Here is a 111,048-nt window from a genome sequence, read left to right as displayed (position 1 = left end):
AGCATTTAAACATTTACAATGTTTTCTCTTTTTCTCCTTTTATATTGTAACAAGCTGCTTATATATTGTCTGAGGGACTTTCCTCTTCCCTTAAAAAGCCTTTTGTTTCTTATTCAAATTGTGCTACTGCTGCCTTTCATCCTTCAGCGCTAAAGTCTTGTCAAGTAGCCATCAGTTTCCTTCTTTTTTTTCTGTTTTAATAAATGTCTTACTATCTGTTTAATAGTTACCCAATGAACCCGCCGCAGCACAGGTCATGTTTTTGCAACGTCAAAAAAAACATCAAAAACATTAAAAAATTGGACATTTATGTAACCTCTCTATGCTGTAACCAAAGACACTGAGTTTGTATTCCTTTGTCAGTGTGCAAACAGTGTGATTTATTGTCTTTTGCTTCAGGGAAAGACTTATGCTTATATTTGCTTATGGAGCAGTTTCTTCCCTGGACAGGAAAGCCCAGTGCTGTCCTCTTTCTGTCCTCCCACAGGACACAGTGTTGAACCTACCAAAATCCATTTACTGCTGCTGTTTTTCTAATCCGCCTGTCAGTTTAAATGCAAATTGTGTTTTAAAAAAGTACAATGAAACAAATGAAAGAGACTCATCTCAGGCCACGCCTTTGCAGCGTCACCTGCTTGATGTGAGGTAAGTGAGACAGACTTCTTGTCGGACCAGCTGGCAGCAGATAAGAGAGTGAGAAGCCTGCTCTACAGGTCCGTCCAGGGCGCCGACAGCAGTGAGCTATAGCTGCAAACACACATCTGTTTGACTCTGTTTGTCTTTAGAGGAAAGAGACAGGCCATTGAAACAAAAGTGTGAATGGACAGGTGGTTTGTGTGTATGAATGAAGGCAGGTTCAAACTGCCACATTTAAATCCAAAGACCATGAAGCTGCTTTTATTAGTCTTGGAACAAGTGATTTGATTACTCCTACACTGTGCGCTTGTCTGTTCAATTTTTTTATGCATTGCTCTATTTCCACTTCTTTATAAGTCATGACCAGTGCTCTGACAGTCTCACTGTAAGTTGTGCCACAGTGTCAATTTGAAGGGCCTGAGTTACAGATAATGTAGTATAAATACACAACAGCTAATTCAAAAAGCCTACTAACGTCTCATAATATGTTGAAAGAATATTTTTGAAGTTATTTTTTGGGGCTTTTATGTCTTTAATTAGATAGTCGGGAGGACAGTGGATAGAGCAGGAAACAGGGCAAAAGTGGAGAGTGACATGCAGGAAAGAGGCCACGGGCCAGATTCGGACCTGGGCCACCTGCGCAAGGGCGAACCTCATGGAGTGTGACCTTAACCAAAATTTGATGCTATCATTCATGTGAGTGTCTTTTTTTCTTAAACCAATGAGTGTTTCTCATCCAAAGTTTTTGTTTTTATGGACTCTAAAAACAATCACTTCATGGTCATTTTCTAGCAACAACATGCTTAGGGCAGGAAGCACAAATGCTATAATGTTGTATCACTGCTATGTTGTGAACCAGCAGAACCTCCACTCTTAGAATAGAATAGAATAGAATAGAACTTTATTGTCATTGTAACAAGTACAACGAAATTGAAGTCACAGCAGCAATCAAGAAAACAAAAGTAAGAAAGTGTATAGAAAGTGCAAAAAGGTCCATAAGAAAATAGATGATGACAGCTTGTCCATCATTCTCCAGTTCAGCCAGCCTCCATCTGCACAGGGTCCAGGACTGAGCTTCTTCAGCAGTCTGTTCAGGCTCTGTCTCCTGGATCCTGTCTGATCACAGCAGGTGAAGCTCTTCCAATGTGGCGTTGGTGTCTGGTGTTAGCCATATCTGTGAATAGCATGATGCTACTTTGCCCTCTGGTATTCCCTCTGTTGCTGGGTTAGCACAGCTAGCTCGTCCATCTTATTGGAGATAGATCTTACGTTCCCAATAACGATGGATGGAAGGACAGGTCGATGTCGTCACTTCTTAGCTCACACCTGAGAACCAGCACAATGTCCTCACCTCCTTCTCCTCACCTTGTGGGGAGGCATCAGGCCTTGCACCAGTTAGCATTGACATGCTACATTCTGCTAACAGCTGATTTCACATGTAAACAATGCAGCCATGGTTACATGTAGGATCTCCAGACAAACACAGGAAAAAACAACAGTAAAAATATCACTGAAGCCACAAAAAGTTTGGTGTCCGTGACCAACAAATGAGCCAAACAAAGTAATGATCCACTCCAAGCACAAAGATTACGAAAAAGAGACAAAAAAATTTACAAGAAATGGACAAAGAAGACAGAGCTGCTGCATAAGGCAGCCATAGCCAACAGGCGGTGCCTAGCAACCTAGCAATATGAATCTAATGTGGGAGGACAGAAATCTGCAATTCTTTGGGAGTTAGTTTGAGGCTGGATGCAGAAACATCAAAAAATCACATGCAGAACAAATAAAAAAAATATCATTTTTATTGTAAAAATAAACATGGTTACTGAACTTATTTCAGCCCAAAGTAACCTATGAATTCCTTCATTATTTATTTTCGGAGTTATTATTGGTTTTTCCCATGTGTGGGACGTGGCTGCACACAGTAGCTGGTAAGAGGATAAAGGCCCGCCTCTTTTCCTGAGCTCAACAAGAAAAGACAATCACCTAAAGTAAAGAAAATGCAACTGTTTATGTATGACAATGCAACATATTACTCCCAGGACTGGTTGGTATCTTTGGGTTTTAAAAACAATTGCCTCATAAACTGGAATGAATGCTCATCTGATCTCAATACAGAAGATAACTTGCAGTGATGGAAGGCAATACAGCTCAAAGAGCAGCTGTGGAAAGCCACACAAGGTGCAGCACACAACGTCAGCAGAGAAGTCATCAGAAACAAAACTAAATCAGCTGATCGGCAACCTTTGACCCTCAATGAAAGGAAACAAGGTTTTGTTGGATATCAGACACACTTTGTATTTGAACTGTTTCAAGACATTAAATTTCTGTATTCAGTTGAAAGGGAAACTGTTTTTTTTTTTTTGTTGAAGTTTAAATGCGGATGCAGAAAGTATTATTTTGAATAAACAAAACATGTCACACCATCCCTGGTTTGTATTGCATTCCCTTATCACCAATTTGCATAATAATTTGGCACACTCATTTTGACAGTTTCTGCATTTACTTTAAAATTCAGCCAACACAACTTTTGAAAACGTAATTTTGACCAGATATTTTAGTATATATATATATATATATATATATATATATATATATATATATATATATATATACACCATCTGACTTCTTAGCAAAACTGAAAGTGAATGTTATCATAGTTTTAAAAATATTCCTTAAAATGCAACTTGCATGATAATTGGGAACCCAGTGTAGAAAGGAATGATTTCCTGGCCAATGTCTCTTGCTTTGATGTCTCCCAGAATTTAATAGTTTGAGCTGCTAGCACACTTTAGCTAGCCTTGAAATGCATCCTGTTGTTGGTGTTGATTTTTACACGTCTATTTCCCAGCTGATTCATGGAAAAGGAGCAAAATAATCATAATTTTTTAGTTTTTTTTTTTTCTCCATTATTCACTGTCTATAAGGATGCCCAGCAGAGTGACATCATAACAGTATTTATTTTTTCCATCCTTTAAGTGAAGTTTGCTGAAGTGAAATAGCCACTTACATAATAAGCGACTTGTTTCCTTCACGGCAGACAGAAGAAAGACACACACAGATGTGTGTCAAGATAAGTACATGTCAGCTGCTCAGTAATGAAATCTTTCAGAGATGTGCATGTTAAACATGCTACGTCACTTAGTTGCAGATGCCCCCATTGTAACCACATAGCAATGTTAGTGCTCCACACGCTAAGTGACATCACACGAAGCAGACAGTGGAAGGGATGAGTAAGCGAGGATTAAAAATCAGCCAAGATTTAGATGGAAAATGTGATTATTTTACTGTTGCCTGTGTTCTTTTGGATTATAAGCTTCTCATTATTTTCAGCAATGTTAAAGTTACAAAAAAGGCTCCTCTTTGTTTAAAAATGCAACATGAAAATCAGCCTCCATTATGAGTGTTAATCTGTTCTTTGAACCCCACATTTACAGGACAAATACTTCCTGATTGCAACATTTCCTCTAAGGACGCCCTCAGTCTTTTCCAAACCTTTTTTCAAGCACCTGAAAAGGTTCGCTTGGAAAAAGACTTTGTTTAATCGGATTAAAACTTTTTTTTTTTTTTAATCTTAGATGTACTCAGAAGGAACAGTGAAGGTTACATCTTGTGGAAAATAACATCACAGACTGATCCTACGGGTACTGTCATTACCCAGACTCTCAGGAAGCCCCAGGAGCAAGTTTCCATCTTGTCGTAAACATGACGCATCTGCACTGTCCCACATATGTCATATATTTCAAAGGGGCTGAAAACGTTTTGTCACTAATTTTAGGACTCAATCCCCAAATTAGCATCCTAATTTAAGCATTGAAGGCTAAAATAGCACAACACAAAAAGATAATTTCATAAGTTCCATGTAAAACAAATCAAATAAAAAAATAATCTGTATTGAAAACACAATTTTATCTATATCTACTTCTAGAAATAATATATGTTTTCTATCGGGTTTGAGGCAGTACTAGCAAGTGTAAGATGAACAAATTGATAATAATAAATAATAATCATAATCCATTTCTGTTCTGTTTTCCTTTTTATCATGACAAAAACATATTTACCATTATCCCAGTTACGTACTTTTACATTGATTCCACAACAGCATGATATTGGTGGTGAAGTGTTTAATTTCACATGGTGTCACCATAAATTGTTGATGTAGCATCTGTGATGTCACCACTTTGTTTTTGTTACTTTTGAACTTTTGGAGCCCTTAGTCGATGGGTGCAAATCTGGAAATGCTGGACACAACCAAGCTTAATTTGAATTTGGACAAGGTGAGAGCTGGGTCTTTAGCCCAGATGACCAAAGGGTGTCTGTCAGTCAAACCAGCCATCTCCAAAATTGACAAAACTTGTAAGTTTACTAACGAGTACAAAATGATTTAAAAAAAACCCTGTACTGTGCTGGAAGAGAAACAAGGTATTCAGAACCAAACCTTTTTTTCAGGCTGTAAACATTTTATAATTTCTGCAAGAAAAGTCTGCTTTTTTTTTTAAACACACACACACACACACACACACAAACACACACACACACACACACACACACACACACACACACACACACACACACACACACACACACACACACACAAACACACACACACACACACACACACACACACACACACACACACACACACACACACACACACACACATGCAGGTTCACAGTGATCTTGCCACTGCTCCATTAGGACTCTGTTCATACCTCTTATTTCTGCACAGTGTGGGATGACCCTGGCCCATCATTGTGCCTCTGTGACATTCAAATGAGAGGTGAGATGTTACAAGGGTGTAGGTATCACACCTTGAAATAGCTGTATATTAAAATGTCTCATGTAACATAATCACAGTTTGTTGAGGAAAATGATATCTTAGCTGGATACCATGTGATAAGCATGTTACCTGACTCCTGTGCTGTTTTCCTCAAATAGAATTATATGGAAGATGAATGTAAAGTCCTCTCCATCTGAATGACACAGACCCATAAATGTCACAAGTGCGGCAAGTTATGCTTGCTTTATCTGACAACTGGCCTTTTTAATCTAACTGTATTTTCTACCTTTATTTGAGAGGACAGCAAAGGTGACCAGGTGCTGAGAACTCTGTACATGGGGTGCACACATACACATTTATTCCAAATTAGCATCCAAATAAGTAATAGATATATACATTTTGTGTCTCTGGACAGAAGAGGGGCTGATCAAAATGCCCTATTCCCATTTTCATGCTTAGATCAGTCAGTTGGCTGTTACTATTTACTGTTTGAATGTAACAGAGCACGGTGGGGTATCAATCTTCTTTTCTTATTTTTGACAACTTGTGTTTGCCTTGCCACTCTATTACACCGCTGTTGTACACACACACACACACACACACACACACACACACACACACACACACACACACACACACACACACACACACACACACACACACACACACACACACTTGTTTGATTGTGACAGAGGCAGGCTGAGTAAGCCGATTTACAGCGCTGTGAGTAACCGGACAACAACCAGCCACTCTCTGCTGAACAAGTCCAGACACACCTTATCACTCTGTCAGAAACTCCACTGAAACTAACAATATCTATTGTCATCAACCCCTTGGACGACAGCATGTTCTGACAAATCGTACAAACGTCCTGGTTTTGTGACCGTGTCTGTATGTGTGCAGTCACCTTTTCCCAATGAACTGCAGTAATCTTAATGTGATGCACGAATTAACAGTAATTGTGTGTGTGTGCATGTATGCAAACGCATGTTGGAGTGTGTATATGGGACAATGAGAGTTGTGACTTGCATCATGCCCTTACTTGCTCCACTGCCATCGTGTGTGTAGCTGTGTAGATGTCACAACAACCCCCTGACTCCCCCTCTCCTCTCCTCTCCTCTCCTTACCCCCAGCTAACGCTGCTGTGAGAACATGACTCCCCCTTGATTCCCAGACACGGACACACCCAGTGAACAGACAGAGAGCCAATCGCATCCCACACCTACTTCATGCAAATGACACTCTGTTTTCTCTCATAAACAGGGATAACTGTCACCTTTCAAAACTGTGACTCAAGAACGCTGTCACTGTTCATTTCTTTATTCATTCATCTGTATGCCAGGGCAACATGCCGCACAATTCTGGAAAACCCTATCAGTGTCATTGTGAAAATGATGCATTTATCTTTATATTTTTATTTCAAATGTTTGTTTTATTTTTAAACTTTGTTTAGGGAGAAGTATGAAGAAAAAAAAACAACAGCAAACAAACAGATAGCATAAACCAAAAGATTTAACCTGACGCTATGCTAATGCCAAGCTTGGCAATGCTGAAGGTATGCCTAGACTGACTTTCCCTCAAAAAGAAAAAGAAAAAAGAAAAAAGAAAAATAATAATATAATATTAATAATGATAAAATATTATTATTATTATTACTACTATTATTATTATTAATAACAATAACAATAATTATAATATAAAATCAGATTTACAAAAAACATTTAAAAAATAAACTCAGTAATAAATTTGAATGGAAAATACTATATTATAAATATTATATACTATTCTAAGAGCTTTGTATGTTGTTTATTGCAATTATTCTGTTTTTTTGTTGTTGTTGTTTTTTGTTTTGTTTTGTTTTTTCACTTATTTTACTGTTTTATAACTCAGTACATCAAAAACTGTTTGTACTGACAAAACAAAGGAATGACACTGACTTCACTCCAAACAAAGAGGAAGATATTTTTTCAGTTTGGTACAATAGGAGTTAGTGTATTCAGACAGTTTATAGAAAATTTGAGGAAAAAAGGAGTTGTGCAATTTGAATCTTTACAAAAAGAATATAGTTCAGATTAATTTAGATATTTAAAAGTCAAACACTACAGCAAAAAAAGCAATAATTAAAAAAAAAAAAATATATATATATATATATATATATATATATATATATATAATCAGAGATTATCACCACTTGAAGCGGTACTTGTATAAAAACTATAAATGTGCCAACTTCCCACATCAAATTTCAGCCTTGTGTAAAATTTTGGAAATTAACCAAAAAAGTAATAGTAAATGTATTGAGACAAAAAGTAAGATGGCAAGAGGAACTTGAAGTTAACTTATAAAACAACAGCATCCCAGTTTTGAAGGGAATTTGCATGAAATTTTTAGATGTAATTCTTTACAACTCTCATTCAACAAGCTAAGCACCAACAGTCAGTGACTTTTTATTTTTCTATCCGACACAATTGATTCCTCTTTTCCTTTTCGACTTTTAGAAGATACCGTTTGTGTTTCAGTTTACCTCCTGCAGGCTTCTTTCTTATTTCCTTTATCACTCCCCTTAAAAACAGCAGAGCAGGTTAGAAGACTAACTGAACAGCGGCAGAGTTTTACGGGCAGACATTAAATGGTTTGAGATTATAATTCTGTTTATAAAAAGCATCTTTTTAGAATAAAAGAACTGATTGTTTTACTTGTCTCAAGTTTTTATCTGCTTTAAGTTTTATTTTCATCATGTGGTGTTTGTTTCTGGTGACACATAAACTCAGTCTGTTTTAGATAACTTACCTTATTAGACATTTTTTCATTCTCATATTCCAGAGAAATTTCTGGTTCTGTTTTGTTTTTTTCCATTGGTGAGAATTCATATTTGGTCAAAGGTTTATGAAAATAAATGTGGTTTTTACTAGTTTTACTCCATCTCACAGTCAATGTATATCTCTTGAAGGGTGTAGTGGTCTCGCTCCTGAGGGTTTTCTTGTCTTCATACGACAGCTCACACTTTGAATTCAAATCAGCAGGAAGGTGTGGATCTGACAGAGCTCCCTCCCTCTCTGTATTCTGCTGATAAAACAGTCGTTCGGTAGTGATCGTCAGAGGATGGGGTTTGAAGATGCGTGCTGCAGGGAGAACAGTGCATTGATAAGATTATGACACCTCAAGTGAGTAAACACTCACTCAGAGTTTTGTCAGACTACTTCTTTTCATCACAGGAGACAACTTGCACCAGTGCCACAAGAGAAAAGACCTGGTGATTTCACAATAATATTATTTGTACAATATGCCCAGCAATGAGCCAAAAGAATGGTAAATTGCAACATGAAACAGAGCAGTGTTCTAGCTTAGTGACTGTATCAATTTGGGTTTCACTCTGTCACTAGTCTGTATTGTTCTGCTTATAACTGCCCAAATAGCTCTTAATAAACACTGCAGACTGATGCCTTTTGTTACTGTTAAGATCTTTCCCAGTTTAAGATCACTCATCTGTTTTTAGATTTATCTGTAGTATTGCCTCTTCACTTGTATCCTTCAGGGGACAATAAAAGGTTGAGTCAATCAAAAGGCCAAAAATCATCTTCAAAAAAGTAAACAAAATAACAGCAACAAAAAATGAAAGTATTTTTTTCATATTTAAATGTTTAACAATAGAAATCTATTCAGAGACATATAAACTTACTTTGAACTGTTTTCTAGCTTCTGATTGTTTTTTCATCACAATCTGAAAAATTAAATCTTGTTGTGTTTTGTGGTATAATATCAATATAATAATCAAATCATGTAGTTGTATTGTATCATAACATGATGTATCATTTTGTATCTTTTCTCATGAGTTAGAATCTTACTGAAATCCATATTGTATCATATTGTGTTGTATCGTATTATTCCGTGTACTTTCTCATTCAATTGTATCGCTTTGCTTTACACCCTGAGCAGTAACCTCCAGCACCTCAATATGTAAGTGCTGGAACCTGCAGTTCGTTGAGTGTCCATTAGAGGTTGGCTCCAGAGGTACCAGAAACCACATACACACCAAGCCCCCCAAAAAGCCACTTTCACAGCAGAAATAAACACATTAACAGCCTGGTACTAAAAAATGTCTCCTGTCTGAATAGCTAATTTCTCTATTGGCAAACAATGCAAAATTAGAATTTTTCCTGACTCAGCACACTGGAAAAAATGAAATCTTAATAATTGTTTTTGTCTTATTTTCATTAGAGATGCCTATGAGCCACTTTCACCTGACCAGTCCAGAAAATGCCTTATTTCAAGTTATTGAAAGATAAAAATTAGGTCTATATTGCTTGAAACAAGTTTAAAAAAATTTACCAATGGAATAAGTGAAAAGTTACTTGTATCAAAACATTATTCTAGTTTTGAGCGAAAAATTTTGAGGAAATTTTCTTGTCCCATTGGCAGATTTTTTTTTTACATGCTACAAGAAATTCAGACCTCATTTTTCTCGGTAAATAGCTTAAAACATGACAATTTTCTGGGCTAAACAGTTAAATTTGGCTCATATCAAGTACAATAAAACAGTTTTTACTTAAATTAAGACAAAAACACTTGATAAGATTTCAGGTTTTTTTGCAGTGCAGTTTAGCAGATTTAAAGAATGCAAGTTCACACTGAAACACTGCTCAGCTGATGAGGCTGAATGCCCTGCCCATTTCCAATATGGCCCCTGTGGATGATCTACTTCAAAACTCCTTATCTGTCATGTCCTTTTAAACTATATCCATTTACTATACAGTCCATATTTTTATCCAATAATATAATATTGCCTTGCATCCAACTGTGTTTTTGTAACTAAATATAAAGTATATTACCCTACAAAATTGTATAGTATGTGTTATATTGTATAATATCTTACAGCATCAAACCTGCTGACATTAGACTTTACATTTCAACAACTTCAACAAAAGGGGAGATTCACAGCCAACCCTCGTGCCTCATCATAAGTCTGTTTTGTTTTGTTTTTTGTTTTTTTAACTTTTGTGTCCAATGCTGAAATCTGTGAATGCTTTTTGCTGCCAATTTGGATTGCCAGGTCTGACGGCATGTATCCTACACAGTACTTATGAACGAACCTTTGATTGGTATCATTGTGAACAATCGGCAGGAAATTGGGAGAAATTACAAATTGGGAGAACAACTTCCTGTCCTATCCTATCCTAACTTCTCATTGGTGATATTTTATCACATCCTATCATATTTAAATGTATTGTATCATATTGTTCATATCCCAACAACTTGCCTTTTACTTTTCTGCATGTTTTCCAATAACATCGCATAAAGGTATCATGTCATTTCATACATTGATTGTTGTATAAAACTAAATCACATATTACTTTATCTTTTTTTTGTATCCACTGGTTTGCGTACAGTATTATACCATCGCATTGAGTTGTACACCATAAAGTATTGTGTCATATCCTGATGTATTGTATCTTATTGAATTATAGGTTTTGTAGTTGTCCTTTAAAAATTATAAAATGCCATCTGCCATTTCCTCAAAGAATTGTTAACTTTTACTGTGTACAACTAAGGTGGCGGCTTTGCAGTGCCATCATTTTAAATCTTTGAGTAACTGTACTCTACATTTACACCTTTGTCCATGTCAGTTTTGAGTAATGTATGCATGCTGCAGTAATCTCTTTTACCAGCCCCTACTCTTTGTGACATGCATTTTGACTTTTTGCTGAATGGATCTACTTCCAGTCAAATTGGGTTGCTAAACTGTTGTGAATGTAATGGTTTTGAATTAACAAGTGGAAAAAGTTTGAGTGAGTCAAAGCCACAGATGTTACAGACCAGCCTTCTCACAGGTTGTATATGTGAGTTCTGGAGCTGCTAATGTCTTACATGTGCTTGGGTCGTCAGTGACAACAAGCCTCGAGAACGACGGCTTGTTTGAAGTGTTAATCACCTCATCGTTGCCTGAGTGGTAAGTGAGCACAGTCGTCTCACCTCTGAAGATGAGTGTACTTTGACTGGTCTTGGAGTGATCATGTGTGGTCACTCTGAAGCCGCGCATGATGAGTGCAGATTAAGATAAAGCAGAAACAGACAGAGTTATAAGAAGTGTATCTGACAACAACCCCTTGGAAGTGACATTAAAGTATCCTGCATAGACGAGCAAAGGTTTTTGATTACACACTGCTGTTGACTTTGCCAGTGTCTGAAGCTGTTTGCATTTCAACCCTCCCTTGTGTATTACTCAACATCATGAATGACGAGCACAGCAGATTCAGAGGCACACTGAAGCTGCAAACTGTGGGACAGAAATAATCGTTGTTGCCTGCAGGCACAGTCACAGCCGGGAAACTGGGACGATTCTCACTGGCTTTGCGCGACACCGAAACTGACAGTTTATGTTTTGACAGTTTTTTGTAATCAAAGATCTGTACGGTTAATCTGATTGACAGGTTGTTTTGTTATGCAAATATTAGTTGTCTTATTTCCTTTATTAGCTTATGTCTTCTGAAATAGGTAGATAGTGTATACGTTGTTTTTGCATTGTTTATTGCTCTAGCTTGCTTTAGAAACGATGGCAAAGTCAAGGGCTGAAAAGCATTTTTAATTTTAGCATTTTAAGTTCTTGTCGATTGTGAGTGCTGACAAGCTGGCATGTCTATTGGCTCTATTGGAATAAATATGATGCTGTTGATCAACATATCACTTCATTAAGTCCATATTTGTTTGTAAGTTTTGAGTGTGACACTGTCAGTCACAGTATTACAGTAAATCAGAGACACAATAACAAAAACAAATCTCAACAGCTTTTTTTTTTTCAGTGTGAGAAAAAAAGCTTTGAGCCATGCTGGCTTTCCTACAAAGCAAAAGTGTCCAAACTGTCATTTCAATGACCGAGGAGCAGCAGCAACAGTCAACCAATCGGATTTATCCCTGGCTAGGCAGACCTGTCTGTGCACCTGCTGATTCCCAGGCCTTGTTGCCAAATCTCTGACTACAGTGAAACCCAACGAGAGTGAAACTGGCCCTGAGCCAGAGGAAGACCTGGTTGACTACTCCTGACACAATCACTAAAAAACAGGGGATCCTGGGAAGAGGAGGACCAGCCCTGTGTGAGGATGAGAGAAAACGAAGATGACTAACCTTGAGAAGAAAAAGAGAAGGAGGAGGAGGAAGAAGACGGGAAAGTTCACTGAACTCCTGGGAACCTAAAACCTGTCTGACTTGGCCTGTGCTATTGCTTAATGAGTGCACAGTGAGTGTACACGAGCTGTATTAGTCTTTGTTTGCATCATGTATGAGTGTAAAACCACATTTGTTCAAAGGGGAACATTTTGTTTTATTGATTTCAAGAACATTACATAAAAATCTGTTTGAGATTTCACTGAGAGGAACAGAAACAGTGTGAGTGGAAAGAGTCATAAATAAGACATGACATCACTGAGACTGAAGTCACGGCCTTCCTTGACCTGGAGCTGTCGCCTTTCAAGATATTCCTGATCTGAATTTACCTTGACAAAAAGTGTAACATTTCCACAAAAGCAGACAAAAATATTGAAAACTGGATAGACTTTAAAGTTAACGACTTCTAAGTTAACGACTTCTAAGTTCAGTATAGGTAACAAACGTGCATGTTTGTACTTTAAAATCATTGTCAGTGGATTCTAGACCAGATCTTACTTTTATAACATTTCTCACAAGTTACATTTGTTTACCCAGTATAATCATAGGATTTCAATGTTCCTGCAATGCAGTCTGAACAAGGCAGTGGTCCAGGCACCTAAACCAGGGGTAGGCAACCTAGGGCATGGGTGCCATAGCTGGCACGTGAAACTATTTATGTTGGCATGCAGGGAATGAATACAGTGAGGTAGAGTACAAAATAACAAATAAATAAATAAACTAAACAATAACAAAACAATTGTATTGTGTTCTATTTAACACTATACAAGAAATGGAGCGCACTATTCATGTTTACGAATGACTCTAAATAATATAGCTAGATGAAGTGCGTGAAAGGGGCTGCACGGTACAATGCATGGGTCGGTGGGCCTTTCTGTGTTGAGTTTGCATGTTCTCTCCATGCATGTATAGACTCTGGGTACTCTGGCTTCCTCCCACAGTCCAAAATCATGCTCATCAGGTTAACTGAACACTCGAAATTGTCCCTAGGTGTGAGTGTGTGCCTGAATGATTGTCTGTCTCTATGTGTCAGCCCTGTGATTGACTGGCGACCAGTCCAGGGTGTACCCCGCCTCTCGCCCAATGACAGCTTGGATAGGCTCCAGCCACCCATGACTCTGAACAGGATAAGCCGTTCAGAAAATGAATGAATGAATGAAGTATGTAGATTTGACCTGCAAGTGCGTCACCGCAAATCTATTGGGGGGTCAGTCTGCTTGCTCACAATTGCATCCATTTTGCAGTGTAGCGGATAAACAAACCATGTTCCAGTTGTTTTTTACAACATAGTTGTATGGGGGGGTATGGATTTATTGCCAGAGATGGCCGCAGATCGAGGGTGGAGCGTCCTTTGCTGTGAAAGTGTGGTATGTTAGATCGTCAAGTGCTCAGGGTCCCTTTGAGACTAAACATGAAAAAAAACTTCAGAGATGAGATGGATGATTTGGAGTCAGTAAAATAGCGTTGGCAAAGTATGCTGGACAAAGCGACAAATTCAAAATGTCCTGCACTATTAAAAAAACAGGCAACAGAAGGAAGTTAAACCATTTCTTACTGTGTTGCAAACAAGCGGCAACCTCCGGTCTGGGATTATGAGACAATGTGAGAGTGCTAAAAATCTGCTGTTTCTCCAGTGTTTGCTTCAGGCTGGCTCTGGAAGTAGCGGAAGTCACATCCCAGGGCTGCACGATTATCGCAATCGCAATCGCAATGTCAGCACATGCAATTACGTAATCGCAAAAGAGGATATCGCAATCGCAATCGTAATGTCAGCACAAGCAATTCAGATTTTCCTCCATAATAACTAAATAAGTCTGTAGACTCATCATGACAAAACTTTTTTTTTTAATCGCAAGCACAATCGCAATATTGTCCACCTAATCGCACCTAGCCAAAAAAAGGCATTTTCAAAGCAGAAATTAACCTATTTACAGCCTGGTTCAGAAAACGTCTGAGTGTCAGAGTAGCTAATTTTACAACTGGCTCCCATTGTACTGGGGGTGAATTTTTTTCTAACTCAGCCGTTCGGGGGATAGTAAGATGGAGAGCTCCCCCAATAATAGGCACAGCTGAGGGTCACGTGACCGACAGGCGCCCTATGGCCGTAGGCGAAGCCCTTGCCACTACCAATATGGCTGCTATAGCCTATGTGCTTAATTTTCTGTTTCAGAAACAGACGGGGGACGTTGGCAAGACTACGTCCATGTTTTATATAGTCTATGGTTGCAAAGCATGGAAAACAATTCATTGACAGGGAATACATAACAGACTTTCCTATCGACTGTCAATGATTTTATGAAACAAGGAAGTGTTGGCTCTTTGGGAATGAGAGTATTTTAAAGTGGCACCAGTCATGGAAAAGGCTGCCTACCCCTGACCTAAAGAGTCAGGCTGTAAATTAAATTGGTATTAATCAGCAAAGCTAAACAAGGAAGTTGTCCATAAACCATATAATATCATGGATAGTTTAGTAAGAATAAATATCTTCAACCAACCTGACAGAGTGTAGCACTGGTGTAACTGGCTGCTATCTGGCAGCTAAGTGCTGTTTGGCACGCTGCTGAACTCAAGGCTTTTATTTGAGTTTGAAGTTTTTTCACATCTGTTAAAACAACAACAACAACAACAACAACAACAACAATAAAAAAAATGTTAATAAAACACTAAGTGGTGATTGCTACTCTATGTGATGAGTAGCACAAGCTAATATGTTTGTAATGCACACAAATTTATTAGGGTTGCTTTAAATACTCTACTGGGAAAGTTTCCTAACCCTCACACTCACACTCACACACAGGGTTAATTCATCATGGGTCCAGCTTTGTCTGCAGTGTCAGGTGACAAAACACCAGCTCCTCTCCGTGACCTGTCCTTACGAGGTCAACAGACCGAGACGAAGGATGTCCTTCTTTAACCCAGTGATAGTGGTTGTTTAAGCAGAACCCTCACGCAGGGCTGTGTGATGGACAGCGCTCTGACTAATGGCAAACAGATTACTGATGAGTAAAGATGAGCGTGTCTTCTTCGCTCATCTGTGACTCACTCAACCTGCTTTGAACAAATGCGCTGTGAAGCATTCAGGTCAACAATAGTTTCTTAAACCCTCTCTAATCTGTCTTTATATTGATCCTATTCACAACCGCTTCTCACAAGCACACAGAGACTTCAATTAAGTTTGTTTGTTCTGATCTTTGCAGATTGTTTTTTTTTGTTTTGTTTTGTTTTATAATGATACACTTCAACCAAAATTTTTATGATACACAATCTGATTACTGCTGCTATTTGTTCTTAGCCAGTGTATTTGACTTGATCACTGTTTTGAAAACCACACTTTAATATCCTTTTGAAAAACAGCACAATCAGACAGCGCTTTCAGTCACAGCATGGCACTGCCAAAGCCCACTAGCACCCATGTGGATTGCATTAGAATTGGTCAACCCGGAGCTCAGCTGGAGGCCAAAGGGTTAGTTATCATAACCATGGAGGGAGTAATGGTTCAGGAAAAGTACCTGGAGTGGTGGGAAGGGTCAGGGCTGTTTACATGACAATGATTTTAAGATGAAAAGTAAAAGTATTATTGCGTTTTGGCAGCTTATTTACACGGAAACAGCGTTTCAGCCAACCTATGTAAACTTACTATCGCAATTTTTCTGAAATGTGTAGCCACCATTGTCATGTTGTTAGAGTCACCTGAAACACCGTTTTTGGCCTTGTTTACATGACATTTCACCCCAAAATGATTGAAAAAAAAAAAAAAAAGAAAGAAAAAAATGTGCGTTAACATGGAAACTCTTTAGCGAGCATGCCAGGCCTGTAGTTTGTGCTATACCTTTCTTGCAAAGAAGCGGCTTTTGGTAGATCTCCACCAATGTAGAGTTGGACCGATCATCTAGTGTATTAGTGAGTGTCTAGTGAACAAGTGGTTCAACAGATACACATTTTGTTGAAAAACAGTCAGCAGATTAAGCAGACTGAGCAGCACAAGCTCAACATGGTAGCCGGCTTGCTGTTTACATGGCAATGGTGGCTGCAGTGTTTCAGAAAAAATTCACTCTGGAGGCCGTTTCTAAAGTTTGCGATACAGGTTGCCTCAAACTCGGTTTCTGTGTAAACGAGAGGCTGAAACGCAACAATACTTTTAAGTTTCATCCTAATATTGTTGTTGTGTAAATGGCCCCTAAACGGCCCCTTAGACTACTTTCAGAGAACACTTATCACAGCTTCTCAGCACTTTCATGACTGCTCTACAACCTCTTCCCTGTTGCTACTATCTGATTTGATTAGTGGTTGGACCTTTCAGCTCTTGAACCTATCCTGAAAATACACGACACAGGGATATAATTTGCACTTCATTTATTTGCACTACATCACTCCAACGTGTAAAAAGACATATCAGAGAAGAAGATTGTTTGGTCTGATCACTGACAGAGATACAAAATGTAACAAAACCAGTTTGTAGAGAAGTATTGCATCAAAGTCCATTTCATTTCAAATACATATAACGTGAAAGAATACCTGTTTTAACAAACAGATGAATATTTATATTTCATTGACTTCCACAAGAAGCATAATAAAGCAAAGCCTCAACTCTGGTCACTCATAACACCTCCAGAAATTCTTTAACTGGGATGCAAAATATGAATCACTTTTACACATATATCACAGACTCTCCATGTTTCTTATACAGCGCATTAGTTTACACTTACATTCAAACAAGAATGGTTCAGTGTGCTCCAACTCTGTGCATACAGGGCCATTGAGGAGATAAGGAGTGTATTGAGCATACAAACAAAGAGAGCTGAATAAAAAAAGCCAGGTGGGAGGGACTGCAGGGTGGAAGTAAAGACTCCTGTGGTGCTACTTTTCACAGATGCAGATTGATGGGAGGAAAACACAAAAAGCCAATGATCACTGCTCCCACACAACTTTTCAGCTCAGACAAGAGGATTTCCACACAAGTTCCTGTGTCAATCTGATAATTGAGATTTACAAAATCTATCTGTGACTGGTCAGGAAAAAAAATGTATGTTAAGTTTGTCCATCAGTTCACAAAACTTCTGCTTTAAATATAAGTTTTGGTGAGATTGTGGGATAACTAACTTGTAGACTAGCAAAGACCATTCTGAGGCGCTTTCACACACAGGTAAGAATGTGGCATCTAGCACTGCAACATGAACTTGCAGCTGTTGCATATAAATAGGCCGGTGTAGCCAGACAGCCAGAGTAAAACAGAGAAGTAGCTAACGCCCAAGTGCTCAAACAGAGCCTGGACACTGTTTCGCTTTCTCACTTGCATTAAAGGCTGCAAAGCACGGCATGCAAATCAACAACATTTACATGACAGGCTGTGCTCTCTGTTTCTTTCTCTCTGGCTGTATGTCAGTGATATGCTTGACTTGTTAGCCTCAATTCTCAGTGGGTTCCTCACAAGTAGCTCACCAATAGTGAATTGAAAGGATAGCAAATAAAATTGTTGATTATGTTTTTACATAATCCTGGAATTATCAAACATTTGGATATAGTATTAAAAAAACACAGACGTCCTGTGTGTATCCTGACCCTTACTCCCTCTATAGTCTCTGCCTGCCCACTCTGCTTGTGTTTTACTTTTCTGCTCCATGTCGCATCCCAGCATCAAAGCAGCCAAATATTAAGGAGGGCAACCTTCCATAGGTTGGAGCTGTGACCTCAACGCAAACATAAATAAATAAAAGTTTAGTCCATAACCCACAGGGTTTTGAGTCTGTTCATAAGTTTAGACGAAGCAGAAGAACTTCTTCCAGCTACACCTGGAGAAAGCTTTGGTGCGCCTGTCAGAAAACCTCCTCTTCTTGTTCTTGCGGGTTTTGTTCTTAATGGCAGCAAAAATGGCTGCATCAAACGCTTCCTTCAAGTTTTTTTGCGTGAGTGAAGAACACTCTATGTAGTCTGCAGCCCTGATCTTTTCGGCCATGCTGCGGGCTCTGGAGCTCAGAATGGGCTTCACGTTGGATCGGTCCAAGTTGATGAGGACATTCACATCCAGCAAAAGGTCGGATTGAGTCCCAACAAGAACAATAGGCGAGGAGGGGTTGTGAGCCCGGATATCTGAAACCCACTTCTTGGTGATGTTGTGAAATGAGGTGGGGTTGACCATGCTGAAGCACAGGAGGAAGACGTCGGTGTGGGCGTAGGATAGAGCTCTGAATTCATCAAATTCCTCCTGAAAGGAACATAAACAAAGGAAGGATGTGTCAATCAATTTTTGTGCAGACATGATAGAGTAAAAGGGACTGAGTCATTGTAAGGATCAGTCACACATTAATATACATGGTGAAATCTTACTATTGAGTCACATTTTTGATGAAGCAATGATGTGGCACAGTTTGCACTTTCAAAGTTCATCTTCATCTTAACCCTATTACTGGGATTTAATAATTGCAATTTTGTTTACCAGATGAAAATACCAGTTGACAAAGAACTCAAAATGTGAGAAAAAATTGTGTGTGTTTGTAATTACAGTGTTAATTCTAAAAAATATATCTGTATGGTGGCACATGACTGTTTGAGTGCTAGTAACACACAAAACTGGGAAACAGTCTTACCTGTCCAGCAGTGTCCAGGAGCTGAACTTTGACTGGAGATCCTTCTACTTGGACCTGGCCTGTAAATAAAGAACTTGATTATATTCTGGCTCAATTTGTTTGAGACATTCAAAGACAAAACACTTTACACGTGTCTATATTAAGCATGCAGAAGCTCACATGCACAAAAAACATTGGTTGTAAATTAGTCAGTAAGCACAACTTCATATCTCTTCATCATTACACAATTACACTTGAATAAATTACTTTGTACAGCTAGAAAGCAGTGATGCTTTTTTTTTTTTCTTTTTTAGATTTAAGCCTATTACTCCAACGTATAAAGCATTAAAAAAGAGCCAAAGCAAAACCACCAGCTTTCAAGCAAATTAATGCAACTTGTTCAAAAACTTTAAATTACTAAAGTAGCAACTAAGTGTCAAAATCAACTCCAAAAAAAAAATAATAGATGACAATTAAACCCAATTTGAAAGATCAGTTCATTCCAAGTGACTTTATGAATTTCACTTTAAGCATTTGTTTTGGAGCACTATCCAGGTATCTTGCCAAGGACACAGTCACATAAAATAGAATCATCAAGGAATCCATAGGAGCTATATTTTTTTTATTATTATTATCTAATATTACTGGCGTTTAGCTGACTGATAAATAAATAAATAAATAAAAATCTTGACTCACCGGAGAAGACATCAAAGCCTGTCTGTTGGTACTCTGTCGGGTATCCATTGGACGTGTAGCTCACAATCATACTGGTTTTCCCCACAGCTCCGTCCCCGACCAGCATACAGCTGATGACCTCAGGGTCCAGTTCGTCCTCCCGGGTCAGCCCGCATGCTGAGGGGACTCGGGACTCGTGGTAGAAATAATCCATGTTAGGTGGCATGTCGAGCTGGGCATTAAACCTCTGAACACAGACTCCTCTTTCTGATCTACGTGACACTATACGTCGATAAGTGCTGCCGATCCTGCTCTTACTGAAGCGCGACATGTGAGGGGAGGGATGTTTTAGCACAAGTTTAGTAACCAGACAGGTTGTGATTTGCATAGACACTCCCACCGAGACAATGAAGAAAAAAAAAAAAAACGGTAGCTGGATGGATGGATGGATGCATTTATGGTTGTTTTTAACGTTTCAATCAATTAGCAATAGAAGTAACAAAATAATGTTTATTCTTATAAACTTTCCTTGTAATATGATTTTTTTTTGTTCATTATGCAACTCTGACACAAAAGTTGTCTGTCACCTTTCCCCAAATTAATCGTTTATTGGAGCATAAATTACTTTTAAGAAGGAGAGTAGCACTTCAGAAAGTTTTCATGTTGACAGAAAAAAATGAGCACAACAAATTAATTCAAATGGTTAGAACTTGTAACTGAAAAACGTTTAAATTATGTTCTGCGTAACCAAATCAACGTCTCGTAAAACCCCCTTACAAATTTCGATCGAACTGCGCGCTCTAGTGGCAGGCTAAAGTACTACAGCATTAATGATCACATGACTCCGTGTCACCTGATTCTCCGGGTCCACCCAGTGTTGTCAATTCCGAGGCAAAGCTAGCTTCCATTGTGATATCCTTAGTTTTATAGATTAGTTTTAGAGGTAAACGTATACGTTTGCTGATACATAAAGTGTTACATTTTCTTTAAACTGTGCTCTACATTGGCGCATGCGTAAAAGGGGGAAATACGCAGAGGTGCCCACAACGGCCAGGAGTTGTAAGGACTAGCTAGCTGTCTAGCTATGTCGTTTTAGGATTATTTATTCAGCAGTATTTTCATCTGCGGGGAAGCTCTTACGGGTGAAGACGTGGGGTAAAAAGTACACTAAACAATGGCCTCAATTCTCGACGAGTATGAGGACTCTCAAAACACCAGGCAGAGTGCACAGCAGCGCAGCCGCTTGTCATCTGCCAACATCGGACTGGCACACTCAGGTAGGGCTGCCTTTAGTTGTGGATGTGGTATAACGTCTTAAGTGCGTTTAAATGATCTACAATCGCACGATTTAATCATGCATTCATTTCGATTGAGTGCTATATTGTCAACGAGTTGTACTTGTGCCTTTACGTCAGGCTTTGTGAATGTGAGGCTCGAGGAAGAGAAACCGATATTCAACAAGCAGAGGATCGATTTTACTCCGCCCGAGAAGATAAACCATCTTGCAGTCTGCAACAATCAGCTCTGCATGAGTCTGGGAAAGGACACTCTGCTGAGGCAAATAACACTATCAGAACACTATGATAACAAATATCCACTGTTGTTTGTATGGCCTTGATTTGATTAGTTTTATTTCTTGTTCTTCACTGTGATTGGTAGTACTCATCTGGGGTTAACTGCTGATACTAATGTTTCATGTTCTGTTACACTTGACAGGATTGATTTGGCTAAACCTGATCAGCCAAATCAGACAGAATTAGGAAGGAAAGATGAGAGCAAAGTACATAAGCTGTTCCTGGACCCCACAGGTGAGAAAAAAAACAGCCGTTGTGTGTGTGTGTGTGTGTGTGTGTGTGTGTGTGTGTGTGTGTGTGTGTGTGTGTGTACATAAAGATTAGTGAAATTCTTTTTAACATGTTCTTGATTCATAATACTGCAGTCATTCTCTGTTGATCTATAATCACGTGTCACTGCTTACTTTTGTCGTGTCATTTATGTGACCTTTTTAACAGCAGCAGATTTATCCTCTTCTTTCTTATTTTCCCATTGCAGGCTCCCATCTGCTGATCAGCCTGAGCACCAGTGAGTGTCTTTACCTTAACAGGAACACACAGAAGGTGCGCAGTCTGTCCCGCTGGAGAGGCCACCTCATTGAGAGCGTAGGCTGGAACAAGCTGCTGGGCAGCGAGACAAACACGGGACCAATCCTGGTCGGCACCAGCCAAGGCATCATCTTTGAAGCAGAGATCTCTGCAACTGAGGGCAGTCTGTTCAACACCAATCCTGATCAGTACTTCAGACAGGTCAGAATATAAGTGATGTGTACTTGGTGTTTGTTATAGCTTATAGAGCCCTGTTCAATGATGTGGCAAATGTAGGAGTGTGCAAAATAACTTTGACAGCAACAAGCTGCAGGCTCATAGCTACGATGAGATGCTGCTCAGCAACCAATGGGTTTACTAAGACTTTACAGCAGAAATTACAGATGCTTCTCACAAATGAAATGTGTGGGATACAGAGCAAGTGCATGCTAGTATTTGTTGAAAATGTTAACCGGTCATAATTAGACTTTAAAAAAGGGTAAGTAGTCTGCATTCATATTTAGGTGGGCATAAACATACTTTGACAGCCTTCAAGTCCAATCTGTGTGGAAAACACTGATCTTCTTGGCTTGAAGCATCTCAGGAACATCAATTCTCTGCCTGTCACAGGTACACTCCCTGGAGGAGGATGGGAAGCCTGCACCTGTCTGCTGCCTGGAGGTGGAGCGTGGCTTAGAAAATAAGTACTTCATCATTGCCACCACCCGCAAGCGTCTGTTTCAGTTTGTAGGGAGGGTGGCTGAGGGTACTGAGCAGCAGGGCTTCAGCTCCATCTTCAGCCAGAACCAGGACCTGCTGCCCAGTTTCCAAGAGTTTCCAGCTAACATGGGCTACAGTGAGATCACTTTCTACACCTCAAAGCTTCGCACCTCACCTAAGGCGTTTGCTTGGATGATGGGAAATGGAGTTCTTTACGGCCAGCTGGACTATGTCAGGCCAGATTCCCTGCTAAGTGATGTGCAGGTAATACTAATGCTGTACCATCTCCACATTGACCTTTGTATTTACAGTTTTTCACCTTGTTTTTTACTTCACATTCACACAGGTTTGGGAGTACACCCCAGACATTGATTTAAGTGTCAACAAGCCCATCTCCATTGTACTGACTCAGTTCCACTTCCTGCTGCTTCTTCATGACCGAGTTAAAGCCATCTGCACTCTGAATGGACAGGTGGTCTATGAGGATGTGTTTCCTGATAAATTTGGCACCCTTAAGAAGATGATAAAGGACCCAATAGGTGGCTTGGTGTGGATCTACACTGAGCGAGCTGTTTTCAGGTACCATGTCCAGCGTGAGTCCAGAGATGTGTGGCAGATGTACATGAGCATGACCAAATTTGATCTAGCCAAGGAGTACTGCCGAGACCGGCCAGAGTGTATGGACATGGTGCTTGCTAAGGAGGCAGAGCACTGCTTCCAGAACAAGCGCTACATTGAGAGCGCAAAGTGCTATGCGCTGACACAGAACTATTTTGAAGAGATAGCGCTTAAATTCATAGAAGCCAAACAAGAAGAAGCTCTGAAAGAGTTTTTGATCAAGAAGCTTAACAACTTGAAGCAGAATGAGAGAACGCAGATCACCTTGTTGGTCACCTGGCTAGCTGAGCTCTACCTGAACCGGCTTGGCCAGCTGGAGAGCGATGGAAACACCATCATCTTCCAAGAGACCCGTGAGGATTTTCGCAACTTCCTCAGTAACTCGAAGCACAAAGAGTGTCTGTTCAACAACCGCAGCACTATCTACGACCTGTTGGCAAGCCATGGCAATGTGGACGACATGGTCTACTTTTCTGTTGTCATGCAGGATTATGAGAGAGTGATATCACACTACTGCCAGCATGACGACTTCAGCGCTGCTCTGGAGGTCCTCTCCAAGCACTGTGATCAAAAGCTCTTTTACAAATTCTCCCCAGTCCTCATGCAACACATCCCTAAAAAAGTAGTAGATGCATGGATTCAGATGGGCAAGCGGCTGGACCCAAAGAAGCTCATCCCAGCTCTGATGAACTACAGCCAGATGGGAAGCACCCAGCAGATCAACGAAACCATCCGCTACATGGAGTTCTGTGTGTATGAGCTGACTGTAACAGAGGAGGCCATCCACAACTACCTGCTGTCACTTTATGCAAAGTACAAGCAGGACTCTCTGCTGTGGTATCTGGAGCAGGCAGGAACACACGCCTCAGAGATCCACTATGATCTGAAGTATGCACTCAGGCTGTGTGCTGAACATGGCTACCTACGGGCCTGTGTCCTGGTTTATAGGATCATGGAGCTGTATGAGGAGGCGGTGGATCTTTCTTTACAAGTAAGAAATTTCAGATTAAAGTATCAGTCTCGGTTTTTAGGATGACTTATAATCTACTGCCATCCAATCCACATTATGGTTGAAGAACGAATTAATGGCAAAACTTCAACAGAATTAATATTGATAATAATAATAATAATGATAATAAATCAGATTTATAAAGCACTTTTTAAAGATACCCAAAGATGCTTTACAAAACAGATATAAGTACACAACACATTAGTCAAATGTTTCTAATTTGCTGTATATTTACTGTTCACAGGTAGATGTTGACTTGGCCAAGTCATGTGCAGACCTCCCTGAGGATGACGAGGAGCTGAGGAAAAAGCTTTGGCTGAAGATTGCCCGTCATGTTGTGCAGGAGGAGAAAGATGTGAAGAAAGCCATGAACTGTCTGTCCAGCTGTAACCTGCTTAAGATTGAAGATATCCTGCCCTTCTTCCCAGACTTTGTCACCATTGATCATTTTAAGGTGTGTCTAAAGCACTTTTTACATTATTGGTATCCAGGAGAGCTGAAACAAAGCTCTGCAATCACTATGTCTAATCCTTTCAATACCACAACAGTGTAATACTAGTGTCCCAGTGTATAATCTCATCCTGCAACATCATCATTAAGTAAAGGCTTGCTTTAAACTGACAGTATAAACAGGGCTTAAATATTTCCACTCTTTGAAATGCCATTCTGTCAATAAGGAACATACTTTTAGTGATAGGACTCACCTACTTTCTCGTCATTAATTGGAAAAACACAGTTGGATGCTTTCTGAAATCTTTTTGAAATACCACCCATAGTATAAACGCAAAACATCCAGCATGTTAGTTTAAATGTGTTTTTTGTCTTTGAATCATTTTGATGCTCAGGAGGCCATCTGTAGCTCTCTGGAGGAGTACAATCAGCACATTGAGGAGCTAAAGCAGGAAATGGAGGAGGCCACAGAAAGCGCTAAACGCATCAGAGAAGACATCCAGGAAATGAGGAACAAATATGGGGTTGTGGATTCCCAGGAAAAGTGTGCTTCTTGTGACTTCCCATTACTGAACAGGCCTTTCTATCTGTTCCTGTGTGGACACATGTTCCACTATGACTGTCTCTTCCAGGTAACAATACAGGTCTAATTTTATTGTTCACAATATAAACATGTACACGGAACAAATTAGGATTTTTGGTCTGAGAGATCTCATGTGCCCTATCTTACAGGAGGTGACCCCTCACCTGTCTGTGTATAAGCAGACTCGTCTGGAGGAGCTGCAGAAGAAGCTGGCTTCCACAACACAATCATCTAAGTCACGCCACCGCACGCTTACGAAGGATGATGGAGACACGTCCAGCCTGGGAAAGGGCAGTGCAGGATCGAGTCGGGAGCAGATCAAATCGGACATTGATGACATCATTGCGTGCGAATGCGCTTACTGCGGCGAACTGATGATAAAAGCCATTGACAAGCCTTTCATTGATCCTCAGAAATTTGAGGAAGAGAAATCAAGCTGGCTTTGAAGTCACCTGCCTCCTCTTTAAATGTGAAAAGACACGATAGTCCATCATTTATGTCTATGAAACTTCCCCATTGGTAGTGTTGAACAAGTCTGTGGAAACTTTACCAGATTGCCTGTTGAAAGTGCCTACTGCAGAAAATTGCTACAGTTCTTTACAGATTACACTTATTTAGCTGGCAGTATTTGAAGCTTGTTTAATGCTTGTGAACTTTGTACAGGAATGTGTTGTAAATGGTTGAAACTGAAATTTTTAGAAGATCTTGGGATGTAAAGAATTACCAGGGCTGTACAGTGCGTACAATGTACCTGATCTGCTGACTTAAATTGTAGAAAAGGATTAGAAAGCTGCAGTCTGATACAAGTGCACTAAACAACTGTTAACTCACTAGATCATGCACTTTTTGTCTTTTGGAAACATAACCTGAACCTGCACTTAGCATATCTGTGATTCCTTTGCAAAGTTTAATCATCTGCTCTTCAGCTCAGTATATGAGGGCCTGAAGAACCACATCAAATGTTTTTTTTTTTGTTTTTTTTGCTATCCAACTGTGGCCAATTAAAGCTTGTCATAACTGTCTGTTGTGGTTGTTTAAAGTGACATATTAACAAATAACAATTTGTTGATCTGAGCAATCAGCAACCTTTGCAGTGCCCCAGTGTTAAACCTGAAGCTCCTAGGTGAGAAGAAATTAATGCTAACATGTGAGTTCAGTGTGGAATAGACATAATTATACCATAAACTTAACTTCATGAGGTTGTAAGTTATGGATAATGACAAATGTGAGTTGGGATCATCATGCCAGAAAGCATCATGTTGGGATCCTTCAAACCCTTAACAATAATTGTGACTTAATGTCATAAAACAAGTAAAGACTTTATTTGGTTTGCCTAAAGTAATGGGTACTCATATAGAACTTTAACACTTTGTAAAAGTAACTAAAGCCTTCTTCTCCAAAGCTCAACCGTGCCTAAAACGGAGTTCCTTTTCTGATGACGTAAGACGTTGCTCGGTAATCTTCGCAGTAGGCAGGCGCTACTAATCAACTTCGGAAGTGCATCGATGAATGTCTACACGTATGCAAACGAGGCTCTAAATGGCACAACGTGCGGCATACATTTCACATGTAGAGCAAAAATCACATATTGGATTTCATATCACACTCATGTATTCTAAGACATCAGTATGCGAGTGTCCGTATCTCGGTGCTCGATTAAATCGCCTGCTCCTTGCTGTACCCTCGCCATGGCGTCGTGTCTCTGCTCTCTCAGTAACAGAAAGTGGCCGCCTCTCTGCTGCTGCTGCCGACTCAAAGCTCACAGACTCGCTCGGCGCCTCAAACCGCCATTTTGGAGTCAGAGAACCGAGAGTCGGCAGCAGCGAAGAGACAGGCGAAAAGGGGGACACGGGGCCGAGGTGAGAGACTCCATGGTGGTTGTTATGGCGAAGGAGCAATGGGGGAAGATGGCCGGGAGGGAGAGAATTAAAACATGGGGATCATTCGTTCACCCGGCAACCGAGTCCCCGCTCGTGTCCGCTACAAGGATACGAGAGGCGCGGGCGGAGGGCCTTGCTGTCGCTGCATCACGACTAGCATGTCAATCCATTGCCAGTTTACCAATATCCTATCTAAATACATTGTTTAGGTGGGGAGGTGGTGGCCTTAAAGAGACAGGGCCGATTTGAATACTTCATATTAATGGTGCGAGAGGACGTCTGTGTCAAAACGCCGTAATATATGATAAGCTAAGCTCTTTGAAGAAAAGCTGTGTTAGGCAATAGACAAGAAGGAGACTCGAGCATTGAAACAATGGCTTAAGCTCCACTGAAGGTCCAATAACGGCTATCTATATGATTAGGTTCACAGTTGGCTGTCAGTGTGCGTAAACCAGCACCTTGACCCTGTACTATCGTTATTCGGAGGCAATGCTGTCTGAGCTTTTACAGCAAAGCGGCTAACGGTCGTTAGCTGTCATGCTATAACATAGTTCACAATCCCATTTAGCTCCAGACCCTGGCTAACGCTAGCTTGGAGATGTTAGCAAGCTAAAGATTTGCTAATAAGCTAAATCCCCCAGTCATAGTTTATTTTTTGTATCGACAAACTTGTAGCATTGTTTAAATATTTACCAGCGCCCACACACAAGGCTTTAAAGTTACACCAGACTGCCCAGAGAATATGTTGAGAATATAACAAAAATAAGTAGACAATACAGTCTTCATTGAGAACACAACCACGAGATCTCAAGAATAAACTACTTAAACAGTTTGTTTTTATTTTTATAAATCACGTTTATTTGCTGAAATAAAACTTTTAAAACCCACCATATCTGAATTTTCAGTACAAGAAATGGCTGAAATGTAACACTATGACTAAACAGAGAGTATGTACAATTTTAAAGTTGTGCAAACACTGACATTTTCTTTAATTTTATATATTTTGCCAATCTTGAAGAATATCTAATTTCCAAAACAAGAGCACTTGTGCAGTCCTCACTTTCACACTATTGGTCTTTATGATGAATTAAAAACAGCACCTCTGCATTAACATTTAGCAATGTCAATGGCAATGTTTGACTGTTTGTTATTCTTTCATAGGGGTGGTCATCTTTGTTCGATTATTAATCTGGAAATGAAGAATCATGGCATCCCTCACTAAGAAGGTATGTCTGCTGTCTATATCACATTTTGCTGATGTGTGTTTTTTTTTTTTTTTTTGCAATTATCAGAATGATATAATATTTGGTCAAAGTGTCTTGTTTTCTCAAAAAACCTGAGATGTAGGCAGTTATTGAAAGATGCAGGAGTAAAGTTTCTTCTTTCAGACACATCCTCTTTGAAGTATCAACCTTTATGCTTTTAGTTTTTGTCATGATTTAGGCAAAATACATAACAGCAGAGCCCTACTCATTCCAACGTGCGCATTGTCCTGTGCTGCTCCATCTGACCTTGAGACATCTGCCTGCCTCTTTTTCTCCTTTCTACTTCTGTCCTTCCAGTAAAAGTTGCTGCCCTGCTGGGCAGAGCTGTCTGTGCTGCATGGCGTCAGGGCAGGGTGGCCAGCTGGAGGTTGGATCATTAGGGAGCTCCGGCCTGGCCAAACCTCTCTACCTGCAGCGCTTGGAAAGATCTCTGAGGTTGGACACTTTTCTGCGACAGACCGCTGCTGTTTTCAACAGAGACATTACCAGGTACAGACAGAGTGGAGGTAGAGAGCTCTTATTTTGCTTTTGGCTCACAGGCATCCCTGTTTAAAACTACTTTCAGTAGACATCACAACTCAAAGATGGTTCTTATTGCAATCTTGATTCTAGTGCTGTAGATGCAGTTGTCATATGCGATGTGTTGACTCACATAGTCATATTTTTGTGTTCTAGTGATGACAGTGATGATAGTGATGAAAGTGATAGTGCTTTGGGATCAGGGCTTTCCCTTGACCCCTCCACGCAGCATACAGCACTGACAGTGAAGACTGAGCCATGTGAGGAGGAGGATGGGCTTGTAGAGGGGAAGCCCCTCAATGGAGTTCTGCTGCAAGACAAAGGTAAGACACAGACACACTAATGTGTTATTAATTTATTATTACACATACACACCCTTATCGGTGTCATGTAGCTGTTTATTTGAGATATTTATCTTGCATGGTTTTCTGTCTCTACAGATCAAAAGGCAGATAAAGCTAGTTTTTACAATTTCTCCAAACTGAAGAAGAACAGGAAATGGCTGAAGGTATGGAACAATCTGTTATTCCTCTTTGTTCTTAACATTAAAATATTTAAATGGTTAAGTCACACGGATAAAGGTGAAACTTTTTTTTTTACAGCTTTTCAATGTTAACCTCCTTTTTCGGGCAATGTTTATAGCTACATGTCCATCATCGTCTTTTTAAAACATTGATTTTTCTCTTATCCCCTGCAGAATATCCTCTTGACTGATGACACCACTGACTCTGACACAGAATCAGATGACTCTGATTTCTGTTTATCTCGGGAGGAGCTGCATGACATGCTGCGGCTACATCGCTTCACCAGGCAGCATCAGAGCAAGTTCCACTCTGACCGAGAGGTAAAAGCTCAGACACATCAGCACAGGGCCAGGAAATAACTAAATTACCCCTGACTGGATATTTGTTTGAGCCATGTCAGCATAATGTTTTTTTTTTTTCATTTGCATACCTTTTCTTGCAGCTTCATCAATATCAGTATTACAGCACTGGTCTCCTCTCCACTCATGACCCCTTCTATGAGCAACAGCGCCACCTACTGGGCCCAAAGAAGAAGAAAATCAAGGATGAGAAGAAATTCAAGGGTACAGACAAAAAAAAAAAAAAAAGTTTAAAAATCTGATTTCTTTCTTAAAAAGAACTAAGTTTGCTATAATTGAAAACAATCCATGCTTTTAATTTCTTAGCCAAACTGAAAAAGGTCAAGAAGAAGAAAAAACGTGGAGAGGGAGATTTTCTGGGGGAGGAGCGTCTATATGTCACCAAGATCTTTGCAAAGTTTTCCCATGATGCTCCACTTCCCATGGTTAAAAAGAAACATCTCACCATTGAGCAGCTGAATGCACGTCGTCGTAAGGTCTGGCTAACTATCGCTAAAAAGGAGATCCCTAAAGTAAGTCTTCACCACACTGAAATAAGGTCGTATGAATAAAAGAGCTGCCTGATAAATGTATGTTTGGTGAAGTGTCCAATATTTCTAATGTTTCCCCTTTATGCTTTTGCTGTAGACATTCAAACAGAAGACCTCTGCAAAGAACTTAGTTCTGACCAATGCTAAAAAGGTAAGTTATGTGTTTACATTGATGTGCTTTTATAAATCTAAAGGGTTTTACTCATAAATTCTGGGCTGATTGTTTTGTTCAGTGTCTGTATTTCCCTCCACTTTTTCTATTTGCTGGAAGAGATATGACACACATTCTTTATTACCTGGTTGCCTGATAATAAATTGCAGTTTAACCAGAAGATTGATTTTTGTCCATGTCAGTTGGCTCATCATTGTATGAGAGAGGTTCGACGGGCAGCCATCCAGGCCCAGAAGAACTGTAAAGAAACATTACCCCGTGCTCGCCGCCTCACCAAGGAGATGATGCTTTACTGGAAGAAGTATGACAAAGTGGAGAAGGAGCACAGGAAGAGGGCGGAGAAGGAGGCCCTGGAACAACGTAAACTGGACGAGGAAATGAGAGAAGTAAATGATATGGAAATGTTGACTCGAAAAATTGTTATATCTTTCCATTCTTTTACCTGTAACATCCTAAGTCAATTTTTAAAAACATAAAAGCTGTCTCTTATTTTTTCTGCTCCAGGCTAAGCGTCAGCAGCGTAAACTGAACTTCCTCATCACCCAGACTGAGCTGTATGCTCATTTTATGAGCGGTAAAGCTAGTATTGGGGGTCCAGAGGGGGACAAGGCCCAGGAGGAGATCCTGAGTAAACTGGATGACACTGCAGGACAGAGACAGATTGACATTGGAGGAGGTGTTATGGTTAACATGGGCCAGGAGGACTATGGTATGTTTATTTTGATCCTGAAGCAGAGTTAGTTATGATTTAACTTTTTATTGTTGGTCGACATCTGATGTCACGTTTGAGGAGAAAAATGAATACTAAATAGATACTCGATGGTTTTAAGCTTTTTCCATCCACAGATACAGTTTCATGCTGTAGCTCCCATGTATGAGGAAAAAAATGTATTAAACTGCTTTGTATCTGTGTGATTTCAGATAGTGAACACTACAAATCCCAGGCCCTGAGGAATGCCAAAGAAGCCTACCAGATTCATCAGGAGAGAGTATGTTGATGTGCTCACATCCTCAAACCTGCTCTCACCCCCAAATGCACAGAGACCTCTGCTAACACTGGTTATGTCTCCAATCTCTTTCTGTAGACGCGAATGTTTGATGAGGAGGCTAAGGACAGCCGAAGTGCGTCACTGCACACGGCTTGTGGCTCTTCCTCAGGCTCGGGGTTCGGAGAGAGCTACAGCCTGTCAGACCCATCCATCCATGCTGGTGAAGAAATCCCTCAGCCAACCATCTTCAACGGCAAACTGAAAGGTTACCAACTCAAGGGGATGAACTGGCTGGCAAACCTCTATGAACAGGTACCGAGGGCTGCCGGTCACATCTGGAACTTCTTTGGATGGATGACTTGTTTCGATGAGTTGAAGTACTTCCTTTTCTTCTCCCTATTGTGACACATTGACTGATTTGTTTCCTGCGTTGTTTTCTTCTCTCTCTTCAGGGAATCAATGGAATACTGGCAGACGAGATGGGCCTGGGGAAGACAGTGCAGAGTATTGCCCTGTTAGCACATCTGGCAGAGGTGAGGGAGAGCACTAGGGCGCAATTAACTTGTCCGTCACATAGTGCCTCAAAGCTTTTTGTTGCACCTGTATCCTTAAAGGGGACATATCATGCTGATCTGTGATTTAATACTTACATATGAAATAATAAAGTTGAAAACAAGACCTTTCACCCCCTGAATTTTCAAAAAATTAGATATTGTATTTTTTCTGATATCCCAGAACGAGATTTGATGCCTCTGAAAATAGGTCATTGACATCTGGCTGCGAGATTTTGACCTTTGTGGCGACATGAGGATCCTCTCTTTTTATTGGAGTAATCTGATAAAGCAGCTCCCCCTCTGTGATGTCAGTTAGCCACACAACCGCCACCGAGGGATACACCCACCAAGAGCCAAGTAGAAACGTATAAACGATACATGTTACAGTACCGGTTTGACTCACCACACTGAAGCGTTCTGAGATGATCTGTGTCAAGGTGGATTTTCTTCCTCCTGAGCTGCAGAACCGTCCGGGTCTGACTCGGGGTCCAATACAAAAGGACGTATCCTACACTCTGCCATTTTATTAGTGCTATCAATGCCTTATGGTGAAGTTTTGGCAAACAGCAAACCCGCTCGGTCTGCTCCATTCAATGTGGCGATTTTGTAAATACTGCCATGCTGCAAAAACCGCCCCCTGGCTCTACCCCCTCTGCCCCTCTGATAGAACTGACCAATCAGCACAAAGGGCTGTGACGTTACTGGAGGTCATTCTCGAAACGGAGCGTTTCAACAAGATCTTCAGAATGACCTAAACTGAGGATATTGAGAACACTATTGTGGGGCAATGAAGGAACCAAATGACTTGTACTGAGGGCAGAAATGCTTTACAGCAGGGATGTCAAACTCGTGCCATGGAGGGCCAAGAGGCTGCAGGTTTTCCTTCCAACCAAACACTACACCAGCTGATTCCACTAATTACCTCACCTTCAAGCAGAAAGCAGGGACTAATCAGTGAAATCAGCTGGTGGAGTTTGTGGTTGGAAAGAAAACCTGCAGCCTCTTGGCCCTCCATGGCACGAGTTTGACATCCCTGCTTTACAGGCATCCTAGTCTGGCATAGTGAAAAGGAGAAACAAGCATGATATGTCCCCTTTAAAATAATTCTACAAAGGGACTCATAAAGTTGATTTCTTTGTTAGTAGCTCATTCAGTTGCTCTTTGGATCAGTCACCTGTCACAGCTTTGTTTATCTGTCCCTGTTCAGAGAGACAACATCTGGGGTCCATTTCTGATCATCTCTCCTGCATCAACTCTCAACAACTGGCACCAGGAGTTCACTCGCTTTGTGCCTAAGTTTAAGGTGAGAATCCATGACGACAAGGACAAGTTAGTACACAGCCAGACACAGCTGCAAAAACATTTTACCCCCTGTATTAAACCCAGCTGTGACCTCATATTAGGAAATCCACCCTCGAACGATCAGGATTGAATGACTCACTAGGTGGCAGTGTTGCACCAGCACAGCCCGTGTTAAGCACATGATTCCAAAGCTGTCCATGCTTTTGTTGTTAGGTCTTCCCTCACAAAATGTTGTACCAGATTGTTAAAAAGCCATTCATCAAAATCCCCAATACGTCTATTATGGTTAGGTGCGCACACAGTCCCACACTCACTCACACATTATAATACACTATACATAACCGTTTGACGTGCTCAACTCTCAACTATACCCACTCTCTCCACAAGTTTAGAATAAATCAAACCCAGTCTGTGTTGCTAATGAGCTGTGAAAAGAGCCTATTACACAATTTGGAGATAAGCTTCCTGAACACTCAGAGCAAGACTGACTGAAAACAATGGAACACCAGCGAGTGATGACTGATGTAATGATGTGTAAATCTTTTCACATTACATAGTACATCAACAGCTCAGCTACAGAGGCAGTGATTCATGCAGGATGCTATGCCTGGATGCCTCCTCTGGGAACATCACCCAACTCTGTTTTTGTTTTATAGCTCAGTTTGAAAGTAAAATGTTTTTGAAAAGTTTGAATTTATGTCAAATGGATTCACAAAAACAAGCATTCATTTTGGTGTGATCGATCTTGACCTGACTCCCCCCTCCTTTTTTAGGTGTTGCCATACTGGGGGAATCCTCATGATCGCAAAGTGATCCGGAAATTTTGGAGCCAGGTAAAGAACATACATTGGAATAGTCTAAAGCATCCTTAAAAACAGGACATGTGTTTAAAATGCAAGGGCTATGAAGAACAGAAACAACTGCCCAGACTGTTGTTTTCACAATCTCTCAAAATTGGATTGAACTCTCCCAAAGTGACCATTTGGGTCAGTTTTGGATCTTTCTGAAAGATGTTCCAAGAGTTTAAAATACTTTCTGCATTATTCAGTCTTAACCCTGTGGACCAACATCTGAAGAACATTTTGAGAGCCTAGGTCGTGATGATTGTCTGTTTAGACTAGTAAATACGCAGATAATATGGAAGCCAAGAAAGGACTTTTAAAGGGAGAACAGCCAGTGCAAAGATCTTTGGAGGTAAGGAGATGGCCACTCAGCAGCAGTGTACAGAGAGCAGTGGTGCACAACAGGACCACAGCCAGTAAAGTAATAAATAATAAATTGAGTGCTGTCACTGATCCAAGCTTAGTCAACTTGGGGTTCTTGTGGTAAAACTAAGTAAACAAACTAAACTAACTAAGTAAGTAAATAAAAAGTTCATTCCCTCCACTCATGAAAAAGGAGAAAGGAAAGCAAAGAACTGAGTAATTGGGGAAAACTTTAAAAAAAGGGAGGGGGGGTGTATTTTACTTGATCAATTATGATTGCCTGTTTTAATTTTTGATATTTGTGTTTCATTAAACTGCAGTAACATACCCGTCTAGTCACACACTTGTTTGAGGTTTTGACAGCTTAAATCTTGTCTCTTTGGTCAAACAGAAAACCCTCTACACACAAAACGCACCTTTCCATGTGGTCATCACAAGCTACCAGCTGGTTGTTCAGGACGTCAAGTACTTCCAGAGGGTCAAGTGGCAGTACATGGTCCTGGATGAGGCTCAGGCACTGAAGAGCAGCAGCAGGTATGTCATTTATATGGCTAAGAATTCAGTATCGCTTGATTACACAGAAAAAGTCACCAACACATTGCATAGTCTGCATATTGGTATTTTTTATATTCGGTCACAACACTAAGGTCTTACTATTGTTCACCCATAGATTCATTTTACTGCTCCTGATTCAGCCACTAAAACCAGAGATTAGAATTCTTCTCTGGGTTCATTTGTTTTTGTGTAGCTTGACTACAAAAAATAAAACAGTACATGATTAATATAATGTAATGGGGAAGTCCAAGTCTCTGTGAGAGGATTTCACTTAAGTGCACACAGCCAAACTGTCCAAGTTCTTTTGTCTTCAGCATTCAAAAGGTCAGTTTTGTTATCTAAATAAACACAACATTTCAGAGACAAGGACTTTAAATTATTTAGTTATTTTCGTTCTGCACATTACTTGTTTTGATTGGGCTCAGTCTAAGATTTGAGGTCCCTCTGGTTGTCCTCTCACAGTCCAAAGCTACATTCATTATGTTGACTGGTTACTCTAAATCATCTTTAAGCAAGCTGTCCAGGCTCTTCTTTACTTCTTTCCTAAAGACAGCTGGGATAAGGCGCAGAGACCCTGACAGAGATAAGTGACAGTGGCTGGATGGATCTTCAAAATAAGACTGATAGTTTTTAAAAGGTTTGAAAAAACAAACGTTCCAATACATCTAATCTCTTCACAGAGATTCTACAAAACATGCAGAATTGGTACATTTGAGACTGATCTCGGATATTCTTGTTTCTGCTTGGCAGCACAGCTTCTATTGGCAGCAATCAGATGAAAATGTTCTGCATGTAAGGGCCAAACCATTCTAGACCAGCGTCTTCAGTAACATGTCTTTGTGATGATTTTTTGAAAACTAAGCAGCATCACCTCCTGACTTCATAGAGCGTATCAGAAGCAGACCTGACAAGTCCTGTGAAGATATCATGCTGTTATTTCTGCAGACTTAAGACTGGTTGCTTGCAAGTGGTGAGGAAGAGACTCACAGGTGACAGGGACAGCTTTTAGTAAAGGTGTTTAGTATCCAGGCAAATCTGCAGATCGGTGATTAGTTTTGATTACTTTTTGATCTGAAAACTGAAATGTAATTTGTTTTAAAGAGTAAAAGAAAATCTGCCAACAGGTTAAGAACATGTACTTTACTTATTTTTCACATTTTAAATAACTTGAAAAGTATATTTTCTTGACCTAATTGGTGGTTTAATTTGCGCTTTCAAGCAATTCAGGTGTTCATTTTTCTTCCAATACTCTGGAATAACTATTTTTTCTGGACTTGTCAGCTTTAAGTTGCGAAACTTAAGTTAAAAAGACAGATTTCTTTCTAAAAATTAAGCATAAAAACTTGCTTAGGTTTCAGTTTTAGCTGTGTGGTCATCTCACAAGATGCCAGCTGGACTCTAAACAATGCAGACTTTATCGCCTACTGCTGGCTGCACCAGAAACGCAGCATGAGAGATTGGATGTCATGCCCAGAGACATTGTTGTCAGAAAACAGCTCTTGGGTTCGGATATGGACCTCTAAACAGTTTCACAGCCTGAGTAGGTTGTGTAAGCATTACTGTAAAATACTGGATTATAAATAATAAAAATGATTTATGATCATTTTTCACGGTTTGTGTTTCAGTGTTAGGTGGAAAATCCTGCTTCAGTTCCAGTGCCGAAACCGACTGCTGCTCACCGGGACACCGATCCAGAACACAATGGCTGAGGTGAGCACCTGAAGTGTCTGCATTTTTGTGTGTTTATGCGAGCCTCAGAGAACCTTTGTTAAATGTGTGTATGTGTTATTCCTAACCCTCAGCTCTGGGCCCTACTGCACTTCATCATGCCCACGCTGTTTGATTCCCATGATGAATTCAACGAGTGGTTCTCTAAGGACATCGAAAGCCACGCTGAAAACAAGTCTGCCATCGACGAGAGTGAGTTCAACCCTCTCAGATGCTTGTTCAAGTTTTTGCTCATTTTTTCCAGGCAACAACACGGAATATTTGTCGAGTTATTTGTGCGGAAATTCTGTCTTTTGTGTGCCAGCATTGAAATTTTATCGCTGCTCACTGATGCATGTAATGCGCTCTGTAGCTAAATAATAATGATGTTTGTGTTTCAGACCAACTTTCCAGATTGCACATGATCCTGAAGCCTTTTATGCTGCGCAGAATAAAGAAGGATGTGGAAAATGAGCTCTCAGACAAGGTAGGGGAGCGAAGTTCTTCTCTGCATTTAGGTGCTTATTAAGATTCAGGTGATTTCAGTCATCGCACTTTATGACTAACATACAGAGGTTTCTGGTAGATGGTTGCACAGAATTTTAAAATCTCATAAGCTGATTGTACTGAACTGTATTCAGTTTGAAAATAGGACACTCTTTTCAGTCAGCTCAGCAACTCTTATTCTTTCCTCTCCTGTTCAGACCTGCACCCAGCCTGCACACCTCATTAACGCAGAAAGCGCTGTAATAAGCTTGTGAATGATGCTTGTGCTGGCAGATCCTCTTGACAGATGCTGGACTCGGGGTCTTTTGCTGTCACACACAGAACACACATTCTCACTCACACGCTGTGGGAGTCTCCACACACAGACAGAGTTCACGGCTCCCACACATCTGTCTTTTTCACCCCCCTCCCCACACCCACATACTGCCCTGCCAGCCCACTTCCTCTCCTCCCCCTCCTCCTCCTCCTCCTCTTCTCATGTTGGTTTCTCTTGTTTGGTCTGCACACTGAAGCCAACAGTAACCAGGAGAGTTCAGTGATGGTTCACATTTTGGTTCTTGTGGTTTGTAGACGTTTGGTTTCACGTCTTTCATCGGATGATACAAGAGTTAAAGTTATAGTGTTTGATGTGTGTTTGAAGAATTCAGGTCCAACAGGGCATGAAATCTGCTCCTGTTCATGTTGAGGCCATGTGAAAATTCTTGAATGTTTCTTGGAGGAACAACACGCCAGTAATGCTGAATCATTTGTCTTTACTGTTTCCAGATTTGTTATAAATCCAGCCAGCTTTTACTTTGTGATTCAGACCTCTTTCCTCTCAAGGTTCAACCCCCAAACTTTCTTGTTCTTTGTTCACACATATCACTTTTTTCTGTTTTTTTTTCATCCAAAAATGGAACAAAGAGAAACATACCTTAACCTTCATGGGTGTTGTAACAAAAAATCCATCTGACAGCCTTCAGCACTAATGTTTCTCAATAAGCTTTTGCTTATTTTTTAGTTGTTGTTTTGTCTTGTTGATTCTCTTACCGGAGCACAAGACCCAAACTCACTAATGAAAACATGTTAGTAAACATTCTCAAAGAGGGGGTTCTCTGATCCCATATTTAAACATGGATACAAAGTGACAGTGCTGGATGTCCACACTAAACATGGACAGACTTTCAAATGACTACTTATTCATATTGTGGAGGGAACTATTAATCTGTCTTTAAACTCAATCAATTAATTAATCAATCAATCAATCATTCTTAATCTATATAGCGCCAAATCGTAAAAAATGTTATCTCAAGACATTTTCCAAAAACATATACAGGTCTAGACCTAGTAATGTTAATAAAATTTTACTAGCAGAAACCCAACACCAAAAGAAGATAAGGAGTCTTATCTCATCTTAACCTACCATGAGTACAGGACTGTACAGCTTTCAGCAAGTTACAGTAGCAAGGAAAAATTTCATTTTAATGGGCAGAAACCTCGAACAGAACCAGACTCATGTTTAACAGACATCTGCCTTGACTGTGCAGGGGTTAGAGAGAGTAAGAGAAAGAAGTAGGGGTGGGATGATATGCTATTTTTGCAATTCGATTCTATTACGATTTTTGGGGTGCCAATTGGATTTGAATTATGATTCTTTAGTATTTACAATTTTTTCGCAATTTTTAGTTTGCTTTTTTAAAACCAGACCATGTGAAAAGTGAAATGATGATGATGATAATGTCTACAGACTATATCAGGTGCCATATTTTCCCATAAAATGCACATCACGTGAGTCAGAGAGAAACATTTCACCCTCTGCTGGAGAAAAGTGGTAACTATTTTCCAATCTAGTTTATAAACAAAGACTGAAATGAAGAATTTGAATTTGAATTTAGCATAAGATCTTCACAAGATCTAGATCTTTGTGAACCTTGTTAAAATGATGAGATTGCATAAGGGTTTCTGTATTGGTTCATGACACGTTGGAGGGGCGGGCCTCAAACACAAAGGTCCGTTGTTAGCTCTGTTCCCAACGGGCCAATCGGAGGGAAGGAGGTTTCTCAAGCAGGGAGCCTTAAAGAGACAGCAGCTGAAACAAAGTGCTACAAACAGAGGCTGAAGTAAGGGTTTCCTGAAACACCAGTGTGTGAAATTTTCCACTGGATCCAGTCTAGATTTCTCAATAAGAGTGGCTATCAAGTAGTGTTTTTGCTTAAAATTCCCATCCCTACTAGGACAGCCCTACAAAAAATATTTCTGTTAAACATAAATTCTGTTTTATTTCAATTACATGAAATGAATAAATGTAAAAAAAATCTTATAAAATTTTATTTGAGCTCTTCAATATATGTGTGACTTATTATTCTGATAGCAAACTCGTTATTTAGCTTTTGTTTTTTATTATCAACAGGGATCTGGCTCCTATAACAGTTACATAATCGTTAAACCTTATTTAATTAAAATAAAAACACAATGATAGTAATGATAACACTCATTTTTGTCCTTTTGAAGGAAGTTTGTCATGTATTTGCTGTTGAATTGTTGACACATTTCTCTCCCACCCCCCCAGATCGAGATACTGACCTACTGTCAGCTGACATCCCGCCAGAGGTTGCTCTACCAGGCTCTGAGGAACAAGATCTCCATAGAGGATCTGCTGCAGTCCTCTATGGGCACGGCCCAGCAGTCCCACAGCACCACCTCCTCCCTCATGAACCTGGTCATGCAGTTCAGGAAGGTAGACAAACACAATGAAGTGCAAGTGGAAGAGTTTTGGTGATGTAGTCAGCCACAGGTACTCAGGATGATTGATGACAGTTATTTCTGCTAATGATTTGAGGCTCATTTTTAGTATCACGTTATCAAAACTCTGATTATTTTCTCTTGCAGCTGAATTTCAGGGGGATTTTAATGCTCCGGTGCTAATAATAGCTCTACATTTTTATTTGTGGGAGTTAGGGTTGAGATTTCAAATCAATCAAACAGTGAATTGGCAGACTCACAGGAAGCATACCTCGTGGTTCTTCTTTTTCCCATTTTTCTGAACACATCGACTGTGTGTTGTGTTTTTGTGTAGGTGTGTAACCACCCTGACTTGTTTGAACGCCAGGAAACTCGCTCTCCTTTCCACATGCACCTCAAAGCCTACATCATGTCGAAGTTCCTCTACCGGCATGGCCTCATCCACGCACACAACCAGGCCAAAAACAAGTAAGCTCTTCCACACTCACAGACACTGTTTCTCAAATCCAACAAAAACAGGTCCATCAAAATCTCTGCAGTCCTTGTTTTGAATAGGGTTATGTTCACATTATAAATTGCTTTCTAAAACATTGGTCGATTACTTCTGGTGGATATTTGCTGATTTTGGAGCTGCACAGAGCTATTATCTCAATTACAGCTGTTAGCAGCATACATGTGGGTCTGACTGGCACTGGATGCTTCCTTTTCTTGAAGTTCATAATATAACCCTGTCTGTCTCTGCATCTTCCTCAGATTACTTCAAGTGCTGTTGTCTCCCTTTTCCCCAAATCACATCCAGCAGTCTCTTTTTCACAGAAAAGGTAAGGACATAGAAAACTTAAACAGACATACTGAGCTTTTCCAACCACCCTCCTCTGTTCTTCCTGTTTTTATTTGTTCCCTCTCTGTCTCATTTATTCCATGCTTTATTCTTTTTTTATTCTTTCAGGTGATGACAAGGGAAGCTGTTTCTCCTTCCTGCGCTTCATCGATGTGTCACCAGCTGAGATGTCCAACCTCATGTTGCAAGGCACTTTAGTGAGGTTAGAATTGATCTGAAATTTTCAGATCTCTTTCTCTGTGTCTCTTTCTTTAATGAGGTCAGATGTGTGAGTGGGATAGTAAGTGTAAAGAGAAGCTTTCAGCTGAACGTCCAGATGTCACAGTGTCTCTCTGCCAGACATCAAATTTGCATTAGCTTGGAAGGTTCTGCGTCAACTTTGCACTATACAAGTCCAGTTACTTACCATGTTAAACTATTTATGTGCATTTATTCACTAAAAAAAAGATCTCGCTCTGTTTTCACTAATCTCTTTCTGCTTCCACTATTTTTCTCACAGATGGTTAGCCCTTTTTCTCTCCCTCAAAGCTGCATATCGGCTCCACTACCAACGCCTGTTCAGCCTCGAAGAAGAAAATCAAGATCAAAACAGAGAGTTAGAAGTGGACAGAGGAAGCTCACAGCCCAGGAATAAGTGTCTGTCTCGCAAGGACCTTATTCTGTGGCCCAACAGACCCACCAGTTTCCCAAACACACACACAAGCTCAGTCCTCCAGGTAAGACACACTAAAAACACACAGCCAGGCTAGATTTTATATACATTAATCCTTTCAGTGGCCATGTGCCGGGAAATGAGGTGTATGACAGACCTCAGCTAGCGAGCCATGTGCTGCTGATGATGCTGAAAGTTTCCCCTGAGAATCAGTCGATGTTTGGCCACACAGCTTGCTCTCTGCCCCTGGCTTCTTCTCCCTCCTCTGGGATCCGAGGTGGAACTCAATCCCACTGACGGCCACTTACTCTTTAATACTGCCTCCTGCCCTCTTTGTGTTTGCTGGGTCTGTACACTGCAAAAACTGAAATCTAAGCAAGTGTTTTTGTCTTTTGTTTAGTAATGGTCTTATTAGACGTACAATTAGCCACATTTGCCCAACAAATCTAGAAAAAGGGGTCTTTTTTTCAAGATATTTAAAGACAAAATTGACACCTCAACTATTTGTAAAGGATAGTTAAGTTTTTTAGTAGTATGAATAATGTCGTAACAAGAACATTTTTATTATCCGATTTGGTGGATTTTTTTCTCTTCACAAGCAATCCAAGTATTATCTTGCTCTTTATCTTCTGGACTTTTCAGGTTAATGTGGCTAATATCAAGTCTAACAAGACAAATTTGACTAAAATTAAGACATAAGCACTTGCTTATTTCAGTTTTTTTTGTGTACATACTAGCTTTACATGCTTCTTTCACCTGACATGCAGAGGAAAGGCAAACTTTCAGTGTTATAAACATGAACCTGAAATTTTTAAAAGCTGATTTCTTCTAGTTTCTTAAACATAATTAGTTTGTCTAGCTGAGTAGGTGTAATTTTTTTGGCCTCTATCTGGAACACTCAGCATCGATAAGTTATAAACATGCATTTTAACTGCATGTTTCACCAAAATGTTTAGATAAGTCAGAATCAGAAACAGCTTGAATATATTTTTACTTAGGCTCACATTTTCTATTTTTACAGATAATATCTGGAGTTACAAGTAACAGTTCAATAGTTAATAAAATGAATATAATTCAACAGTGTAAAAGGATGCCAATATATCCATGGTGGAGATGGTTTGCAAATACTTTTTGTCCTGAAAGTATAAATTAGGGCTGAACAATTTTGGATTATAATATAATTGCGATTTTTTTTTTTTTTACCAATATTGCGATTGCAATTTAGCATGCAATTTTATTTTTTTTTATTTTTTTTATTTCATTTTTATATTTCATTTTTTTTGCATTATTCACTAAAACAATTTATAAAATCATTCTATATCATTCTATAGTATGAAGGCTAGGCCTACATGTTGTGATGAAATGAAATAGACTGAAGGTTTGTGTACATTTTATAAATTGCAGACTCTGCGATTTGAAAATTGCACTCTGTTACATTGCGATGTTGGTGTAAATTGGATTAATTGTTCAGCCCTAGTATAAATTATATATTTATCAGAACTGCAATAAGCTCATGCTTATTGCAGTTCTGATACTTTTACACAGTGAACAGGGAGCATCTAGGCAAATCTGAAAAAGATATTAAATTATAAACCCATATTCTACTGGTGCAGTTGGTGTTTGTGTGTTGGGGTTATTGTGCATGAATCAGGATACAGGGTGATATGAAACCGGCTCAGCTGTCCATCGGTCTTTCAACAGCCCATAAGCTAAGATACTTAACAGGAAATGTGGTTCTGAGAACACTGACATTAGTAACAAGAGCTGGATGGGACGCGCTGCAAGATCTGGAAAGAGCGGTTGTTCTTTCTATTCTGGCGTTTGATAAATCTAGCACATCTCAGCTATTTCTTGCTGCATCCAAATGTTTTTGTATGTATTGGGTTCTGCAGAGGAAAACAGCAGGGTTACATTGAGACAGCACATATTTACTCTGTTTTTTGTATTTGACAAATGGAAGCCTGATTGTTAGGTAAGAGGCAGCACAGAGCCAGTACAAATATGCAGTTTGTGAACAGCTGCAGTCTGCAGATAGACTGCAAGGTCACTGTGGAAAGAGGGTTTTAGTAATTCTGCAAAGGTAAAAAAATAAATAAATAAAAGCAGTCTTCTAAACTGCTCTCCCAGCAAACAGCTACCAGCTTGCAGATAGGTATCAAATTCCATCCTCTCCCAAATGTAACTGAACTACTTTGGTGGAAAAGCCTCAAGAGAAAATGCTCTTAGGGTAATTCCATCCTTCTCTTCCTCTCTCAGCCTCATCGCTGAGTCAGGCAGTCCCCTGATGGCTTAGGTTCCCCCCTGGAGCGCCTTCAAGAACGAAAGGGCAACAAAATCTTAAAGCAAGTTCAAATATTCGAGTCAGAGAGAAACTTTCAGACACCTGGGGATCTTACTCTGCACCGTATGACCGCGCTGACCCCAGACTCCCACTGCAGCTCCTCGAAATTGCTCACCCCCACAGTTAAGAGCAACTTCTTTCAACTGCGAGTTTTTCTTTTTAAGCTGTGTGAAGCTGGCAAACAGTGCCGCTTCTCTCTGCTTGGCTCATCTCTTCTTCTCCAGCCGTAACTGTATGCCCGGTGTTGCTTTCAGCTATCCTGCCGCTCTGACGGAGGAATTGAGAGAACAAGGCGGCTCTGAAGAAGACCTCCTGTGCATTTTTCATTCTTTTAGCTTTAGGGTAAAGCTTCAAACGGCTGTCTGTCCGCATGAATCACAAACTATAGACCATTTTTGAGACTTTTTTTGATGTTACACTGTACTAATTTTATCATACAGTACAGATGAAGAGATGAAGTTTCTTCTGCTCTCAGTTAACCTGTCCATCTTTTTTTGTCTCTCCATCTATTCTGTATCTTAAGCTCAGACATAACTGCACTCGCTTTAGCTCCCACACAGGAAACTATCAAACCATTGGAGGACATCAAGACTTCAGCTTCAGACTTACACATTGAACCCTGATGTGGCCTGATATCAGTGTATCAGAGTATGATTCACATCACAGTACATTGTTGTGGAAGAGAAAGAGACTCAGCTTGAAAACATACAACGGAATGGGAGCCAATCAGAGCTTTATTGTGTTCTTGGGCAGGATCAGAGATGACTGCCTTATTATTACGCCTCAGTGTGTTACACATTGCACACAAGGTATAACCAGGGCGTAGATATCCCACCTTGAAATGGTTGTATGTTAGAGCCAGTATATGGCCTAATGACATACAAAAGTGCTAAAAAGATGTTTAATTTTCAACAATTACTCTCAAAATGTGTGTAAAAGTCTTCTACTCGTTGTCTGTAGCAGTAAAAACTTGGATTGTGTTTCTTTGGTGATACTTATCTGTCATCTTCCTTAACTGGTGTTTGTGTTGCTTTATAGAAACAGGTTTAAGATGATGCCAAACAATATCCAAACAAGGTGAAAGAGGCCTTTATTTTACAAATTCTGCCATTAGATGGCACTGTGCATCCATCCTATTTTGCTGTCACACTTAATCCACACAGAACTTTTTAGGTGAATTGAAACTTGTGTCATTTCCTCTGAATTATTCTGAATAATTCATTATGTGTTATCAAGGGTCATTTTAAATATGAATAATTGTATTTGATTTAATAGGGAAAAAGAAAGAAAGACTCATCATCTGAAGGATTGCGAAGTATGCACTGAAAATCATATGAGTGGCATAATGATACACTTTACGTAACGATTTAAGCGTTTGGCTGGAAGTTAATATGACGTGTCAGGAATGTAGCCAGTGAAACATAAATATACAGTCAAAGCAGATTATAAAAAACATGAGCCGTGCACTCAGTCACCTCTACAAGCGTTTGGTTAGGTCAGTGATGTTGAGCTGTACTTCTGACATTTGGTGCTTTTTTATTCTAATAATTACTATAATTCTAACTTTGACACATTCAAAGCAGCAATCACAGTCATGCCAGCAGGAGGAGGCGCGTCAATAAGATGCCTCGGAAATAACTAGCAATTTCTACCACTCAGATATAATCACAATGCTGGATCGTAATGTCAGTGTGTGTGTGTGTGTGTGTGTGTGTGTGTGTGTGTGTGTGTGTGTGTGTGTGTGTGTGTCACAGGAGCTGATATTCACAGCCCACAGACCCGGCATCCTTGGACACACAGACGTGATGATCCACAGTCGAAGCTTTGCCGCCTCCACACTGCGGCCCTGTCAGCCCACGCTGCCACCCAAGTTCCTGCTGACTGCCACACCCAGGGTATGTGTGTCTTTTTGTGTATGTGTGTGTGTTGAAGCAGCAAGCAGACAAAAAAAGCTCTCTGTGTGTTTGTGTGTGAGAGATTCCTGGCCAGTGCGAGACATACAAGCATTTGGGTGGTCGTGGAAGAGGTTAGCACTGAGTACATTGCCTTTATAGGCCTCCAACAATGAGAAACTCCTGTCTACAGTGTGTGAGTGTGTGTGTGTATGTTCAAATGTGAGTGTGTGTGGTTGGGGTGTGGGGTGACCGCTGTGGTTTCCAGCTGCATTTAAAACAAACAGAAGCTCTAAAAAAGGGCTTCCAACTCAGGGCCACCAGTTCTTAAGCTTCCTTTTGCCTCCTCCTATACAAACACACACACACACACACACACACACACACACACATATATATATATATATATATATATATATATATATATTTTAGAACCTGCTGATTCAGGAAAACATCCTCAGTGGTATTTTTTGGAGGTTTTCAGAAACAAATGTACAGCTAAGAGAAGTAGTAAGTAGTAGTGAAAGTAGTGAAATCTTACACTTCTGCTACGCAGTATCATCTTTTGTTTCAAATATAGAAACCCTCATCCTCCTTATGTGGTTTCCTAGGTGACAGTAGTTCCCATGGAGCGTTATTGTGACGACCGCAGCGCTGAGTACGAGTGGCGGGTGACACGCGCTGGAGGGGGCACCATCTTCAAACAGTGCTTCCTTTACGGCACGCCTGACCTCGCCTCAGACTGGCAAACCAGGGCCAACTCCTTTCACCCACAATGCCCTGGGGGCATGATGGCGATCTACCCGCGACATGGATGGTCCTTCATACGGATACCTGGTAAGAAAATTTGAGTTTCTACTCCCAGATGGAGTGTCATTGCTCTATTTCAGCGTCTCTTGAAATGTTGTTATGTCCCAGTGAACACAAAGACGGCGAGGTGTTCTGCTTCAGCGCACACTTGTTTCCAAAATCAAAAATAAGCAATTAACACCATAAAAAAATTGGGGTTAAACTTGACATAAAACCATGAAAACATAAATTTTTGAACTGTTTTCATTTTCTTTGTTGCCAAAAGACAACAAAAAATGTGTTGCGGAGGCCATAATAATCACATTATCAGCAGCAGCAGATTAATTTGGGGAACACAATATGTACACATAGATGGTCCAATTCTTTTTAAATCTTTTAGCTAAATTCAGTTTTGTATGCTGTTTTTGTCCTTTTTTTTTTGTTTGGGATTAGTCCATTAGTGTATTCTTTTTGCAGTGGTCCATTGCACTACTAATTTGGGGATAATAGGCTAAGAAGTTTGTGAACTCCTGTGCTAACCCACTGCTGTGAAGCTTAGACCATCCATGAGCCCTTTTCACACATGCCCTACACTCCTTACAATTTCCTGAAATTGTATAGGTAAACTGCGTCAACACAAGCATCTCCACCCGATGTTGTCCAGAGTTTTTCTTGGGAAGTGAAAAGTGAAATGCCTGTTTGTTGTGACACCTCCCCTCCCTCTTGCGTATGCAACCCAGCCCCTGTCCTTCACCTAAGGCAAACATATTTTGAGTTTTGAAAGCTCATGCAGCACAGATGATCTCTTACAGTGAGGTGCATGTGTGAAAGACAAGTCACTAAAGTCATTGGGCTTCAAAGGGAATCTATCTTGAAAATATCTGGGGTTCATGTGTGAAACAGTTACATAGCCTGCATTAAAAAAAAGCATGCAAGCAAAGATTCTGTATCACAAGCTTGAAAAATTCTACTGACAGTCTTATCAAACAGTGGATTTCCAGTTTTTGACAGAAGTGTGATATACGAGCCCGTGGGAGAATCTGCAAAGGCCAGCGCAGGGTCAACAGGGCAGAGCCGGGCACATCACCCTCCTCTGTCACTGCCTGTCTGTCTGCCAGGCAGCCGATCCCTCACAATCTCCTACTGAGATAAAATGCTGTTGCAAAAGTTCCCCCCACATAAACACATATCAGTGTTTTCCACTGAGGTGTGAATTCAGGATTGTGGGTGTACGTGTGCGCTTTATCGGAAGAGCTCAGCTCGTTGAGGTGGAGGTCAGCTGGAGCAGAGCGGGAGCTGATTCGCTGCCAGGGTTCGGAGAGCTGATGGATGTCCAGGGTGAGGGAGGCCATTGCAGTTTTACAGACAACACTTCCCTTCCCACTGACCTGCACAAACCCACAGATTCTGATAAACTGGCTCCGCTGTGGATTATGATGATGACTTGTTTTTTTCCCGTTTTGGGTTGTAACTGAGAATCCTGGCACTAAATTGACACGTTTGTTTTTTCATGAGACTTGTTTTACGGCTACATGTAATCTATAACCTTTGTTATCACATCCCTCCTTTAAATCCTTTACTCACTACTTAACAAATTGCAACATCCTAATTGTTTGATTTCTCTCATTGGTGTACACAAGCGCCCGTCGGGGTGTTTGTGTGAAAAAGTGAGAACCAAACAAGTGTTTGTGTATCAGTGTGAGAACAGTCTGAAAGCTCTTGTGAAGTTCTACGGAGGCAGACAAAGCGAGGAAGTTTAGCTGCTGGTCATTGTTCAAGTGCTCAGTTAGGTAACACTAATAGATGGTCCGTCTGTGTGGGTGTGTGTTTGTGTGTGTGTGTGAGAGTGTACTATCGGGTCTATTCAGCACTCACACAGGGGCCTGAGGTGTCTCTCACCTCTGCACACGCACTCTCCCACGCTCACCAGCGTTGCTCCTTACTTCACACACACACACACACACCACCCCAAGGACGCGCTGCAGCTCCTGCGAGCAGACAGAGGGCTGCACACTGGTCTGAAATCAGTATCCAGGCCGCGGCCTTACAGTCCGGGTCTGGTCTCCCACCTCTTTCTCAGCCTCAGTAGGAAGGAAGTGACCCAACAGTCCGGCACCCGTTCCTCCGCTGAACACATTGTTGCCACATCAAGGCCCAGATATGTACAGTAGCCCGGCTGAAGTTTCCCAGCCTCCCTCTCCTCTGCGCTCCCAGCCCCACACCTCCCAGAACAAATGGCACAGCTGAATAACTGTTTGTTTTGAGCGCCATGGCGTGAGTACGGCTGCCCGCTGATATCGACTGAGGAATCTAATCAGAGGGTTTATTAAGAATCAGGCCACAGAGGAGGAAAAAACAATTGAGGCTGGAATGCCTTAGGTTTTCCAATTTTGTTTGTTGGTTTATGACGTGCCTGTGACAGCAGAAGATGCTTCATTGAAAAAAACATCACACGAGCTTCTCTTTGATGATATTCACTTTGATTTGCACTTTTCCCACTCTACGGAGACTGTTCTCCAAGAAGAAAGATGCATGCTGGGTAATCTCAGCCATGACTGCACCCGCGCAACCAACACACACCAGCAAAAGAGGTTTTGGCTGAAGATTTCAGAACCCTCAAAGTCTTGTTTGTTCGCTAGATTGTCCTGCGGTCACCGTTCTTTCATTCTTAGATTCTTCACATGCAGCAGCTTTATTTTCAAACAGTGGCTCATTTCATGGAGAGTGAATAGTTTTGCGTGCTGTCGAAGTATTTGCAGAACATTCCTGCGTGACACAGAAATAAGCTCCCTGGCTGTTTGTGTGGCCCCTCATGTCGTTTGCTGTAATTAGAAGGAGCTGCTCCACAAAATGATGGCCTTCTCACTATAGCCCCGACTCTTGACTCTTTTTTCGAGCATCGTCTCTCGCTGGGAATCGACTGTCACTGCTGTGTCTGTGTGAAGGAGACAGAAAAGGGGCTTGTGCATTTGTGTCTCTCTGCTGGGCTAGACCAGTCAGGTTTGGCCCGGCAGCCTGCACCAGTCTGTGGGAAATGCAGCCCTGCCTTCCTGTCCCTTCAAAGAAACTCTGCTCTCCAGCAAAATGGCAGGAAGTTTCCCTCGGCTCTATGATAGACAGGCACGAAGAAACAACCCTGCCTTACCACACCACCGTCTGCCCCTCTCAGTCTGTGTTAGAGCTGGCACCGCTGCCTGTCTGCGGGAATTTTGGCTGTTTTTACCCACTGAAAAAAATCTGAATAAAAGATCCAGTCAAGTGTGTAAAGGATGTTTTGATTTCCGACTCTAATTTGTGGCCACCAATGTGCCATGAGTGTTCACTGATACTGGAAAAGTCTTAAACCTGACTGAAGGGGGAGACATTAGCCACATTTCACATCTTATGGTGAGATCTTTGTAAAGGGAGCCAAGTAATATGTAGCTTACTCTGTGCTTTGGCCAGTTAGCTTCCATCTGCGGTGTGTGTCGAGTCAGTGCTGGCCAAGAGTAACTAGCAGTAATCTATCTTAATGACAGAGTTCACCCTGGGCTGCTGTGCTGTGGTGGGGTGAGATTCCCCTCCACGGAGCTCCGAGTCCTCATCAGACTGTCTGTCTCTTCCCCTGCTTAACCGCTCCTAGAGAAACGAGAGAATCGTCTCCTCGCATGTTTGAGAGGAGACAGTGATGCATTTGCAAACATGTCCTATAAGCACACACACACACACACACACACACACACACACACACATAATCACAGCCCATCACTCACTTTCTGTCACAAATAGTCACGTAGTTACATTTGTGGGCCTTTTGGGAATGTGTGTTTGTTACTTCTCTCCTTCTGGTGAACTCGCAAAAAGACTTTCCTTTTAGCATCTGTGAAACTTTACGAAACCCTAAAAAGGAGCTAAACTCACGTTTTTGTCACTTTCCAATCCTCCTGCTGGCATCTGGCTCTTAGCTGCACTGATGCTGCGTCTGCAAGAAAATTAAGTTTCAGTCTGACTTTTGTCGATATGTGCAGCAGCAGCAGAGCAGTGTCAGGGTAATATTTCCATCATAAGCAGTGCAGAACAAGTGTTACCCATTGACTTATTGATTGCACAGTGTAATGTATCATTATACAGTGAGGGGCTGACGCTTGCTTCGATCCCTCCATCTGTCTCTCTTTCTCACATATCCATCCATCCGTCTTCTTTTATCAGCACGGGACCTTTTTTTCCCCACTGCAGTTCATCTCCTCCTTCTGCATCCAGTCTGGCCTGCTTCCCATCCTGGTGAGAGCAGCTCCTGCTTTTGGCTATGGCAGCAGTAGAAGCAGAGGGGAAGGGGGACAGGACAGGACTGGACAGAAGATTGTAGCGGCGTATTAATGAAATTAGCGCCGTAGTTGGTTTGGGAGTATCAGGCGCCAGGCACCAGGGCTGGGCCGGGGTTAATTAGCTGGCAGCAGGCCTCTAATTGGGTCAGGACCGTGTCAGGCCCCTGGCTCTGGCCCTACAGGGATTGGATTACACTGTCGGGGGACAGACAGTGAGGGGAGGGGATGGAGAGGGTGCAGTGGATGTGGTAGAAAAGGAGGGGAGAGGAGGGACAGGGGAGTGTAGTTTAATCTGCCAGCAGGAGGTACGGAGCGGAGGAGGAGGAGGAGGGCTGGCTGAATACCGCTGTTAGACTGGATTGGATTTAGGTGGGTGGGGGGCAGGGCAGGTGGCGAAGCTTGATATGTGTATCCATGGCAACGGCAGAGTGGTGTGACACCAAGTGGGATTTGCTTGTGTTTTGGGGTGTGGTCTCGGCACAGTCTTTCCCTTCCCCGTCAAGAATTAGAAAGTTGTTTTTGTGCATCTTGAAGCATTTTTCATTTTTGAAATCCTTCCTCCTGGTTTCTCTGCTGCTCGAAATCGGAGTCCCTTTTTTTTATCCTTCAGCTACACATAATGTGTTGTTGCTGGGTAAACAAACCATAAAGACCAATTTATTCCCAGCAACACACGTGTTAGATGCGTCAACACGTCCATTTAACCCCTTTGAGCGCTCCATATTTCATGTTACATGATCACCTCTCTCATTTGTGACCACAGTGCAGCCACTCTCAGCTTATATTCAGCATTAGGTGTAACGTGGAATGAGGCAGACCACCAAAGCCGTCCCAAATTGTAATTATTCATTCTCTTGGCTCGGCTTTATGGGACATGGCAGCGATATTTAGAAACAGGGATTTTTTTGCTTGCTGCGCTAAATGTTTTGAACCCGACCACCTCCCTCACTCTATAAGCCACACAGCGAGGTCTCTGGGAGTTGGGGTCATTTCTGCACCAAAATCATTTTTCTACTACTCTTAATATCTCTGATGGACATCTGTGTCCTTGGTTTGGTTTGATTATTTAGCACCTTCTTTCAGTAGCAATCATTTCTCTGCAGAGTGAATGGCACTGAATATTAGTTATGATAGTGATCAGATGGTGCACTCAGCTGGACATAAAGATTAAATGTGGGAGATATCATCAGTGTAGTGCAATATCAGATTTCTTAAGGAGCAGAGCTGCTCGGCTAACAACTGTCTCCTTTATAATCCTGCCATAAACAAGAGGATTAGCTCGACTGACATGTCTCCTCTTACAGAAATAATGGCATCCAACTGCTTAATATGGGATTTTCAGATTTACAGTATATGTGCCTCAAGAATTAGATTAAATACGTACAATATTTAGACCTGTTTGGCCACAGAGACCCTTAGACGGGGGCTTTAACTCATCTTCAAATGACATCAGAGTCTGGAGGCTTAGATTTAATCTGCTAAACTGAAACAGATTGGTGGCAGAGGTTGAGCAATATTGCCTTTAAATGTACATTGCTGAGTCGGTGGTTTGCATTTTGGTGTTTGGCAGCAGCGCTAGAGATGAGTACCCTTGACTGAGCAGCAACCCTGGTTAGACTGGCACCTGCGGTAAAGAGGCCCCGTCTGATCCGGACCACAACATCACCACCGCTGCCACAGCGCTAATACCGCTTCAGTTTAACCGGAGCCACCACAGACCCCCTTCATCCTCTGTGTGGAAACATTTCCTTTAAAACCTCACATGACTAATGTCTCACTCTGGCTTCCCTTTTGCTTTCAGCTTTGTTCAGTTTTTGTTCAATCTTCTTGACGCCAGGGCCTGTTACTGGTCTACCATAGGACCAGGGTTGTGAATCTGTTATGTCCTTGTCTCTTGATACACAAACTTAACTACAGACATGTGTAGAAGCATCCTTATATAGGTTGATTTTTTAAGTTTAGTTTAGGGATGCACAGTATTATCGGTACAATATCGGTATCGGCTGACAAAAGCTTAAAAACACATTTATCGCTATCGGCAGATATAAAAATTTCTGCCGATATGCACAGCCGATAAGGTGCTATTCAGTTAGGATTATTATTATTTTCCATCTGAAAAATAAGCTCCTTAAATAAAATGTAGCACTTCATTTATTTGCATTGCAGAGCTCTGTGTCTGTCACCAGGTTGTTACAGTAGCTCTAAAATAATCAAATGCAACTTAGTTATGTTTAAAAATGCATTGTACATTTAAAGTTCATGTGATCTAAAGAAATTATTTTTCTGTATTTCAATACTGAATGTCTCGAGTTTGAAAAAATAATGCATTTCTTATTTATGGTAAAATCTAATGTTTTTTTGTCTTGTTTTATGTGTGTTTCTTAAGACCGTCACAATAAGAGTAACATATAAATTCCAGTACAGGATAAACTTAGCTTTCTTTACAGTGAAAAAAATAAACAAACTTGTGTTTATCGGTATCGGTATCAGCCAAAAGGGGTTTCGATATATCGGATATCGGCAAAAATCCAAAATCGTGCATCCCTAGTTTAGTTGGTTAATTTTAGTGATTGTTGTGTTTTTGACATCATTACATTGGTTACATTCATGACCCTCCTTGTTTCTCTACCTCCCTTTCCTTTGGTCTGATCCATTTTGTTCCCACTCGAGGAACCAATGAGAGATGAACACAAGTGAAAAACAACTCTGTCTCCAATCCTCCATCTTTATGGAGGAAGGAAAATCAGAGACTTGGATAAATGAAACCTGAATTCAGACCTCGTCTTGTCAGCTCCATGACTGTGCGTGTGAGGCTGAATGTGTTTGACAAACTGACCCCACTCCACAGTGACCCGAAGGTGAGACCTCCAAATCCTCCCCTGAGTGTTTCCCCTGTTCATTGGTTCCATTAGTTCCTCTTTAACACCTCTGCCGGGCCTGACCTTTGTTTTGGGTCAGGTCAGCGGTCAGGGTTCAGCTTGAGTACACATTAGCATAGACTACTGCTGGTTCAAAATAGGGGAAAATGCGTTGTTTTAGAGTATTGTTGGCTAGTTAAGCATAAATGAGCACCTTTAATTGTTTTGATGTGGTTTCACAGATGGGTGATGTGGCAGACTTTTTCATTTCCATCTGTTTTCACAGCTTTAGTTTAAATTTTCTGACCTCATGTTTGGGATAAATGGAGCGTGATTTAAACGCGGTTGGTTACATTTCAGTGACAAAGCAAGGAAATAAGACATGGAAATATTTATAGGCTGATGTTTTCACTGCACAAAAGGGCTTGGGAACAAGTGTCCAAGTCTTGGGCAAGACAGACCGAGCCTGACTCTCCCATAGGGACTCTCTTGTAACCCCGGCCTGACCCTGTCCCCTGACCCTGGACCTGGCCTTAGGTTCTCCACGCTCAGGGTCACGACCCCTTGCTCAAACACCATAGTGTGCCTGTCACTGGGTCGATGGCGACCATTGTGCCAGATGACGTTAATTCCTCATCAGCTGGACGTTGAGGGCGCAGACCTTGCCCCTTGTACGTGGTCCGTCATACAAGGTTTGAAGAACACCCAATGTGGTGTTGGAAGACCAACTGCTGGGCTGATTTGTCCCACTTCTTCGGTGCTTAAAATATTCCATAAATCGCCCTTTGTAACAAATCCTCTTTTATTCTTCTCCACCATCATTTTGCTTCCTTTAGAAGTCGTGTCAATAAGACCTCGCGCTTCATTAAAACAATCACCAGATCAGGAACAGATTTAGGAGGATTGATCTCCAGGCTGATCCTCTCTGGAGAAAGGATCTTCATCCCAGAAAATCCAGTCTTATTGGGGACTTGTATTGATTATTGGAGTGTGAATAACATCTGAATTGATTCGAAGGCTGTCTTTATTCTCCCACAGAGCAGATGTGCCAAGTTATTTGTGAGCACACTAAATATTTGCAAGAAGGATGAGCATGCAGTAATGAGGAGTTTTGGCTGCAGAACACTCACATATTTGCATACAGCTTATCAAAAAAGGGATTTTTAAAGTTCTTAAAAATAATTTTAAGCTGGTTCTTCAAGAGACTGAAATGAGTTCAGATGTCTTTGTATGGGATTCAAATAAAAAATAAAATCGATTATCGAACATTTTTTAGTCATGTGTAATGCCAGTCACTGAATTTGACAGAAAAATGTGGAGGCACGAGACTTTCTTGTTTAGAAACACTTTGAGTGCACAAGACAAGAGGAGTAGTGAGGTATAACTTTGTTTATAAAATCACTGTCCCTTCACAGGTTTTGCATGACTTCCTGACCACGCAAAATATCCATACATGTAGTTTTGGGTTTTCAACTCTTGATCCCTCTCTCTTTTCCTTCTCACCCTTTTTCTTCCATTCTCCCTCCCCCTCCTCCTGTTTCCCTCCCTTTTTGCTCTTTTTCCCTCTCTCTGTCTTTCAGACAAGGAGAGCCTTATCACGGAAAGCGGCAAGCTCCACACCTTGGATATCCTGTTGAGTAGGCTGAAGGCCCAGGGACACAGAGTCCTAATCTACTCCCAGATGACGCGTATGATAGACCTGCTGGAGGTATTGATACACACACATACACACACACACACTGTAAACTGCCTAAATATAGTAGTGTGCAGGCCTTGGATTAGCTCAGAGGTTGATTTATGCACGGCGAGGCCATTGTCCTCAAGGCAGGTGGTGAGGGTTCAATCCCAGCCTGCAGCCCTGTACAACCTGATGTTTCCCCAGTTTCCTTGTTTTTTCACTATCTTTCCAAAATACAAAAAACAGCACCTGTAAAGTTAATACACTGGTAAAAATGACAGACAGAAACAGTCTATTGTGTTTCAGTGTTTCAACGAAGAGGTTGCACTCCAATAAGCAAGTAACTGCTTTACAGCGCAAAACATGCTGGGATACATTATGAGGAAGAGCAATCCAGTGTTTCCTTTTTCTTAAGTAATATTTTTGAAATTTTACACCTTTATTCGGAAATACAGAACAGTGGACTATGCAGAAAAACTAGAGGAGCGAGTGGGGAAATGCTGGAGGGGAAGGGGCACCAGGCTGGAGAAGGACTCGTGCTTCCCGCTATATGGGTGCACAACTTAACCAGAAGGCCAAGCGGTGCCTGGTGTTTTATTTTATATCAGCTTTTTCTCCCTCACAAGGTAATAATCATATACTGAAACACAGTTATGGTTCAATGATTAGTAAGCAAACCTTGTAGAATTTCTCATGTTTGAAACAACAAATGGCCAGCGGAGGCAGGTAGCAGGACCCTTCGGTCAGTGCCTCATAACTTCTAAGGTCACTGTAGATTGAGCTCAGCTACTGTACAGGTAGCTAGCTGTAGAGTAAACTCTACATTGGTAAAGCAAATGGAACCAGAAGGAGATACACAGCTGCACAAAAACTGGACATTGTGGACTTTGGCAAACACAATGGAAACTTTCACACAAGAAAACAAAAGCATAAAAAACTTAGATGCAACCTATACTCAGGATCGTAATGCTTTTCTCTTTGAAAAAGTTGCTTTAATTCAAAGATTTATTTTACCCGCGCCATAATAGAAGACCTTTGAACTACTTGAAAGGAGTTTAAAACTTGGTAAGATTCCCTCATTCACAAAGACACAGATTTATCTTCTATCCTCCCCAACAACTTACCTTAAATGTATGTATGTATCCATGTGATTCCATGCTGCTTGTTAACTAGTCAGCAGTGCATACAGTAGTAAGGTATTGAGCTCCAGTGCCTCTAATCAGCCTGCCTGTCTCTCGTTAGTGCAATCATTAGTCGGCTAATTAACAGGTCAGGCCTAATTAGCGGGGTCTCATCTGCAGGGGAGGCAGCCAGATGGGAGGGAGGACTGCAAGAAGTGAGGGGAGAGGGGGAGATGGGAGTGGCAAGATCATTTGGGCTGGAAGAGAAAGAAATGAAGTTGAAAAATGGAGAAGTAGCAGACAGAGGGGGGGATAAGATGGGATTTAATTTGAGTAGATGACACAAAGCCAGAAAAAGAAAACACCAGATAGATTTATAGAGACTTATTTTTATCTGCTCAGCATAAGTGCTCTAAACTGCTTTGATGGGCTCAGATTCAACATTGATTTGTCTTCATATTGTTTTGGTAGTTTATGCACAAGGCTTTTTATCCGAATGCTCAAGAAAACCAGAACATAAAACTTCTTGGACAGGCTCTGAAACTGTGATCAGCTTTAATCTGTTTGGAGACTTGGTTTCAATCATTTTTACAGTCTGTTAATCTAAACTGTCCATTAGGGAACAATGGTGCAGAGAACACTGCGGGTGATCGGTCGTGAACAACCTTGTTGCAGCGCTCTCTATTGTTACGTTCATATTTGTTGCAAACATCACTATGGAGCTGAATGCCTTTGGCATGATGTCATCGGGAATTCCTTCCCCATTCACACCGTGCAATGCTGTTTCCACAGCCAGATCTTTTGATGGCAGATGGACCCAGCCCAGGTGGTTAAGGACTGTCTTCCTGTGTGTCTGGAAAGTAGTGGAAATGCCTTGGCGGAGGAAAACCAGCAATGGTGGGAATGCTCAAGATGTCTTAGATAATGCAGGCGAGTCAGTTTGTGTTAATGTTCCTCTCACGCACTGTCTCCACCTGGAGCTGCCTTCCCAAAGCTGTAATTTCTTCACCTATTGAAGCAATATCACAGCCTCCTTATAGTACATGAGTGACCTCATCCAGTGATTGGAGTCTGTGACAGTGCCGCCTCTTATAATAGGTTTAAGAGATCCAGGAATGAAATCATATATTCGCCCAATCTGGCTTCAGTTTTCCTGGACCGCTTTGTCTTTCTTATTTGTCGGGGATAAAAATTCTGCAGATGGAGCTGATTTCCTGAACATGAGACTATGACTAACAGAGAGATTGAAAGAGAGGCTGATGCTAATCTCTGCCATTAGTGTCATTGTTTTCGTCGCCAGTCGGCTGCCCGTTCCTCTGGTGACATCACTTTGCAGGGTGATGGATTGCAAAAATCCGGGTGGCCTGGAGAAAAATAACACAGTCTGCGTTCTTGATAGTGGAGCATGTCCGCCAAACCACTGCCCTCCTTCTTCAGTTGTGTGTCTGTGGCTGCTTAGACGGCCTTTTACTGTTCTGTAAGTCTGACACTTCGACTACAGTGCTGGCTGGAAGGCCCACAGCTGAGTTTTATCAGACGGTACAGATTACAGAAATAAAACTCCAACAAAATGTGCCTGTCAGTTCTTATTTTTCATGACTAACTATCATGAAACTCTGATAAAGACACTTCAATGTTTCGTAACGCCCATGGGAAATGGAGTTGTGTTAATAGTGGTTGTAAACTTTGGACAATGATGGGTGAATGCAACACTTTTTTCTTACCTCTTTAATGGACTCGGTCATGCAGTCGATTGATCTGAAAAACCCATTTTACATGTGAACAAGCCAGAACAAACAAGTATATCTTGCTTTTACCCTCTGATATATAAATTCAGTCCAAAAACACCACAAAAGCTTAGCTTTGCACTCTTAGAACACCATGCAAACCAAAGTTAAAGTGTATGTTAACCACAAAGCAGCTGGACTGTAGACGGCTCATTATCCCAGCTCAGTCTCTCCACACTCCTCTTTTTTATTTAGGGATCTTAAGAACATGATTGTCCAGGTAATTTCAAACATTTTAGCCATTGCTTTAATAATTTTAAAAAAATGTGGGGAAAAACATTGGTTCAAACATTTCAGTGGTTAAAAATTCATTGTGTTTTTTTGCCACAGTTTCAACAGGCAGAAAAAACAAAGCTCTGACTCCTTTCCATATTTGACAGATTTGACCTGCACCTTCAGGTTCTCTTTTAGATGAGAACTAGCTACTGTTGTCATGGGGTTTTGACCAATCAGGATCAAGTAACATAGCTACGTGATAATGCATTACATTGTGATTAAGATGGTCTGAAGACTTTGCCACAGTAGCAATGAGGATTATTATCTTCCTAACATATTTATCGAGCCTATTTGTCGTGTTCTCTTCGTTCCTTTGGTTGTTCAGACGATGACCCTGCACACTGTGTTCCCAGCTGAAGTTAGGCAGTGAACGCTAACTGTCACCATGTTCTTCAGTCTTTTTTTACTTGTTGGATTCATTACTCATTTATTTTTCCAAGAGCTGATTTATATTGGTTGGGTTGGTGTAAAATGCAGCCAGAGGAGATTTTTCTATTTAACCTTTATTTAACCAGGTAAGTAACGCAGTGAGATCAGGACTATTTTTTACAATGGCAGTGCTGCGTGGGCAGCCGCATGTGTCATAAAAAGCCATACAAGAAAGAAAGTTTACAAACAAATAGAAAACAACAGTTTAAATTGTGCTAATGGCTTCACAGATGAAGTGCAGAATCTTGCTCACCGATTAAAATCTAGAAACACTGGCAATGGCCAATTATAAGATCCGCCATTTTCAAGTCATTTTGGAGAAAGTTCTGTGCAGTGGGAGCAGCAAAACTAAAAGACCCCATAGGAACACAAGGCATGGTTGCTTTTGGCTTTCAGCACCAAACCAAGAAGAGCTTTATAGAGATGCCCTTATATTGAAGAGCAAAAACAAAGCGAATCCTAGTGTTTTTTCTCCATACATCATTAGTAGAATTGTCACATATCATGAACAAGTTAAGAAAAGCTTTTAAAGTTGGTTTAACGAGACAAACATTCATTCCAGTTATTGGTTAAGCTAAAGCTTTACTTGAATGTATAACATTAGCAGAGAAATCACAGATTCAGCAGAAATCTAGCTGTGTCACTCATTATTAACTCTAACTCAGCAACACATGAGAATAAACTGCCAGCTGTTGAGGTATAGATTTCAGTCCCCAGCAGAGATTTGAACATGGCAGAGATGACAACAGATGGAGCCCAAGGCTGAGGGATTTCAGACCGTCTTCTGAAACGTTCTTCATAATGAACAAATAAAGTAGTGGCTGAGTAAGGCTTTCTGTAAGAGCAACAATATCTGCAACATCCTGCTGGCACGCTATCAAAGCTCGACTCAACAGGGTCAGCAGCAGTTTGGCGAGCAGCGGACTAATGCTCCCTAATGTAGTGTTCACTCAGAGCAGATGGGGCTGCTGGGAACACAGCCAGGCAGAGAGGGGAGGGCAGGAGGCCTCAGGAGTCATGACAGGGGTCTGGAGAGGAGGGGTGGGGGTCACAGAGAACATAGTGTGGAATCATTGCTGTTATAGCTAACGATTGTGAGAGGTGAGTTGTGATGTGTGGCAGTAATTGTGACTGGTTGGTTGGTTTCATGTCGGGGGCACTGACATGTGTGAGTGAGGAGGTCGGGGTTTATGAAAGGGGGGGTGCTTACAGAGAGATCAACATGTCACCTCATCAGTGCCCCCTCCCAGCAGACCTAACACACACACACACACAAACACACGCACACACTTTTTGCAGAACAGCTTCGCAGACATTTGGGGGGATAGAATATCAAATTCTGCATTTCTCAATGTCTCTCTGGGCAGAGATTGAGGTTTTAATTCCAGCAAATGTGCTTAGGAAATGTGGGATTTTGATCGTTTGGACAAAAAGTTGTTATCTGAAGGAAAATCTGACAAACAGAGTTTGTATTTCAGGACCCTTGGAGCTTTAAAAAAATGGTAGCTGCACGGCTTATCTTCTTCTTGTAGGATCACTTAAACAGCCGAGCATAAGTTCCAAAGTGTTAAATCCAGAAAAAACAAACTTCAGGTTCTGTTTTTTAATCTGGATGTGCAGTGTGGCTTGATGGTTTTAAAATCAGTAGCAAATGTGATCACTGGAGGTCTGGCCGCACAAATCCATGTTTTTCAGAATGTTAGTCGTGACTTTCCCGTCTGATTGACTTTAGTTCCTTTGATTTTAGATGTTTAATAAGTCGTTGGTGCTCTGGCTGAGTGTTTTTTGGATCTCTTTCTTAACTCTCATCTGAACCATACAAACATATCTCTTGGATAAAAAACACCAAATGATGTCTGTCTCTGCTTCCATCCCACCTCTCTAGGAGTACATGGTTTATCGTAAGCACACCTACATGCGCCTGGATGGATCGTCCAAGATTTCCGAGCGCAGAGACATGGTGGCTGACTTCCAGAGCCGGTGGGTACAGCAAGATACAATCTACTGTGTGTGTGTGTGTGTGTGAGCATGTGTGAGTGAGTATGAGTAGGAAACCAAAAACCTTCCCCCTCTACATAACTTACTGTAAATCAGCTTTTCTCTTATTTCCCTGTAATAAGTGTGCAGTTTAGTCTTGGGTATGTAGGTCCAAAAATTTGGGCATGTGAGCATATCCCTATAAGACCACACGCTGTGGTTTACATTACAGTGTAGCTATGAGCCACTGGTGTAAGTCTGGTTCTCGTTGTAGCAGGTACGGGTAATAAGAGTTTGTGGTTTATTGAAGAGGCTTTATTTTAAACGTTGTACCGTTGGTGTCAGGTGCATGTTTCATTTAATTTGTCTCTTTTCTCCTAAAGTTTAATAGACTGTAGAAAACCATGCCATTGTGAACGAAACCCAGTTCTGCTGCCAGGCTGGTTCTTAAATTACATTTTAACTTAATTTATACCACGATACAGTTCATGCGTTTGGTCCGGGGGTGGCCCAACCTGTGGCTCGTGAGCCGCATGTGGCTCTTTGCCTTTCAGTGTGCGGCTGTTCGATCCTCTCATAAAGCTGATGTATTGTTGCAAACGTTGGGATCAGTATTGATCAATACTTCGGTTATGAGTTTTATACTTAAGTTTCAGTTTCTTTTCTCTACTTTTGCTCCTCTCAATTCCTCACGGGCTTATAGATGGATGGATTGATGGATTGATGGATGGATAGTTGGAGTAAAAACATGTAGTAAAAACAGAAATTTGTCTTTGATAGAGCTCCAAGTACAATTTTAAACACACTTACAAACACAATAAATCTTGCTTTGAAAATTGCAAATGTATTGATTTTTATTCTATGTCATTTCGTTTCTATGTGAGAGGAAGTGCATTGGTAAGACCACATTAATTTTTGTGGCTCTTTGCAGCACCACATTAATTTTTGTGGCTCTTTGCAGCACCACATTAATTTTTGTGGCTCTTGGTCTCTGACTCGTTGGCCACCCCTGATTTAGTCTGTACAGTTTTAACTACACTTTTTAATTTTGTGTGTTTCCCTGTCTCTTCCTCCCTTCACTGACTTCCCCCTGTAGGACGGATATCTTTGTGTTTCTGCTGAGTACGAGGGCTGGAGGGCTCGGCATTAACCTGACTGCTGCAGACACTGTAAGTGAACCACACTTTAAAGGAGACTATGGACAACTTATAAAAGCTGTCGTGGCACAAACACAACAGCATTCCAATCTATTTCATTGAACTGAATCTATTTCCACTGTTCACTTCAGAACAGAAAGGGAATCTCATATTATATAGATTCAGAACACAGATTGAAACATTTTTAGTTTTTTTATTTTTATTTTGATAATTATACCTACAGCGGTTAAAAAAATTGTTATGGAAGCCCGAGTTGACAGTGATGTCTACATTACTGGGTCTGGTGTCTCTCACCTTCCTCTTGCCAATACCTCTTAGATTCTCAATGGGGGACAGGTTTGGTGATTTTCCCGGCCAATCAAGCTCGGTAATATTTTGGCAGTGTAGGCAGGTGTAAATTCCTGCTGGAAAATGAAATCTGCATCCCCATAAAGCTTGTCAGCGCATGTATTCCCTTGATAAACCAAAAGCCGTTGTCCCTAGTGTGAAATGTTTAAGCATTAATAGCCTGTTTCAATTTACTGCTAGTTGTATGCGTGCCTTAAAAGGGTTGAGTTTAGGGTTGTTGCCTTTGTTTATTAATATCTTTCAGTATAACCGTCCTTTGGTGTCCCTGATGCTCTATTTAAATAGGGTCAGCTTTTCTGTACATGATTTCAGAAGACTGTTAATAAAGAACATCTGTCAGGCTAAAGAGCAGAAGACTTGGGATGACATTTCCCTGTAATTCATTTGGCAAGTTTCTCAAAAGAGTGTTTATATCACGCACGCTGAACCATTATGTAAAACATTACAGCAAGATCAAAAACTTGACTGTTTGAAGCAAGAGTAATGTATGCGTTTTCCTCCAGGTTATTTTCTATGACAGTGACTGGAACCCCACAGTGGACCAGCAGGCCATGGACAGAGCTCACAGGCTCGGTCAGACCAAGCAGGTCACTGTGTACCGCCTCATCTGTCAGGGATCCATAGAAGAGAGGATCCTGCAGCGTGCCAAGGAGAAAAGCGAGGTATGAAATACAGGCACTCACTGACAAACACAAGTTATCATCCTGCAAACACAGATTCATAATGAATGCTTGGTATTCCTGTGCAATAAGATCCAAAGGGTGGTCATCTCTGGAGGCAACTTCAAACCAGACACACTCAAACCCAAAGAGGTGGTCAGCCTGCTCTTGGATGACGATGAGCTGGAGAAGAAATGTAAGTATCTGGGAACCAACAAATTGCACATATTGTCTGTGACAGAAAATAGCACAACAAATTGCGTTTTCTCCTCCTGCAGTGCGTCAGAGACAGGAAGAGAAGAGGCAGCAGGAGGAGAGCAGCAAGGTTAAAGAGCGCAAGAGAAAGAGGGAGAAGTACGCTGAGAAGGTACAGTACTTCATTATTGAAGAGTGCATGACGTGTCAGCAGCTGCATGGGCAGTTTATCAGGAAAGGGATGTGAAAGTTAGATTTTTTTTGTGTTTGGTAAAAGCTTTTATCCTCATGGTAAACCTCAAAACAAAGTCAGACTCCTCTTCTCAAGACCATAAACATTTAGAGCATATTCAAGCATTAGTTTAAGATACTGAGTCTTGGATTGAAAAAGCTATAGATGTAAAGTCAAAGAGTTTCCACAATCATTAGATATCATCTTCTGAGAAATGTGCACATACCAGATTTCAGGGTTGTCTGTCCCATACTGTTTGCATTATGCTGCTCTGAACTCAAGTGCTTCACAGACCTGAAAATGTAACACTTTATGATGTATTAAAAGCTTTGAAGCGGGGAATAAAGGATTGTACCATAGACATGAAATGTGCACAACCTAAACTTTCCACTTATTCTTTTCCTACCTCAAATTCCTCTGCAGAAGAAGAATGAAGAGTCTGAGAACAAGAGGAAAAAGGAGGTGAATCTGGTCATCTCTCATGCACCATCAGCTGACAACTCCAACCTGTCTGCAGATGGAGACGACTCCTTCATCAGCGTAGAGATGGACTCAGCCATGCCCAGTCCTTTCAGTGAGGTGAGAAAAATGAGCCAGAGTAATGAATAAAGTAACGTCTGCTCCATCAACTTACATGAGCATGAACCAACAAACTGTCTCCTCTTAATATTCACTTTTTTCTTTCCATTTAATACTTTGCCATATCATCTCATCTCTCTACTATTTCTGCTTCCCTCTTCAAATCCCTTCCTTTAACTCTCCTATTCCTTTCTTTCTTTCTCTGTCCTGATCCTTCTCTTTCCATCCTCTTCTTCTTTATCCCTCCCCATTCTTTCTTCGCCTCTCTTCTTCCTCTACTGTTTCCTTTTGCTGTACCGGCCCGGTTCCTTTGTTCCCCGCTGTGCTGACCCCCAGCCTTTGTGTGTGTCTGTGTGTGCTCCCTTGCATGGTCAGATCTCTCTGAGCAGTGAGCTGCAGCCTGGCTCGTTACCTCCAGATGCCGATGCAGACGAGAGCAGCAGCGACATGCTGGTCATTGTGGATGATCCGGTGTCCTCCGCTCCACAGTCTCGTGCCACCAACTCCCCCTCCTCTGTGTCTGGATCAGTCTCTGATAACATGAACGGTGAGAGTCCAAGATTCTTTTGTCAGTCTTTGACTATCAAGCTATTGTAACTCTGTAAAATGATTCACAAATCCTTACATGCATCCACTAGGCCTGTCACGATAACAAATTTTGCTAAACGATAATTTTCCATAATATTATTGCCGATAAACGATATTATTGTCAATATTATTTTGATTTTTTTCCCATTTTTTCATTGATGTAATTATGATAAATGGGATAATAAAGTGAGTACACCATATCAAAAGCAAGAAACTTTAATTTCTTAAGAGTATTTAACTGTAATTAAAAGGTCAGGATCTTTTAAATGAAATAAATTAAACAAAAAATATAATAAATTTAACAAACAAGAAAGAGAAAAAAATACAATGAAAATGAAATGGACTTGCTTTTAGAAAAAAACACATGTCAGTGAAAATAATTAATACTAATCAAAAACAATAAAACATAGACCCTGTCTCTAAAGAAAAAACGAAACTCCAAAAAAACACAACAATAAAAACTGTAGCCTAAATAAAAGGGAGTTTATACAGTTCCTGAATTGTTTGTAACATGTACTTTTTCCCAGTTAATCCGTACTGTCTTTTCAACCGTATTGAAGGGCTGCATTTCTTTGGCAATGTAGCTGTCTTTGAGCGCCCACCATTTGGCGCTTTTATTTCTATTTACTTTGCAGACCAAAAGCCTCAGTAAGAGCAGATTGTCAAAGAACAAGGCTCCGCTGCACCTCCCTCGTCTTCTTCTTCGTCGCCACTATTTTCAAACAAATGCGACATAACAGCTCATTGTTGTTCATGAGCTCACACTTTGTTCATTCTGATAAAAAAACAAAATATTCCCACACTGGGACTGTGGCAGGCGGCTTAAGAACCGTATCTTTCGTGCCATCACTCATATTAGCGCGTTTCCTCCTTACCCCTCAGGACGCTCGCTTCAGCTCCGTGTGTACGTGCGAGCAGCCCCGTCACAAAGATGCCAAAGATCGCATTTTTGACAGATGCTCACTCCGCTATAAATCCGCTAAATCCGCTATAGTACCTATGCACCCCGATGTTAGGAAAGATAGACGTAGTGAGCCTCATCTCATTCAGCCTCTTTGGTCGAAAGAGAGGAGGAAAACAAACATGCATGCACGTGTCAGTTTATCGAGGCTGGCAAACTTACCCAGGACGTTTTTATTTATAGTTCGGTTAATTGATTTATTGATTATCGTGACAGGCCTAGCATCCATAAATATAGACTGTGTGAAATGATCTAGAAATGCACAAGTTGATCCACTCAGAACCGTGAACATTTAGACCAATTTGCTGCATAATTAGTTTATAATGGCTTAAGAGTCCAAGCTTCTTTTGCTGCAGCTGGCTGTCTGTCTGTCTACACATGAGTTATGCTACAGCAGAGTGTGAGATCCACAAATGCAGAAAAAAAAAGCTCTGTGTTGGTTTTAATGACCTGAACTCAGGCTCACAGGTGCATGCTGCCACACCACATCTCGCTTTGCTTGCAATCTGCCTCAGTTCTGTTTTAATTTTTTACATTTTTATGGATCAATTTACATAGTTACAAATAATTTTGCTACAATAATTGGTCCATTTTTGACCCAGGCTTTTAAATGAATGTAACCACTGGTGGTGTACTAGCAAGTAACCTATCTCAGAATTATGGGTGCTGACTTTAACTTGCCTGTATCTCAATTTTTTTTAAAATTGAGAAGTATCAAGCAGTGCATTTTTGCTGATAAGAACTTAAAGATCCTGAATAAAAGACTGACATTTTTCTGTTTTATATTATTACTTCACCCAAGAAAAAGATCTGAGCTGATCTCTCATTAAGTGGACTATGAGTTGTCTTTAAACCTCTATGATACTGTTTCTGTCTAATATTGATACTCCTATGTGACATACAACAGCAAACTGCTCTAGCAACTAGAAGACAGACCATTCCTTCATACCAGTAGTTATTGTTTTAATGTCTGTTGCAAGTCAGATTCAATGTGCAATACGTAAACCAGAAGAGCCTTTGTTTACATTTTCCCAGGCAAAGTTTCACAGCAAAGAGTATGTTGGCAAGTACAAAGGAAGCAGTTGAAGCGTTTTCTTTAGAGAGCACTAAACACGCATGGAGAGGAAAGGATCAGCAAAGAGATAAGATGTACTGCTGTGTTTTCTGCTGCTGTGGTTTTAACATACTGTTTACATGAAGAGTGAAACTAGCAGCTTAAATCTGTTTTCTCACTCTGCAGCTTCATTAACCTGTATTTAACTCTGAAATGTAGCTATTAGTTACAGATGTACAACATAGAATAGTTCTCCTTAAAGAGGGCTGTCGGGAGATTCTACGTGATCTTGAAAAAGTCTCCCTTCTAGATATATTCCTTAACATAATCCACACTTAAAAATGAGAGTAGAAGCGCCAATGGAGGTTATTTCTAAATGTTATTTCTCAGCTTCTCGATTGGGTTGACCAAACAGGATTGAGTCTGTATGGCAACACCAAGCAGACTGATGAAGTTTAGTCGTGAGAAGAGGATATAACCAGAATTTACCAGTGTTACACATTATGGACATGTCTTAGAGCACTGGACTGTGAATAGTGCTAAATATAGCCAGTTACCAAACTACAGCACAAACTGACAAAGTTTGATTGTTGTCATGTTAGTCTATGGATATGTCGGAGTACCAGGTTTTATAATGGCGCTACATATAGCCGGCTGCTGAACTATGGTACAAAGTTTACTTTTTGTCAAATTTCAAACAACAGAGCTATGTAATTGTGCTGATAAATACCTTAGCTTGTCATGTTGTATCCAGTAAAAAGTTGTCTTGAAGTAGTGTTAAATAGGAGATCCAATCTCTATTCATTTCCAAAACAAACACACGCCTCATAAAGAGTCACATCTTCACAACAGTGTGCATGCAACTCCGAGCCAAAAGACTGTATAAGACATGGATGTAGTTTCCCTGAGGTCACCTAATTGTTTCTGAAATGGAAAATGAAGGGCATCAGCTATTGCTGCCATATTGGGCTTTGGGTACAGCTATAGGGCGCCTGTCAGTCACGTGACCTGAGCTGTGCCTCTGATTGGGTGAGCTTGTGATCTTGATATCCTCCTAATATTTCCCCGCCTACAGTGTGCCAATAGTAAAATTAGCGACTCAGACAGGAGATGTTTTAAGAAAGGATGTAAAAAGGATAATTTTTGCTTCAAAAACGTCTTTTTTTGGCTTGGTGTGTATGTGACTTCCGGTGCTTCTGGAGCCAGCCTCAAGCGGACACTCGAAAAACAGCAGAGTTTAGCACTTCGGCATTGTCTCATATTCTTAGACCGGGGGTTACTGCTTGGTCACTGCGTTCCAACAGATCCTCCTCACAGTCCTATCAAATTAAAAACACAATCCATTGATGCTCTGTCTAGAGGCATGCCGTCCAAAAATTCATATTTTCTGTTCATTCCAGATCATTTCCATACATCTTATCTCTGTAGCTGTTTAGTCTCAAGCTCTAAATGTGCCAATTCAAAGCTAAGTTCAGCTGTCAACATGCAGTATGATCCTCTTGGAAAAGTGTAGTGGACATCAGTGTGCAGTTATAACTACGGTCCACTCTGTTCTCTTCACTATCAGGACTTGTGTTTTAATAGGCTGGCATCCATTAGAACAAGTAGTCTGATCCCTCATATGTGTTATTTCAGATTTATGAGGGTTTATTTTGCCTGGGCCACAATGTTCCAGTATGTTCTGTTCTCTTGGATCCAGATAAATAGTGAGCCTATGGCTGATATCAACTGAAGTGTACATTTGTGCTCAGATGCTTTGGATGCTTTAGTAGGTAATCCCTCCTAAATGCATGCAGCTCTATCGAAAACCTTTTGGGAATTTGCCGCTACGCTAAGAGGCTCCTGCCAGTGAGATTATTAATGACCCCCAATAAACAGACCCAGAGGACTCCGCGCGGGCTGAGCTTTCAGGGCTGTGAATTATGTTGAAATGAAGGGTTAGACGATAGATTGAAGGTTAGAATAAGGGAGCAATCCACAAACTTGGAGAAGTGGTGAAAATGGGAGGAAGAGTGAGATTAGGGGCTGAGGGGAGGGGGATGAGCCAGGGATTTGTGGAGGAGTCTGTGTATTGGTGTTTGTGATGGGACAAGCTCTTCTTCCTCTGAGGAGGGCTGTAAACCTCAGGGTTTGGATGGAAACAAGCAAAGATATAGACGAAGGAAGAGGGTACTGGGAGGATTAGGCACATTACCAGAGAGGCAGACGCTGGCTTTTAATTGGCAGACACTGTGGAAAATAAGAGCAAGCTTTTCTAGTTTCTGCTTGAAACTGTTTTTCATTGAATATATGACAGTACATCTTTTCAGAGACTTGGTTGAGGTTAGGACATGCTGTTCCATTTTTTGCTTCGGTAAAAACACAGGTCCAAGCCATCTTGATACAAACGTTTAATTTTTTGTCTTTTTTCTTCAGGTGTTTCAGTGTCTGATACAATCAGTCCTGGCAGAGGCAGATCAGGGCGAAGTCGAGGGAGGCCTAAAGGCTCAGGAGGTGGAGCCAAGTCTGGAGGGAAGGGACGAGGGCGCAAGTCGACAGCGGGCAGCGCAGCAGCAATGGCAGGAGCCATGGCTGGAGCAGCAGCTGCGTCTGCAGCAGCATATGCAGCTTACGGTTACAGTGTTTCTAAAGGTGAGTGAAACACAAGAGATCTGAGCACAAATGGGAAAAGGAGTCAAACACTTTTTTTTAGTAATGAACAACAGGTTGCTTCACTACAAACACACCACGCTGGCAGTGATACAGTCTGCTGTCGATATAAGTTGATATTGAACATTGGCTCAGCTGTTAGCTGTGTCCAAGCCAGAGAGTTTATCATGATTCAAAGCAGATTTCAGTAAGTTCATACCAGGAAACACAACACAGCGAGTTTACCCTATAGATACAGGCAGAACCCACAAAACCTGATTTTTTCATTGTACAATTGACTGACGTTTTTTTCCCCACGATGCATTTCAAGGATGTATTGGACTGTCCACAGCTTTTACTTTTCCTCTTAAACCAGGGGTCTGCAACCTTTACTTTCATAGGAGCCATTTTGCCTCAGCTCATCTGGATTGAAGTCATTCTGGAGCCACAAAATATGTTTTATTTTCACAATTAAGACTATAAAGTCTTTAAACTGTACAAAGTTAAAATCCAGATAATAATAATTTGAACAAGAAGTTTTTTTCTTGTTTGGTTTTTTGTTTTTCAAATTTATGAAGTCGTACATGTGATGTAGTATTTTTCATATATATTATATGTTAGTTTCTAAATTTCAAAAATTGCACTTTTTTAATTAAAAAAAATTGCAAACGTTTCAAAACAATTTTGAAATAAAAAAAAAATCATACTTGAATTTGGTAGCATAAATTGATAATAACACTTAACTCATATTTTTTTTTGTTTGCTAATGGCTTGCCACATATCAAGCATGTAAATTAAGCTGGCACGTTATCAGTTAAATGAACCCATCCACACAGAATTAAAATCTGTTTTTTTTTTCTCTAACAGATAAGTCTTTTTGTAGATTTATTTTTCTTACCAGGGCTGTAAAACTTGAGGTTAGCCACAGGTGCATGGAAAGTTGGTGGGCTGTTGATGATGGAGGAGGTGAAGTAGAGCAGTGGCAGGCTTTATTGACAGATGTAAGGTATAAAAGTTAATGCGTGATTTTATTTAGTCAATTGCTTTAATCATCAATACCTTCTGTAAAAAAATGAAAATTGACTTTTATAAGCTACAAGGGGCCACTGCAAAGAAGTCAAAGAGCCACATGAGGCTCCAGAGACCCTTGTCTTAAACAAAATTAGAGAAGCTTTTAAAAATGCTGTAAACACCCAAAAAAGATGACTTATGGTCACTAAAAGACCTTTCATTGCCTTTTTGATACAACATTGAGAAATATCGGGGGACTTTATTATGTTGTTTTATTTCCTGCTTCAGTACAACCCTTAGCATGTGTTTACGCTGATGAACTGTGCGCCAAAATAGTAGAATGAATAGGAGACTGTGACTGTTGAACACAACAAACTCTCAATTAGAAGTCAGTTTGGGCAGCTTCAGTGAACAAAAGCTGGATTGAAACAGTTTCTTTATTGTTAAATTAATTTTGTGCATTTGTACAACAATAGATGACCATTTTAAAGGTACAGGGTTCAGAAATAGGATTATCTAGCTTAATCTAGAGATTAGAGCCAGATTCTAGATAAAGAGACTCCCTTGGTCACCATTTATGTTAATTATGTGGCCTTTAAGGACAAAAAAACACTTCTGAAGCATGATGAGTTTGATCCTTTTCTGAAAAATTATTGCAAAATCAAAAATTTTAAGCAGTACAAATCCTGGAGTACACCGTATGTTATGGTCTCTTCATTGAATTTGAATGATGGTAAAAAAAAAAATAAATAAAAAAAAATAAAAAAAAAAAGCTCAACAGGACAATAAGATGACAGAAGGTTGGGAAGGTTTTGGGTTCGTGGAATTTTTTTTTTTAAGTTTTTGTCAATTCTGAAATCTTTATTGTTTTAAGGTGTGTGTATTTTTGAGTAGGGACACTCTGACCTTGTCTATGTTGTCCTTCCTCCCAGGGGGCCTCTCTGCCTCTCAGCCTTCTATGGGCCGGTCCAGCACCAGCCCTGCCTTCAACCCCAGCAGGAGTTCCTCGCCCCAGGCCAAAGGAGGTGCCTCCACCCCGAGCCCCCACAAACAGCTGACCCATAGCCATCACCAACACCACCACCACAGCAGCCACAGCGCAGTCAGGAAGGGAAAGGGCCCTGCCGGTCCTGGAGCTCAATAATGCACACACATGTGCATACTGGCACACATGACAGGAACAGATCTAACCTATTCTCACTGTGATCTCCACTGACACACTACGTCTAAGATGACCGGTGGAGAGTACAGTAACCAACACTGGAGGACCAGGCTGTCTGCCGACTCAGTGACTGATGCTGCTTTTCCACTGAAAGTAGCTGGAACTTTTAGATGTAGGAACTGCCTCAGTGGATTAAACGTTCCTTCAACTCTGTGGTGTCTGCATTTCCAGCGAGGTTTAACAGTGTAAAGCTGAGGCTCAATAGTCTACTGATGTGTGAAAGAGTCTCCTGAATGCTGCAAGCTCTCAACCAATCAAAGTTGTTCATTGCTGCAAGCCCCTCACCAAAAGTTCCTGTTTGTTTGTGAAGTTTGACCCAATCTTAGGAACCGGTAAAAGAAAGTTCCTGGAACTATCTTTAGACCCTGGTACAGTAGAAATGTAGTGAAACCCTCTTCCGAGTTCTTATGCTGAAGAGTTCCTGTGGTGGAAATTTAGTTAAAAAATGATCTAGACCTTTACAAAAACCCTCACTCGATCATTAAAAGGAACCAGCCTGCACAATTTCTTTGTTGATTAATGTTTTAATTTGTGGACAAAATCCCACCATGAGCATTTTTTTATTGCAGGTTAAACTAACATTTACCCCCCTCCATCCCTGTAATTTTCAAGTGCTTTTGAAGAGGACACATTTTTAACCCATGACAGGTAACTTTCCTAATTATATTCCTATCTGTGATGTTTAAAAAAAGACATGAGGCGATACATGTAGCTTTAAGGGCTGAGATCCTTGTGTTGGCTGAGGCAGGGAGTCCAAGTTTCTGTCAGATGCACTGAGCCAAGTCTTCCGTTATTTGGTCGTTGATGTGTGCATTACATTAGGTTATTGAATTGTCCTGTAGATATGCACAGTGAACACTGGTGGATGAGTCTGCGTATTAACAGTGCAGAATGTGAAACTTTTGGACCCAAACTCTACCAAACAACATGTCCACAGCTTTTCTACTAAAGCCCTTATTTTTGTAAGAAGGATGAACTTAAACCAGCGTGGTAGGCCTTAGCATTTTGAACATTTCTTGCCGCACAGATGGAAGTCAAAATTGATTATATATTTTTTTGGTCCAAAATGAATGAATGAAAATGTTGAAATTATATTCCAAAATGAAACAGCAATGCTGCTAACCTTAAATTTATAAATTCACAGAATTTGTTTGGTTGTTTAATTTATTTGAGTTAAGTTAAAAATGGGCAGTTCATGATGATTGTGAATGGGATTTTCACTTGTAAAACAGTGTAAAAAAATTGTACTGAAGCCATTTTTACTTTTCAGGAGTTGTTCTCGTGATGAGGAGTCTGTGGTTTCTCTTTAATGTCATTGATGTTTTAGATTGAAAAAATGGTTTGCATCAGTGTCCTAAGTTGAGCACTACATCTGTTAGAGGTTTGTTTGTTGTTTTGTTAATAGTGTGATTATAAAAAAATGATGTTCTATATTGATGTACATAATGATGAGAGCAACATTTTTCTCTGGTTATCCCCTCATTTGCCTGTCTATTTTTATAGGTCGTGTACATATGAAGAAAAGCATCTGCCATTTTACTAACAGAAGGAGCCAACTGAGAATAAAAGAGTGCTAAATCACTTTCCCTTCATTTTTTTTTTTACTCTATTCCCACCAAGTCAACATTTAAACTTAGAAGTATGCCCCCTGTGTGTCAGGATATCAGACTATCGCCTTTTTTATTCTTGTGCAGTTTTTCTCTTACAGTTGCTGTGTCCCAAATCACTTCTGCACTGATACTCACGATTATGAGTACATTTGTCTGTTCTTTCATTTTTCAGCTGGTGCACTCACAACAGTCATAAAGTTGAGTGTGAAACGGTGGACACTTTTTACACTCAGTGGCTACGTAGAGGAAAAGACGGGGGACAGATCAAACGGCGGTTGATGGATGTAATCAACTAAAAGCAGAAAAACACCTGTGAAATGCCATGATGGTTTCCGGTAAGTATGAAGGTGCACAGTTTCATTTGGGACACTACCTGGCATGATTTTGTGCACTGTTCCAGTAAGTGCAGGGTTTACACAGTGAAATTCATGTAAATGTACTCACAGAAGTATGTGATTTACGACACAGCAATTTTTTGTTGATAACAAAACAGAGCCCATGAGAATTTTCCTCTAATCTTTAAGTCATTGTGTTCTGTTCTGTCGGCCATGTTTAATTATTGTCTCCCAGATGACCGGCACCTTTGTTTTTTTTTAATGTTTTTATTAAAATTCCACACACTCAATAGGAACACTGAAGTACAACAGACATGGAAATTTCAAGCTTACTCCTAATCTCTTAAGCACAACCATATTTTTGTTCTGCAAAACACTGCCTATTTGGTATGCATTCTTCTGTCTGTACAGGGCATATCCCGTGCTCCATTTATGAGCCTTTTATATGATTCATGTCACTAATAACACTCAGCAGACTCAGCTGTTTAAGGTTTACTACAACCACATTTTTATAGAAAAAAAAATCTGGAGATGCATCAGTAGCATGTGAATTGATTTAAGACCAACACATAGCTAGTTTGTATATTTTTAGTTTGGTGTTTTGATCAGGAAGAACCAAACCTCCTCTTACTCAAAAATGTAGGCAAAACTCAGGATCTTAAAACTCATATTACATTGTTGAAAAGCATATTGCTCAACTGCTTGATCTGGATCTTTTTAATGCTCTAAGACAAGTATATTAACCTGATGTTTCTGTGATCTTGTCAAGTTTATTGAGTCAAACTCCAAAGTACAGTTGTGTGTATATGTTCACATGGTTTGGTGTTGGGTCAGACTGATATCATCTGGATGAGGCCCCTTCTGCAGCATGTTCTTCCTGGTGCACCACACAGCAGACTGTAAACACAGGACTTCCAGGTCTGAACCTGTTCCCTGCCAGCGCTTATATAAGCCCCAACACAGTGATAGACTCTTTGACTTGAACCACATCCAGGTACAAGCTGCTCCAGCCAACATTTGGGAGTGTCTGATGCATGTTTGTATACTGTTTGTGTTTTACAGGGACTGTTTCCAAAAGAGATTTCTAACTGCTATCTGGATAGAAAATAAGAAAGTCAGATCTTTTGAGCTTCCATGGTCAAATTATGGAACTTTTTATGCAGTTTGTCTTTAAAGCTGCATTTACTTTTTGGTTCCAAATCTCTTAATGGAGTTTGCCCTCTTTCAGTTTGAAAAGGTTTGATTTTATCAAGAGCAGCTATGCTTTGCACTCTACATCCTCCCCAGATTCATCAAAAGATATTTTGATATATTTAGGCAAACATAACCCCTTGTCCTTTAATTGATAGCATTACACACAACAAAGGGCCATTTTTTCCAGATGCTGTGAATCCTTTCATAATGCCAGCACCATCTGTCACCACAAAAGTCACAGAGGAAACAAATACATGATGTTGTACAGGAGCATTCATGAAGTCCATGCTTCAAAGCAAAGAACCTACTGGCTCATATTAGACCGTCAGGCAAACACACCAACAACAAAGCTTTGTTTGTTTGTTCTTTTATTAGCCTTTGTCATATCACTGGATGAGGGCAGTTGCTTCAAGCAACCATCAAAAACAGGATTTGACTGCAAAACAAACATACATCTCACACCGTAGCACCCATTTCTTTCACTTGACGAGGATGAACACACACAATAACCATCCAGAGGGACGCAGTTTGAACCGTGCAAATAAAGTTTGTTCCCCAAAAAAGAAACAAATAACCAAAAATAGAACAGGTTTACAGAAATAAACAAACCAGTAATCATACACATTTCAACTGATGTACAAACATGTAGATAAACTTGGTCATGCTTTAGAAAAATAAACACAATAATGCTTCCCTCTTAACATTTCAGTAGCATTTAATTGATTCAAGTACACTGGATTTTAGTGTGAAGCAGATTTCACAACATAAAACTATGAATGGGCATGAAAGGTGGAAAGCCTCAGAGTTGTGTGTTTGTAAGTGAATTCATCCTCTAAGCTAGTGAGACACTGGGTACAAGCTACTGGGCTGCTAGTAGAACTGACACCACTGTCAGTGCTGCTGCTTCAATGGAGAACAGGTGGTGGTCTTCTACATGTGGGCAGCTGCTCCTCATGAACTCAGCCAGGCGGAGCAGGTACTCCAGGTTGTGGCCCGTCTTCCCTCTGCTTACAGCGATCTGCGTGCCGATCTCTTCTGGGCTGGCTGGCCCCAGGTAGAGGGGGTTGTCTGTGGTGGCAATATACAGCATTGCCTGAACTGGGTGCTCATCCTCCCCCTCAGGAAAGAAATCCACCATCTTGGTGCTGTAGCCACCGCAGACTGTCTCGCGCACGTTGAGGTACTTCAGGGCCTCCTCTACTTGGGAGCCTATCACCTCAAAGGCCACACCCCATGTGCTCGCCTGTAAGAAAAGAAAGCAAAGCCAAGTTAATAATCAGTTTATCCTTTACAAATGGAAACTCAGACCACATTTGCACAGCAGGTTGATTTTCCTTTGACGTAATGCTCAGCATGTATGGCTTCAATTCAACCATTCTGCTTTGACCTGGCTGGGTTTGTACACATTATCATTTCAACATGTCCATATCAGATTGTGAAACATATTGCTCAACTCTTTATCCACCGAAATCTAGTGGTAATATTGTGCTAACTTGAAATTGAAGTTGGTTAAAAGTAACTGAAAGGCAACATAATAGTGGAATGAAGTACTGTAATATAACAAGAAGTCGTTAAGTCGTTACTGCCTGAATGTAAGCTAGAGAGTGGGTGTAGCTGACATGGCTAATGTTAGCAAAGGGTTATTACGTGAGCAGCTTCGTCTTTTAAATTGTGACTAAAATAATTTCTAAATGTGATTTTAATAAATAGCTGAAAGTTTAAGGTACAACATGACAGTACTTAGTCAACCCATCCTGAGTGATACGTCAAAGGAAACTAACCGCCATGACTGTAAGGGAAAAGAGACTTACGTCATCGTCTTCAATCAGCGTCACCACTCTTCCGGGCTGTGGGGAGAGGAAGAGAACAGGGTCACGTCATGGACAACGCCTAGTGCAGTTTGAACAGCAGCTGTACCAACAAAATCCACCCCAAAACCAACATGTGTGAAAAGTAAGCACTAACACTAAGCTTCTTACCAACTCATCGTTTCCGCGGTGGAAGTTGTCTCCGTGCCAGAAACGTCTCTTGTAGCCTTGAATGTAGCCAACCTTGCTCCTCTTATACTTGAAGTCAGGTTTCCACACCAGTGACCCGTACCCGAAGATCCACAGGCTGGTCTTCCCGGTGATGATGTCTTGAGGCTTCATTTTTGATCGATAGTGTTGACGACGTTTAGATGAATCGATGGTAAATTCTTAGCTCAATGCTATTAGCTGAAAGACTAGCTAGGTAGCGTTAGCTTCCTCCGGTCCAGGAGCAGGGGCACCGGTTGGCTCGCAGGTATACCGCGGACGGTACTGGAGCCCAACTGCTTGGCAGTTGCGAAGATGGAATTTCGCAGTTCTGTTTTCCTTGCCTGATGCATTGCCATTGCATTTAGTGCCGCATTATGCCTTAAAAATCCATGGCAGCCGCTTCGGCCTGCTCGTCAATGTGGGGAGAAAAAAATCAAAAAACCGTTTCGACCAGCTGTGTCGCCGGCCGGTAAAATTATTAATTGAGCTCTCACGAATGAAAACAAAGAGGTCTGATTAGGAGCGGGCTATCTTGCTAAGCACAGTGCGATTTCTCTCCTCTCGCCCCAGATAATGGCAGCGGATGTCGGTTTCGCTCGATAACATGGCGAAGGGACGCTTACGGATTTATATAATCCAGGACAGACGGGCGAAGCCTTGACAGTGTTTTCGACCAATCACATCTAAGGTCGACCCGTGCACCACCAATTAGATTTTGGTGCGCCAAATAAGGCGGGGTTTTCCTTCCTTACAGTTATCTAACTGGTTTAGAGCTACTATTGGCGAACTCATATCTTTCAAAACTATTGGCCAAGAAAGTGTCAGTTAAACTGACATGGTTTATGATTGGTTACCTCTGTTGTCAGTCCGGAAATATTTGCATACTGCTCAGACTTGATCTGGCTGATGCAACTTTCCACAGCATTTCAGGGCCGCGATAGCAGGCCAAGAGCAGTCCTCCTAAGCAACATACCAAGACGTTGCATCAGATTTGATCAGGTAGAAAGGCCCTTATAAGGGCATATATATCATATTACACAGGTGATTCCATGTGAACTAAAACGCAAATGTATATTACGTTAACTTAAAGCAATTTAACACAAATACAAATAAATATATAAAAAATACTGTAGTAGTATGATGACCTGGACACATGAGGCTGGGCACGTGATAGGTATATTGGTGGCCTTAAGGTCAAAGATCCAGTGTGAAGATACACTGGATTGTCAGTGTCAGATGGCTTTTGTGGGGACCACAACATGGATGTCTGAGAGGGAAAAAAAAGATTGATTGAGGCTGGGTACTTTGCTTTTCAAATTTGTTGTGATGTGTAATCTCAGTTTTATCTGCTGTTGACATATCCATCTTGAAGTGTTGTTTTGTCCTGTTCTATGTGACTAGCATTCACTGACAAAAATGTGTTATTCCTCAACCTGAGATACCTTCCATATGCCATGTTTGCGATGTACGCTTGAATCGACCATTAATTTTGCAGGACAAACAAAAATGTGAACCCCTTGTGTTGGATCTGATACACTATTATGGAGGCTCATCTGTGCTCAATAGATAGATTATCTATTAATAGGTGGCATTATCTGCTTTGATAAGATGGCAGACAACTGTATCAGCTCTTCATAAATCTAAAGCACAGGACAGCCTGGGCCTTTGGGCAAATCTGTGCCATGCACAAGGACCTATCCAACATGCCCTGACATTGCATGTCCATTCACTCAAAAAGACTGTTTAATTCACTGTCTGTCAAGTTTGGGTCAATGTAATTCTTTTTTTCCATATCACAAGCTATTCATGGCGTACAGAAAAACATAGTAAACTGAATATTAATTACCCCTACAGTTGTAAAGGGAGGTGCAGTTGTTTTTTAAGTATGATGTTAACATTCTTTTGTAGGTCAGGAGCTTGTCGTAGGTTTACGGACAGGGTGGTGGCACCTAAAAGTAGATCTTACACAACATTACCATACTTAAGAAGATGACTGTAGCACATGTTTACGTACCATAACCAGTCTCATATTCTGCCAGTAGGTTTGGATGCACTGACTTATATGATACCCACACACTGGGTTGAGGCTGTTGGATCAGTTTTTCATGTTATTTTAGGGGGCGGGCTGTTATTACTGTATTCTGGTTGTTGGGTTTTACCCAACCCATTTAACCCATAATTGTTAGGGTACTTGCAGATATTTTGATACTTTTGATTTGGCTCTGGTATGGATCAAAAATGTTAAATCTGTAAAAACAAACTAACATTTAAATGTTTGTGCAAAGCAAAAGTTGTGTTTCTTCTCTTTTTTTCTTTAATACTTTGGCACAATGAAATAGAGTCAAAGCATGGATGTCTGTCACTGACAATTACTGGAAAATTATAAATAAAATCATGGATTAACATTATTAGTATTCCATCTAGAGGCATTCAAATTTAGGCTAATATTGTTTAATATGTTGACAAATTCCCTGCCAGGTTTGCAAACTGATAGGTTAAGATTTATGATGATGTCAAATGCTGTAATTTCCCATCATTATCTCCCATTAATGTTCTCTCTTTGGAATGCTGCATAAAATGTATCTGGTTTGCAAATCATTTAGAGCTTTGATCATCTAAAAATAGTGTATGGGCAAAAAGTCAAATGTTGAAATAGAAAAATGTTACCATTTTGTGAAAATATAAGCTAATTTCAAATATAATGATACCATCAGGTTTCAAAAAAAGCTTGGACAGAGATGACGAAACACCAAAAAGTTGTGAAATGTTAAAAAACACCAGAAAATATTCCCCAAATAATGACAAGAAGTTGCAAAAGGTCAGTTATTTGATAGAACTCCAGAGAGGCTGACTCTCTCAGATGTAAAAATTGGAAGATGGTAACCTCTCAGTATGAAACTGTGTGAGGAAAAAGGTGTTCAGTTTATGAATGTGGTGAGGAACCATTTATGAATGTGATCCAGATATACTGTACAGTATATCCTTCACTCCAAAGAGGCTTGTTCTGAGGATACAGCTCAAAAATTGCTAAATACAGCAAGAAGATGCTAAACTACAATATGTGCATATTACAACTGCATGACTGTGGTGGAAGAGTCTTAATGCTAAAAGGCCTGCTTACAGTTCAGACTTGTTGCTTACAATGTTAAGTCCATTGTCACATTTCCATGAGTTAAAACCAACTGACATAAGGACATCACTCAATAAGACGTGCATTTGTTTTGAAGCAAATGAATGGTGAGCAGTTCTTGTATTTAAAACTGCTTTTCTTTATCCAAGACATCTTGACCCAGGATACAGAGCGACAATGTAATGTATCCCTCAAAAGTTTGATGTCTGAAATGTGAAACTGGTAAAGTCAGTTTGTACCAGTATATTTAGTGCTATTCACAGCTCGATACTCTGAGATGTCTCTGTAACTTGTAATGTTAGTGAATCCTAACATGTCCAACCAGTGTTTATCTACCAACCAGTGCCAACATAACCTCACGCTTCATTTCATTGATAGGCTCTCAAGCTTGAACAGACCACTGCAGAATAACTGCTGACTGTGGGTCGTAGTAATCCTAGTAATGTAGTAATAGCTTTCTTCTGCTCTTCTGTTCTTTTTCTTTTTGACAGTTCAGCTCCAGTGCTTTGAAATAAATCCAAGAAATCCTTCTCAGCAGAGAAACAGACAGATTTCTCTCCTCACTGCTAAACTCTGTCGACCAGCGTGGTGTTGTCAAAGGGACTTCTATGTGCTGTAAATCCTGGATGATCTGACTTTTTTGTGCCATTAACTGATGTTATCTTTGCAATATTTCAATCATTTGCTTTCAGTCATTTGCAACTCATCCAGTTCTATTTTTAATAAACATTTCTCCTAACAGCCCCCCCCAGACCCACAAGGAATCGGGGTTGAAGTTCTGCTACTCGCCAGCATATTTGTTTTTGTTCCATTGCTGGCAAGTAGCAGTTTTGCTTCAAGTTAAGTTCATTGTTGGTTGTATTGATAGCTGAAGTCACAGAGCACAGTGGTCCCTTGTTTCTTCTAAGTGTTTCATTACTTATAAAGTATATCAAGGGATTTTGAATAACTGCTGTTTTGTTGTAACAGTATCGTAATGTTGACACACCATTTTCACTGTGACTTGAGAAAAAAAAGAGTCTAACCACTTCATATCAGTTGCTATCAGCTCGTAGGATGTTTGTGAATTCAGCTTCAGTTATTCCCACCAAAATGCTATGGCCACTTTTGTTTTGCACAATGTTGGAGGACTGTCATTTTGATGTCAGTGACACAATAACTAAGTACTGGCTCAAGTTAAAAGCTGAGTTTTAGTATTTTACGGGTCAGCTGTAACTTTGAATTTGGAGAATGCACAGTTTTTATGAGAGCTCCATAGCATATCCTGAGGAACATACAAAAGCAGTCTAAATGTGAGTGCTCAGTACCTGTTGAGAAGTTTTACTCTGTCATGCTCTCACAGTCACATCCTGTGTGTGGGTTTCTTACTGACATCTAGTGTTAATTAGTTAGACCACAAAAGAGCATTGAGAGGAAAGGTTAGAGAAAATAGCATGATGGTGTGATGATCTGTCTGCTCAATAACATATATGTGCTGTAACTAAATGATGATTAAAACACAAAAAGAAGATGTGAAAAGGAAACTAGTGCAGAGCAGAAGTTAACACCCAAGTGTTATGTAAAAGCACTTCCACATTCCTTGTTATGAGATTGTAATATATGCATTTGGAATTGGCATCCTGCCTCTCCATTCATGACATCAGTATCTCGCATTTCCCATCTTCCGCTGTCAGAATAAATAGCGCTGATTAGCATGTTTGTGTCCGTTGTTTTGAGGTTGTTTCCTGAAAACTGGAGTCAATAGTGCGAGCGAGTGCAGGTTAGATAAAAGGCCATGCGTGAGAAACTCATTTGGCTCAGGCGGGTATGTTTTGTAGTTTTTTTTTTTTTTTTAAATCAGCAATTGCAGGGACAGGAAGTGATGTCATTGAGTCACAAACAGGATGCTGTGATTATAACACAATGAAAATGCTTGGCTGTGCGATGGAGACCCAGAGGCCCAAAGAGCAAAGATCTAGGATGTATTTGCGTCTATGAGAGAGTGTGCAGAAGGGTGTGTGACAGGGTGTGAGTATGGTGAAGGTGGGTCAGGTGACACAAACGCAGCTAGACTAAGTTTTGTCAAATTTGCAACTTCAGAAGCAGAGATGATGCAATAATAAAAAAGTTTTCTTTTCCATGTGTATGGCAAGCATCATCATTACTTGTTTTAGAACACCCCTCAGAACAGAAGTTATTCATCTGTTTTTAATGAGTCTCAGTTTCACAGTAAATATTTAGTTACACAGAGGTTTTACTGACTAACTTTCAGTCATGTCACCCCCCACGAAGGGGGAAACTGATCTTCTTTTATTTTACTCACACTTCAGTACAAAGCTTTGTGCTACTTTTGAAATAGAATTCGTAAAAGCGATTAGCTTAGATGAAAGTTCAGGGTCAAGATGCTAGGGAGTGTGTGAGGGGAGCATTCAGATTGTATGCTCTGAATGCTGGTAGCTTCAGATGAAGGGGTGTTGACTCTGTGGATAACACTCCCTAAAAAATGATTTTCAGACACACAATAGGAGATTTTAAGACCGAAGCATCAAAAGAGACTGTTCAGATCTGGCTGATGAGTCAGTTTCTCTAAAATTGTGATCTTTTTTATTTATGTGGATTCATAGCTCCCATCTGGTTTCCCCTCCCCTCTGGTGCCATGTTGTCTCCCAGCTTTGTTTGCAGGAGCGGGTAGCACAGAACTCCGCATTGAAAAATTGCTCCTCTAACCCTGAAGGGGCGGCAGGCAAGCAGTTGGGGAGCCTGTAAGTGCTTGAGTGTTTTTTCTTTTTTTATGGGAGGTCTGTGCACTGTGTGTGTGTGTCATACACACAGGGCGAGAGGCCTGGCATATGCTGCTGTTTTTATGGCACTGCAGACTCACTCTGCACTCCCCCCACGGCATCTGTTTGGTTGGGTGTGTGTACATGTGTGTATGTGTGCGTGCATTTTGAAGGGTGGGGGGCGTTCCCCTTTGCCCTGCGCCTGGCTTTGTTTTGCCATTTCCAGCTTGAGGGGGTGGTATCCCTGGAAACGGATTTGAATTTCAAGCCAATTTAGGGGCTGTAGAGAGCGCGAGGGGTGGATGAGCTGTAGTGGGAGCCAGAGGCGTTTCCAGGAATTACTCAAGGTAGTGATGCCACAGTCGGGGGGAGCTTTATATATCCTCTTTATGTCCAAAACATTAAATATGATGTGTGAATGCAGCTGAACAGCTGGATTTCATTTCCATAAACATGCTCATTCTTTATGAGGTCTACTGGAGCAGCCCAGGGATTATGAGAGAACAGGATGAAATTTTAAGCTAAACCTGGATTAATAAATAAATGAAAGACACATTTGATCATTTGTTTTGGATTCATTATTTGAAAACACCTCAAAAATATTTTCCTTTTCCATTCACTGACATGAAATAAACAGTTTTCAAGGAAGTTTTATTCTTCAGAAGTTTGGTCCTTATAAATATGCATTATATACAAAATAATATTATAAAACATATAAAGAGCAGTGTGTCATATTTAAATTAAACTCTGGAAATAATCATTTTAAAAAATTACATTATTGGTTCTGTATTTTTGAAATTTATTATAGGCAGGCAGTGGTGTGACAGTCTCTTCATTGTTCAGTCTTTCTTCCTCAGTCGCGTTGCATAAAAATCACTTCTATGCAAGCTTTCTCTTGGATCTTGCTGGCACAGCACTGGCTATTGCGCTCCTGTGGTTTTCTCTCCGAATCCCTGTTGATTGAAAGTATTGTCCTTGATTTTTGTTGTAGTGCAAATGATCCAAGGAACAGACAAGGGCACAAATTAAGCATTCAGACCCCCTCTCCTTTAAGGCTTCTAGTGAATTTGGGCTGCATACAATCTTCACCGTTGCGTGGAAAAAGAAAAAAAAAGTCCAACCAGTCATTTTCACATGATTGACAGTTGAAGATTAGTGTCAGACATTCATTAATCTCAGTGTTTGGATTGTGACAGTGGGTGAGTTCACTCGTCTCGACCCTGAGTCTTGCATAGCAGGCGAAGATGGCAGGAGTGAGTGTGGAGGGGGCGGGGTCAAATCTTAGGCACCATTTTACTGATTGGTTGGCTGTTAAAGTCTCCATGATTATCATGAGGCTGGGTTAGACTCCAGGGGCAATGATCCACCGTCACCTCCTTCTATCGTCCGAGATTATAAATTAATGTCATATTTCTGTCAGGCTATCCGCCAGTCTGTTTCTCAACTGAGAGAGGTCCTTCACTGTACATGTTTTGCATACAAACACTTGGTCATCATTAAGTTTCTCAGTCCTGTTCTCGAGCTGAGTTTTTTTTTTCCATCCAGTTCTCAAGTGTTCCAGAGCAGCAGTGGACATCTCAAACAACCTCCAGTCTCTTCTCAGCATTTGTAAACAATCCAGAATATCACATTCTGCCTCGATTGTGTCTGTTTTCCCCTCCGTCCCTCAATTTCAGACCCCTCAGAGTTTATACCTGTGGGGGAAAAAAGAGGAGAGGAATATTCAAGCAGGGGTCTTTCAAATCAAAATCCCCAAAATAACTCCCAAACTGAAAAATCACGTGTGTTTTCATAACGCGTTTGTTGAACTGTGAGAGGTCACACGCTCCAATATCAACAGCATATTTTTCTTGGAATTGAACACCTAAAAAAATTATTCTGAATGCCACAGCAGTAAAACATATTACCTCTGAGACCAAGCAGAGCCAAACATGTGTGAAGAATAAATGCAAGTCTGGACTTCAGGTCATTATGTGGCCAAGATAAAGAATCGCCACTGTAATTTAAACATAGCAATAATGCAAATGATTTGGATCTCTGAGGTTCACTCCTCATCGCAGAGAACATCTTTCTACTTGCGGCCACATCCCCAGAGTCAGTTATTAAGTGCATTAAAGAGGGATTGTGCATTTGGGAGGCTGTGATGCATTTTAAAGAGGGATCTGCGGAAAAGCTGATGAAGATGTTATTTTTCTTTGGCTTACCTCTGTTGCTATGACGCACTCCCTCCTCTCTTCCGCTATAACAAATACCGACTGGTACATGGAGTCTCTTGAGGAACATATCGTTGATATCCTACACTCTGGCTTTTCACTGCGAAACACAAATCACACTCAGAGTTAACACAAACTAGAAGCACATGGTGGAGCTTTACGTTAGACGTAAACAAATACGGTGAGGAAAGGGCTGATACATAAATGTCAGATGTGTATAAACTGAGTGTAAATGAAAGGTCTGTTAAAAATCACAACTGGGGTTCATTGTTGAATAAGAGCAGCCATTAACAGTTATTAGCGCTCAGCGGGGTTAAAAATGTACACACCATAGATAGAGGAAACACATTCTCAGTGCTATAAACAACCTCATTGCAAAGAAATGGAGAAAATAGTTTCTCTTACCTGTACATTCTACTTAGGGGCATTTTTTCTTCTAAACATTTCTCATAAATTAGACTTTTATCCTCTTGTGATTTTTCATCCTTGAACTCCTTTGATTTAGAGTTATACGAGTCCAAGTGATAGTTTTTGTGGATAAAGTTCGATTTCTCTGTATCACAGTCCACCTCCAAGCCAACTTTTTGGTTGTTGTTTTTCAGCTGTCCCTCTGGGATCAGGTTATCTTTCTGCACATTCGACATATTGTTCATAGTCTCTATGTCCCTCTGCTCTCTCTGGGCCTGCCTGTGGATGTGCCTCAAAGCCAAGCCCACCATGCACAGCAGCACCAGGAGAGCCACAAGCCCCACAGCTAGAGAAACTGCTGCCCACTGGAAGCCATCTTGGATCTCCCCGTGGGCTACAGGAGAGGTGACGGCAGCGAAGAACTCGCAGTGAGGCCCGGTGAAGCTGGATGCACAGATGCAGGTAGCAGGAGGTTTGCCTGGTCCACCTCCTCCTGTGCAAAGACCCCCGTTGAGGCAGGGGAGGAGTGAGCACTCATCCAGGACTCGGTCACAGTTGCGTCCACTGAATCCCGTCGGGCAGGCGCAGGTGTAGTCGTTGATCCGATCTTGGCAGGTTCCTCCGTTCAGGCAGGGGTTCCCAGCACACTCGTTGATGTTGATCTCGCAGCGCTGGCCGGTGAATCCAGCTCGGCAGCTACATACACGCATGCCACCATGAATCAGACAGAGACCACCTACAGAACAGAAGAGGAGAGACGAGTTACCATCAACAAACACAGCTAGCATTAGCAACATGCATTTCAACATCAGACACAACATCATCTCCATAAACCTTCCCGTGAGGCCTCTTGAGTTCACACATCTCCATCAAATCCACAATGTGACCACATCACTGTGTATTGTTCCCCAACCCTAGAGCCCCCTATGTTTACACGAAGACAGAAATTGAGCTGCGCTGGATATTTGTCCTCTTTAATCAACAACCGCAGCGAGCTGTGGCGACATTTACAAGCTGCTGCTCAGAGCTGCAGAGTGTTTACATGGCGGACAATAGACACCAAGTTCCCACCGATTCCTGTTGTTCCACACAGCTTCCAGTTGCAGGAATTTGCAGGAGGGGGGAAGAAAAATGAGGGGAAGTTCAGTGAGGAGAGAAAGGGGGGCAAAGAGGGGAGGAAGACCATACCATTAGCGCAGGGAAGCGACGTGCACTTGTCCACTCTCTTTTCGCAGTTGAGTCCGGTGTAACCGCGGGGACACTCGCACATATAGCTGCGGCCATTGTCCTTCTCCCAGCATTTGCCGCTGTGGAAGCAAGGGGAGTCAGCACACGTCAGCAAGCTGTGTTCGCAGTGGGAGCCCTCGAAACCTTGGGGACATGTGCATGTGTAACCAGGTTCCAAATTCTGTGGAAAAGAGAGGAAGTGTTACAAGGATAAATTTTAAAAACATGGAGAATCACATACAAGAAATGGTGATGTTTGTATTCAGCTTACTGTGCATATTCCACCATTCCTGCAGGGGTTGCTGTCACACTCCTGCATCTCCAGCTCACAATTGACCCCTGTGAAACCGGGCAGGCAGGTACAGGTATAGCTGCCTTGTCCTGTGTTCATGCAGGTGGCGCCATTCACACAGGGCCGATGATGGGTGCAGAAGTTTAGGTCTGAATTAGGGAGAAGAATGTTAGATTAACTGCAAGCCTGCAGGAGGAAGACAAATGCTTTCCATCAAGCTTCAGAGGAAACTTAATTTGCTAATGCTTTCAAGTTAATTCAAATGAAAACAGCGTGCAGGTAATATGATAGGATCTGTTAAAAAGGACCAGCAGCAGTGGTCTGAGCTGTCGGGTGTACCTTGGTCACATAATAGGCCTCCCCAGCCCTCCTGACAGTTACACTGCCACGGCAGCTGGCAGGTGCCGTGCTTACAGGCTGGGTACTTTTTACACTCGTCACAGAAAGTGCCCTGCCAGCCCTCTCTGCATCTGTGAAAAGGAAAAACAAATTCCTTGATTAATCATAGACTTCTCACATTAAAGATCATGAAACTGCCATGAATAATACAGAAAAGTGCGGTGGTTTACTCGATGAAACATTCATTTTGTGGATCTTGATTATACGAGTGCTACATTCGTGCTGTATAGCCCTGCTGAGAATGCGCTGACAGTGACATCAATCCTGTAAGACAACATTAAGGAGCTAAAAGAATTATTAACTGGTGCTAGTTAATCACTTTAGTTTTTTCATCAGCAGAATAAGCTCATGAAATAATACAACACCTCAGTGCTGCTAACCATCTCTTCTCTCAGCCATTAAACATCATCAGAAAGCGGTTACCGCCTGCATACAACTTTTCAGTAGTGCTATTGTGAAGAATGATGTTTCTAATCAGTATGAATGCAGAAATGACAGGATATGTATACAGCCAACATATGCTTAAAATATCATGAAAGTATGTATATTAAGGAAAGTAATGCTAATGTGATAAAGTAAGGTGAAGTATTGCTTCAAAATGTCTGGCCGCCAGCCAACGGTGAAACCATTTTTTTCCCTCTTTTCCCATGAATATCTATTTCTCACAGCAGTGTGCAGAAACCTTGTGAGCCTGTGAGATTGTGGGACTTACGATGTACTTTTAAGGTTGCAACATATTCTGCTGAGTGAGCAAAGACATGGGCGCAGCTTGACAGTGCAGGGTATCGAAAGGGTTTAACCCCAATTTGGGTCAGTTTTAGTGGTGGGAAACATGGATTTGTGTCTAAAAAGAGGGCAAAATGGGATTCAGGGGACTTTCTCACAGTGTGGGGAGTGTGTGTGTGTGTGTTAAATATTCTTGCTTGTGAGTGAGACAGGACAGTGACAAGGAATGAACATGTGAAGCAGAAAGGTCAGTGCGTGATGTCTGGAAACATGAGTGGGAATAGCATGAAATTCCTTTTGAACTCGGCCTTAATGATAAGCTTTGTGGTAGGAATTACAGACTAGTCTCTGTTTATCTATAAGGGATGAAATATCCAGCTCCAATTAGTCGCTTCGTAACAAAATTTCCAGATACACTGAAGCTAAAACCATCTTGAGAGTGAAAATGATTCAAACTTCTCTGTGTGTATGCAACTCTACTGTTCCCATATGTGTTTTGTCCAATGCTTCACAAGCCAACACGTATTTCAACACTTTATGATTATTCATACTTACACACACTCGCCAGGTCTGGAGCAGTTTCCATTCCTCTCACTGCAGCCCTCCAGACAGATAGCTGAATCAAAGAGGAAAAACAAAAAACACAGTTAGACCACTGCTCTTCTTTTATCAGAATCTGATCTAAAAATTTTTACTAGTAATAAGACAAAACTTTATATTACTCAATTTTAACAAGTGAGATATAAATCATCAGCTCCACAGATACTCTCAAATAATATAGAATGTTAAAAACAAATCCACAGCTGCTAAAAGCATCAAAACAATGAAACAAACACTCATATCAAGGTTGCTGAGTCCCCACTCCACTGAAATAGCAAAGTAAGAATCTTTGTTTTGAAGTTCAAGAGGCTTCTGTCTCAACTTCGAAAGTTTTCATTTGATCTAAACCTGTCCGCCACACCCCCAGCTGTCACAGGCCAGCTCTGTTGAGGGTTTATTTGTCCCGTTTAAGTGTACCGGTCTTGCATGACACTGATTCTCGGGAGTACATATCAGGCTGCTGACGGTAAGCGGCCGGTTTAGTCCAGAACAGATGCTCGCTCTCAATAGCAGACAGCTGTCACTATTGTTGTTTGTGGTCTGCCAGAACCATATTTGCAGCTGCTACTACCGCGCGCCCAACAATGGGGGGGACTAACCATCGATGGCGCGTGGCGGATAATAATGCCGCGATTAACCTTGGCGCGTGCTGTCGCCTCCTATATCAATGCTCGCGCGCGTTCTCACCGCTCGGCCGCGGATTATGTTCGCTGGCACGCGCGGCAGAGTAGTAAGTGAAGGTCCATAAACGATGTTTTTTTGGGATAAAACACAAGTTTTCAGTTATAATTTGTATCTAAATTCAATTTGACACAGAGAATGTCATGCGAATACACACCTGTGTGACTTTAAATGAGTACAAAAAAGCTTATTGTCATTTACAGCTGAGCTCATTAGCCACCAGTTTATTTTAAAGACATACTGACTGTTTTATGTTTACCTTAAACTTATAAGGCATTCCTGCTCAGTGGTGTTTAAAAGCTTAATTTCTTCACACTACTCCTCAAGCATGTAGGCCAAAATGAACAGGCTTGTTTAAAATTGATGTATGGGAGAGCAACAGAGGGGAAATTATAGTGTCTGAAAGATGCCCCATCTATCTTTCACATGTATATTTTCTGTAGTCACTCACGATTGATGTGTCTGTAATTGTAACACGTGAGCCCATCTGGTTAGTATTTGGCGCCACAGTCAAAATAGCACATGCCAATTTCTCTTTCACCACCCGGTGACATGGATGACAGATCCGCTGTCACCCATGTGGTCACATACATCCAGCACATGGTAACTATTACTCTCACGGTGCCTCTTTCCAATCTACTCTTTGATTAATTTGTTTTGGTGAAAAGGGCCCTTAGTATTGTGGAGCCAAATGGCATCAGGCCTCTACAGAGGCCCCATTCAGAGCCATCCAAAAACATGGGAGTGTTGCTCTGTGATTTTTGCACATATATGCTGTGCCTGTTGTCATGCTAAGCTGTCTCTGCCTCAGCCCATATTCACAAGCATTCACAAACCCACAATGAATTACACATTACACAAATTATATGAGGCACATATCTCTAAAAAGGCTCTCTTCACCCAAATTGCCCGTCAGACCTGCCAGATATCATTACGTCATGTCTTCTTAGGCTAGTCATCATCTTGTGGCCTTAATGATAATGACCCATGAGTGAATTTGAAGCTTCATAGCAGCTGATATGTGTAATTGGAGGAAAATACTGTTTTTCTCTTGGGGGTTTGAAAAAAAAAAATGATGAAGGATCAAAGGTCACAGAGCAAGCAAATAGCTCTCAATTGGTTAAGGGCCTAAGAAAAGTCCTTCATATCTACAGCTAGGGCACTGTCTAAAATACATTTGCAAGAATCTAATGTACAAAATAATCAAAGAGCAAAGCTGAGCAACAAGAACTGCAGTGAGAAATGAACAAGAACAAGACTTCTGGTGAACACAAAACCAGCCAGCAGTGAACACGTCTAACACAGGACATCAGTCATATTTCTTACGTTCTTCGCAGTATTTTCCCTTCCAGCCGGGCAAACAGGACAGCTGCCCATCGCTGTTGCAGGTGTAGTGTCCGAATCGGTCGTCCCTGGGTGTGCACTTTTTGGAACAGCTATCTCCATAGTAACTTTCATTGCAGATGAAACGGTACGAGTATCTCAGCTCTGTCTCTGCTTGTTTTCCAGTCTGCATATCTTGAGACCAGTCAGTTCCTACACCAAGCTGTTTTTGGACAGCAAAAAAGCTAATCAAGAAGTCTGGGTTGTTGGTTTCTAAAGGATGAAAAAGAGACAAGAAGCAAAAGTTAGTGCTTGGATTTCAAGACTTTATGTCAACAAATACATCATAAATGGCCTAAAGGTTCAAAAGTAATGCACTTTCACTTTAATAACCTGCCCATTATCAAGCTGCATCCCTTATCAAACTCCATACAATTAGATGAAAGATAAACTCAGGTTGAAATTTCCTCTTTCTTTTCCGTCAGCAAAAACATTCCCAGGCCCAGTCCCCTCTTCCAAAGGGCGGAACAGAGCAAGGTGTAAAATACAGGAAGATGTAGTCAGGGCTTTTTGGCAGGCGCTGTGTATTCTCACCAAAGCTCACTGCTTGTTCCCACGCCAAAAATAAACCAGAGGAAGTTCAATTGTATTGGGTATAAGAATGAAAAAGGTGTTCTGAAGTTCATAACAAAGGCGAGAAAGGTGTGAAAACGTGTGAAAATGATGACCAACAATGGAGAGGTGGAGTGGGACATGTCTGGGTACTGTTTAGATTTAATTGCTCTTTTTTTTCTCCAGGTGCATGTTTTTGTGCAAAATGGGAAAGTGGCTGGAAAGGCTGATTTGTGAAATGAACAGGAAGAGCTCCCTCTTGTGGCTGAAAGTGGTGCACTTACCTACAGGTAGGTTTCCATAAGGTGAATGCCAGGCTTCAATTATTAATGAAAATGAACCCTAGGGGAAAAAAAAATACAAAGTTATTTAAAATCTATCACCCGTTTTAAAACGAATGTACATAATCAAAAGGTTAAGTTGACATTATGATGCTTTTAATTTATTTTGTTTATTGGTGATGATTAAAAAGCGTGAAGTAATAACACTGCTGGCCACATGGATTTTAAAATAAACGTCTTAGCGGTACAAGCTGTTTATTGAGCGTGTATTAACTAATGTGATGGATTAGATGGGCTGACCAATACCAATGCACAGCAGCTCCCAAAATAACAACTGCGATAAAAACTAATGAAGTTGATGTTTTGCTCCATGCTCTTACCGGCCAGCCAAAGTTGAAAGGTATCTGAATCGGTCTGGGTAAAGTGCCACTGTCCTTGGCGCTGAAAGAGTTCGTCCCCAGCACTCCTGTCATCGTACTTCCAAAGATGCAGTCACCTGGCGACACCACGGCCTGATAGTTCTTCAAGCAAATTCTAAAATAAGTCCTGCAGTTGGGTTTGCACGCGTTCCCGTTTGCCAGCAAACCTTTGTGGTTTTTAAATTCGTGCAGATCGAGCTCAAAAACACCGGAGCCAAATACCTATAAGAAAAGAAGATAGAGGTTTAAGGAATGGATACTGCTTGATTTTGGAGATAAAAAGAAAAACTGGCTCTCCATCTGCATTTGACTCATCCTCCCTAATACCTGTGTTATCAACGTGGTGCTGAATGCGATTGTAAAGGTGAACCAGGCTGCCATCCTTCTCGCTTCTCCAAGGCAGCCGCGTCACCAGCCAATGAAGCAGCAAAACCTTCCTATTCCAAAGTATTTACAACAAGGTAAACAAATGGAAAATATGAAAAAAGCTTTTAAAAACACGCATAAATCCTTCTTCACTCCCAGGGAGTTTTCCCCCAGCTCCTCGTTGTCGTGCGTCAAAAGCGTACAGAGAAAGCGTTCCCAATCTCCAAGTTATCCAAAGGTGAGTGAAAGAGAAATATCCACAGCCGTGCGTCTGTCAGTCAGCAGGCGTCCCTTCCTCGCGTGGTACTGTACTCCACAAATAGTCCCTCCGCTACGTGCGCGCGGCTCAGAGCTTGTTTTGGTGCTGAACTTGGTGCGTAAATGCGCCACGGATGTTCACCACTCGTCTTATTACTCGTGAATGAACCGTGGCGTGTCTCCTCCCACATATATAGACTTGCACTGCTCATTGCATAAACTGTCAATCACCCCAACTGACACCGCCCACTCTACATATTCAACCCCCTTCTCCTCCAACCCAACAACAATTATCCAGATTTAATACCCACTGGCACTGCGCTCACTGACCACCAAGGATACTGGGCGATTATTAACAAGCCAGAACATCTGTTGACTTATTTTTAGCGCACAATACGCCGGACGCGCGTTTAGTGGAGAGGACAATAATGGAGAGCTGAAAGTTGGAGTACAAAAAGCAAGATTTCAGTTATTGTCTTGATCCTCCTCGCACCCTTTAGCCTCTAGTTCCACTCAATTGCACGCTTAATTAGTCCCCACTACAGCGCTGGAGCCGGAGCCGGGCGCACTATTCTCCCTATGGGGTCAAATGTGTCCCTCCCCTGGGCTGTATGTCAAACAATGGAACTAGAAATGCGATTAGAAAAAGTAAAATCTTTCCAGCATTAGGCGAAGGAAAATTTCACGCCAATATCTACTTTATTTCTGGTTTACAGATATTTCAAAGCAAAAAAGACTCGCATCCTCGACCTGTCATGAAGTAACTCCCTGTATATATTTTAATTCCTCATAATTAATAATCATCATACTGTTAGAAATACAAACATTTCCTGTTACGCATGGGTGCACGGGCTCTAAGTTCTGTCTACACTGCAATCCTATCATGTTATTTAGGGTGTGTTTCATCTCCTTGGTGGCGTGTGCCCCTCATGCCCACCCATGCGTTTTACGGTTTAGTGGAAGCGTGCCTCCCATTGTTGCGGCGCGTGCCCCTCATACGGGTGTAATGTGCGGGACAGGGGACATAACTATTCAGCTGTATGCAAATGAGCGCCCTCTCTTACACACACACACACACACACACACACACACACACACACACACACACACACACACACACACACACACACACACACACACACACACACACACACACACACACACTCCGTAAAATTGGTTTATCCATCTATGTAGTCTAACAGGAAGAATGACACAGGCCCATGCGCAGAGGATTGAGATAAAAGATTTAATTTGATGGTCGGAAATTGACAGTTGTGATCCGCGCGAAATTAAACTTCTTTCATTTTGCCTCGATTTTTTTTTAACTTGGTCAAAATTTAAGTAACTTAAAAATATATCCAAACTGATCAAATCCTCCCCTCTATAATTGGAACAATTATTTTAAGGCGGAGCATCCCAAGACAAAATAGTTCCCACAGAAGTCCAAATAATAATAATAATACACAAACAAAAGGAATACAGTGCATGCAGTGTTTTGGGGTTTGGTTCAGTAAGACTAGCAGCTTTACCTCAGTGGTTTTTCTCGTGCACATTGGTTGTTTTTTGATAATCTATTGGTTGTATTTGTTATTCGATCGCCCGTGTCTCTCTCATTTACCATCTGGTGGGAGACTGGCAGCTCGACGCACCGTTTTGTATCGTCTGTTCACGGAGGGGACGAGCCAATTTTCTCCAACCTGTTCATCTACATGCTGTTTGGCATCAGTAGCGCCGTTTGTGCAGGAAGAACTACAGTAATAACACTCTGAAGGATGTGTTATTTCCCATGTTGTAGAGGCTGGAAATATCACAAAAGCCCTCATGCAACAGGAAGCAATCATGGCACATGGAGAAGATACAGTTAGACCCCTGTAAAATCTGATTACAAGTAACTTAAGACATTATTTGGCACTAGTATATTAAATTCTGTTATTTCTTCATTTGTGTGTCTGTATTAGCTGTCAGATTATAGCTAAAGACGTATCACACAAAGATGCTTTCGTGGGCCATCATGTGAGAGCAGATCTGTTAAGTGTTGCCTCAAAAAAAGATAAATGCTCAATTTGACTTCCACAATATAGAGAATGTTTATTTATCGGGAATATAGGGGGTAGAAAATTGATGTGAAATGACTGGCTCTTGAGGAAAAACGTTTTCATGTTCTTCTGTTGTTCATTCTGCCCTGAACTCCATGTGATCTCTGCATGTTTGCCTTTCATCTGTTGTCTTCGGACAGTAGCTGTGCGATGCTGAGAGTGAAAATGGAAAGCATCTATATTTATTCAGTGTTTATACGAGGCAGGCATAGTGTAATGGTTGAATGCTTGTCATATTGACACACCTGTTGTGTCTCTGATGGGCCCACTGAGACACAATGGCATTGGCTTTGTGATCCTGAATGCCACACAGCTCCTCCCTGTGTCTAAATTGCTGCTCAGCTGCTAATTCTGTCACTTGTTGACTTTGCAGTGATGATGGATCTCTGAGATTCAAACAAAATCAAAGCCTGAAAGCTGAATTTTTGGGTGCTCTTTGCTCCTCATAACAACAGCAACATGCTTCATCTGTGCTTAATCTGTTTGTTTTTCCCCCTGGATGGTAAATGGGGCTGAGATTCCAGGTCTGCCCTCATTATTGCTCCACCTGTCCTGCCAGTAATAGCCTGTAATGCTGAATATTACTTCTCTTATCTCCTTTTATAGCTGTATGTCTCCAGTCTAGCTACCATGAAAGTGCTGTAAAAGAAGGTGATAATTGCAGTTTATAGTGGGTTTCACAGGTGAGCACAGGTGATAAAACAACACTCTCTCCTCTTTGAAGAAAAGCAAATTGACATCTGAGCTGTGTGTTCTTTTCCATACCGCTAAAACAAATCGTACGGAGCAGTTATATTTTATCATACTGCTGTCAGATGGCCAGGCTTTTATTATACTGCTAACACCAGACACACATGTTGTATGTTGATTTATGATAACAATCTGTTTATTCTGGTAGAACGGGGTGTGTTGTGTCAAAAACAGATTCAAGAGTTCAAGTAGAAAAGAAACCTACTTTGAATCCTACTGAAATCAATGGGTTGATACGACATACTGTTTTTGGTTGATGTTCTGTCAGAGCTGTTATTGCTTCTACATAGAACCCTTCATCAGTTTACATCCCCACTTCTTATCAGATGGGAATTGGAAAAATACTCGATCTGGAAAAAAATGACCATTTGAAGACTTCAATCGGACCACTAATTAATTGTAATTCTATTACAATTTCAATTGGACTAAAAGGGGCTGTGTTACCCATTTATATACATTTATGTACCACTTACGTAGCCACGTTGACTCCCCGTTCTGTTGGCAGATGTTTTGCCTTTTATTGTGTCTTGACTTGAGGTCACACAGGGACACTTTGAAACAAACTAGCAGCACAAGACTGGTGGAGAGACGACGCAAGGGTACTTAAAAGAATCAGTTTCTGTTAACCAGTTTGATAGGAAACTAGAAAAGCACTCAGAGAGCGCAGACCTCCTCCAAGCATGTTGTGATGGTCACCAACACTTTAGTCCTACTTTAATGTTATACTCCCTTTCAGCAGACTGTCTGCTACAATTTGGTGTTAGTTGCAGATTTGTACGATAATTTGTCACCTGACAGTGTTGAAATTATGATGATCTAGTACATATTTCGTATTCTGGATCACACTTTTACATCTGACAGAAATTATGGTGACCTTGTCTTGTATTGTTTTGCAAAGCAATCTGACCATTTATCATGGAGTTATATACTCATATGGTGAAACCAGCTCTATTTCACAAAGATAAAGAACCCTTTAAAAGAATCCTGGATCCAGACAGTAATCCAGATCACCTCCAAAATTAAATCAGTTTGACTTTATCCCATTTAGACCATGTCCTAAAATTTTATCAAGATCAGTTTGTAACTTTTTGAGTTATGTTGTTCAAAGACAGACAAACTTTCCCAAAACCGTAACCTCCTTGGCAGAGGTATAAATAAACAATCATCCCTAACAAAAAGTTAGTTCTCACCATCTAAAAAAAGAATACAAGACACTTTGAAGATACTAATCCATGAAACAGATGCTGGTCCTCCTTCCTCTATATTGCGTCGTGCTGCAATGATGTCTTGCTGATCAGAGTATAGTAGACATCTCGAGCATTCAAACACACATACCCAAACAGATGACACAGAATCCTCAGATTTTAATCCGAATAACAAATTATTCATATACTAAAATTGAGGTCTCACAGTGTGCTGTAATCTTTCAGCCTCTGTGATCTGAACATAACATGATTGGAAGTTTCCCCTCCATTACTTCCTTTGGTGTCGGCTCAGGGGTGCAACACCTTTGACACCCAATACACAGCTGTTCACAAACAAGGCAGAACTATGCATATAAGACGGATATAACAGTCAGATCTTGTACAGTCAAACAAAAGGGCAAGAAATTTTCAGATATAGGTGCAAAAACCGGTATGTTTGTAATCAGAAATCATTCCTTCTTTGCCAATCAAAACATATACACTAGTTATAACAAGAGCAACAAACTGATTGAACTGATTTCTCATCATTTCTCACGTAAAGTTAGCAAACCACGACAACAGCTATTTAAGAATGTTGCATTTAACAAAACTAAATTTTCTGTAGATGTTAGTCTGACGCTTGAGTACACAGTACTTTTTTAGGATCTGCAAGCTAAGCTATCCTTATGCCAACTTAACTTGTTAAAATGTTAGTCCATTGTCTTGTTAGTTATGTGTTGTTCCAGAGCAGGGGTGGCCAACCTGCGGTTTGGGAGCCGCATGTGGCTCTTTGCCTTTCAGCTTGCTGCTCTTCGGTCCATTTATAAAAATATGTATATAGTGAAGAGTAGTGGTGTGCTGATTAATCTAAAATATTGATATACTGATGCCAGCGTTGGGATCAGTGTTGATGTTTGGGTGTACAGATTGATACTTAAGTTTCAGTTTCTCTTCTCTAGTACAAATTTAAACACACTTACAAACACAATAAATCTTACTTTGAAAGTTGGAAATGTATTGATTTTCATTTTATGTCATTTTTGTTTATGTGTGAGAGGAAGTGTGTTTGTAAGACCCTGTGTGTGACGTAGCTCTCTGTAGTACCACAGTCATTTTTGTGGTTCTTGGTCTCTGACTGGTAGGCCACCCCTGTACCAGAGCTTTTTCGGAGGACTCTTATTCTGTGCAGGGGTCTCTTGTGTACCAAAACAACTTGATCTTTAATGAAAAACAATAACCACATTAAACCAAGTCACTTCATGCCGAAAACCAGTGTCCCTACGATGATCATGAGCAGAACTCTTAGATATGTGTAAAGTAAAGCTTCAAAAATCATGCCTATTCAAAACAACAGAAGCAGAGTTTAGGTCTACTGCATGTCTGCAGTCACAAGCATTTCTAATGGAGAAGCTGAGGCAGAGCTGAGCTGCTGTCAACAGCTGCTTTCTGTGGTTTTATTTATAACACGCCTCACTCAAAAAGCATTGTATTAGTACACTCTTATGCAATGCCAGGCAGCAACCGGAGCCCGCAACAAAACCGACTGCTGTGTTGCGGCTCATACCGAGGCTGTTTGGACCCATTCACTAAACCACAAGCTGGGACGCTGCATACATTAAGATGCTGCATCAAAGCTGTTTGCTTCTCAGGGACACAGCAGGGTGCCACTGACCAGACTTCAGTTTAGTCAGGCCTCCTCTCTAAATGCTTTGATGTTTGCGTGCATGTGTGGACAAGCTTGATGTGGGTGCTGTGGAATATGAAGAAAGCATCTCATGTCCTGTCTGCTTCCTCTCGCATTACGTTCCTCAGAGAGAAAACTTTTGGGGTCCGATTCAGATTGTTTGAGTGTGCTGCACAGATGCTTTTTCTGATTGTTTGTAGATTTGAGGGATGTTGTTGAGAAAGCCATGGTTCCTGTTCTCACCATTCTGGCCAGTTCTCATGAATAAACTGCGATCTTCTGACAAGGACGCATAAACAGGTTGATGTGTGAGAGAGCGGACACGAGAATATCTATTGTTGTGGATGGAATGCGGAGAATGCTGCGGTATTAGATATAAAACAAGAACGCCAACATGACAATGGGCTCATATTTTATCACCTACTTTTTATGAGTCACATGAAAAAAATGAGAGACTGAACCCTTCTGTTCTGGGAAGACATCAAAACTAAAAGAAGTTATTCACAACATTGTGGATATTTTTCCCCTTGTCATTTGAAGTCGGCATCTAAAACATTTATGGAACATTTTGGATGATTTTATTTCCAAAACTCTCTAAATTTAATAGGACACACATGCAAAAAGGAAAGCTTAGACCAAGTGATGTCTAACTGTAGACGGTAGCATACACGGACATGGTTTCTGTTACATCACACATCTGTTTCTGAAGCAAAGCTTTAAACTCTAATGTTGGATGACTTATTGTAATTGCTGACTCAACATAACTTTTGGTCAGCAAGACGTGGAGTTGAGGCTGCTTTTAAACAGCTTCAGTGTGCCTGCCGGTCACCCTTGCTCTCACAACCTTAAAGATGCTACAAGGAGAATGTGTTTTAACTGGACTGCCTCTCCACCTTCTGGCCAGGAGTCTCACTTTCACTGTCGTAATGACTTTGAGCGAGGCGTGTGTTTGTCTTAGAATTAAAAGGAGATCGGATGGAAATAAATATCCTTTGTTCAAGACAACTTTTTACCAGATAGAATGCGCCAAGGTAAGGTATCTATCAGTACAGTTACTTAGCGATACGATTTAAAATGTGTCAACAAGCAAACATTGTAGTAGCCGCCTATATGTAGCGCTGTAGTCTTTGCTATGAAGAATGATTTCTATTGTAAATAAGCTTTGACCAATCAGAATTTAACAACAACATTTAGCATAGCAGGGATCCATTTGAGATTATTAAAAAAATGTGGCCTTTAGATTCTGATTGATTTGGTGTCAGTAGACTTTTTTTTTAAATAAAATCTGTCACTTTGCTTTAGAAATAGGAATTATAAAGTCATGTGATAAAAATTTCAGCATCAGCCCTGATTTAGATTCTGTATATTTAGAGTTACAGCTGCTTGGTACAGGCTATGACACATGTAGATAATTAAAATATTTACATAACCAATGCTTTCAACACTTTTATGCTCCTTTGCACACACTACAAGTGTAACTCAAGCCTTTTTTGGCCCAGAAAAAGAAAAATTCACCCTCATGATATAACACATGGATTCATTTATAAGTCTAGCTGTTTTATGTGTCTATTCTGCTGATATGACAAATCAAAGTAACAGAAGCCCAGTAGGAGTGAGTTTAAATGAAACTTTATGTCATGAGAATATGACAGCAGATTGAGTCGTCTTTGTATACTGCATGCCTCGATGGAGGGTCATATTTATCTGATCCTGTCGGATGGGCCACCTGTTCTATTGATCAGCAGGCCTCGGCCATATTCACTCTCCTCGCTGCAGCTTATGTTTGATGTCCAGCTGGGCTTCATCGTAAAAGCAATATAAATCTTGATTTAAGTGAAGGGAGGCCAATATGCTGTAGCAGATTGACAGTGACGTGGGCAGTAAGACCGGAGGAGGAAGGCAGATTTATGACCTGCTCAGCAGAGCCACAGGTCGAGTTCCCGGCTCTGTGCTGGGTTCCTCTGAGTCACACCTGAAAGAGCTCCTTTAGGAAGTCACTGCTGACCCACATAAAAGAAAGTCAGAGAAAATCAGTCATCACAGCAGACTCTTTCTGGATTTCTTATTTGTCCACGTCGCAGGTGAAGGAAATGACCTGCAGAGGTTGGTTTATTAAGGTATGTCTGAGTCTTTGATAAAAGACAGGTAACACAGTAAAAATCCTTGAGTGCTTTATCAGAAATGACAAAGTTCAAGATTTCTGTAAGTCAGAATAAACACATATACTGTCAATTCAAAACAAAAACTCAGGTTATATGGTTGATAAATTGATCAAATGGCATTTTGCACACAATAACATTATGAGAAAATGCATTAATTTATCAACACCAGCATCTAAAAGTACTACAGAAAAGAAACATGAATGCCCTACTACAAACAATGTCTCTTAAACCTGAGCCCTGGTTCATTTTTAGTCCTTAGCGATCAAGTCCAAGTCAGTAGCCTAGAATCAAGTTGAGTTTGAGTCAAGCCCTCATTATTGATAACATCATCAAGTAAAAGAGAATAAGCTTTCTCTCTAATAGATTCACTGTATGACACAGGACTGACTGAGTGGGAGCTTTTGTGATGTGTAAAAAACATTTTGCCATTTAACATTGGATTATGAATGAACCAGTAGACAGGTCTGGAGATTAAAACTATCAATGAATTTACAGTACTGTAAATCTCAGATGTGCAGCGCAACTCTTTAAATAAGTGTGTGTGTGCTGCAGTCCAATTGCCACAGGTTCATACACTTGTACACCAGTCAATCAAAATGACCCCAAGTCTCCTGCTATTAATCTGTTATTAAATGAGCTTATCTTTATCATCAGTCTGAGCAGAGTTAGAGCTTGTCTTTTATACCCAGCTTCACTTTGATGGTTGTTTTAAACTGGTTGTACTGCCCTCCCTGTAAAAATTTTGGATTGCGTGCACACATTTTTCACACACAACATGAATGCACACCACTACGACACTTTGGGAGACTCACAGCACTGTGACCTGTGAAACCTTGCTGTTGCCAGCATGGCCTGGAGTGGAAAAGAAAAAATTTATGGGGGGAATTTTACCATTATTTTCTATATCAAGCAGCCAAGTGGAACAACCCCACTGTACAGCGTGAGTTAGGGCTTCCAGCTGTAAAATTGCTGTCTAAGACTGAAGTAAATCAATTTCATGTTTACTGTATAAGGAGCAGGCTTTATTTCTGTTTTCATAATGCTTTATACTGCTTTTGATTTAAATTCATAAGCTCACTGCCAGAATTTTTATTATGGTTTTCATTGTCTTTCATTTGATTGGCTTTTTTTCATGATTTAGCAGGTGAACACTGGCTGTGTTTAAAACAGTATTACGGGTGCTCTTAATATATTCTGTGAAGTAAAACAGATCATATTGTGTCCACCAGGTAAAAGAAACTGTTTAAATATTGCTTAATGATCTGTATAATGTGGTTAGCACTAAAAAGGCAGTAATTTTTGCATCTATTTTTGTCTTTATTGGCATATTGGGGTAATACAAAGGAAATTGAAAGTAACCAAGTCACATTCCTTTAACATTATGTTATTTAGTTCATGTTTCTGATTACATTTTTAACAGATAATTACTAACTGTATCAGGACATTTTTTTAAAGTAACCCTCCCAGCACTACTCATGCACTGTCACTGATGCTCGCTCTGTTCTGTAACCCCGGGAGTCTTTGCTGCTGTTCTCCCTGCATTGACTTTTCATGCATGCACATAAAGTAGAGTGGAGGTGTGCTCTCCCAACCCAGGCTTTGGTATTCATATAGGCTCATGAAAGGGCAGAGAGTTCCTAGAAAAGAGCTTTACCACCAGTTAAAACTTATTTCATGTAGAAAGCAGATCGTTTCGATAAGAGTGGGACATTAAAATATTTAAAAGTAAAAGTCTTATGACATTAGACATTCAGGATGGAATTGTTGTGGAATGAGGCATGCATTAGCAGCATGTAGATGAACTCACTCACCAGCCTCACCTAAAAATCGAACAAAATAGAATAGAATAGAATAGAATAGAATAGAATAGAATAGAATAGAATATACTTTATTTATCCCCGAGGGAAAATTCAGGAGTCGCAGCAGTAATACAAGAATACAAAAGTAAGAAAGTGTATAGTGCAAAAAGAAAATAGATGATTGTAGCTTGGGGCCTAAAATTTTCGGGCCTTATTCTCAAAATCTCGTGAAAAATTAAAACAGTCTTTATCAGTAAATAAGGTCGGCTCGCCTCTACATTTTTGATTCCAAAAACTAATACCGCTTGAGTCCAAGTACTAGTCCTGAAAATCTGAACTCAAGTTGGACTCGAGTTAGAGTCCTGGACTTAATAACCACAGCATTGACTATTCAGTTAAGAACATTGTAAGAAGAAGACATGAAGACATAAAGAATAGAACCAGAGCCACTTGAAAACACTGTTGACAAGTAAACACAGAAAATAACCAGAACATCTCAGATGACATGATAAAAAAAAAAAAAAGTCTTCAAAAAGGGCTACATAGGTTTGGACGTGTCAGGTCGGAGTTTCTCAGGCAGAGAAGATTTAACTCCAAACTTTATATAGCTAATAGGTTTTTAAGTGAGCACGGGGAACAGTCAGGAGATTTCTCTGGCAGAAGGAACAGTATTTAAAATATCCATTATACACACAGAAAATAGACGTTAGTGTTACCTGTTAGATTAGATAACAAGGATTAATACTTGTGTTTGTTTCGCTCTGACACGACAGCTTCACAGGAGCATGATGCCCCTTAAATCTGACCCGTCAGCCTTGGCTCTGTTTTGGAACTTTCTTTCCTTTCTTTGACTTTTTGATGTTTACTACAAACAGCAGTGCACCAGCACTGACCCGGCCTTTTGACGAGTACACTTTCAACACGAACCAACAGGGCTGTGCTGCAAAGGGTGTCGTCATCGTCAATAAAAGTCACCTTCTCTGGGAACACAGTGAGCCGGAGCAGGAGGTTTTAAGGTCAACACTGGTAAATTCACACAAGGTTCACAAACAGTTTCTCAACAGTGGGGAACTTAAATTAAAACCAGAACAAGGATTTAAGTTATCTTAAGTATCCAGATTTGAGCTTGCCTCTTAGAAGTGGCTCTGTACAAAATCAAATGAAGAAACGAAGCACTTGTGATTGTACGGAATTACAGAAGCAATATCCAGGTTTTACATTTTGATAAAACTTCATAATTCAACTAAAATATACTCAGAAAAAACTAACAGATTAAGGTTTCTTGGATTGTGAGAACATGTAACCCTCCTTTAAATTAGCCTCAGTGTCAGGGGAAGTTGACAACAATCAGGTAAGGCTCGTTTTCTGGGACCCAGGTGGCAATGATTTAGAAGTCAGACACACATGCTGTGATTACTGACTTGATCTCAGAGTATATGGTTTGTATAAATTTGCTGCCTGCTCTGTACTTCAACTGTTGTAGCCATGGAAACGCAGGCTATATATACAGGCTAAATTTAGTGGCAGCAGCTCCTAAGGTTGATAAAAGCAGCAGATATCATTCACCAGGAACAGAAAAGCTTTATTCAGATAAGTAGAAGGAATCCACCACTCTCTTTTATCAATGCTGCAGTAAACGTCATCCACAAAAAAGACCATGATCATGTTGGAAAGGAAAATGAATGTAGAGAATTTTGAACTTCACAAGTCTGTGCCTTATTTTGCTTATTTGAAAAATGGAATAATTGAAATCATTTAACTCTTTGTAAAATTTACAAAACATTTTTCTTTTTAAATTTTTGGATTAAGTGTTTTTTTCTCAAAAGTTCATATTTCAGTGATTTAAATATTGAATCAATCCATCCATTGTATGAGCAGAGATTGCAAGAACCTCCACCCAAATCCCTCCACGGGCGTAAATGTCCCTGCGGATTGGTGCCACAAATGTGAATGTTTAGTGAGAGTGAAGTGGGTGTACACAGTCCCTCCAAAGCCTTTACCACAATGAGATTAGTGTCAGTCGGCAGCATTAATCCCAATCGTCTCCCAGCAGCAGCAACAGCACCAGGCTGGCCCACAGTTAGCCCAGGAAAACACGGCAGGGCGGCTGAAGGGACTTAACCAAATAATGGATTAATCAGACGCAGCCAGAGGAGGAGACGTCTCTTTGTACTACATGTTAGGCAAAACAAATGGCAGGATGTCGGTGATACAATAGTGTCAGATGGAGCAGTCTGAGTCACATTATGGAGGGAGATTTGGTAAAATGCTGGTGTGTTTTAATTAGGGTCTGGTTTTAAAGGGTGTGACCCTAAAATCAGCTTAACAAACCCCCATTGATAAGAACAAGAAGACAAGTTATATGCTCAATAGTTTATGCATGTGTCAGAGATAGCCCTGTCCACTATTCTTTAGAAAATATTAAGTTTAAATGGCGACAAACTTCCAAAAAGAATTCATATTAAATCCTAAATTTCCTACCAAATTTATTTCAAATGGATTTTTTTTTTTTGATTGTCACATTAACTGGATGTCTTTGTGGTTCTGGGGTGTTGATGGTTTAATTAAGAAACCTCATTATAGTTCATGAGCTGAGGAAAGTATAAGTGCTATAAGCCTTGCTCTGCACCGCCCTGTTGGCTATGGCTGCCTTTCGCAGCGGCTCTCTCTTCTTCGTTCATTTCTTGTGTTTTCTTTTTGTCTCCTTTTCGTAAACTTAGTGCTTGGAGTGGATCATTACTTTGTATGGCTCATTTGTTGGTCATGGACACCAAACTTTTTGTGGCTTCAGTGATATTTTTACCACTTTTTCTCCTGTGTTTGTCTGGAGATCCTACATGTAACCATGGCTGCATTGTTTTCATGTGAAATCAGCTGTTTGCAGCCTGTAGCATGTCAATGCTAACTGGTGCAAGGCCTGATGTCTTCTCACAAGGTGAGGAGAAGGAGATGAGGATGACGTGCTGGTTCTCACGTGTGAGCTAAGAAGTGACGACATGGACCTGTCCTTCCAACCATTGTTATTGGGAACATAAGATCTATCTCCAATAAGATGGATGAGCTAGCCATGCTAACCCAACAACAGAGGGAATACCAGAGGGCAGAGTAGCATCATGCTATTCACAGACATGGCTAATGGAGCTGACATTGGACACCTGCACCGTGTTGAGGGTGACTGAAGAAGCTCAGTCCTGGACCCTGTAGAGGTGGAGGCTGGCTGAACTGGGGGGGTGATGGACGAGCTGTCATCAACTATTTTCTTGTGAACATTTTTGCACTTTCTATACACTTTTTTGCTTTTGTTCTCTTGATTGCTGCTGCGACTTCAATTTCGTTGTACTTGTTACAATGACAATAAAGTCCTATTCTATTCTATTCTATTCTATTCTATTCTATTCTATTCTATTCTATTCTATTCTATTCTATTCTATTCTATTCTATAATCAGCATTTTGTGTGTGGCTTTTTTGAGGTTAAAAAAACAGGGCCTGATATACACGATCTGGCTGGGTTTCAGATTGATGGTATGTCACTTTCTGCAGTGTTGAGGTTGAATTTCTGTTGATAGAAATTTTGTTCGGTCAACAGCAGAGTCTTGCACAATGAAAGCAATGTCACAAACTAATTTCCAAACGTCAGTACTTTTTTGTACCATGCCAGAAGGCAGACAGCTTCTGAAAGCACAAGGCCAGGTGATGGGGACAATAGACCCAGTCATTCTGGAGCAATCCAATACAGAGACTGTACCACAACTTGTGTTCTAACAAAACTTCTGCAGCTTTTGTCTGCATGTCAGAGGGGTGATAAATGTTCCTTATTGTCAAAGTTATGTTCTCTCACTTTTTCAATTCGACAAACAAAACTGCATTCACAATTTTTAATGCTTTAACTAACCAAATCACATCCTTTGGTCCAGAACTGTGAAGCTGAAGCCAGAGTGCTACGAGAGTTTTCCTCTATGCCTCATCTATTCCAGCTGATGATTGAAAAGATCATGTTACACAAATTATTTTTAACACCATGATAGACGCTTCATGCTAATATGTGTCTTTTTGATTGAACTTTACATTACCTGAACATAAACCACAGAGACCCTACAAGCACTCTGGAGTACTTCTGCATCTTCCACAGCTGTATGCTGATAAAATGTTTTGTAGGTGTTAGTCTTGGTGACTTCAGAGTAGAAACACACCTCTCTGTGTTTTCAGAGATTTAATGTGCTTCGCTTTTTTGGCAAAGCAGTAATTAATCAGCCTCTCTCTGCAGAAAACTTCTTGTCTACCCTCTGATTCCTCACCAGAGACATCCCCCGGCTCCCGTCCCCTCCCTTCCCCTCCGACGTTGGTACGATCCAAAAGCCCGGCGGTTTGTTTGCTTGGGAAAGGAGAATATCCTCTGAGGTCAAGTCAAACAGGATGTGCTAGTGTGGTCCTTCACTCCTATTGGCTCTTTGTAATAACGCTCTCAGCGGGCCTAACACACACACACACACACACACACACACACACACACACACACACACACACACACACACACACACACACACACACACACACAGGCCCAAGTTTTATTTCCATGTGCATGTGTGTAGGTGCGCACACACATCTGAAATGCCAAACCTAACGAGCACAGACTTAGTTTAGTGTAAAGCCTATCTGACAGGCGCTCCAGTTGTATTTACCTTAAAAGAGGAGTTTGTGATTAAAGCAGCGTGCTGGGAGCAGGCTTGTTTGAATAAGACGTTGTGCAGGGAAAATGTCAAACACTAAAACTAATAAACAGAAACTGCTGCAGATGAAGACACCACTTAGTGAGAGCAGGAGCACAATCAGAGCAATCGCTGCATCAGCAAACAGTCACGGCTCACTTGAAATCCTTAATCTCTTTTCTTTAAGACCTCCGAGGTTAAATTCAGTAATCCAGGAATGTTTGTTAGCTTCAGTGTATCTAAACAAACCTTGAAGCATCCCTGTAATTCTCCAAACCAAGATTCCCCCTCCGCTTCAGGCTAAACGCCAGTGGTGTGGGAGAAGGAATGAACAAGCAAATCAAAACTGATGTTTACTCATGGTGTGGTTTGCAGCTTTTGTCAACAGCAGCTCATTCATGAAGGGCTATCTTCATTGGTGTACCTTTATTAGTATTATTGCCACAGTTTGCTGAATTAGATGTAAAGGATGCTTCAGTGCTGCTTATGAGGTGAGACAAAAGATTATTGTGATTCAACATGAGAACAAAGAGGAGGTGATAGTGCTCAGGACTGCACATTCAGTGAAAAACACACTTCCCTCTGATGTGCACTGTTTTTGTTTTTTAACCTACATGTTACCAGGCATGTTACTATAGCAACAAAGAAAAACAAGCCAACGTTGCATCAGCCAATGTGTGATCAGCATTGAAAGGTAAACATATGCATATATTGCTCTGATGATCTCTAACCCAGACACACTCTGAAGCAGCGAAAGCAGCGAAGAGAACAGGATCACCCTGAAGAGATGGTCTTGACTGGCCTGGAGATGTTTATAATGATAACTCAGTATACCCAGAAACTGGAACAAAAAACTGCTTAATCCATCAGTTGAACAGAAGAAGACTAGCAGTACTATAAGCAGTGACAGCAGGTAGCATAAAATCAGCAATAGACTGTAACTCATACTGTATGCAAACACAGTTCACCATCACCAGAAGAGCTGCTGCCAGGCATGGCAACATCACAGGACTTGACAGCATCTACTGGCTCAACAGCTGGTTTAGCACTCCATTTTAACCCTCCTTATCGTGGAAACCTTCACTTTTTCTGGGCTTCTTTGGCCTTCTAGCAGCACTGCTTTGCAGAGCTGTCATAGCTCATTCCCTCATGCACTGACTCACAAGTTTGTGAACTTATGTGTTTATGAGCAAAGTCCAACATTTGAAAAAATATGCTCATCTTCCCAAATGTTGAGAGGAATTTGACTTCCTTGCTGCTCAAAGTCAAACTGCAGTGCAGCTTGCGACCCGCATGCACAACATCTTTTTACCTATACAGTGGAAAAGAAGGCTTTGATGTAATGCTGTAAAGACCGCCCTGTGGTGGTGAGTGTTTTAGCTCACTTTACAGGGTTGCAGTGTGAAGATGAAGAGTGCCAAAATAAACTTATTTATGTATCATTTTGTCTTCTGCATGGAAACAAAGCAAGGAAACTGCTGGTTTGAAAGAGCATCTAAAGTACTTTTACCAGGATGAGTTTGTGCAGGGACATATTCATCGAGGATGTCTCTGTACATTGCTGTGTTCATCTTCACCTTAATCCTGACTTGTCTCCCAGCTCTTGCTGCTGAAAAACATCCCCACAGCATGATGCTGCCACCACCATGCTTCACTGCAGAGCTGATATTGGCCAGGGGATGAGCAGTGCCTGATTTCCTCCAAACATGACAGCTGGCATTCACTTCAAAGAGTTCAATCTTTATATCATCAGACCACAGAATGTTCTCTCTCATGGTCTGAGAGTCCTTCAGGTGTTTTTTGAAAAACTCCAGGTGGGCTGCCATGTGCCCTTTACTCAAGAGAGGCCTTTGTCTGGTCACTCCACCATACAGGCCTGATTTGTGGCTTGCTGCAGAAATAGTCCTGGTGGTTCTGAACTTCTTCCATTTACAGATGATGGAGGCCACTGTGCTCACTGGGTCCTTCAGAGCTGCAGAAATGTTTCTCTTCCCTTCCCCTGATTTGTGCCTTAAGACAATCCTGTCTCAGAGGTCTACAAACAGTTCCTTTGACTTCGTGCTTGGTTTGTGCTCTGACATGCACCGTCACCAATGGGACCTTACATAGGGGCCGTTTACACAACAACAGTTTAAGGGTGAAATGCAAAAGTTTTGCTGCGTTTTGGCCTCGTGTTTACATGGAAACGACGTTTCAGCCGACCTAAAATGCAAACTTTTGAAAATGGCTTCCAGAGTGGGATTTTTCCGAAACACTGCCGACACCATTGCCGTGTAAAGAGTGAGCCGGAGTTTTCAGTGGAAATGCTAACGTCACACTCCACTTCGGGAGAGTGCTTGCAACAGTCTAACAGTACAGTTGTTACGATTGCAGACTACCGTGTCGTGCTTGTGCTGCTCAATCTGCAGAATCTGCTGACTGTTTCTAACCAAAATGTGCATCTGTTGCACCATTTCTGCACTTAGTATTCCCCAATACACCAGATGATCGGCCCCACTCTACTTCGGTGGCAATCTCCGTAAAGGGGATTCTGGACAAGACAGTTATAGCGCTAACTATAGGCCTAGCATGCTTACTATAGCGTTTTCAGTCCCTCAGCGTTTCTGTGTAAACACAGACTTTTTCCACAGCGTTTTCAATGTGCTTTAGTGTTTTCGAATGGAACGTTGTGTAAACGGGGCCATAGGCAGGTGTGTGCCTTTCCAAGTTATGTCCAATCAACTGAATTTACCACGGGTGGACTCCAGTTCAGCTGTAGGTCCATCTCCAAGATGATCAGTGGAAACAGGATGTACCTGAGCTTACTTATGTATATGTGATTTCTTAGTTTTTTTTCTTTTCTTTAATTTTTAATAGATTTACAAAAACAATTCACATTGTTATTATAGGGTGTTGTGAGTAGAATTGCGCAGGGAAAAAAAAACTCTTTTGGAAAAGGCTGTTACAAACAATAACAAAGTAATGGAGAAAGTGAAGCTCAGTGAATTCTTTTTGGATGTACTGTACACAACATTTCTATGAAACAAAGGGTTAAAGCCAACAACACTTTAAAGAGTCATAACTAAGAAGTCAGTTAATGTTAATGTTATACAGCCTTATACAGAATGATATACCCATGCTTATTCCTCTGTTTAATCACCCTGATGTCACCTACGTTTACATGCACACACACACACACAGACAGGTCTGACATGAGTTCATTTGTTTATGGATGGTAACACCCATCTGAATCTTTCCACAAACTGTTTATCCGTTGAATATGAAAAACTGCATGTCTATATAAATCATGCAGATGCACACTTTTTCACCATCTCAGGAAATAAACAAGCATTATTCATAGTTTGTATGAGGTGAATACTGACCAAATGTTTTATGAGGAAACAGTGACCCTCTGTGTTGTCTTGTCTCGTCTTGTGCGGCAGTCAGCCTGGAGCCTTAAAAAGGCAGCGCCTGGAGGCAAAATAGCGGTCACATGTTGCAGCCAGTGGATTGTGACACAGGACTTGATAGACAAATGATTACGTGTGAGTTTTGAGCTTACCACAAAAAGAAAACGGAAGAAGAAGGAGTATGTACCTATAATTTTAAATTAGAATAATCAAAGTAACCAGTGGTTCATGTTCAGGTAATGTAAAGTTCAATCAAAAAGACTTCTATATTTGCATTAAACATCTATCCTGGTGTTAAGAAGTCTCATTAAGTCTCTCAGTAAGCTGTAATAAATAACCCACCAGTTGAAGTTTGTTTTGGGGTTAAAACAGTTTCACAGGACAGATACAGACGACACAGACGTTTCTTCTTGTTGTCACAAAGCTGAGGTAACCTGATGACTAAACTCCAATGTGTTTTTCCTTCTTTCCCCTGTTTGCAGTCCCACATTTACAGAGTTTAGCAGTTGACGTCACAGTGTCACTGAAAGGTTAATTACATCATTCAAAGGTTATTGGCATTTCTAGAGCAGTTAACGTAAAGGGTTGTAGCTATGTATTTAACTGACATCACATATGTGTGTGATGACAAAGGCTGGAAACATTAAGCGACAAGCGATTTCTCTCTGGCATGATTTTTTTTTTCTGCAACAAAGGATAGGAGTATTGAAAAGGACGTAGGGGTCTATTAGAACATCCTAATTGGAGACCAATGGTTGGGAAATTGAATCAGTGAGGAAGAGGAG

General features: G+C 40.8%; 5 protein-coding genes across 5 annotated transcripts; 2 read left to right on the top strand and 3 right to left on the bottom strand.

Annotated features, from left to right (window-relative positions):
- Positions 1-18,103: 18,103 nt before the first annotated feature.
- On the bottom strand, positions 18,104-20,121 carry rhov (ras homolog family member V). Its single transcript, XM_074685286.1, has 3 exons — positions 19,834-20,121; positions 19,159-19,217; positions 18,104-18,776 (listed from the first exon to the last, which is right to left on the bottom strand). Exons 1-3 carry the CDS (start codon positions 20,036-20,038, stop codon positions 18,330-18,332), a joined length of 711 nt encoding a protein of 236 aa, XP_074541387.1. The 5' UTR covers positions 20,039-20,121; the 3' UTR covers positions 18,104-18,329.
- Positions 20,122-20,632: 511 nt separating this feature from the next.
- On the top strand, positions 20,633-26,283 carry vps18 (VPS18 core subunit of CORVET and HOPS complexes). Its single transcript, XM_074685755.1, has 9 exons — positions 20,633-21,089; positions 21,228-21,369; positions 21,529-21,620; positions 21,865-22,115; positions 22,524-22,877; positions 22,960-24,222; positions 24,485-24,694; positions 25,086-25,322; positions 25,423-26,283. The coding sequence occupies exons 1-9, from the start codon at positions 20,987-20,989 to the stop codon at positions 25,717-25,719; spliced, it is 2,949 nt and encodes a 982-aa protein (XP_074541856.1). The 5' UTR covers positions 20,633-20,986; the 3' UTR covers positions 25,720-26,283.
- A 713-nt stretch (positions 26,284-26,996) lies between these two features.
- Positions 26,997-73,211, top strand: ino80 (INO80 complex ATPase subunit). The gene is made up of 37 exons (XM_074685118.1): positions 26,997-27,132; positions 28,315-28,379; positions 28,716-28,907; positions 29,094-29,260; positions 29,378-29,445; positions 29,635-29,781; positions 29,904-30,024; positions 30,127-30,332; positions 30,448-30,501; positions 30,705-30,908; positions 31,027-31,231; positions 31,444-31,511; positions 31,608-31,823; positions 31,964-32,044; positions 33,273-33,368; positions 34,141-34,200; positions 34,964-35,106; positions 36,753-36,837; positions 36,930-37,047; positions 37,236-37,321; positions 39,890-40,057; positions 40,397-40,530; positions 40,816-40,883; positions 41,012-41,105; positions 41,403-41,619; positions 45,651-45,791; positions 46,400-46,625; positions 55,320-55,447; positions 60,916-61,010; positions 62,104-62,176; positions 63,016-63,174; positions 63,265-63,367; positions 63,450-63,538; positions 64,022-64,177; positions 64,553-64,724; positions 69,196-69,411; positions 71,352-73,211. Exons 3-37 carry the CDS (start codon positions 28,756-28,758, stop codon positions 71,561-71,563), a joined length of 4,728 nt encoding a protein of 1,575 aa, XP_074541219.1. The 5' UTR covers positions 26,997-27,132; positions 28,315-28,379; positions 28,716-28,755; the 3' UTR covers positions 71,564-73,211.
- Positions 73,212-75,146: 1,935 nt separating this feature from the next.
- On the bottom strand, positions 75,147-77,425 carry chac1 (ChaC, cation transport regulator homolog 1 (E. coli)). Its single transcript, XM_074684601.1, has 3 exons — positions 76,760-77,425; positions 76,592-76,627; positions 75,147-76,023 (listed from the first exon to the last, which is right to left on the bottom strand). Exons 1-3 carry the CDS (start codon positions 76,928-76,930, stop codon positions 75,640-75,642), a joined length of 591 nt encoding a protein of 196 aa, XP_074540702.1. The 5' UTR covers positions 76,931-77,425; the 3' UTR covers positions 75,147-75,639.
- Positions 77,426-83,357: 5,932 nt separating this feature from the next.
- On the bottom strand, positions 83,358-92,641 carry dll4 (delta-like 4 (Drosophila)). The gene is made up of 11 exons (XM_074685788.1): positions 92,196-92,641; positions 91,830-92,090; positions 91,453-91,510; positions 90,560-90,829; positions 88,508-88,568; positions 87,167-87,297; positions 86,807-86,976; positions 86,497-86,716; positions 85,306-86,044; positions 84,892-85,000; positions 83,358-84,381 (listed from the first exon to the last, which is right to left on the bottom strand). The coding sequence occupies exons 1-11, from the start codon at positions 92,247-92,249 to the stop codon at positions 84,376-84,378; spliced, it is 2,079 nt and encodes a 692-aa protein (XP_074541889.1). The 5' UTR covers positions 92,250-92,641; the 3' UTR covers positions 83,358-84,375.
- Between the last annotated feature and the right edge of the window lie 18,407 nt (positions 92,642-111,048).

This window comes from Halichoeres trimaculatus, unplaced genomic scaffold (genome assembly GCF_033239565.1).
Source record: "Halichoeres trimaculatus isolate MK-OKI-2021-1 unplaced genomic scaffold, fHalTri1.1 fHalTri1_scaffold_13, whole genome shotgun sequence".
Taxonomy (NCBI): domain Eukaryota; kingdom Metazoa; phylum Chordata; class Actinopteri; order Labriformes; family Labridae; genus Halichoeres; species Halichoeres trimaculatus.
Note: the sequence above shows the minus strand (reverse complement) of the source record. Positions and strands in the feature narration are given on the sequence as shown.

Excerpts from the sequence above, each read along its gene's own strand:
- chac1 (XM_074684601.1), bottom strand. The coding sequence starts at position 76,930 with ATGAAGCCTCAAGACATCATCACCGGGAAGACCAGCCTGTGGATCTTC. Across the intron at positions 76,628-76,759 it reads ACCGCGGAAACGATGAGTTG|CCCGGAAGAGTGGTGACGCT; the intron begins GTAAGAAGCTTA and ends CTCTCCCCACAG. Across the intron at positions 76,024-76,591 it reads CGCTGATTGAAGACGATGAC|GCGAGCACATGGGGTGTGGC; the intron begins GTAAGTCTCTTT and ends CTTTTCTTACAG.
- ino80 (XM_074685118.1), top strand. The coding sequence starts at position 28,756 with ATGGCGTCAGGGCAGGGTGGCCAGCTGGAGGTTGGATCATTAGGGAGC. Across the intron at positions 28,908-29,093 it reads TTCAACAGAGACATTACCAG|TGATGACAGTGATGATAGTG; the intron begins GTACAGACAGAG and ends TTTGTGTTCTAG. Across the intron at positions 35,107-36,752 it reads GCACTGAAGAGCAGCAGCAG|TGTTAGGTGGAAAATCCTGC; the intron begins GTATGTCATTTA and ends TTTGTGTTTCAG.
- vps18 (XM_074685755.1), top strand. The coding sequence starts at position 20,987 with ATGGCCTCAATTCTCGACGAGTATGAGGACTCTCAAAACACCAGGCAG. Across the intron at positions 22,878-22,959 it reads CCCTGCTAAGTGATGTGCAG|GTTTGGGAGTACACCCCAGA; the intron begins GTAATACTAATG and ends ACATTCACACAG. Across the intron at positions 24,223-24,484 it reads CGGTGGATCTTTCTTTACAA|GTAGATGTTGACTTGGCCAA; the intron begins GTAAGAAATTTC and ends TACTGTTCACAG.
- dll4 (XM_074685788.1), bottom strand. The coding sequence starts at position 92,249 with ATGGCAGCCTGGTTCACCTTTACAATCGCATTCAGCACCACGTTGATA. Across the intron at positions 87,298-88,507 it reads TCCAGACCTGGCGAGTGTGT|ATGCAGAGAGGGCTGGCAGG; the intron begins GTAAGTATGAAT and ends TCCTTTTCACAG. Across the intron at positions 86,717-86,806 it reads GGAATGGTGGAATATGCACA|AATTTGGAACCTGGTTACAC; the intron begins GTAAGCTGAATA and ends TCTTTTCCACAG.
- rhov (XM_074685286.1), bottom strand. The coding sequence starts at position 20,038 with ATGCCACCTAACATGGATTATTTCTACCACGAGTCCCGAGTCCCCTCA. Across the intron at positions 19,218-19,833 it reads AGGCTTTGATGTCTTCTCCG|GCCAGGTCCAAGTAGAAGGA; the intron begins GTGAGTCAAGAT and ends CTTTATTTACAG. Across the intron at positions 18,777-19,158 it reads TCCTGGACACTGCTGGACAG|GAGGAATTTGATGAATTCAG; the intron begins GTAAGACTGTTT and ends TGTTCCTTTCAG.